The sequence below is a fragment of the Erinaceus europaeus genome, chromosome 13 (assembly GCF_950295315.1).
Source record: "Erinaceus europaeus chromosome 13, mEriEur2.1, whole genome shotgun sequence".
NCBI lineage: Eukaryota > Metazoa > Chordata > Mammalia > Eulipotyphla > Erinaceidae > Erinaceus > Erinaceus europaeus.
Genome location: NC_080174.1, coordinates 37,875,096 through 38,001,458, shown reverse-complemented (window position 1 = coordinate 38,001,458; position 126,363 = coordinate 37,875,096). Strand labels below are relative to the sequence as shown.

Below are 126,363 nucleotides of genomic sequence, written 5' to 3'. Positions count from 1 at the left end.
CCATTCCTGAGACACCTTTCTGTGTCTGGCCTTGTTTTTGGATTTGTAGATCTGATCCAGTAACACACTTGGTGCCAATTTAGAAACTGATCTTTTGGGATAGAGACTGGTTAGCTTCATGCTGGAACTCAAGTTTATTTTGCTGTTTGTTTAGTATTTTCTCTGCCTTCAGGACTGCTCTAGGTTCCAGAATATAAGTAAAAAAAAAAAAACTCAGTTTTAAGAAAATGTAAATCCCCCTTCCTCTTCTGCCATATCCTCCTCTGTCCCCAGAAAAGAAAAAAAAAAGTTAGCTTTTGAGGAAAAAAAAAAGCCAACAAAAATAATTAGTGATGCTAAGGTAGGGGGCCAGATGGTGGTGCACCCTGTTGATCATACTTGGTACTATGTGCTCAACCCAGGTTCAAGCCCCCTCATTCCCCACATGCTGGGGCGGGGGGAGGAGCTTCATGAGCAGTGAAGCAGATCTGTGGGTACCTGTCTCTTTTTCCCTTCTCGGTTTATGTCTGTCCTATCAAGTAAAGTGGAAAAATAGGCCACTAGGAGAAGTGGATTTGTCCTGCAGGTAACATGCCCCAGAGATAAACCTGGTGGCAATAAAAAAATAGCTAAAATAAAACTAGTCACCCTTTTTGTATTGAGTTTCAAGATAGCAGTGAAAAGAACACACTTCCTCTTTTATTTTTCTCAAAAATGTTAGAGGAGAAGAAATAACTAAGTTGGGGAAGTGATATTGAACTTTAAAAGTAGATTGCTGAATAGAAGGCATACCTTGGGCAAAAGTATATATATAGTATTTGGGGACTAGTGAATATATAGATGAGTAAAATGTTTTTATTGACTGGTATTGTTGTATGCTTTACATTGGGTTGTTCTAGCTCTCCCCCTGCCAAGAAAATTGGTTCAGTCCTGCTAGTTTCGCGGGCCCGCTTGTCACTGCCCCAAGGAACCCTGAGAGAGTTCCAGAGTTCGAGAGTGCTTGGCGCCGCCGCGGGGGAAAGAGGCAACAGAGTTCTGTGTGGTGATTAGTTTGGGTTAGTTTATGAATCGTTGTTCCTGAATAAAGAAATACAGCTTCCCTGCCCAGCCGTATGTCTCTGGTCGTCTCTGTTACCCGCCCGTGAAGCTAGCCCGGCCAGCTGGAGCCTCCAAATTTCAACAACAGACTAGGTTAAGTTTTTTACCTTAATTTTTTTTTTTTAATATTTATTTTCTTTATTTATTCCCTTTTGTTGCCCTTGTTGTTTTATTGTTGTAGTTATTATTGTTGTCGTTGTTGGATAGGACAGAGAGAAATGGAGAGAGGAGGGGAAGGCAGAGAGGAGGAGAGAAAGATAGACACCTGCAGACCTGCTTCACCACCTGTGAAGCGACTCCCCTGCAGGTGGGGAGCCGGGGTTCGAACTGGGATCCTTATGCCGGTCCTTGTGCTTTGTGCCACCTGCGTTTAACCTGCTGCGCTACAGCCCGACTCCCGTTTTTTACCTTAATTTAAGTAAAAAATTAATGTAGGTGGGTATGGATGGTAGCACATACCTCACCATGTGTAATGACCCCTGTTCAAGCCCCTGGTACCATCGGCAGGGAAGGGCTTCACAAGTAGTAGGGCTTTTTCTCTACCTCTCAGTTCTTTCTATCAGAAATAAAAAAATAGGGCCTGCACAGTCTTGGTTAGTGCACTGCTTTGCTGTGTGTGACCCAGGTTGAAGCCTGCCCCCCTCTCCACACCACCACCACATGGAAAGAATCTTCAGTACAGTGGTCTCTTTCACTCTCTGCACCTCTCTGTCTCTAACAAACAAACACAAAAAATAGTAAAAAAAGAAAAGAAAAAGCTAAAAAATTTTAACATTGGCAAAGGAATTAGTAGCCCTAAAAGTACTTCCTTTAGACTGCGGGAATCAGGAACTCCAGGTGTTAAGGAATTTCCTGACCTACCCCAGTTTCTCAGCTGTTTTGATGCTCTAGAATTTAGCATGCAAGTCAAGGACCTGTTGTCCTTGTTTTGGGGAGCACTGTGGCACATAAAAGGATTCACAACAGGGAGCTGGGAACTGGTTTAAACAATACAAGGTTTATTAGGGTGAAACAGGTAAAAGGCAAAATAAGCAATTATCATCAAGGCTTAAGAGTACCCTAGGTCCATAAAGTTTGAGTATAGTTATCAACAGTTTAGTCTCACAAGATTAACAATTATCAGCTGAGGTGAAGGTTGCTCGTGGCTGTAGGGAGGTCTAAAAGTTTACTGGCGAGAGGCATAGTGGGTTAAGCACATGTGGCGCAAAGCACAAGGACCAGCATAAGGATCCCTCCCAGTTCAAGCCCCCAGCTTCCCACCTGCAGGGAAGTTGCTTCACAAGCGTTGAAGCAGGTCTGCAGCTGTCTATTTTCTCTCCCCCTCTTTGTCTTCCCCTCCGTTCTCCATTTCTCTCTGTCCTATCCAACAACAATGACATCAGTAATAACTACAACAATAAAACAACAAAGGAATAAATATTTTTAAAAGATTTAAAAATAATAAAAAATAAAAGTTTACTGGCTAGTTGAGTCACACATTTTCAGTTCCCAGGAGAAGTAGCCATGGAGCACCTGCACCAGAAGAAGCAGCAGCCAAAGAGCACGACCTGCCCCAAGTCTGTGCCTTGTATACATTCCCTTCTAGGTGGCACCTCCGCAGGCTGATGTCAGTCGTATGCTAATAGTCCCAAACTCCTGTTGGGGTCACAGCAAAGGACCTGAGTTTCCAGGTGCAGGAGGGGGGGAGGGGTAGGTTTTCATTTTAAAGATTTTATTGTTAGACAGCTGATATTTACGGAACTAAGTGATATTAATAAGATTTTCTTAGTCTTGACCTTTTGGGACCAAATAATGATTTTGTGGGCATCTGTCCTATGTCTTGTGGGAAGGTTAGCATCTGTAGCAAGCCTCTCTATCAGATACCAGGAACACACTTGTAGAAGAGACAACCCAGTCAAATGTACCTTGAGAGAACTACTGAGTGAGTTGTTCCAGATATGCCATAGATAAGCACAGGTTTATACTGAACTGAGAATGCTATAAAAAGAGTGTTATAAATAGCACTTCAGTTTGTAATCTAGTCTATGAATAACCAAATTGAATTCATGATTCATTTAACACTTAACAGCCATGCAAATATACCTATTTATGTAAATATGTGGATTTTACAGATGAAAAAACAGACATAGTAGTTAAGCAACATAGCAAATAAGTGATGGAGCTGATGTCTTAGTCTTGGATTTCTATCTTGCACTGTCTTAAGCTTTTTACATATTATTTGGAAATGCTGATTTAATAAGTGTCATTTGAGAACCTCATGTACAATATATTCCTTTTTTTTTTTTTACCTTTATCTTACATTGTAAAAGAACATTTCTTAGATTCTCTTGATAAAGGAAAAGAATAAGGGAGTAGGTTAGCATAATGGTTATTCAAAGAGACTCATGCCTGAGGCTCCAAAGGTCCAGGTCCAATCCCCCACGCCACCATAAACCAGAGCTGAGCAGTGCTCTGGTGAAAGGAAGGAAGAAAAGAGAGTTAAAAAAAAATAGACCATAATCTTACTTCCAGATAATTTCTACCCACTTAAAAGGTTTATGAGAGGGGAGTCGGGCAGTAGCGCAGCAGGTTAAGCACACGTGGTGCAAAGCACAAGGACCAGCATAAGGATCCCGGTTCGAGCCCCCGGCTCCCCACCTGCAGGGGAGTCGCTTCACAAGTGGTGAAGCAGGTCTGCAAGAGTCTATCTTTCTTTCCTCCTCTCTGTCTTCCCCTCCTCTCTCCATTTTTCTCTGTCCTATCCAACAACGATGACATCATCAACATCAATAATAACTACAACAATAAAACAAGGACGACAAAAGGGAATAAATATTTTAAAAATTAAAAAAAAAAGGTTTATGAGAGAGACCAGAGAATAGTTAGCATTGGATAGAACTCCAAGCCTCATACATACAAATCTTGTGCTCTGCCCACCTTTCTACTCCTATTGACACTTAAAAATATTTTATTTATTTCATATCAGATGTGTTGGGAAGAACCAGAGCACTACTCCAGTGCATGCATCAAGGATTTTTTTCTTAAAACATTTATTTATTTATTTATTTATGCCTCCAGGGTTATCACTGGGGCTCACTGTGCTTGCACCACAAATCCACTGCTCCTGGGGGCCATTTTTCCCATTTTGTTGCCCTTGTTGTTTGCCCTTGTAGTTGTTATTATTGTTATAGCTATTGTTTTTTGGATAGTACAGAGAGAAGACGGGAAGAAGGAGGGGAAGAGAAAGATAGACACCTGCAGACCTGCTCCCTGTCTGTGAAGTGACCCCCCACAAAGGCGGGGAGCTGGGGGCTCCAACCAGGATCCTTACGTAGGTCCCTATGCTTTGCACCACATGCGCTTAACCCACTGCACTACCACCCAGACCCCAAAGCATTTATTTTATTAGATACAGAGAAAGACCAGGGTACTATTCAGTTCTGGCTCAAGGTGATGCTGGGGACTGAACCTGAAACCCATAGGCCTAAAAAATCTTTTATACAACCATTATGCTGTCTCAGACCCCTATCACTAAGTTTTGAACCAGAAGCATCAGGCATGAGAGACCATCACTCTACCATTGAGCTACCTTCCTGGCTGCCTTCTTGACACTTTTTTCTTTAATATTTATTTATTCCCTTTTGTTGCCCTTGTTTTATTGTTGTAGTTATTATGGATGTCGTCATTGTTGGATAGGACAGAGAGAAATGGAGAGAGGAGGGAAGACAGAGAGGGGGAGAGAAAGATAGACACCTGCAGACCTGCTTCACCACCCACCTATGAAGTGACTCCCCTGCAGGTGCGGAGCTGAAGGCTTGAACTGGGAGGGATCCTTATGCTGGTACTTGGGCTACTGCCCGACTCCCCTCTTGACAGTTTTTGAAGTAAAAGGAATATTAGCATGCAGATAGAAAAACTGAGCAGTTTAGATAAGTATAAAAGGGAAATGTAAAGATTCTTTTCCTACCTAGAGAGATGAAGCAGCTACATTGCATAGGACCTCCATTTGGGAAGTCCCAGGCTTAGTCCCCAGCATCACCAAGAGCCAGAGGTAGTTGGTGTACTGATTCCCCACCTCCAAAAAAATAAGATTTCTTTCTTTGTTTTTTAATTATTATCTTTATTTCTTGGCTAGAAATAGGCAGAAATTGAGAGGAATGGGGAGGTAGGGAGAGAGACAGAGAGACACCTGCAGCCCTGCTTCACCACTCAAAGCTTTCCCCCTGCAGGTGGGGACTGGGGACTCGAACCCAGGTTCTTGTGCATTGTAACATATGCATTCAACCAGGTGTGCCACCACCCAGCTCCAAGATTTTTCATTAATAGTTTCTCACATGTCCTTCCAAAAAATAAGCAGATACATGTATACAAGTATTTTTTCCCCATCATAGTAGGGCTTCAGTCCAGGTTAATATTTTTAAGTAGGGGGAGAGACAGAAGGGACTAGGGAATGTATATGCATTTATTTAATAAGAGAGGTAAAAGGCTGGAGAGACAGAATAACAGTTATGCAAAAAGATTTTCATGCCGGAGGCACCAAATGGCCAAAGTTCAACCCCCAGAACCACCATAAGCCAGAGCTGAGCAGTGCTCTGGAAAAAAAAAAGGGGGGAAGAATTGGGACAGAGAGAGAGGTAGGTAGGTAAGTTAGAGTATCGATCTGATATGTAGTACTAGAAGTCAAACTCAGAAACACATGCTTAAATGTCTAGTGCTCTTCCAGATGGGCTAATACTATATAAAATTTACTTATGTATTTTAATGACATCTGTTGCATACCTATACATCTATATACATATATCTAATCTATATCAAGGGAAACCAGAGCTCTGTTCAGCTCTGGCTTACAGTGGTACTGTGGATTAACCTGGGACCTTATGACCTGGAAGTCTTCCTCAGACATGGAAGTCTTGCATAACCATTATGCTGTCTCCCCAGCTTGAAGGAAGTATTTCTGAAATGGCTAATTTTCTCTTTGTGGCTATTTTGACACTAAAGTTCCACAAAAGAATCATTTCATTTTGTTATTTAAAACTGCTCTGGCCAGATGACTGCTAGTGAAAATCATTATTGGGACCACAAAGTGATAAGAGATTCTTAGCAACTGGCCAGTGCCATGGAAAAACATGTCATATGTTGGACGGTGACTTACTGAGTGGTGAGTAGGTACTATGCCCTCCCTGCTGTTGGAATGGAGACCAGCTCCAGGTAGAGTGGACCTGAGAAATCCACTAATGTGGTGATGGGGGCTGCAGAATTGAGATGTAACCTGCCTTAGTCAGGAGCGTCATGTGTTGCTCAGTTTTCTCTCAGTACAATGACTTGACTGTTTTGCTTAGCATTTTCTTCCCACCCACTGCCATGCATTTATTGCACATTTTTCCTTTGCTTGGGAATGTCCATCCCCCACACCATCTTCTCTCTTTTCCAGCACATCTATTCCTACTTTTTTTTTTTTTACCCCTTTGCTAGGGCTTTACTGCTTCTGTATGACTTTTATTTCCAGAGAGAGAGAGAGAGATAGAGAGAGAGAAAGAAGCAACGAGAGAGTAAAAGAGATCACAGTGCTGAAGTTTCCTCCAATGCAGTTAGGGGCCAGACTTGAACCTGGGTTGTGTACATGGCAAAGCAATGAACTATTTTGCTTTCTACTTTTTTAAAAAATATTTTTATTTTATTTTAATGAGGGAGAGAGAAGATACAGAGAGAGTACTGCTTAACTCTGGATTATGGTGGTGCTGGAGATAGAGTTTGGGACCTCAGGGCCTCAAGCATGAACATCTTTTCCATAACTACTATGCTGTCTCTCACCAGCCCCTCATTCTCTTTCTTTCTTTCTTTCTTTCTTTCTTTCTTTTTTTTTTTTTTTACCAGAGCACTGCTCAGTTCTGGCTTATGGTGGTATGGGGGATTGAACCTGGGACCTTGTAGCCTCAGGCACAAGAGTCTGTTTGTTGTTGTTGTTTTTAATATTTTTGTTTTATTTTATTTTATTTATTTATTTATTTATTTTTCCTCCTCCAGGGTTATTGCTGGGCTCGGTGCCTGCACCATGAATCCACCACTCCTGGAGGCCATTTTTTTCCCCCTTTTGTTGCCCTTGTTGTAGCTTCGTTGTGGTTATTATTATTGCCCTTGTTGACGCAATTCGTTGTTGGATAGGACAGAGAGAAATGGAGAGCGGAGGGGAAGACAGAGAAGGGGAGAGAAAGATAGACACCTGCAGACCTGCTTCACCGCCTGTGAAGCGACTCCCCTGCAGGTGGGGAGCCGGGGGCTCGAACTGGGATCCTTACGCCGGTCCCTGAGCTTTGCGCCACGTGCGCTTAACCCACTGCACCACCGCCCGACCCCGTTTTATTTTATTTTTTGCCTCCAGGGTTATCACTGGGGCTCAGTGCCTGAACTATGAATCCACTGCTTCTGGAGGCCATTTTTCCTATTTTGTTGCCCTTGTTGCTATTGTTATTGTTGTTATGTTATTGATGCTGTTGTTGTTGGATAGGAGAGAGAGAGAAATTGAGAGAGGAGAGAAAGACAGGAGGAGAGAAAGATGGGTACCTGCAGACCTGCTTCACCGATTGTGAATCGACCCCCCTACAGGTGGGGAGCCAGGGGCTTGAACTGGGATCCTTGCGCTTCAGGTCATATGCACTTAATCCACTGAGCTATTGCACTCCTGAGAGTCTGTTTAACCATTATGCTATCTACCCAAGCCTAATCCACTCATTCTTTTTTTTTATAAATATTTATTTTATTTATTTATTCCCTTTTGTTGCCCTTGTTTTTATTGTTGTAGTTATTGTTGTTGTCGTTGTTGGATAGGACAGAGAGAAATGGAGAGAGGAGGGGAAGACAGAGAGGAGGAGAGAAAGATAGACACCTGCAGACCTGCTTCACCGCCTGTGAAGCGACTCCCCTGCAGGTGGGGAGCCGGGGTTCGAACCGGGATCCTTATGCCGGTCCTTGTGCTTTGCGCCACCTGCGCTTAACCCACTGCACTACAGCCCGACTCCCCACTCATTCTTTATAATACAGAAAGATGCATTTATTATAAGATAGTCAGCTCTGGCACAAGACTATGCATGGGACTGAGCCATATAAATACTCAGGTATATAAATTCTATTTGGCCACTTTTTCAAACCCTTCTTTGGTTCCTGCCTTGAACTGACATCTGAAATCTCCCCCCACCAAAATACTCTATAGTATTTTTTATTTTTTTTTTTACCAGAGTACTTGCCTAGCTCTGGTTTATGGTGGTGCAGGGGATTGAACTTGAGACTTTGGAGCATGAGAGTCTCTTTGCATAACCATTATGCTATCTTCCCCTCCCCTCTAATAATATCTTTACTTTAGTTCTTTCTTGGTCTCTACTCATTTAGTAAGTATATATTGTAACCCCAATATACCATGCCTTATTCTTAATAAGACAAAGTAGTCCAGTCATCAGTTCTATAAAGAGGGAATCTCTGTTCTTTTATTATTATTATTTATTTTCTCTTTTGTTGCCCTTGTTTTTTATTGTTGCAGTTATTATTGTTGTTGATGTCATTGTCTAGTACAGAGAGAAATGGAGAGAGGAGGGGAAGACAGAGAGGGAGAGAAAGAGAGACACCTGCAGACCAGCTTCACTGCCTGTGGAGCGACTCCTCTGGGGTGGGGAGCCAGGGCTCAAACCGGGATCCTTAGGCTAGGTCCTTGAGCTTTGAGCCACATGCACTTAACCCACTGCACTACTGTCCGACCCCCGGAAATTTCTGTTCTTGACTTCCAGCACAGGGCCTGTACATGATTGACCCTCAAGGAGCAATTTGAGTTCTGTGAGAGACACATAATTACTCCCTGATTTAAAACAGTATCTTTTGGTATTGCACCAAAGTATTCTGGGGGCTTTCGGGTCCTGGTGCATGATGCTAGAAGAGGATCTAGGCTGGGGGTGAGAGTGCTTTGCAGAAAACTGAGAAATTTTATATATGTACCAACAACTGTGTTTACTGTGAACCAGTAGTCCCCCTAGTAAAAATAAAAAATTAATTAAAATAAAAAATAAATTAATAAAAAATAAAAAGATATTATTTTAAAAAATAATATCTTCTGGTAAACACAAATAAAGGGAGACTATTATACAGGGCAGGAAGCTGGGAGTAAATTTATTAATTCCTGTGTGAGGGTTTAGGATGTAAGTAAACATAACTGCGCATACCCTCCCTCCCCTCCCCCACAACAAAAGATAGAAAAAGAAAATAAAACAAAAAAGAGGGGAAGGCTTCACTGGTGTGACTGGCTTCCCTCTTCATTCTGCACTTGACCTTGAATGAGGTGAAGTTAACCGTTCTTTACTGACTGCTTGAAAGCTCAAGGGCCCCTTTGGTGCCTGGCAACAACCTGAGAGCCCTAAATAGTGATTTTGAAGCTGGGTGTGTCTTCTGGGCAGGAAGCCACAACACCAGAAGAGTCACAGCCTCCCCCTCACTTCCTCTAAGCCAAAACTCTGCCTCTAATTGGGGCCAACACTTCATGTTAGAGCCCTGTCTCAGGATCACAAATAGAGTTGTTTTAAGGGAAGATAACTCCAAAACTTACTGAGGTGAGTGAAGCTTCAGTTCCAGCACCCATCTTGTTCTTATATTAGTCTTAGTAGGGTCCATCCTAGCACAACACTCTAACATTGCTAACTTGGTTGTAAGTTCTTCCAGCAAAATCAAAATAAGAATACCCAGACACAGAAAAAAAAATGTTTCTTAAGAAGATAGGTTAGTGGCCTGGGAGATGGTGCAATGCACAGGGCATTGGACCCTCAAGCATGACATTCAGTCAAATGTGCCAGAGTGATGCTTTGGTTCTGTCTCTCTTTCATTAATGAATAAATAAATTTTTTTGAATAGGGAGAGACGGGCCAGGTGGTGGAGCACCTGGTTAAACACTCATGTTATAGTGTTCAAGGACCTGGGTCCAAGACCCTGGTCCCACCTGCAGGGGAAAAGCTTCACAAGAGGTGAAGCAGGGCTGCAGGTGTCTCTGTCTCTCTCCCTCCTCTCTATCAAATAAATAAATAAAGTAAATAAAATAAAATAAAGACATAGGATAGGTTAGAAGAGGAGAGCCAGGAAGCTTGGCACACATTACAATGTGCAAGGACCCAGGTTCAAGCCCCCAGACCTTACATGCAGGGTATAGGCTTCATCAATGGTGAAATAATGCTGCAGGTATCTCTATCTCCCACTCACCTCTCAATTTCTCTGTCTCTAGCTAGTAAATAAATAATAAAAATATTTTTAGGAGCCGGGCAGTAGCGCAGCAGGTTAAGAGCACATGGTGCAAAGTGCAAGGACCAGCCTAATCATCCTGGTTCCTGCCCCAGGCTCCCCACCTGCGGGGGGTGGGGGGAGTTACTTCACAATTGGTGAAGCAGGTCTGCAGTTACCTATCTTTCTATTCCCCTCCCTGTCTTCTCCTCCTCTCTCAATTTCTCTCAGCCCTGCCCAACAACAAGGGCAACAAAATGGAAAAAATGTATATTTTTAAAGAGTCCTTTAAAAAAAGGGAGAAGGAGAAGGAGAAAAGAAGAGCAAAAACCAGTTGACAGCTCCTTTAGTTAAGTACAGCACCAGCCTCCCATGTCAGATGAGTTTAAATAGGGATTTTATTCCTTTGAACATGTCCTGTCCCCAACCCATTCAACTACCAACATTAGCAGACATATTCCAGAGGATGTGAAAAAAATGTGTATTTGGAGGTTGGGGATACCTCGTTGTTCTAGTTTTGTAAATGCAGTTGTGTTTGGAGGGAATTTTGAAAGTATGGTGTTCAGGAAATGAATCTCCAGAAATATTTTTTCAGCTGGATTTTTCTGTGGGCTGGCACATTTAGTGAGGGAAGGGGGCTGCTGGAGGAGAGGAGAGTCCTTACAGGTCATACACACAACCATTATTGGTAGCTTTTAATAAATTTTAAAGTATTTATTTATTAATGATAGAGAAATAGAGGCAAAAAAACTGGTACTTGTGATACAAGGGAGTGAATGTAGGACCTCATGCTTGGGATTCCAACACTATACCACCTAAGCTGCTCTTGATAAAATTTTTATTTTATATATTTATTTATTTATTTTGTAATTTTTATTTATTTATTTTCCCTTTTGTTGCCCTTGTTGTCTTTATTTTATACATTTATTAAAATGACCTTCCTAGGTTACCCATCTGTCTAGCCAACCTGACTTAACACCAGAGGTACAGAAACATTCAGTAAATTCTATTGTTTCTGAATTTGCTTATTTAGGGAGATGAATCAGTTCCTTTTTAAATTTTTCTTTCTTTTTTGTTTATCTTTTTTTAAATTTTTTTATTGATCTATTTATGTATGTATTTATTTGTTATTGGATAGAAATAGAGAAGTTGAGAGGGGAGGGGGAGGGAAGGAGGGAAATTGGCAGACACCTGCAGCCCCGCTTCACCACTTGTGAAGCTTTCCCCCTGCAGGTGGGGACCAGAGGCTTGAACCTGGGTCCTTTAGCACTGTAATGTGTGCACTTAACCAGGTGCACCACTGCCTGACCCCTTAGTTTTTCTTGCAAAGATTTATTTAAGAGTGAGAGAGAGACAGAGAGAGAGACAGAGAGAGAGAGACAGAAAGAGAGAGAGATAAACAGTGCATCACTCTGGAACATGAAATACTAGAGATTGAACTCAAGATCTCATACTTTTAAAAAAATATTTATTTATTTCCTTTTTGTTGCCCGTGTTATTTTTATTGTTGTTGTAGTGATTATTGTTGTTGTTGTTATTGTTGCTGATGTCGTCGTTGTTGGATAGGACAGAGAGAAATGGAGAAAGGAGGGGAAGACAGAGAGAGAGGGGAGAGAAAGATAGACACCTGCAGACCTGCTTCACCACTTGTGAAGTGATACCCCTGCAGGTGGGGAGCCGGGGGCTCCAACCGGGATCCGGTCCTAGCACTTTGCGCCACATGCGCTTAACCTGCTGCACTACTGCCCGACTGCCAAGATCTCATACTTTTAAATCCAAGCTTCTGACCACTGTATTACATCCTGGACCAGTGAATTCATTTTTTTTTTTTCTTTCTTTTCCAGAGCACAGGCTCAGCTCTGGTTTGTGGCAGTATTGGGGATTGTATCTGGGACCTCAGAGTCTCCAGCATGAAAGTCTTTTTGCATAACCACTATCCTATCTCTGCTTCTCTATTTTTACTTTGTTTATTTTATTGTATTTATTTAATTCTTTGGCCCAGTTGGGATTTCACATCTGCTTGATTCTACTGCTCTTCCTGGGGAAACTTTGTGTTTTCTGTTTAACTTCTGATAGAAACCTACAGGGAGGGGGTCGGGCAGTAGTGCAGCAGGTTAAGTGCATGTGGCTTAAAGTACAAGGACTGGCATAAAGATCCCAGTTCAAGCCCCCGGCTCCCTACCTGCAGGGAGGTCGCTTCACGGGTGGTGAAGCAGGTCTGCAGTTGTCTGTCTTTCTCTTCCCCTCTCTGTCTCCCCTCCTCTCTTGATTTTTCTCTGTCCTATCCAACAGCAGTAACAACAATAATAATAACAACAACAACAAGGGTGACAATAAGGGCAACAAAATGGGAAAAATGGCCTCCAGGAGCAGTGGATTCATAGTGCAGGCACTGAGCCCCAGCGATAACCCTAGAGACAAAAAAAAAAAAGAGAGAGAGAAAGAGAGAAAAGAAGGGGCCAGGCGGTGGTGCACCTGGTTAAGTCCACACATTACAGTGCACAAGGATCTGGGTTTAAGCCCCTGGTTCCCACCTGTAGGGGGAAAGCTTCACGAGTGGTGAAGCAGGTCTGCATGTGTCTCTCTGTCTCTCTCCCACTCTATTTCCCCCTTTACTCACAATTTCTTTCTGTCTCTATTCCAAAAAATCAAGGTTAAAAAAAATTTAAAAAAAAAAGAAACTTATAGGGAGAAGCTGAGTGGTGGCACCCCTGGTTGAGCACACATTACAATGTGCAAGGACCCAGGTTCAAGCCCTAGTCCCCACCTGCAGGGGGAAAGCTTCACGAGTGGTGACGCAGTGCTACTGGTCTCTCTCCTTCTCTATCTCCTCCTTCTTCTCAATTTCTGGCTGTCTATCAAATAAATAAAAAACAATAAAAATTTAAAGGAAAAAGACGGGGAGAGAGACAGAGGAAAGGTCTCCACCATTTATGTGCTTCCCCTTGTATTGTATATGGTGCTCCCATGTAGTCCTAGGGCTTGAACCCAAATATTCTAACAAGTGAACTATCATTCCCCTTCCCCACCTTAAAAAATATATTTATGAGAGAAGAGGGGTCAGAGCATCACTTTGCAGGTTAGAGGATCAAACCTGGGACCTCATTCTAGCAAGTCCTGCATTCTATCCACTGTGCCACCTCCCTAGCAGAACTCATTTCTTCCTTGAGCTTCTTTCCCTCTGAGTCCCTCTCTTCAGCACCTCCACTTCCCATTTCCATTTTCTCTTCTTGAATTCCTGTTCTAATCTTTTCACTTCTTCCCATCCCTCTATGCTTATCTTTTCCATGGTCATTCAAATTCATCATAGAGACTTGCAAGACTTGAGGCATAGGAGGGGAATAGTGAATAAAGCATTGAGCTTACAATATGAGGTCCTGAGTTCAGTCCCCAGCATTGCATATGCTAGAGTGATGGTCTGGTTCTCACTCCCACTCTCATTATTAAATAAGTATCTCTTTAAAAATCTAGCAGGGGAAAAAAAAGACTTGCAGAATTCTATATCTCTTTGAAAAAATCACAAGTGTTTTGAGTTTTTAGGCCAATGCTACTGCTGTAGTGGTCTTACTTTTTTTTAAAATTTAAATATATGTGCCCTGCAGAGTATAGATAAATTAATTATCAAGCTAAATAAATTTGTACAAAATGATCATACCCCATAACAACCTTTCAGGTAAGTATATAGAGGGTTTTTTTTTAAAAAAAATTTTATTTATTACATATGAGAGAAAGTCTCACATGAAACACAGAGGGAGGAAGAAGAGGAGGAGGGTGAAAGGTGGAGGGGGAGGACAAGAAAAGTCAGACACCTCTCTTGTATATGTAGTGCTGAAATCAAACTAAGAGCCTCAGAAATGTGAGTCTGATGCTCTACCAATTGAGCCATTTCTCCAGCAGAGAATATACAAGGTATTAACAGCAATCCAGAAGTCACCCTTATACTTCTTTTTGGTCATTAACCATTAATTTCCTGGAAGGCAACTACTACTATAGTTTCTAGTGTATTTTATTCACCATCAGGGTTTGTTCTGTTTGTTTGTTTTTGCTGGGTCTTTGCCCCTGCACAATCACACTATACCTGATCTTTTTTTTTCATTAAGATAGAAACAGAGGAGTCAGAGTCAGAGAGAGATGGAGGGATACCAGATTACTACTCCACCACTCATAAAACTTACCTGTGCTGGAGCTCTCACATATTAGTGGGATACGGTCAAGATGGCAGGGCTCCAACTGGGGTCCTCATGCATGATAAAATTAGTACTCTACTAGGTAAGCCATCTCCCTGTCCTGCTGTTGTGACTTCTATTCCTAGAGTACTGCTTCCTGTTTCTGACCCAAATGGAGCCATACAGTACATATATTTCCTTTTGTAGCTGGCTTTGTTCAACATCCGTTTGGGATTCCTCTAGCCCCTGCACATCTTGCTTTTCCATGCTTAAGGACCTGGACAAGCCTGTTCTTTCTGCCAGGACTCAGCATGTCCCATCCTGGCCTGGCCAGTCTGTGCAAGCCCTCTGAGCTCAGCTCAGTCTTCACTCCTCGAGAAACTTCCCTTGGTCAACTCTGGATTTCAATCCCAGCTCCTCCATTTCCCATCTATATGCCTCCTCCACTTACCATCTGTATAGCAAATGTTACTAACCTCTCCAGACCTCCTTTTTTGTTGAAAATAAATTTCTATATTTCTGAGTTGTGAATTTCAAGTAAGATAATACATACTATATTCCTGGAGTAATGTCTGGAGCATAAAAAATAGTTAACAACTAACTGTTAAATCCTCTTCAGCATTTTCTCTCCCCTCTCCTCTTTCTCCTCCCCCCCTCCTCCCATGCCCTCCCACCCCCTCCCCTTCTCCCTCTCTGTCTTACAATAAATAAACAAAAAAGCAAAGAAATAACAGTGTAGTATTATAGTACATTCAGAGGTACTGGGTGGTGAGAAGTCCTGCATAGATGATATTTGATCAAAGACCTGAAGTTGGAAAAGAGTAAGAGACAGAAGAGCCAATGCAAAGGCTCTGAAAAGAGAAATGAAGTATGACTGGAGCCCAGCAAGGAGGTGCACCATACAGAGGCAGTTGGAAAGATGGATAAGAGGAAAAGTCATTAAAGGGACTTGGGGAGGGAGGAGGAGGTAGTCTGGATATAGTTCATCTTTGCATGTGAAATGCCTAATAATACATAATAGCCTAACTGCTGAATATTGGTCACCATGGATCCATGAAAAATGACTCACATAAATGATTCTTACATTGTTTTCAAGCACCAACTTCATCACTGTGCCATGTGGAGACTTTTCTCTCCCCATTCCATCTCATTCACTCTTCCTCCGTCACTAATATTATCTCCACCAGAGATGAAGGAGGCAAGCTTGGGCTAATTAGAGAAAAGGTAAGTAGGAAACAGGCTCGGTGAGTTCTGCTCTTTCTCTAACTCCAAAAAGGTTCCAGCGCTCTGGAAAAGCACGGCACAATGTGGAAAGGAACGCTGAGCACCAGGAGGGGTGGTGCCCTCAGTTGGAGTCTGTGGGATAGGCTGCAGCCACAGTACCTAGACTTCCTAAAGGCAGGACAGGCCATACTAGGAGCACAGCTGAAGTCCTAGCAGCAGAGCTGGGCTGCTGGTTAGCCTGGGTCCTGACAGGACCTTAAGTGGACCTTAATGGAAGAATCAGCTAGAGTCTCAGTGAAAGCAATTTACACAATAATACTCACCTTATAATAACAACAGTCAGCATTTATTTTTGTTTTACTTAATTATCTCTGACTTTTAAAAACTGTAATTTTTTTACAATATTACTGGATTATACTGGGAGAATTTCACACCACTGCCAATATTCTATTACCATCCCCACCCACCACCACCACCGTAATTCTCACAATGTTTGAGAGACAGTTTGGTCACTTTTTTTTTTTTGCAAGTGCTTTATGACTTTTACTTATTTAACTACTTTTCTTTTCTGATAGAGTTTTCACAGAGGTGGTATGATTCCACTGCTCCTGGTACCCTTTTTTTTTTTTTTCTTACTTTTCTTTCCAGATAGAGGGAGAAAAAGAGACAGAGAAACATCACAACACTGTTCCACCACCGCTTATAAAGCTTTTGCACAGGGGCTTGAATCCAAGTCCTTGAGTATAGTGAAGAATATATTCTATAGGGAAGCCCATCTCCTGGCCCCCTATTTCTGATTTTTCAATTTACTGAAATATTGCACATCAGAAAAGTCACATAAAACAAATGTACAGTCTAATGAATAATTAAAAAAATGAACATCTAGGGCCAGTGATATAGCATAGTAGTTACATAAAAGATTTTCTAGCCTGAGATTCCCAAGCTCCGGGTTTACTCACTGGCACTACCATTAGCCAGAGCTGATCAGTGCTTTGGTAAAAATAAAAAGATAATGGGGCCAAGTAGTGGTTCAACCAATAGAGCACACATGTTATCATGTATGAGGACCCAAGTTTAAGCTCCTGATTTCCACCCATGGAAGTAGGGGGAGCTTCAGAAATGGTGGAGCAGTGCTATTGTTGTCTCTCCTTCCTCTCTTATCTCTATCACCCTTTATGAAAAAAAAAAGAAAACATAAAATAAAACTAGTATCCATATAAGCACCAACTAGATTATCAAACTGAATGTTGCCTTCCCTAAAGCCCTACTCCCACCCCCTCCAAATTTGTGGCAGCTGATAGTCAGATTTTTTTTTTTTTATAATAGTCATTTCCTTGCTTTTCTTTGTAGTTTCCACCACCTATAAATCATGCAGAAAGTCTTAAATGGATATTTTCTCCTGTAAATCCACAGACTGAAGACCACAAAGGGGGGCTGGGCAGTGGCACACCCAGTTAAATGCACATAGTACTATGTGCAGGGACCTGTACAAGGAGCTGGGTTTGAGCCCCCACTCCCCACCTGCAGGGGGGAAGCTTCACAAGTGATGAAGCAGGTCTGTACATGTCTATCTTCCTCACTCCCTATCTCCTCTCCCATCTCAATTTCTCTATGTCCTGTTAAAAAATAGAGGGGGGGAAAAAAAAGGAAAAAATGGCCACATGGAGCAGTGGATTTATACAGCCCACATAGAGACCCAGCAAAAACCTTGGAGGCAAAAAAAAAAAAAAAATACCCCAAAACAACAACAAAAACTCAAACCCAAAAAAAACCCACAATGAGGAGCCTCTTTCATGTGGCTCCTCCTCTTCCTCAGTGAAGTTTCTCAGGCTCTAGGGAGGATGGTGGTGAATGTATGGTCTTCAGCCTCTAGCAGGTGCCTAAGTGCTTAGTGTGTTTATAATGCCTGAAGAGTACTGAGGAACATGGAGATATATCCAGAACTGAGCCTGCCTTAGGAGCTTAGAGCTTAGAGCTTTGTGCAGAGAAAGCATGGTAGGGTCCTGAAAGAGTTGATCAGATAAGTGGTATGGGAATTTAGAAGAGACAGAGATCACTTTTTTTTTTTTAAAGGAAGGGCAATGAGGAATTTCTTTTTAATATTTATTTATTCCCTTTTGTTGCCCTTGTTGTTTTATTGTTGTTGTTATTGATGTCATCGTTGTTGGATAGGACAGAGAGAAATGGAGAGAGGAGAGGAAGACAAAGAGGGGGAGAGAAAAATAGACACCTGCAGACCTGCTTCAACGCCTGTGAAGCGACTCCCTTGCAGGTGGGGAGACCAGGGCTTGAACCGGAATCCTTACACAGGTCCTTGCACTTTGTACTGTGTGTGCTTAACCTACTGTGCTACCTCCTGACTCCCAGAGATCTTTTTTAATAGTAGTAAGCAAAGCAGGCTTTGTGGAAGATGTAGCACTATGTTTGCTTGCTTAATTCTTATTTATTTTTTTCCAGCCTACTGCTTGGTTTTGGCTTATGGCAGTTCTGGGGGTTGAACCAGAGTGTTACAATTCAAGCTCTAAGGCCTGAGCCAAGACTATAGTTTTAATTGCAGTGCAAACACCAAATAGGCTAAAGACTTGGAAGAATCAATGAATAAATGTTTCAGTTTGTGTTACAAAGCCAGCAAAAATTCTCCTTTACTCAAAGAAAGAACTGTTCCCCCCCTCCCCTTCAGGCCTCCAACTGACTGAATAAGTTCTAAAGAGAACACTATCTATTCTCAGGGTCTACTGAGAGGTCTTGGGACTCATCAGTCTCCATAGTAGCCCAAGTCAATTCTCAATAATTTCTCCCTCTCTCCTATATTCCATGGGTCCTAGGACTGATACAGAAGGGAAAAAAAACATAATTTTGACAAGGTAAGTTGGTGCCAGTTTATAGAGGACCTCGACTATCTAGTCAAAAGACTTAGAATTTTATGTTAAAAGACAAAAGAGAAAAGAATAAGACTTCCTGATCAAGCAAGGGACTTAATAAGAGCTGAGATCTAGGAAGATGAAGGCTGCATGGTACAAAATGAATCAAAAGAGATGCTTTTTTGGTGCCAGGTGGTAGTGTACCTTGTTGAGCACACATGTTACCATGAGCAAAGACCCAGGTTCAAGCCCCCAATTTCTACCTGAAGGGGGGGGGGAGCTTCACAACTGGTGAAGCAGAGCTGCAGGTATCTCTGCCTCCTTCTTTCCTTCTCAATTTGTCTGTCTCTATCCAAAATAAATAAAAAGAAAGCATCATTTTAAAAAGGAGTCCTTAGTTGTACAGTATGCAAGGGCCAAAAGCAGATATAGGCCCCACAAAGTAGGTAGGCATTGGAAGATGATTTCAGTGGTCCTTATGGAAAACCTGTATATCTGGATATTTGGAAATAGAGGATGTAGACAAGATCGTGCATGTTCAGGGTGGTATAGCTGTAGACAGGGATGGTAAATGTAGAATTAAATACTATACATGAGAAGGCAGAGGACATGGTGGTGCATGGCCGAGTAATTCACCAAATATCTTGCCATTGTCAAGGCTGGGGAAATAACTTGTAGAGCACAGGATTTTCATGCCTAAGGTCCCCATTTTAGAATGTCAGTGGAACCAGACTAGCTTCTTTCTTATTCATATGAAACTCTCTCTTTTTCATTTACATGAGATAAACTAAATCTTTAAAAATTGTGATTGGTGGGGGCTGTATTGTTAAATGGGAAACTGGGGAATGTTATGCATGAACAAACTATTGTATTTACTGTTGAATGTACAACATTAATTCCCTAATAAAGAAATAAATTTTTAAAAATTGTGATTGGAACAGAAACCCATTCAACTTGACACAGGCAGCATAGGGAATTTATTGGCAAATGTGACTAAAAGTTGAAGCAAGACTGGCGTCAAGATCTCCACACCTATGGACATGTACTTTTTGACAAGGGTACCCAAACTATTAAATGGGGGAAAGGAGAGTCTCTTCAATGAATGGTGTTGGAAATACTGGGTTGAAACATGCAGAAGAATGAAACTGAACCACTATATTTCACCAAACACAAAAGTAAATTCCAAGTGAATCAACAACTTGGATGTTAGACCTGTTTCTAACTTGGATGTTAGAAACTGTTGAATACTTAGAGGAAAATATTGGCAGCGCCCTTTTCCATATAAATTTTCAAAGCATCTTCAATGACACAAATTTAATTATAAAGAAGACTAAAATGAAAGTAAACCAGTGGGACTACATCAAATTATAAAGCTTCTGCACAGCAAAAGAAACCACCACCCAAGCAAAGAGACCCCTTACAGAATGGGAGAAGATCTTTATATGCCATATACCGGACAAGAGACTAATAACCAAAATATATTAAAAGTTTACCAAACTCAGCAAAAGACAAAACAAACAAACAAAACAAACTACACCATCTAAAAATGAGGAGAGGGTATGAACAGAATGTTCACCACAGGAGACCCAAAATGCCAACAAACATAAAAAAAAAAAAAGCTCCAAATCACTGATTGTTAGAGAAATGCTATAGTATATACATAATGTTATATGGGGAGGGCAGATGAAGATTTTCAGGCTGTTCCTCCTATTAATATTATTCAGCTTTGGCTAGTGGGACACTGGGGATGGGGCAATAGAAGGCTCGAATCTGGGCAAATGGCAAGCAAAGGGATAGATGGAATCAAGTGAAATGCTACTGCCTTTTGAGACTGAGACAACAATGAGATACTGCTTCATTCCTGTGAGAATGTCATACATCAGAAAGGTAGCAGCAACAAATGCTGGAGAGGTTGTGGGGATAGAGGAACCCTCCTGCACTGCTGGTGAGAATATAAATTGGTACAACCTCTGTGGAGATCAGATTGGAGAACTCTCAGAAGGCTAGAAATGGACCTACCCTATGACCCTGCAATTTCTTTCCTGGAGATATATACTAAGGAACCAAACACACCCATCCAAAAAGATTTGTGTATAATTATGTTCATAGAAGCACAATTTGTAATAGCCAAAACCTGGAAGCAACCCAAGTATTCAACAACAGATGAATGGCTGAGCAGGATATATATATATATATATATCAATACTACTCAGCTATTAAAAATGGCGATTTCACCATCTTCACCCCATCTTGGAAGGAGCTTAAAGGAATAATGTTTAGTGAGATAATTCATAAACAGAAGGATGAATATGGGATGATCTCACTCCTAGGCAGAGGTTGAAAAGTAAGGTCAGAAGAGAAAACACTAAGCAGAACTTGGACTCGAGTTGGTGTATTGCACCAAAGTAAAAGACTCTGGGGTGGGAGGGAGGATTCAGGTCCTGCAACATGATGGCAGAGGAGGACTTAGTGGGGTTGAATTGTTATGTGGAAAACTGAGAAATGTTACCCATATATAAACTGTTGTATTTTTACTATTGACTGTAAACTGTTAATAGCCAATAAATAAATTAAAAACAAAACAAACAAAAGATCTCAAACAGTGCAACTAAAACTTAGTTTCCCTGTCTCCATATCTCAGCTCTGTTTCCCTTCTCATCTTCATATCATTTTCAGGCAATCTGTAGGTGGCTGCTAGTAGTGCCATAACATCCTGACCTGAGCAAACAGATTAATTCAACTATCAGGTCTGACCGAAGTCCCAGAATTGAATCTTGTTGGGTCATATGCCCAACACTGAAATGCTATGATAAGAGGGCTCTTTAAAATGCTGTTATCAGTAGAGGCTGGACCCTGTGTTTATGCCTGTCAACTCTTCTAGAGCCGCATGGATTGAGAATCTGAGATGTTGCTCAAGGAAAAGTGAAAGTGCTAGGGCTGGGTGGTGACTCACTTGGCAGAGACAGGTTCAAGTTCCCAGTATCCATTTTCGGGGTAGGGAGAGGGTTTCAAAGCATTGGAGCAGTGCTGTAGGTGTCTCCCCTTCTCTTTGTCTCTATCTCTCTTATCTCTCACCCTTTATCCAAAAAATAAAATTGGCACCATGAGTCATAGAACATGTAAGCACAGAGCTCCAATGATAATCCTGATGGGAAAAAAATGCTATGACCAGAAGAAGGAGGAATAGACATGAATGTTAGCTGTGTTATATGGGGAGGGCAGATGAAGATTTTCAGGCTGTCCCTCCTATTAATATCATTCAGCTCTGGCTAGTAGGACATTGGGGATGGGGCAATAAAAGGCTGGAGTCTGGGCAAACGGCAAGCAAAGAGGTAGATGGCATCAAGTAAAAATGCTACTGCCTTTTGAGACTATGAAAAGGTGGGAGAGGGCCCTTCTAACAAAAACTTGACAACATAACAAATTGTTAAGTGAGTTCTTATCCTTAGAATAAAGACAAGAAAAGCCAACTAATTGAGTGATACCCCATCAAGATTAGGTTTGAACCTGACCCATACCATTGTTGAAGGAAGTCTGTGCTATGTTCTCTCTCACTTGCTTTCTGTATCTAAAAATCAACAAAATAAAAAATATATAGTTGTTCTTGTTTAATTAAAAAGTCCAAGGGTTGGGTGGTGGTACACCTGGTTGAGCACACATGCAAGGATCTGGATTCAAGTCCCCACCTTCAGGGAGAAGCTTCAAGAGTGAAGTAGTATTGTACATGTTTTTCTATCTCCCCCTTGCCTCTCGATTTCTCTGTCTCCCTCCAATAAATAATGAAAATATTAAAAAGTTTTAAAGAAATTATGTCTATGTAAATCAGATATATGTTGAATAAGTGTTTAAATAGTGGTGGTGGCTATTAATAAGTGAACCATACAAATAAGCTGGAAAACATCTGAGAACAACGTTGCATACTTGCAGGGAAGACTGATTGATATAAACTTTGTGGACAGCATGATCAGAAAAGCTGAACATCAACCCAAGATCTGCTAAAGATCAGGCAGGCAGGGGAACCAGTATATGCAAGGTCTTGCGTTGGGGAGGAATTTCTGACATTAAAAGATGGTATGTCTGTAAAAAGGAGTAGCTGGGTGTAGGCAGAGGTGGGAAAGGTGGTGCTTAGTTCTCACAGTATTGCTGGCTGAGTACAGCTGAGGAGTCAGGAGGTAGTCTACTTGCAGTGAGTATCATAGCTCTTCTTTGAGTAGTTTCTTTGTAAACTAAGGATGACCATATTTCGCTTCATAAGGATCAAAAGAAATATGGGCGGGGGAGATAGCATAATAGTTGTGGGAAAAGACTCAAGCCTGAAGCTCTGAGGTCTCCTGTTGAATCCCCAGTACAGAGCTGAGTAGTGATCTGGTTAAAAAAAAAAAGTAAATAGCAGCGCTTTGCACACGACTATTTTATTACAAATACAACCTTTTGAAAAACAAATACAAAACAATAAAACCTGGTGCGCGAGCATCAGCTGACGCGTGCGCAGGAGGCGAGCCCTACCGAGCTCCGGGCTGCACTCAGACACCTCCTCCGAGCGCCGGGCCTCTGCTAGTCTCGGGTGCCGCCCACTTCCGCGGGCACCCAGCCGTGCGTCGCTGCGTGCTGACGTCAGGCGCGTGCCCCTGTCCGGCAGTCGAGGAGACCCCGCGCAGTGCTGCCAACGCCCCGGTAAGAGAAGCTGAGGTGAGTGCGGGAGGGTCTCCGCGGGAGTGGCTCCACTACCTCCCTGTCCCTTCCGCGTTGTCCTCTGCTGCTCCCCGTTCACCGGGACGCCCGAGAAGGGCCCCAGGAAGCCCGGGAACGCGGGGTGCCGGGCTCGCGCTTTGGCGTCCGCGAGCCCAGGTCCGCGTCCCACCGAGGGAGGCAGGGCAGGGGGTGGCCCCGGAGTGGGCGAGGGCGCCGGCCCTCCGAGGGGCGCGCAGAGTGGTGCCAGGTGCTGGCCGGAGGGCGCGGGCGGGGCCGGGCTGTCACCGGGCAGCGGCGGAAGGAAGGGGTCACACCCATCCCGGCCGACTAGTCCCCCCACCTTCTTGCTCGCAGCCCCGAGGCCGGCGGAGGCCCGGCGCTTAGGACCTCGGCGGCCGCGGAGCCACTCGCCGGCGGTTGGGCCGAGCCGGGCGTGCGCGGCCTGGGCTCCGAGGCGGAGTTGGCCCCTGGGCTCGGGCTCCGACTTCCTGCTTCTCCGGGTGCCGCGGACATTTTGCGGCGGGCGGGGGGAGGGGAGCGGAATTGCTAGGCGGCGGTGGGGAAGTGGCGGTGGGGCGGGTGGCGAGCGGAGCCCCCGGCTGTGCCGGGCCGCGCCGGGCCGCGCCGGGCCGGGCGTGTCCTGTCCGGTCCGCCCAGCGCTGCGCTCCCGGCTGCGCGGCGCCTGGCCCGGGGCGGCGCGTGTCTGCTGGGTGGGTCAGATCGCCGCTTCTCCCGGCTGCTTTATTCCTGCCTTTGCTTGAGTTCCTAATCAGCATTTCCGTTTGCTTCTTGGGTTCTTTCTCCCTTTCTGTTCGACTGAAGCTTCCCTTTCAGAGTTACCTGTCTCCTGAAACTGCCTTCTGCCGCTTGCTTGATTCCTCTTACGAGGGGAAAATTTTCTTTGTTCGTCTGCTTTCCCCCCTTTTTCTCTTCCTCCCCTTTAAGCCCAAGAAAAACGCAGTGTGGAAGATTACGTCATCTCAGCATAAGGGGCGAGAGTTTAACTCCTACAAGTCGGGGACTCAGTTAAGAGGCGTTCTGCGGCCTCTGTTGGCCATCCGGCCGCATATCCTGCTGCCTCCCAGTACATCGTATTCGGAAACGAGCTTTTGAAATCTTGGCAGTTTCTAAAAGCCGGGGACGTTAGATACCCGAGATTGGGCAGTGTTTAGAAATAGCGCGTAAGACAACACCTTCCACAGCCCCTGGCATAGGCAGTAGCTATGGCGCTTTGTTACTCAAATGAGGTCGACTTACTCGTGGGATCATTTCTTTAGTCCAAAAGGGCTTTCCCAGAGTGTTCAACTTCCATATTGATGCAGAGTATTATCTAAGTTGTCTGACGTAAGCTGTTTTGTGGCAACGGCCAGGTGAAATCTTTTAATTTTCACCGCTAATCTTTGCTTGCAAGACTCTAGAAGGAGTCCTGGGTTTTTAACTAGTGAAACTTGATTGGTATAATTGGATTTGGGTTCGCAATACTTGTTTCCCCAAATGCTAGGTACACTCTAAGCTCTCCACTGACTACAGGGAACAGTAGCACAGAAAAATGCTAGTACTGTAAAGCAAATGAGATCCATTTGTATAATGTATCCTTACAAGGAAAGTTCATGTTGGAGCAAGTACTTTGCTATTGTTTCTCATTTGTATAGGGAGAACATTGCTATGAAGCACTTAAAAGAAGTTTGTATAAATCAGCTTTCTGTAATGTGGAGGTGTTGTAGATGATTGATAGAGGTAGAGCATGGATCTTCTGAATACATTTGCTTGCCACAGTGTACTGTTTTGTTTTAAGAATGCAAAAATGGAACACTTCTTTGCTGTCTTAGTGTGTCCTCTAAGAAGTTCAAATATATGTCCATTTACATTTTTTAACAGATAGAATAGTTTGAATTTACGCTTATTAGAGTGAGACAAGTGATGAGATTGGTATTTAAGTTATAAAAGTGAGTTCTTATTTCTTTCCAGACTTCATATTCTCTTAGTGATTATTAATTTATTTTACCAGAGCACTGTTCAGCTCTGGCTTATGGTGGTGTGGGGGATTGAAAGAGTCTCTTTGCATACCATTATGATATCTACCCCCACCTACTTCATATTCTCTTAAAATAGACTCCTATAATAACACCTATTTTCAGTTAAATAACTTTTTGGAAATCTAATGCAGGTGCTACAAAGGTAGTCAGGAAAATATTAGTGAGATTCTTGAATCTATTAGGAATAATTATTGACCTTTTCTATAATTTCAATGTTAGGAGTTTTTTTCTACTTTTTTTTTTTTTATCAGCTGTAAAGAAACATTTAAGCGTTTATTTAAAATGGTTACACTATTTTTGAGTTGGAGAACTGTTAACTTTGGAAAGGTACTTAGAGTGGGGATGTCTGGGTGTTATTGACATGCATGTTTGGAGGTAAAAGTATACTTTTATTTAGTTATATTTTAAATGCATTTCGTTTTACATTTCCTTCTTTTCTTTTTTAAGATTGATTTCATATAAGGTAAAGAGAACTTCACATGAATACATGTGAAGCCAGGGACCCCCAAACAGGCTGCAAATAGAACTGGGACTCTCAGGCATGCAAGTTCTACTCTCTACCAGTTGAACTATTCACCATACCTTTGTTTGTTTTTCTGAGAAGACAAGGAACACATTAAATTACAGAGCTTCTTTTGCAGGAAAAGGTGGAGTTAATATTTTGTTACTTTATGTCAAGTAGGAAGAGCTGTATATCCCACATTAAAAGACGCTATTCTTAGCTTGCAGAATGTCATATTCCTTGTTCATTTCTAAATATGTGTTAATTTCCTCTACAAGAAGTTCTGTGAGAGGAAGACTTTGAGTTGGCTTGGTCAGCTCTATATCCCTAGCATCTAGAATAGTGCCATGTTTCAGAACTTATGTGCTGAATGAGTGAATTTAATGTCTTGAGTGTTAAAGTTTTCTCTTCCTGCATTTCCCATAGACCTGCGTACTGTATTTCTTGAGACTGACATGTGTGCATGGTGAGCCATATCCATATTTGGATTCATTGAGGTGATCTGCTCTGAACTTGACCAAATTCACCTGTTTAATCCAGTGCCTTCTGCAGCTCCACTAACTGAACAGTTTACCATTGCTTAGCACATCTTTTTTGATCACCAAATCATATTTTCTAAAGTTACTCTGGACTTAAATGTTTGTTTCTGTGCCTTCCATTTCTTTGTTTGCAGATAGCAGTTTGATTTGCCATTTCTTCCACTTTACTCAGTATCATGCTTTACTTTGGTCTTTACCAGTTTATTTTATTTTTTATTTTTTTCTTTGTTTCCAGGGTTATTGCCTGCACTAAGAATCCAAGTCTCCTGGAGGCTGTTTTTCCCTTTTGTTGCCCTTGTTGTTTATCTTTGTTGTTGCTGTCGTTGTTGGATAGGACAGAGAGAAATCAGGAGAGGACTGGAAGACAGAGAGGTGGTGAGAAAGATAAGACACCTACAGACCTGCTTCACTGCCTGTGAATCGACCCCCTTGCAGGTGGGGAGCTGGGGCCTTGAACTGGGATCCTATAGCTGGTCTGTGCGCTTTGTGCCATATGTGTTTAACCCACCACCGCCCAGCCTGTCTTTACCAGTTCATACTTTCATTTACTCATCCTTTTAGTCCAAGATACTTGTTATAAAACAGTTGACATTACTTATTATTTCAAGTGTACTTTCCACTGTTAAGAGTTTTGAATGTTAAAACTACCTTGTCAACCCTGGGATGTCCTTACATTCCAAGAAGTGAAACCAGGTGGTTCTTTTTTTTTTTTTTTTTTGCCTCTAGGTTATCAGTGGGGCTCAGTGCCTGCACTCTCAATCCACAGCTCCTGGTGGTCATCATTTTTCCATTGTTGCTATATAGAACAGAGAGAAATTGAGGGAAGACAGAGAGGGAAAGATACACACCTGTAGACCTGCTTCACCGCTGGTGAAGCGACTCCCCCTGCTGGTGGGGGGGGCAGCTCGAACTGGAATCCTTAGTCGTTGCGCTTTGCACTGTGTGCACTTAAACCTGTGTGATACCTCTGGACTCCGAAATCAGGTGTTTTACCACCAGTTTGCTATTTAAGAAATTGTGAAGAAATATTTTTCTCAGATACTTTCTTTTTTGCTGTCTTTTAAAAATTTTATTAGTGACTTAATATTGATTTACAGAATTATAACGGGTATAATTCTGCACTGTTCACACCACGAGTTCTGTATGCCCATCCCCTCCACTGGATTCTAGAGTAGCTCTCCCAAATTCACAGGTAAAGGTTGACTATTATTTCTATAATTATCTGTCTATACTTACATATATATTTGCCCATTTTTTCCATAGTCCCATTTTTTTCTTCCTTTCCAAGTTACAGCTACACCTATTACTCCTTTCTTTTTCCCTCTTCTTTCTTCAGATCCTGGTGGAGTTGGAATTCAAGCCCTCTGTTCATTTTCCCTCTATCATTCCCTCCCCCACTGGGAATATGGACCAAAAAACTTTTTGGGGTGTAGACGGTGGGAGTTCTGGCTTCTGTAATTGCGTCTCCACTGGATGTGGGCATTGGCAGGTCGATCCATATACCCAACCCGTTTCTGTCTTCCTCTAGTGGGATAGGGCTCTGGAGAGGTGAGGTTCTAGTATAGATTGGCGAGCTTGTCTGCGCAGGGAAGTCAGGATGAAATCATGATAGTATATGAAACTTGGTGGTGGGGCTGTTGCACAGTGGGTTAAGCGCGAAACTCGAGTATGTTTTAAGGATCCCAGTTTGAGCCCTGGCTCCCCACCTGCAAGGGAGTCGCTTCACAAGCAGTGAAGCAGGTCTGCAGGTGTCTACCTTTCTCTCCCCATCTCTGTCTTCCCCTCCTTTCTCCATTTCTCTGTCCTATCCGGCAACAACATCAACAACAACAGTACTATTAACCACAACAATGATAAAAACAAGGGCGACAAAAAAAAGGGAAAATAAATAAATAAGTAAATAAAAAGTATATGAAACTTGGCCAAGGAAAGGTGGTAAGATACAAAGCAGGTCAAAATGATTCATGGACTGGAACCAAAAAGTAGAAATGATCCAGCAGGTGGTGCAGTGCATAAAATATTAAATTCTCAACCAAAAAATAGGAATAGGGCAGATGCAAATAGGGATCTTGGGGTGGAAAGAAGCAAGGAACTATTTTAAGTATGTTCCTAGGGTCCCATGACTTTTGTAGTTTTTGCTGGAGTTTGATAGCTAACGTGGAGTTGGACAAAAATACTGTCTGGGAAGATGGTATCAGAGTTGAGAACAGGGCTAGAAAGTTGGATTAGGGCAGAGAGTAGCTCCCAGACTTGAACAAAATCTATGAATAAAATTAACTGTCTACCCCATCAAATTGACCTGGGGCCCACATATACATACATACATACATATATATATTTATATTCATATTTAGCACAGGATCCTGAATCCTTCTGAATCCATGTTGTTCTGATCTTGCAGTTCTTTGAGTAGCAGGGTAGGATGAACCAGCCTGCCTTTGGAGAGTGGGGCAGTCCCTACCATTGATTGCTTTTTAAAAATTTTATTTTTATTTATTATTGGATAGAGACAGAAATTGAGAGAGGAGAGGAGATAGGGAAAGAGACAGACACCTGTAGCCTTCAGTACTCACGAAGCTTCTTCCTACAGGTGAGGACCAGGGCCTTAAACCCAGTTCCTTGTCACTGTAATGTGTGTGCCACCACCTGGGACCCCATTGCTATCTTCTTTTTTTTTTATATTTTCCCTTTTTGTTGCCCTTGTTTTTCATTGTTGTTATAGTTATTGTTGTTATTGATGTCATCATTGTTAGATAGGACAGAGAGAAATGGAGAGAGGAGGGGATGTCAGGGAGAGAGAAAGATAGACACCTGCAGACCTGCTTCATTGCCTGTGAAACGACTCCCTTGCAGGTGGGGAGCTGGGCCTCGAACCGGGATGCTTATACTGGTCCTTGCGCTTTGCGCCACGTGCGCTTAATCTGCTGCACTAGCGCCCGACTCCCTGCTATCTTCTTTAAAGTTTTGTTCTTTATCTTTACCAGGACCATAGGAACCAGAGTGTAAAGTCTCAAGTATACTGTTTGTCTGTAGACTAGTAAGTAGCATAAGTAATGATTTGTAATTCATTAGAAATTTCAGGCTCCATTGGAGTCTTGAATCAAAATCAAGATCACTTGTGATTTTTATGTACACTAAAGTTTGAAACATCCTGTTTAGGGCTGCTAGAGAGATTGATGTTTTAAAGAGTTTCAGAAACAATGTTGAGTGCCTTATTTTTTAATTGATCCTCCTAAGGAAGTTTATACAACCTGACTACTTTTTGGCAGTTTACCAGAATTTATTGCCAGAATCATAATCTGAAAATGAATGTGAAGCCTATTTGGCTTTTAAAGGAATTAAAATGTCTTTCCTACTGTGTAATCTTATTGTCAGACACTAAGTTGTTGGGAGTCGGCGATAGCGCAGCAGGTTAAGCGCATGTGGTGCAAGGACCCGCATAAGGATCCCGGTTCGAGCCCCTGGCTCCCCACCTTTAGGGGAGTGGCTTCACAGGTGGTGAAGCAGGTCTGTAGGTGTCTGTCTTTCTCTCCCCATCTCTGTCTTCTCCTCCTCTCCCCATTTCTCTCTGTCCTATCCAACAACGACGACAAGGCCAACAAAAGGGAATAAATAAATATTTTTTTAAAAAAAGAAACTAAGTTGTTGTTGAAAGTTATTAAACTACCACTGCCCACATTGTATTAATAAAATAAGTTCTAGTGTATCAGTTATACATTTGAATTTGTGTCATTTTATTGAAAACTAATTGTAGGGCATATGATAAAATGGTTTATGTAATTGTTGGTTATATTGATGAAATACAAAGTTGACGTTTAATCGTTCAGCTTTAAGAACTTTTATGCTTTTTTTTTTTTTTTAATTTTTACTCATTTGGATAGAGACAGAAACAGGGAAGAGGAAGAAAGAGGAACAGAGAAAGAAAGAAACCTGCAGCTTTGCTTCACCACTTGTAAGGCATTCCCTCTACAGGTGAGGACCAGGGGCTAGAACACAGGTCCTTGTGCATTATATAACATGTATAATCTACCAAGTGTGCCACACCCAGCCACGCCCCCCAGTTTTTTTAATTCACTATATTTACAATCATAAAGGAAATTGCTAATAACTAAAATCTAGTCTTTTTTAAAAATAGTATACCAGGGCCTCTAGATTCTTGATTGATATCAAGCTGCTAAGTGACCAAATCTGGGTCAACTTCCTCTTTTTTAATGTATTATTTAAATACCCCCCCACCTCCACTGCTCAGCTCTGTCTTATTATGGTGGTGCTGAAGATTGGACTAGGACCTGAGGACTTGAGGACCTGAGTCATGAAAGTCTTTTACATAACCACTATACTGTCTCCCCATCCCACTTTCTCATTTTTTATTTGAGAGGTTGAGACAGAAATTGGAAAGGCACTGCTTTACCATACATGGAATTCCCCTGGTATATCCCATAGTATTCTTATTTGGTGTTGGAACTTGAACCTGAAGTCTGGTGCATGGTACAGTGAGCTGTTTTGTGGCCCCTAAAAATCTAGTCTTAGTTGACATTTTGGTTAAAAAAAAAAAACAAACTGATCCGGGAGGTGGCACAGTGGATAAAGTATTGGACTATCAAGTATGAGGTGTCCTGAGTTCAATCCCCGGCAACACATGTACCAGATGTCTGGTTCTTTCTCTCCTCCTATCCCTATTTATTTAAAAAATAATTATTAAAAAAAGGCACCAGGCGATGGCTCAGCAGGTTAAGCACACATGGTGTGAAGTGCAAGGACCTGCATAAGGATCCCAGTTTGAGCCCCTGGCTTCCCCCCTGCAGGGGGGTTGCTTCACAGGCACTGAAGCAGGTCTGCAGGTGTCTTATCTTTCTCTCCCCCTCTCTGTTTTCCCATTCTCTCTCCATTTCTCTGTCCTAGTCAACAACAGCAACAAAAATAATGATACAGCAGCAGTAAACAAGGGCAACAAAAGGGGGAATAGCAAAAAACAAAAACAAACAAAAAAAACCACCTCTCTGTCTCTCTGCTGGGACTTTATTGCTGTGCGTTCTTTCCAAATACAGAGAAAGAGGAAAAGACACCACACCAAAGCTTCCTCTAATGAGATAGGGACTGGGATTGAAGCTGGGTTACATGGCCAAGTACATAATTTAGGTGAGCTAATTTACTGATCCCCAAATTACTATTTTTTTTTTAAATTGACGTTTTCTCTAGTAACTTTTCTTTTTTAAATTTTATTTTTATTCATTTATTATTGGATAGAGACAGAGAAATTGAGGGGAAGGGGTAATAGAGAAGAGAGGAGAGAGACAGAGAGACACCTGCAGCTCTGCTTCAGCACTTGTGAAGCTTTCCATTCTGCAGATGGGGACCAGGGGTTTGAACCTGGATCCTTGTGCACTGTAATGTGAGCACTTAACCAGGTGTACCACCGCCTGGCCCCTCTAGTAACTTTTTTTTTTTCTTTTTTAACCAGAGCACTGTTCAGCTCTGGCTGATGGTGGTATGGGGGATTGAACCTGGGACTTTGGAGCATTAAGTATAAGTCTCTCGCATAACCATTATGCTGTCTACTCCCAACCTCTAGTAACTTTCTCTCTTTTTTGTCTCCAGGGTTATTGCTGGGGTTCTATGCCTGCACTATGAATCCACTGCTCCTGGAGGCTGTTTTTTCCCTTTTGTTGCCCTTGTTTATTGTTGTTACTTGCTGTCATTGCTGCTGAATAGGACCAAAAGAAATGGAGAGAGGAAGGGAGGACGGGAGAGAAAGACACCTCCAGATCTGCTTCATAGCCTGTGAAGCGACACTCCTGAAGGTGGGGAGTGGGGTGCTTGAAGCAGGATCCTTACGGTGGTCCTTGCGCTTTGTGCCATGTGTGCTTAACCTGCTGCGCTACTGCCTGGCGCCTCTCCCTCTCTCTCTCCCTCTCCCCCTCCCTCTCCCCTCCCTCTCCCCTCCCCCTCCCCCTCCCTCCCCCTCCCCCTCCCCTCCCCCTCCCCCTCCCCCTCTCTTTTTTCTCCCCCCAAATCTTTAAAAAAATTTTAAAAACTTAAAAAAAAGAATTATTCCCTTTTGTTGCCCTTGTTGTTGTTGTTGTTGGATAGGACAGAGAGAAATGGAGAGAGGAGGGGAAGATGGTGAGAGAAAGACACCTGCAGACTTGCAGGTGGGGGAGCCAGGGGTTCGAACCAGGATTCTTGTGCCAGTCGTTGCGCTTTGCGCCACCTGCGCTCAGCCCGCTGCACTACCCCCTGACTCACTCCTTCCTTCCCTCCCTCCCTCCCTTTTTTCCTTCTTTAATTTATTATTAGAGACAAAGAGAAATTGAGAAGGGAGGGGGGGATAGAAAGACTCTTATGAAGTTTTCCCTCTTCAGGTGGGGACCAGGGTCTTGAACCTCGGCCTTTGAGCACTGTAATGTGTGTGCTTATCCAGGTGTGCCACCTCATGGCCCCCTCTAGTTAACTTTTTCTTAAACTACTTGGTGCATGAAAAATTCATCAGCACCGTTCCCAAGCAGTGTGTATAGAGTAGTGTTTTCTAATACTTTTCGAATCAAGGCAGACATACTTGTATGCCACACTAGAGGAAGCTGCTCTTGGCTGACTAAAGGTGCTGCAGATCTCAGAAGAACTGGGGTATCAGTGATACAACACCCGTGTCCATTCTGTATGATGCAAGTGGCAATATGAAAACGTCTGGTAATGGACATCAAGCCACAACCATCCATTCCAACTAAAAGATTTTCACTGTTATCTTGTAGAAACAGAAGATACTAAAAACATCGAATCAGAAGCAAATGAAATCAGGAGATGGAGTAGAATAAAAGAATACTGTGCTAGCTAGTATTAAGGATTATAAGAAGAGGATACATTTTATTGAAAGCATAAGCAAGACTCCATACAATCCAATTTATATCATTGGTAGGCAATTTAAGAATACTTGTAGGGGTTGGGCGGTAGCCAGCGGTTAGCTCATGAGGTGCAAAGCGCAAAGACTGGCATAAGGATCCCTGTTTGAGCCCCTGGCTCCTCATCTGCAGGGGAGTCGCTTCACTCCCCCTCTCTGTCTTACCCTCCTCTCTCCATTTCTCTCTGTCTTATCCAGCAACAAACATCAACAACAACAATAACCACAACAAGGCTACAACAACAAGGGGGAAAAAATGGCCTCCCCGAGCAGTGGATTCATGGTACAGGCACTGAGCCCCAGCAATAACCCTGGAGGAAAAACAAAAAAACAAAAAAACACTTGTAATGTTTTTGATTTGCTTTGAAATCCAATTAAAGCAGAGTATGAAGTTTCAAGAGTAGGAAATAAAAGCAATTTTTTCCCCCCCAAGTCACTTGATTGAGGAAATGTTGATTTACATGACTCTTGCTTGTCAAAGGGATATAGCTTTCCATCTCCCCAAGATAGGGTAACATACCTCACCACCATGTTATCATTACAGGTCACTGGGTCACTAATCACCTTTTGGTCCCTTTCCACCTCCTCCTTTTAAGACTTTGAATTTGCTGAAATGGATTACAGTTTATTATTCATGTTTTACCATGTAATTTTCCTCCATTTTTTAGAGATTTTATTTATTAATGAGAAAGATGGGGGAGAGAACCAGACATCACTCTGAGACATGCACTGGTGGGGATTGAACTTAGAACCACATGCTTGAGTCTAATGCTTTATCCACTGCACCACCTTCTGGACCACCTGGCTTTGTTTCTTAAGTCCTACTGTTATTGAGGTCATCTGGTATTCATCCTTCTCCTGACTTGTTTTACTTAAGTCTCTCCAGATCCATCTGTGTTTTGGCAGAAGAGAAGATCTCAGTTTTTCTTTTTGCTGAATAATAATTATATATGCAACAACTTTCTTCATCACTCATCTGATTAGTGACAGATTGTTTCCAAATGGAAAAATAAAAACGACTCTTTTGTTGCCACAGGGACTTCACCACTCCAGGAACACTTTTTTACATAGAGACTTGATTGGGAAGACAGCATAATAGTTACACAAAATGACTTTTATGTTTGAGGCATCAAAGGTCCCAAGTTCAAGTTCAGTCCTCTCAGTACTACTATAAACCAGAGCGGAGGGAGTCGCTGGTGGCACAGAGCACAAGGACCAGCGTGAGGATCCCAGTTCAAGCCCCTGGCTCCCCACCTTCAGGGGAGTCACTTCATAGGTGGTGAAGCAGATCTGCAGGTGTGTCTGTCTTCCCCTCCTCTCTCCATTTCTCTCTGTCCTATCTAAAAATGACATCAATAACTACAACAACAATAAAAAATAAGGGAAAATAAATATAAAAAATTAAAAAAAAGATGAGCAGTGCTCTGGATACAAAAAGAAAAACCTAAAAGGCACCAATCAGATAGTGAGACAGGGAGAGAAAGACATCAGACCACCAAAAGCTCCTTTCAGTGTGGTGAACTTGAACTTGGGTTGTGCCTATGTCAAAGTATACTACTCAAGTGAGTTTACTGGCCCAATAACAATTTCTTAATGAATTACCTACCGCTTTATGGATTTTTTTTTCATTATAATAAAACTTCACCGTAGCTACTGGTATTTGTTTTTATTATTATTTTTTAATATTTACTTATTTTCCCTTTTGCTGCCCTTGTGATTATTAATGTTGTTGTTGGATAGGACAGAGAGAAATGGAGAGAGGAGGGGAAGACAGAGAAGGGGAGAGAAAGATAGACACCTGCAGACCTGCTTCACCACTTGGTGAAGTGACTCCCCTGCAGGTGGGGAGCCGGGGGCTCGAACCGGGATCCTTGTGCTTTGCACTACATGCGCTTAAACCGCTGCACCACCACCCGACTCCCTAGTGTTTGTTTTAAAACACTTAGTTGACTGCTATTTGAGAGGAACTCAATTTTAGGATTTTCTAAAGTGAAGGTAAACCATCAGTACCACTTGTAGGATTTGAGATTAATAACATAATTTTATTTTAGTTTTAGGTATTTTTATTTATTTATTTGTAAAAAGGAAACACTGACAAAAACCATAGGTTAAGAGTGGTGCAACTCCACTCAATTCCCACAACCAGAACTCCATGCCCCTGATAGCTTTCCTATTCTTTAACCCTCTGGGAGTATGGACCCCAGGTCATTGTGGGTTGCAGAAGGTGGAAGGTCTGGTTACTGTAATTGCTTCCCCACTGAACATGAGTGTAGACAGGTCAATCCATACTCCCAGCCTGCGCCTCTCTTTCCCTAGTGGGACAGGGTTCTGGGGAATCAGAGCTCCAGGACACATTGGTGGGGTTGTCTGTCCAGGGAAGTCTGGTTGGCATCATTCTAGCATCTGGAACCTGGTGGCTAAAAAGACAGTTAACATATAAAGCCAAACAAGTTGTTGACTAATCATGAACCTAAAGGCTGGAATAGTGCAGGTGAAGAGTTGGGTGGTCTCTGTTTTGTAGATAGCTAGTAGGCATATTTTAGTTATACTAGTTTTTTTTTTTTTTCCCCTGAGCCTGACATCTGATATGCAGGTGGATCCAAGTTATTGTCTGGGGAGATGATGATGTCATGCTTAGAAAAGGACCAGAAAGCTGGATCAGGGAAGAGAGTAGCTCCCAAATACGGGAAAGGTGTATATAAATGTTGTTGATTGTAAAACCCATCAATTTGATGTGATCAGGGGCCCATATTCAGCTTAGGAGCCTATATGATCTCTGCATCCCTGTAGATCCGACCTCACATTCTGTGAGGTAGGAACATTCCAAGCTGCCCCAATATCAAGACCCATCTTTCTCAGGTTTAGCATAGAGTATGTTGTCCATCCTCCCTCTGGAGGATGGAACATTATGTACTGCTGTTGATCCCAGTTGAAGGCAAGTCCTACGGGGTCCCACAAAGGGTTCTGTTTTTGTTGTTCCTGATAGAGATGACTGGTAACAATGGAGAGAGGGATTTATTTGAGGGCTACGCCCATCATGTCTGTTTGGGAATCTCAGAACTCCCCGAATAGGTCCCCAGCTGATAGGGTCTGATAGCGACTAAAGAGTCATTAGAGTATGCCAGTCTCTTGCACTTATTCAGCTTTTGCAGTCCTTGCTTTGATAAGGTTAGCATTGGAGTGAGGGAAGTGTAATAGGAAGTAGGTGAGGAGGCTATCTAAGTCTAAGTAGACTCTATTTCATTATGACTTCATACTGACTCACTACAGACTATTTTGTACTTTAGCTTTCAGGTGTATATTTTGCCCTAATTTATGTGAACATATGCCCTATCTCATGGGACCTGGTCTATATCTAGGTTTTGAGACTTTGTTAGGAAGTGAACCACCTGGAGTAGAATCACAGAATCCTATGAGAGGAAAGGTCTCACCCGAATAATGAGGCTGAAGGGCTGGCATTCCATGCCTAATGTGTCTGGATACAGTATGAAGTGATAAAGCAGTATGAAGTGATAAAGGTGGTACTCATTGTGTTGGTTAGGTTGGGATCAGCAGATGCAATATCATTTGGTATGAATTGAGAGAAGCATGCAGAAAAGTGAGCCCCACTCTAGAGGCCTCAGGATTGGGGAAATATAGGCTCTATAGAGGAAGTGGGAGGTCCCTGCTGTCTTAAGGTTTAAGAAGGCAGTAGTTACTGCTATAATCACAATATTTAGCAGTTGGGTTAATTTTGAATATCTCTTTTTTAGGATTTGTTGTATCATACACAACATCACCATAATTTATGTCCTTTGACATTATTTGTATATAGGTGTGTCACTGGTTGCTTCTGTTCTCCCTGGTCTAAGTTAAGAGAGTCAACATATCAAAGACTCAGCCTATGTATGGTCTGTGCATATTAATTAAATAGTGATTTATATGAATAAAAATTAATAGGAGTGTACATAAACACCATTCCCTCCACCAACAGACTATGTCCCAACCCATCCTCCTGCCTGCAGCCTCATGAAGCTGAACATCTACCCTCACTCTCCACCCAGGGTTTTTACTTTGGTGCCATACTCCAAATTCAGTCAAATCCTGCTTAAGAGTTTCCCTCTCTGTTTCTCTTTCTCAACTTCTGTTTATGAGTGGGATCATCCCATACTTGTCTTTCTCTTTCTGACTTAGCTCAGTTAACATAATTTCTTCTAGCTCCATCCAAGGTGGGTCAGAGAAGGTGGGTTCGTTGTTCTTAATAGCTGCGTAGTATTCCATTGTGTGTGTATATATACCACAGCTTTCTCAGTCATTCATCTGTTGTTGGACACCTGGCTTGCTTCCAGGTTTTAGCTATTATGAATTATGCTGCTATGAACATAGGCACACACACATCTTTTTGGTTGGGTGTTATGGAGTCCTTGGTGTATATCCCTAGGAGACGAATTACTGGGTCATATGGAAGGTACTTATCTAGCCTTGTGAGAGTTCTCCTTTTAATGGGTGAGTTTAAGCCATTGACATTTATTGATATTATGGATTTAATGTGGGGCCATTCAATAATGTTTTATTTGCTCTGATATATGGCAAGTAGTATGGTGATGCTCTTTTTTATAAGAGGTCTTTTAGAACCTCTTTCAGGACAGGCTTAGTGATGGTTTCCTCCTTTAATTGTTGCCTGTCTTGAGAAGGTTTTGATCCCTCCATCTAGTTTAAATGAAAGTCTAGCAGGATATCTTATCCTTGGTTGAAACCCTTTTTCATTGAGGGCTGGATAGATATCTTGCCATTCTCTTCTGGCTTTTAGAGTTTGAGTGGAGAAGTCTGCTGATAGTCTTATGGGTTTTTCCCTTCATGTGACTTTTTGTTTTCCTCTTGATCATTTAGGATCCTTTTTTTTAAAAATATATTTTTAAAATTTATTTTCCCCTTTTGTTGCCCTTGTTTTTTATTGTTGTTGTAGTTATTATTGTTGTTGTTAATTGATGTTGTTGTTAGATAGGACAGAGAAATGGAGAGAGAGGGGAAGACAGGGAGAAAGATAGACACCTGCAGACCTGTTTCACCACCTGTGAAGCAACTTCCCTATAGGTGGGGAGCTAGGGGCTCAAACCGGGATCCTTATGCTGGTCCTTGCACTTCACACCACCTGCTCTTAACCCACTGCACTACTGCCCAACTCCCAGGATTCTTTTTTTTGTATTTATTTATTTATTTTCCCTTTTGTTGCCCTTGTTGTTATAATTGATGTTGTCGTTCCTAGATATCACAGAGAGAAATGGAGAGAGGAGGGGAAGACAGAAAGGGGGAGAGAAAGATAGACACCTGCAGACCTGTTTCACGACTTGTGAAGTGACTCCCCTGCAGGTGGGGAGGGGGGTGCGGGGCTCAACTAGGATCCTTGCGCTTCACCATGTGCACTTAATCCGCTTCACTATTGCTCGACTTCCTCCAGGATCCTTTCTTTATCCTTACTTCTTTTCATTGTAACTATGATGTGTCTTGGTGTCTTCAGGTCTGGGTTGATTCTGTTTGGGACACTCTGGGACTCTTGGATCTTAATGTTCTTTCTGCTGTTTAGGTCTGGGAAGTTTCCTCTATTATTTTCTCTAGAATGTTTACTTCCCCTTCCTCACTTTCTTCCTCTGGTAGGGCAGTCATACAAATGTTACTTCTTTTGAGATCATCCCATATGTCTCTTTTGCTTCCAGTGCCTCTCAATCTCTTTTTGAGCTCTTTTACTTCTTTCTTATTTCTCTCTAGCTCATCCTCTGTCTGGCTAATTCTGTTTTCTGCTTCTGTTAGTCTGCTTTCCCTTCCCTCAGCTTCTTTTTTTCAGTTCAGTTATAGTATTAGCTTGTTCTGCTAATTGGCCTTTTACCTCAGTTATTTCAGCTTTCAGTTCTCTAATTACCTCGATGTAGCTAGTATTTTCCTTGAAGGTCTCATCTATTGTTTCCCTAATTCTCCATCTATTGTTTCCTCCATAGTTGTCTTAATTTCAGTGATTATTAGGTTTACTATGCTTGCATACTTTTCTTATCTATGGTTACTTCTGACTGATTTGGAGTTTCTTCTGGGCTCCTATCCTGATTCATTGTGGTAGCAGTTTTATTTGTTCTTGATTTAGCCTTTTTTTTTTTTTTTTTGGATGTGTTTTTTATTTTTCTGTTCTGTCATTCTTCAGTTGTGTTTTGAGTACAAGCCACGCCATGCTATACTAAAGCCCTTTCATAGATGCAGTCACAGACCTCAGAAATTACAGCAATAGCAACTGAAGGAAGGATTGATACAGTTCAACCAATTATCAGTTAGCCAAACGGCACTACCAGTCCAAGAAAAAATAGCAACCAAAACCAAAAGAAAAAGAAAAAAAGGGAGAGCAAGAATAGACAATTATGCAAATATACTGTCCACTGTAAATTTTAGGGATAGCAAGAAGAGAAAGGGAAGTAGAAAAGAGAGACACGCGCACACACAGAGAGCATGCTGAGCCAGATTTCTTCCACAAAATAATTCCCAAATGAGTATCAGTGAATTCAGAAAGCAAAAGAAGAGAGAGAAAAAAGAGCAGTAAAAGAAAAAGTGTTTTTTTTTTTTTTTTTTTTTTTACTATCTAAGAGAAGAGAAAAAGGAAAGTGGAGGGAAGAGGGAGAAACAGGTTCCTCTCACAATGGATGGGACACCCAGTCACGTATCAATTTAAAAAACAACAACAGTTAATTTTCGTCAACCTGAGGAAGGAGGAGGGAAAAGGGACACGTGTATATAATAATAGTAATAATAATAAAATAAAATAGAGTAAAAAACCCAAACTTGGACTGCTCCGGAATGGCTACAGGTAGCTTGAGAAAGACAGCCTATTATAAGAAGTATCCAAAAAAAAAAAAAAAACCTCCAGGTATACTTTTCCAAACAGGGCCGAGTCTCTGATTGGTCAGGTATTTTGTTATTCAGAGCTTCAGCCACCAAAAAAAAAAAAAAAAAGAAGGAAAAAGACTTAGAATGACACTCCTGGTGAGCCTGAAATCATGGTAAAGAAAATTGCTCAGCAGGAAGCCTGCTAGGAGTGGCTGCCCAGCCCTTTGGGGCTGTTTTTGGTCTCTGTTTTCCAGCTCAAGAGTGGGTTATAGGACTCTTTTTTGGTGTCACCCTGACCACCTCTTGTTCACCCTCCTACAGAAGGCCCAGTATCCTACCCTATCCAGAGAATCCCAGGTTGTAAGCAGCTTCTGTTTGAAGCTCATGCCAGCTGTTGTTTCCAAGTTGCCATCTTGGCTCCGCCTCCTAGTTTTAAGTATTTATTTGACACAAAAATTGTAAGGGAGATAGGGAGATAAACCTGCAGCACTACTTCACTGCTTGTGAAGTTCCCCTTGCCCCCTGTGCCCCAGTGGGTGGTTACTGGGGGACTTGAATGTGGGTCCTCATGTATGACAATGTGTGTTTTACCAGATGTGTGCCATCACCTGGTCCCAAATAGTATGATTATAAAATAAACAATTAGATATTATTTATTTTACCAGAAAATAAACCCAAGGCTTTGTGCATTTGTGTTACCACAGCTAAGTATTATTATATTTTGCCATTGAGGTTATCACTGGTGCTTGATAGCTGTACAGGGACTCTACTATTCCTGGTGACTTTCTTTTCTTACTGTTTTTCTTTTGAAGGGGGGTGCGGGATGATGAGATACCTACAGCAGTACTCCATTGCTTGTGAAGTTTCCCTGCTAGGCTTGAACCCAGATCCTTTTCTATGGTAACGTGTGCTATGCCAGGTGCATTACGACCTGCGTCCTCCCCTCTACCCATTGACTTGTAAAAGTTCTTTTTTCAAATTATTATTGGTTAGAGACAGAGAAATTGAGAGAGTAGGGGGAGAGGTAGGGAGAGAGACAGAGATAACACTTGCAGCAGCTCTACTGCACCACTCATGAAGTTTCTCTCCTGCAGGTAGGGACCAGGGGCATGAACCCGGGTCCTTGTACATTGTAATGTGAGTGCTTAACCAAGTGTGCCGCCGCCAAGCCCTGGGAGGAACTTTTTTTTTTTTTTTTTTTTAAGGACAGCCAGAAATCAAGAGGGAAGGGGTGATAGAGACAGAGACACCTGCAGCACTGCTTCACCACTTGCAAAGCTCTCCCCCCGCAGGTGGGGACCAGGGGCTTGAACCCGTGTCCTTGTGCATTGTAATACATGCGCTCAACCAGGTGCATTACCACCCGGCCCCCAAGGAACTTTTTTTAAGGAACTTTTTTTAACGAACTTAGAACAGCCAACCAAAAGTAACCCCAACCTCATTATGCAAAGAATGTGTCTTTCCTCATGATTATCTCTCTCAGATAACAGGTATAAATTAAATTAAATTAAATGGGGAGTCGGGCGGTGGCGCAGCAGGTTAAGTGCATGTGGCGCAAAGTGCAGAGACTGGCAAAGTGTAAGGATCCTGATTCGAGCCCCCAGCACCCCACCTGCAGGGAAGTCGCTTCACAGGTGGTAAAGCAGGTTTGCAGGTGTCTATCTTTCCCCTTCTCTGTCTTCCCCTCCTCTCTCCATTTCTCTCTGTCTTATCCAACAACATCGACATCAATAACCACAACAATGTTAAACAACAAGGGCAACAAAAGGGAAAGTAAATAAATAAAAAAAATCAAAATTCTTAAAAAAATGTAGTTCATTAAATTTATGTTTAGTAAAGTTTAAATTACTAAATAAATAAGTAAATTAAATGATTTTTATATTCCTGGCTCTGACAACTAGAACCAAAGGAAAGTTTTAAGGCAAAAATATCTTCATTGCTATGTGATGAGACAAATAAAAGGAAACACATGCAAGAAAAAGCATAGGCACTGCTCTTAAATGCTTAATCATCCCCTATGCAATCTCTACTAGTTTATAAATTCTTAGACTGGCCTGACATTCATTCCGTTTGGCCCTATGAACACAACAAATAAATGAAGCAACCTTTACCATATAATTCAAACATTTCCAGCTTATATTTTGTACTATTTGCATACTTCATAAAACAAGTGAAGGTACTAGATATATAAGTACTAACAAGAACTATGCATTTATTTTCCTTTTAAGTTGACTGATGAACTTTCATATTTTAAAATCTAATAATTTTGGAGAAAGGAGATGGCTCACCTAGTATATCACATACCTTACCTAAAATGAGGCCTTGGTACTACATGGGAACACAGTGGTAAGTACTGGGGGAGCTCACGGATGGTAAAACATACCAAGGTTGCCTCTCCATCTCTTAATTAAGAAATTTTAGGAGCCAGGTGGTGGCCAGTCTTGCTAATTATTTTATTTTACATTTTTATTTTTACAGTTAACCAGGGGTTATCTCTAAGACTCCATGCCTGCACAATGAATTATTTTCCTTTCTTTCTTTTCTTTTCTTTCTTTCTTTCTTTCTTTCTTTCTTTCTTTCTTTCTTTCTTTCTTTCTTTCTTTCTTTCTTTCTTTTTTGAATAGAGGTGGAGAAATTGAGAGGAGAGGGAGAGAGACAACTGTAGCACTGCTCATGATGCTTCCTTGTAGATGGGAATGGGAGGTGGGAGTGGGGCGAGCTTGAACCCAGGTCCTGTGTAGGATGTGCCATTAACATCTGGTCCTAGTCTGGCTTGTTTTTCCCTTAAAGAAAGCAACGGCTTAAGTGCACATGGCGCAAAGCACAAGGACCACCATAAGGATCCCAGTTTGAGCCCCCAGCTCCCTACCTGCAGGGGGGTTGCCTCACAAGCAGTGAAGCAGGTCTGCAGGTGTCTATCTTTCTCTTCCCCTCTGTCTTCCCCTCCTCTCTGTTTCACTCTGTCCTATCCAACAATGACACCAATAACAACAACAGTAATAACAACAACGATAAACAACAAGGGCAACAAAAGGGGAAAAATAGCCTCCAGGAGCAGTAGATTCCTAGTGCAGGCACCAAGCCCCGGTGCTAAAACTAGAGCCAAACAAACAAACAAAAAAACAGCTTGGTGCGGGGGCTGGGCAGTAGCGCAGTGGGTTAAGTGCACAGGACACGAAGTGTAAGGATCCCAGTTCGAGCCCCCGGCTACCCACCTGCAGAGGTGTCGCTTCACAAGTGATAAAGCAGATCTGCAGCTGTCTGTCTCTTCCCGTTCTGTCTTCCCCTCCTCTCTGGATTTCTTTGTCCTATCCAACAACAGCAGCAATAGCAACAATAACAAGGGCAACATAAATGGGAAAAATAGCCTCCAGGAGCAGTGGATTTGTAGTGCAGGCACTGAGCCCCAGTGGTAACCATGGAGGCAGAAAAAAGAGAGAATAATAACTTGGGAAAAGTATATCAGAATCAACTGTAAACCACATCAATTTGATCTGGGGCCTATATTCAGTGAAGGAACCAGTGTAATCTCTGCATCCCTGTAGGTCTGAGCTTGCATTTTGTAGTCATAGTTGGGAACATTCTAGGCTGCACTCATTGCCAGACCCATCTTCCTTGAGTGGTTGAGGATTTTGGCCCAATCTCCCTTCAGAGAATGGGGCAGTTTCCACCATTGTTGATTCACATTGAGGGCAAGGTTCTGTAGGGACTCACCAAGGGGTCTATGCTGTTCCGGATGGAGATGACCAGTGACAGTGGAGAGGGCCATCTGTTAGAGATCTAGGCCCATCATGTCTGTGTGGGAATCCCAGGATTCTTGACTAGGGCCCCAGGTGATGGGGTGGCCTGGTAGTAACTGAAAGAGCCATCATTAAAGTATGCCAATTAAAGAATTGTACACTTCTTATCCTGTGGTCTTGTCGAATTTTTATTTATTTATTTAAATAATTTTTAAATATCTATTTATTGGTTAGAGGCAGTCAGGAATTGAGAGGGAAGGTGGAGCTAGAGAGGGAGCCCTGCTTCGCCACTCGTGAAACTTTCCCCCTACAGGTAGTGACCAGGAGCTTAAACCTGGGTCCTTGCACACTGTAGTGTGTGCACTTAACCAGGTGTGCCACCACTGGCCCCGATTTTTTAAAATTTTATAAATAAATTAAAAAAAATAACTTGGGGGGAGTCAGGCAGTATCTCAGTGGGTTAAGTCCATGTGGCACAAAGCATAAGGATCCTGGTTTGAGCCCCCGGTTCCCCACCTGCAGGGGAGTCACTTCAGAAGCGGTGAAGCAGGTCTGCAGGTGTCTTTCTCTCCCCCTGTCTTCCTTTCCTCTCTCCATTTCTCTCTATCCTATCCAACAACAAAGACATTAATAATAACTACAACAATAAGACATCAAGGGCAACAAAGGGAAATAAATAAATATTAAAAAAATAAATAACTTGGGGACTGGGCAGTGCATCTTCCATATTACTACAGGATATTACTACAGGATGGATATGTCTTCTTTCCTTTTTTCTCTTCTCACTTTGAAACTGAGAGTGAAAAATGCCAGCTGGGAGCAGTGGAAATAAATATGCATGAGGCCTTGGGTTTAAAAAAAGGAAATAGAAAGTCAAATTATTAGCCTTATTTCTTTGAAACAAGTAAAATTTGCATTATTTTTATGTTTACTGTGAGGAACCTTCTTGCTTATCACCTTTCTTAGTGATAGATTCTGGTCTCTACTGCTTTTTTTTTTTTAGAATAGACATCTATAGAAGATGGAATATAAATGTATTAACTCTTGGAGAAGGTGTGCTGACTGAGAGTGAGTTACCAAAGGTGGAAAATTAGATGTATTTTTTTTCAGGAGCATTTTCTAGAAAGAAAAAAAAAATGAGGAATGAGTAACATTTAAAACCAGGTATTCTTCGGAGTCAGGTGGTAGCTCAGTGGGTTAAGTGCAGGTGGTGCAAAGCACAAGGACCGGCGTAAGGATCACGGTTTGAGCCCCCAGCTCCCCACCTGCAGGGGAGTCACTTCACAAGCATTGAAGCAGGTCTGCAGGTGTCTGTCTTTTTCTCCTCCTCTCTTGTCTTCTCCTCCTCTCCCCTCTCCATTTCTCTCTGTCCTATCCAATAACAACGACATCAATAACAACAATAACTACAACAATAAAACAACAAGCGCAACAAAAGGGAATAAATAAAAACAAAACAAACAAAAAAATAGGTGTTCTTACTAGCCCTCAGTGACCTGAGAAACTAATTATGGGGCTGGGTGGTGGTACCAGCACCATATGTTTCAGTGCTCATGGACCCGGGTTTGAGCCCCTGGTCCCCACCTGCAGAGGGAAAACTTTGCATGTGGTGAAGCAGTGTTGCAGGTGTCTTTCTGTTTTCTTTTTCTGTCACCCTCTTCCCTCTATTTCTGGCTGTCTCTAGCCAATAAAATAATAACAATAAAAATTTAAAAAGGCTAATTGGTATGTTAACTACACACAAACCTTACATTCTCAGCAAAATGATTAACTTTGACAAAACTCAAGTAAACAGGGTCTAGGATTTTATTTTATTCTTGTAAGTTAATATGTTAGTCAGGTACTGTTTTATAGTTGATGACAGAAGGTTCTGGATTTCTAGCCAGACAAGGCACAGCCAGCAGCAGATTAATGGGGTGTTACTTGTGTTTACCCTGAAAACTTCCATGCAGAAGAGGGCAGTTGGGTTGTGTCACAGTTGAACACTTCTTCTTCTAGCGTTTGCCCTTCTTCTGTAGCCAGTCAACAGCGTCAGGTTGAGCCTGATGTAAAGTTTTGAGACCTCCTTTGAATCTGGAGAGGTGGCAGTCGTTGACTATGGGGGTCATAGTCTCTGTCTGTCGTTTGGCAAAGGACAGCCCCTCAACATTAAGTTGGAGGACTCGAAGAGCAGGACCAACAGCTTGAAAGCTGTCAGGAGCTGCTTGTTGCTGGCTTTGAAAGTGACTGGGATCCATGTGGATTCAGTCGGCTAGGAAGGATCATCAAGTTTCCGCAATGAATGGGTACTCACGGGATGCACCATGGGAAGGTCGATCCAATGCATCCAGTTGAACACTGACTGAGCTTGAGGAACTCACTGTTTAATAGCAAATAGGAAGTAAACCTGCTCTTTGTTACAGGGAGACATTACTGTTTTTTTTTTTCTTTTTTTTTTTTTGCCTCCAGGGTTATTGCTGGGGCTTGGTGCCACTGCTCCTGGAAGCTACTTTTTTCCTTTTTGTTGCCCTTGTTTTATGCTTCACCACTTGTGAAGTGAACTCCTTGCAGGTGGGGAGCTGGTGTCTCCAACCAGGATGCTAGTCTTTGCACTTTGCGCCACGTGCGTTAACCCGCTGCACTACTGCCCGACCCCCGACATTACTGTATTCTTTTTTTAAAAAAATCTTTTTTTTTAATTTTATTTATTTCAGGAACAGTATAGCAGTGATGATTGCTTCATTGTTAGGTTACCTTCCATATGATGGTATGGCTCAAACTTGCATGGCGATGGAGGTACCCAACTCAATGAACTATCCCTCTGGTTCTCTAATTAACATCTTTTAAAAAAGTTCTTTTTAGGGGCTGGGCAGTGGTGCACCCATTTAAGTGCAGATATTACCATGCTGAAGGACCGGGGTTTAAGCCTCCAATCCCCACATGTGGGGTGGGTAGGGGGGGAGCTTCATGAATATCTGAGCAGGTCTGCAGGTGTCTTCACTCCCTCTACCTCCCCCTCCTCTCCCAATTTCTGTCAGTCCTAGCTAATAAACTAAAAAGGAAAAAAAAAGTTCTTCTTTAGGTGACCTGAAATGCTAGTTGTGTTTATCTTACTTTGAATTTTTGTGCTTTTGATGTTCTTTGTCTTGTTACTACATAGTGCACTAGTTTTCACACTTCATTATGCATTAAAATGACAGCTGGTCCTGATTTATTAGATTTGGAATGAAGGGCAGTCATCTAATTGTTCATAAACTTTAACAGAATTACCAGGTAATTCTGATTATGGTCTGAGATAATTTTGGAATTGGTGACTTAGAGCCTGAATTCATGCATAAGAAGAAAAAGATTACGAAAGATAGTAACTGCTAGATTTTTATTTGTTTTCAAATATGGCAGTGATAATTGTTAGCTAAAGAGATTTAAATTGGTGCTTTAAATAGTCTTACAGAGACTATTCTCAGACCTAAATTATTTTGTTAACCATAGCTAGCTTACTTTGTTTTAGAAAATATTCTATAGATATTGAAATAAATTGTGTGGGGTCATCAGGCAACATTTGGTTAGATTTCTGTATGTGTATTACATGCTTGATAGCAGCTGATAAATTATTATTTTTTAAATTTTATTTATGTTCCCTTTTGTTGCCTTTGTCTTTTTTATTGTTGTAGTTATTGTTATTGTTGTCATCGTCATTGTTGGATAGGATAGAGAGAAATGGAGAGAGGAGAGGAAGACCAGAGGGGGAGAGAAAGATACCTACAGACCTGCTTCACCGCTTGTGAAGCGACTACCCTGCAGGTGGGGAGCTGGGGGCTCAAACCGCGATCCTTACGCTGGTCTTGCGCTACATGCACTTAACCCGCTGCGCTACCTCCCGACTCCCAATTATTGTCTTTTTAACTATGTTTTTAGTGTGCCTGTCTTGTACAAAGTGAAAAGTTTTGATGAGTTAAAAGTTCAGTGTATGGGGAGTCAGGCAGTAGTGTAGGGGGTTAAGTGCACATGCCACAAAGTGAAAGGACTGGTGTAAGGATCCCAGTTCGAGCCCCTGGCTCCCCACCTGCAGGGGAGTCCCTTCATAGGCGGTGAAGCAGGTCTGCAGGTGTCTGTCTTTCTCCCCCCCCCATCTCCTCCTCTCTCCATTTCTCTCTTTCCTATCCCAACAACAACGACGACATCAGTAACTACAACAACAACAACAACAAAAAATGTTCAGTGTATGGTTTTGATCCATTGGATAAAAGTAGGTTTGGTATTATTGATGTATCTGGCACACTTGGTAGAAAAATTCATGTTTATTGATTATGTGCTATGAGCCAAGCTTTTAATATTTTTTAATCTTTACAACAATTGTTAATTAGTTCTGTTTTATAGAAAAAACCCACAATTTTCTGTCCAGGAGATGGTATACTGGGTAGTGTTTTTGCCCTTAACATCCATGAGGTCCTCAGTTCAGTTCCTGACACCATATGTTGCCGGAGTGATGTTCTGGCATTGATTCACTCTCTCTCATAAGTAAGACTTATGAAAAGTAAAATCAATGCTTTGCATTACTTCAGTATTTGGAGAATTATTAATATGAATTGTTTTATGAATTTTTAAAATATATATTTTCTTTTATTTATTGGAATGAGACATATCAAGAGGGGAGGGGGGATAGGAACAGAGAGACACTGCCTAACTGTTCATGAAGTATTCCCCCTGTAGGAGGGGACCAGGGGCTTTCACCCTTCTTTGCACATTGTGACATACAGTTCTTCCAGATTTGCTGCTACCTGGCCCTGAATTTTTGGATTTTATGTCCAGCTTATTAGGAAAGATACACAAGAAGTGTCTTACTGGCTTGGAGACTTATTACTGATTGGTGTTGGAGGGAATACTTCTAAAAGTTCTCAAAGTACATAGTTTGCTTAATGATCTAGTCAAACATTTTTTATGTCTATTTTTAAAATTAAATTCCATTTATTTATTTTTACCAGAGCACTGCTCAGTTCTGGTTTATGGTGGTGCAGGGGATTGAATCTGGGACTTTAGAGCATGAGAGTCTCTTAGCATAACCATTATGCTATCTACCCCTGCCCCCATTGGAAAACTTTAAAGGTTTCCTTTGGAAAATTGGCATTTAGATGTAGTGAATTTGTGTTTTAGAGTCTAAAGGTATTTAATAAAATTTACATATTAAAAGCATAAAGCTGAAGTCTAGTTGCCTTTCTTCCTTAAGTTGCCCACTTCTGGTAATACTATTTGTCACACATGTATGTTTTATTTACCATTTGAAAATTTCCTGGTACCAGAATGATCTTATTCTTTACAGTTCTTTTACTTCTCTCAGAAGAGAAACCACATTTTAGGTTTCTACTATATATATAAACAATCTATTCTAACCATGCTACTTGTGCATGATTTCTGGAAGAGTTTTTTTTTAACCTGCTTTTATTAGATTGCTCGATTCATAGAATTTCTAAAAGATTATTTTTGCCTAAACATTATAGTTGACCTACAAAATCTTTTGACTGCTCAGGTCTGTCTTATGACAAGTTGAACTAGGGATTGAACCTAGGACCTTAAGCATGAAGTTTATTGGATAAACCTTTTTGCTGTCTGCTTGACATCCCACCTTTTTATTATTTACTATTTATTTTTAATATTTACTTTCTGTGTGTGAGAGAGAGTAGAATTACATTGTGGTATATGCAGTGGTGGGCATTGTACTCAGGGCCTCATGCATGCAAGTCCTGTGCTCTACCCTCTGAGTACCCTTCTCCCAGTTAATTTTAATGAAATATATATATACCACACTTTTCATTTAGAATGTTTTAGATATCTTTAACTGCCTTGATCACATCTATAATAGTTTGTGATTCAGTTGTATTTGTTTTTCAATCAGAAACTTTTTAAAAGTTTTTTTTTTTTTTTTTTTTGAGAGAGATGCAGAGAGTGAAAGACACAGAGAAACACCAGAGCACTGCTTAGCTCTGGCCTATGGTGGTGCATGGGGCTTGAACCTGGGACTTCCAAGCCTCAGGCATGAGAGTCTCTTTGCATAAGTTTTATGCTATTTATCTACGTCTCTGAACTTTCTTATTTGGTATTCCCTAGGAAGTTTTGGGAATGAACTCTGGGTCTTGAGCATAGGAGCTACTACTTGATAGGTTCTTGGGCCCTGCTTTTTGTTCAGAAAGGGGTCAGGTATAAAGCTATAATACATTTCTAGTCAGTAGCTTCTTAAAAAGGAATACAATAAGAAAAACAAATAGGGGAGTTGGGTGGTAATGCAGCAGGTTAAGCGCAGGTGGTGCAAAGGGCAAAGACCTGTGTAAGGATCCCAGTTGGATCCCCCAGTTCCCCACCTGCAGGGGAGTCGCTTCACAAGCGGTGAAGCAGGTCTTCAGGTGTCTGTCTTTCTCTACCCCCTCTGTCTTCCTCTCCTCTCTCCGTTTCTCTCTGTCCTATCCAACAATGACGACAACAATAATAACAATAAAGCAACAAAAGGGAATAAATAAATATTTTTTAAAAAAGAAAAACAAAAATATTTTTACCTGATTATTTGTCAGGATGCTTTAGGATCATCTGACCTTTTTTTTTTTTTTATTTTGCTTTCAGTCTTTGGGACTCAGTGCTGGCACTACGAATTCACTGCTCATGTCGGCCATCGCCTCCACCCCCCCATCACCTTTATTAGATAGGACAGAGAGAAATTGAGAGGGGAAGGGAGATACAGAGGGAGAGAGACACCTGCAGACTTGCTTTACCACTCACAAAGCATTTCCCCTGCAGGTGGGGAGCTAGCGACTCAAACCCAGGTCCTTGTGCAGGGCCTTGCACTTAGTACTTAATCAGGTGTGCCACAGCCTGGCCCCTCATCTGACTTCAATTTTTTATTATCTTTTATTATTTACTGGTTAGAGACAGCCAGAGATAGAGAGGGAAGGAGAAAGTTGAAAGAGAAACAGAGACACCTGTAACACTGTTCCACCAACTTGCAAAACTTTCCCCCTGCAGGTGGGGACTGGGGCCTGTAAACCCAGGTCCTTGTACATTGTAACATTTGCTTTCAACCAGCTGCAGACCACTGCCTGACCCCAAGTCTTCTGACTTTTTTATAAAAATTTTAAAAATGTAGGGCTTAGCCTGGGAGATGGCTCAGTGAATAAAGTACTGGGCTCCCAAGTATGAGGTTCCAAGTTTGATCCCTGGCATCACATGTTCTTATGTGTGTGTTCTCCCTCTCCCCTCCCCTCCCTTACCCCCTCTCCTTCCCCTATGTTGTTTTCGACGGGTTATGTTGTTTTCACCGGGCTGGCTTCACGGGCGGGTAACAGATGACCAGGGATTCATGGTTGAGCTGTAGGCAGTATCTCTTTATTCATGCAGGACGCAGCACAATCTAAGCCGAGCTAAGCTAAACTAAAGGTAAAGTACTCTAAAACTCACAATGCTGTCTTTATATATACTTCCCAAGTAGGGTGGAAACAGGATGTGACATAGAGAGGGTGGAGAGAAAAGTGACTGGTGAAAATCAAGGTGTGACAAAGAAGGGATCAGGGTGTGACAAGGAGGGGGGGTGGAGCAAAAACATCATGAAACAGTGGGGATTAAACCAATGCCCTGGAGGGAGGTGCTTGTTAACAGCGGTTATGTAAATAGAATGAAGTGGTTATGTAAATAGAATAGTGTTAAGCAGGGGGGATTTAAACCAAATGAACCAGAAGGGGTCTCATGCATACCAACACCCCTAGCTACATTTAAAAATTTAAAAAATGTAGAATTTAGGGAGTTGGGTCGTGGCCCAGCGGGTTAAGCACACTTAGCACAAAGCACAAGGACCAGCATAAGGTTCCCGGTTTGAGCCCCCAGCTCCCCACCTGTAGGAGGGTCACTTGACAAGAGATGAAGCAGGTCTGCAGGTGTCTTTCTCTCCCCCCTCTGTCTTCCCCTTCTCTCTCCATTTCTCTCTGTCCTATCCAACAACAATGACATCAATAACCACAACAATGTTAAACAACAAGGGCAACAAAAAGGAAAATAAATAAATATATTTTTTTTAAATGTAGAATTTAGCCAGAAGATAGTTTGCCTGGCAGAACACACTTTACCTTATTTGAAGAGGGCTTGATGCCTGCACTATGAATCCACTGTTCCTGGAGGCCATTTTCCCCAATTTTGTTGCCCTTGTTGGATAGGACAGAGAGAAATTGAGAGAGGAAGGGAAGACAGAGAAGGGGAGAGAGAGAGATAGACACCTGCAGACCTGCTTCACCTCCTGTGAAGTGACCACCCTGTAGGTGGGGAGCCAGGGGCTCGAACTGGGATCCCTAAGTGGGTCCTTGTCCTTTGCACCATGTGCGCTTATGCTGCGCTTAACCCGCTGCACTACCGCCTGCCCTCAACAAAGGGGAAGTTTTAATGAGTAGTAAAGCAATCTCTCCCTTTCACTTCGCTTCTGTCTCCTTTTCTTGTCTCTCATCCTCTGAGGGGGAAAATAAAAGTACTGGGAATAGTAGAATTGCACAGGCATGAAGCCCCAGCAAAACCCTGGTAGTGGTAAATCAAAAAGGGTTTTCCTTCTTCATGCCATGAATAGTGAATTAGTAACTAAGTAACCCAGAATTAAAACGATTCTGGATAGGAGGGATTAATCCTGATCTTCAGTTTCTCAAGATGCTTACCCATTACAGGTGGTAGGATGGAGCGGAGTTGGCTGTTATCATTCTGAGGTTGGGTGAATGCATTATTCTTTCAAAGTAGTAGTCTTTGTGCTGCTGTCTAGTATACATACAGTATACTCAGGTATATGTGTACACATACAGCTAAAATGAAGGAAAAGTTTCACCAAATAATACATGGAATTAATTCTAGGAAGATTTTCATTGATTGTCAAAACAAATGCTGCTCCTTAAGCAGCTTTGTACTTTTGAAGACTACTTTGAAAGTTGAAAACAACTGGGGATCAGAAACTTAGTGGGGCTACAGAGGTGGCTTGGTGGTAGAGTGCCTACATTGTGAGGCACTGGTACCACATGAGAGCTGTAGAAATAAAAAGTGAGTGGAGCTGCATGAAAGGTGGAGTGATGTTTTGTGCTCTTTGTCTCTATCTCTTGAATAAAAAAAATTAAAAATTCATCTTAAGTGCCCAGGGATTTGGCTTAATGGCAGAACACATATGTTGTGAAGCCCTGAATTCAATCTTGGGCGTTGCATTAAAAAAAAAAAAAAAAAGAAAAGAAAACCTTTTCCTATCACTTATTTGTTGTAGTAACTAGTGACTTTCTAGGTTCTTTCAGCCACAGTACTTGGGGTGTTAGTGCTGTTCAAGCTTTAAATGAGTGGACCTATTGCTAACTGAAAGGAAAAAAATCATACACAAAAATAAATGTCTTTAATCACTTTTGTAGGTCATCATCAAATTTGAAATATATAAAGTGATACGAAACTGCTTCAGCAATGCAGACAATTAAGTGTGTTGTTGTGGGTGATGGTGCTGTTGGTAAAACATGTCTTCTGATATCCTACACGACAAACAAATTTCCATCGGAGTATGTGCCAACTGTAAGTATAAAGACTTCCTTTTGTTAGTGAAGTGTATTATGATATCCTTTTGAAAACTTTCTCTGTGTATTGAAACTTTTTCTGTTGCTTGCTTTTATTTCCTGTTTTTAAAGATCTTGATTTCTTGTGGGTAAATCATATTTTTAATTATAGATTTTAAATTATGAAACTCATACTTGAAATAGGTAAGAAAAAAAAAATCAGTGGAAAGTCAGAAAGGTAACACGGGTTTGTAAGAAAGTGCTGGGAGGCAGAACTCCAAAGACAAGATTCTGAAGAGTGGTGATCTCAATTTGGAAAGGTGTGCCCTACATCTTAGAATGAGAGTGGTGGTGGTGGTGGTGGTGGTGGTGGTGGTGGCTGTTCAGTGGTTAGTGCTTAGAGGTGGGTGCTTCTGGGTTTGGTTTTTTTTTTTTTTTTGAGTAGGGGATCTTGTAACTTAATCTCTAGGAGATAGAGAATCTTATGGAGTTGTTGTCTTAGCAGTAATTGATATACAGATTGGTTTTTAGGAGCAGAGCACTATCTTTTTTTTTTTTTAATATTTATTTCTTTTGTTGCCCTTGTTTTTGTTGTTGTAGTTATTATTGTTGTTGTCTGTCTTTGGTGTTGGATAGGACAGAGAGAAATGGAGAGAGGAGGGGAAGACAGAGAGGGGAAGAGAAAGATAGACACCTGCAGACCTGCTTCACCGCTTGTGAAGCGACTCCCTGCAGGTGGGGAGCCGGGGGCTCGAACCGGGATCCTCACTCTGGTCCTTGCGCTTTGCACCACGTGCGCTTAACCCGCTGCACTACCACTCGACTCCCAGCACTATCTTTTTAAAGTTTATTTTTTATATAGTTTTACATTATTTAATGAGAGGAAGGTACAGAGAGAAAGACACAGAAATATCAGAGTACTGCACAGCTCTGGCAGAAAAGTCTTTTTGCACAACAATTATGCTGTCACCCCATCCCTTTAAAGTGTTTTTTAAATACTTTATTTATTTTTGGGTAGAAACAGAGAAATTGAGAGGGAAGAGCTTGAAGATAGACAGGGAGTAAAAGACACTTGTAACATTGCTTCACCTCTCCATGAAGCTTCCTTCTTGTAGGTGGGGCACACTGTAACATGTGCACTCAACCAGATACGCCACTACTTGGTTCCTCAGAGAACTTTTCTTTTCTTCTTTTTTTTTTTTTTCTGAGAATATCATTAGAAGTCTTTGTGCATCCTTTTCCACACTTTATTTATTTATTTAATTTTATTAGCTCCTTGGAAGAAAAGAGGGAAAAATGAAAATAACAAATAGAATGAAGTGAAAGACAGATTTATTTATAGTAACTTACATTTGTGAAAGAACATGTTTAGAGATCCAGTATTTGTCTCAGGCTGGTTAGATCCAGTGGTATAAATGCCACTCATAAATGTTCACTTAGTAATGAGAAGGGAGTTAGGGTTAGCCTCTGATGGCAACATCTATCACTATTTTTATTTATTTATTTATTTACTTATTTTATTACTACCAGGGTTATTTCAGGGACTAAGTGCTGTTACTGTGAATCCACTGCTCCTCGCAGCCATTTTTCTTTTCTTTTTTCCTTTCTATTTTATTAGATAGGACAGATAGAAGTAGTAGATAGAGGGAGAAAGACACCTGCAGACCTACTTCACTGCTTGTGAAGTGTTGCCCTGGTAGATGGGGAATGGAGGCTTGAACCCGGTTCTTGGGCATGGTAGTATGTGCACTTACCCTGGAGCGCCACTGCCCGACCCCCCTACAGCTGTTAAGTGTGCTATTTTAGAGGTTATGAAGCACCTATGCTTGTTTAATGTGGGGATAGTATTGCTTTGAAGTAAAAAGGAAATGTATAAGTACTTTAAGTTAATCTTTAGATAAGAATATTATGAAGAGGATGCATATAGGTTAAAGACTTGGCATTTATGTATTGGATTAGAATTGACAACCTCTAATGTCCTGAGGCAGGTAAAGTGATTTAGATAAGCTATAGCTAGAGGAAGAAGAATTAGGTTTCTTGGAAGGGGGGCGGATTTGAAGGTATGAATATATAAGATAACACATTCTTGGGGGTCAGGTGGTAGCACAACGGGTTAAACACACATGGTGCAAACCGCGAGAACTGGAGTAAGGATCCTAGTTTAAGACCCCGGCTCCCTACCTGCAGGAGGGTGGTTCACTTTACAAGTGGTGAAGCAAGTCTGCAAGTGTCTATCTGTCTCTCCCCCTCTGTCTTCCCCTCTTCTCTTGATTTCTCTCTGTCCTATCCAACAACAACGCCATCAATAACAACAACAGGGATATGGAGATTGGGTGGTGGGAATTGTGTGGAATTGTACCCCTCCTACCCTATGGTTTTGTTAATACTTTCTTAAATAAAAAAATGAAAAAAAAAATAGGCAAATATATACAAACCTAAAAAAAAAAAACAATAGCCACAGCGATTAAAATGGGGGGGGGGGGATAGCCTCCAGGAGCAGTGGATTTGTGGTGCAGGCAATGAGCCCCAGCAGTAACCCTGGAAGCAAAAAAAATAAATAAGTAAAAAGAGAGAGAGTGAGAGAGAAAAATAGCCACTAAATAAAAAGAAATAATAATAAAAAGAAGATATCACATTCTTGAGTTGGTCTATTTGGGGATATGTGAAAGAAGTTCTGGGTTGGAAGGGACTTAGAGATACATTTTTAGAGTAAAAACTAGGATTTTGTGATTTAGTTTCTTAATTCTTAATTGTTTTTTCAATTTTTTTTTATTACTTTGGACATTTAAGTGCTCTGTTTAAAGTGGGTGTGTGGGAACTTTACACATATGTCAGTGTCTGGAAAAAGAACTGGTATGACTTAAACAAACTCCAACATAGTTTGAGAGTTTCACTACATCTCTACATTTCCTTCTTGTTAAGAGCTGACTTTCCTTAAAAAATCCCCAAAAACCCATTAAACCATAAATTACAAGGTTAGTTACAGGGTTAAGTAGAGCTATTGTTACTTTTAAATTAAAATTTTTAAAAAATATTTATTAATGGATGGAGAGAAATGGAGAGGGGAGGAGACAGAGACACTTATATCCTGTTTCACCTCTCATTAAGCTTTCCTTTACTGCAGGTGGCATCTAGGGGCTTGAACTTGGGTCCTTGTACACTGTAACGTGTGCCCTTAGCCAGGTATACCATCACCTGACCCCTAAATTAAATTTTTTTCATTCTTTAAAAAAATTTCTACACACACACACACACACACACACACACACACCCACCCCCACCCCCACCCCCACCCCACCCCTACCCCCACCCCACCCCCACCCCCACCCCCACCCTCACCCTCACCCTCACCCTCCATACTCACACAATAGCATGTGTACATACCCACATCGCAGCCCGTTGTGACATTTCCTCTGTTTTCATGGTTCTCTCATGCCTGGCTGCTCCTTTGATTGGTGCTGAGTTTCAGATCTCGAGCTTATTTTAGTGCCTGATAAGGCATGCCACCGTAGGTGAGCTATCGCCTAACCCAGCAGGCTGTTTAAGTGTAATGTCTATCTTCTATTTGCAAAGTATTATTTTTCTGTTGTTAATTAAGTCAGAGGAATCCATGAACTATTATTAGTTCCTTTTCTATTTATTAGTTATTTTCCATTTTCACTAGTAACCAATATCAGTTCATACTGAGTTTTGTCTTGATTTTTAAAATCTGTTTACAAATAAAGAATCTAGTCAAACAGGTATATTAGGTCATGTAGTTGTGTCAAATAACATGAGTTTTATTAATGAAATCCTCAAAAATAATATATCAAACTTTTCTTAGACACTTGCTTAAAATTCCTGAGGGAACTTTTAGTTTTCTTTTTTTTTTAATTTAAAAAAATTTTTTTTTTTTTTTTTTTTAGTTTTCTTTAGTAAGATTACAAGGTCTTCATGTCTTGAACCCTGAAAGGAAAAAGCTTATGGATCTAACATATTTTGATTTTATGTTGAAAGGAAATGGTCTGGGCTAGCTAAATAGCTTACTTGGATAGTATGCTGTTTTGCAATGTATGCACCTGGGTTTGAGCTCAACCCCTGCTACACTGCAGGAAACTTTGGTGCTGTGGTCTCCCTCCCCTGCCCCTAACTCTATATGAAAATAAGGTAAAAGGGGATGGCACACTTGAGTGCACATGTTACATTGCAAAGGACACTAGTTCAAACTCTCAGTCCCCACCTCAGGGTAGGCAGCTTTATGAGTGGTAAAGCAGTGCTGCAGGTCTCTTTCTCTGCCTCTCTATCTCCCCATTCCCTTTTGATCTCTCTTTCTATCCAAATTAATTAATTAAGAAATAAATAATAAAAATGAAAACACTAAAAAAATAAAGGAAATGGCCTATGATAAAATAAATTCTTAGAAATCATAGTGAGCATTGTGATACATTATAAGCTGTAGTCTCAAGTTTTCAAATTTGAACAGGATAAATTTGTATAGTTAGGGTATTCTGTACTTGTGACTTCTTTAAGCCTACTGTGGATTTTTATCCTGACAGATTGGGTAGAGCAGATATCCCAGAATACATTCCCTGTCACATTTCCTAGGAATCAGTTCATGAAGAGCCTTAATTGGCAGTATTGGTAATTATAGAAGGAGGATAGATTAAGAGAGGGTTAAGTTTTAGGAAGGAAATATAGTACCAGCTTAACTAACAATATTGTGTATTTTGTGTTTTTAGGTTTTTGACAACTATGCAGTCACAGTTATGATTGGTGGAGAGCCATATACTCTTGGACTTTTTGATACTGCAGGTAAGAAATTGTCTTATAGTTTGAGTTAATAATCACAAGACTTAAAAACTCATCTTTTTTTTTTTTTTTGACGTTTGGGGGAAACTTACACATCAGTAAACCACTTGTCTTTTGTTATTAGCAGGATTAAATATGGCTAATGCTTGACCATAGAGTAGTTCTAAACCTGGAATGGTATTACTCTAGGGTGGATGGTACAGTAGGAGGTAAAGTAGGTGAGATTACATTAGACAGTGTCTTTTATCACTGTCTAAAATTTGAATGCATGTGTCTATAGAATACATGTAGACATAAATAGAGGCAACTTGTTTTACAGTACATCAAAATATATTTTGAAGGCACATTAGCACAGCACTAATGTTTGTTGACAGTTTTTTTTTTTGTTTTTTTTTTAGTTTATTGGAGCTTTAGGGTGTGATGTCTCAAAACTCCAGTTAGTGTTAAGAACTCAAATACTTTAGATTTTAAATTTGTTAGGGAGTTTAGCTGATTTTACTTTCTCTAAGCTCAGTTTCTCTTTTTCTTAAGATTTAATTTTTTTTTTTTTTTTTGGTCATTGAACATAGCAACATTCAGCTCCTGGAATATGGTGGTGTGGGTAATCAACCCTGAATGCTCAGGCCCTCAAATTCAGTTTTCCAACACATTAGTTTCTCTCTGGTCCCATTTTTTCTTTTTTAATCCCTTCTCTTACTACAATTATACACTCTAATTTAGTAAATGAAAGTTAGACATCTGAGTGTGTATCTTCGGCTTTAAAGAAATTGTTAGAAGTACTTATAGTGGATTTATTGTTTTGTAATCTTCCTTTGAACTTTTCTTAAACCCTTATTTAACTCTTACTAACCTTTATCTCCATATTATCTTGAAGATACCTATCTTATCCACTAATGCTGTTGCCTACATGGTGATAAATAACACCTTTAATTTCCTATTTTGATTGCTACCCTGAATTCTTGCATTTTCATTGTTTGCAAAAAGTTTTTAATGGCTTGTAGAATATTATTAATTTATTTTCCTTTTAATCTTATTATTTATTTATTTATGCCTCCAGAGTTACCATTGGGGCTCAGTGCTGTCACTATGAATCCATTGCTCCTGGTGGCCATTTTTCCCCATTTTATTGGATAGGGCAGTGGGAAATTGAGAGAGGAGGGGGAGATAATGAGGCAGAGAGAAAGATTGACACGTGCAGACCTGCTTCACCACTTGTGAAGAGTCCCTTCTGCAGGTGGGAATTGGGGGCTGGAACCTAGATCCTTGTGCTGGTCCTTACACTTAATACTATGTGTGCTTAACCGGGTGCCCCACTGCCTGGCTCCGTCCTCCTCTAATTTTATTTATTTATTTATTTACTTATTTATTTAAAAAAGGAAAACCGTAGGATAAGAGGGGTCCTCCTCTAATTTTTTAAAAATACACCCAAATACACACTGCATAGAAGTTAGAATTTTGATCATTTTTAAGTGTTTAGTTTGGTGACTTTAAGTGTTTAAATATTGTTTTAATATGTGATTGCTGTTGTTGAGGTTTTAAATCAGATTATTAACTTCTTCCCTTGAGACTCTTCCCTTAACACTTTTGGAAATGTGTATGAATATTTTAAAAACCTTTACTGCCTCTAAGTAACTTTAAGCCTACACACAGTTGCAAGAACAACAGTAGAAGCCCCATATAACCTTTAGTCATATTTGTGAAAGTTTTAATATTTTGCCATACTTGCTTTAGTATTCTTGAATAAATTTGTATTTAAGAGCATATATGGGATCAAGTGGTGGTGCACCTAGTTGAGTACACACATTACCATGCACAAAGACCCTAATTCAAAGCCCTTGGTCCCCAAGCAAGTGCTGCAGGTCTCTCTATCTCTCTTCCTCTCTGTTTTCTCCTCCTTTATCTCCTTACCAAATGAAGAAGAGGGAAAGAAGGAGGAGGAGAAGGAAGAGAGGGGGTAGAAGAAGAAGAAAAAGAGAAGAAGAAAAGGATTTGTGTGCTGGCACTGAGCCCTAGTGATAAACCTGTTGGTAATTAAAAAATACACACACAGACACACACACACACAGACACACACACACACAGACACACACACACAGCAGATATCCTCAGTTTCAGACCTTTATTAAGCATGTGACCTGCTTTGGTAGTTTATGATGGGGAATGGATTTTGCCAGTTGAGTTTTACTATAAGAACTTAGTCTTAGGTTGATCTTTAATTGTTTCTGTATAGTAGCCATTATTGCATTATTGTTGGGTTAAAAATTAACACAAAAATAAAAAACTATGAACTGGTAATAAAGAAAAAAATAGTATTGCTAGTGGAAAGAATTGAAATGTTACATAGAATTAACTAAATAAGCATATTGCTGAAATACTAGAGAGCTATTTCATTAAATAAATGCTTTCTGATTAATGATCAGTGTGATATTAGTTGCATGCTTAATTGCTACCTGATTTATAACTTTAATACTCTAAAGATTTTGAGAACACTTGCTGATTTCTCCTACTTTTTGTTTAGGGCAAGAAGACTATGACAGATTACGGCCGCTGAGTTATCCACAAACAGATGTATTTCTAGTCTGTTTTTCAGTGGTTTCTCCATCCTCATTTGAAAATGTGAAAGAAAAGGTGAGTTTGTCCAATATTCTTTTTTAGATTTTTTTTTTCTTTAAAAAATTAAAAAAATTATTTTGGGTAGAGACAGAGAATTAAGAGGGAAGGGGCACATGGAGAGGGAGGGAGAGAAAGAGAGAGAGAGACAGAGACCTAGCTGCAACACTGCTTCACCTTTCATGAAGCATGACACCTGCAGGTAGGGGGACTGGGGACTTGAAGCTGGTTCCTTGAGCATGTGTACGCTTAGCCAGGTTTGCCACCACCCAGCCTCTTGTTTGTCAGATATTCTTTCTCTGAAAAACATTCTTACACAACTTTTTTTGACTTATATATAACTTCAGTGATTGGATTAATAAAAGTAATTAAAAAATACTTTTTTCCTAGTGGGTGCCTGAGATAACTCACCACTGCCCAAAGACTCCTTTCTTGCTTGTTGGGACCCAGATTGATCTCAGAGATGACCCCTCTACTATTGAGAAACTTGCCAAGAACAAACAGAAGCCTATCACTCCAGAGACTGCTGAAAAGCTGGCCCGTGACCTGAAGGCTGTCAAGTATGTGGAGTGTTCAGCACTCACACAGGTGAGTACTGGTGTGAATCCATTTCTGTTTTTACTTGAGTGTTTTTCTCAGAGCATTTAAGACTCAAAAGCTATTTTCCTTTTTCTTTCCTATTTATTTTTTCATTTTATGGGGGGGGGAGAGATGGTTAATGCTTTATAGCATAGTTGTCTACACATAGGCATGATTTCCCAGCTCTGCATGATGGGTGTCTGCAAAATAGTCTGGCCTCCCACCTAGGACCCCAGTCCCCACTCCCCAAGGCCCCCTTCTGCTCCTTTCCCTGAATCTCAAAGGTTATTTCTGATGATGGTCTGTAGTGCTCAGGAAAGTTGTCCAGAAAGTCTGTGACCAGCTTCATAGTGTATATTCTTTGGCTGGTTTCATGTTTAGAAAATTATTATTGTATATGCAAAGCACTGTGTTGGTGAGCTTCTGTGTGTTATTGTATCATTTGTAATGGGGAAGACTTATTGAAAAGGTTCACATAAGCACAGACTTAAAAGAGTATGAACGATCCCTCCCTGACCTATTTTTTAAAAATATATTTAATATTTCTTGTCAATATTCACAGCTGATGTTATATACTGTTCATGGGCTAATTTAGCCTGAGATAGGCAATCATAATATTTGAGACTTTCATATCAGTGAGCTGACTTCGATATTTCTCAAGCGTGTTTTCATTGTGACTCTATTTTCATGTATTTGGAAGCATTCCGTCTTTGTGCAGTCTTCATTTCTTCTATCCATTTCTTTCTCTTTTTTAAAAAATGTTTTGAATATTTTTTATATTTTTATTTGTTATTCGATAGAGACACGAACTTAGAGGGTGGGGGAGAGAGAGAGAGACAGACACCTGCAACACTCCTTCATCACTTGCAAAGCTTTCCCCCTGCAGGTCAGGACTTGGGGCTCAAACCTGAGTCTTTGTGGATTGTAACTTGCACTCAACCAGGTGCGCTACCACCTGGCCCCTATCCATTTCTTTTATTTATTTATTTGTTTTGGATAGAGAAAGGAGTTGAGAGGGAAGGGGCACTTCAGGAGAAAGAGACCTGTTGTAGCACTGTTTGACTACTTGTCCTTTGCAGGTAGAGTCCGGAGGCTTGAACCTGGGTCCTTGGGTATTATGTGTGCTCAACCAGGTGCACCACTTCCTGCACCCCTTCCATTTATTTTTACTTTTTTAAAGATTTATTTATCAGTGAGAGGAAGAGGGGGAAATCAAGGCACCGCTCTAGCACATGCAATTGGAAATTGAAATTAGGATATCATACTTCAGAGTTTGACACTTTTATCCTCTGTGAGACTTCCTGGGCAGCCTCTCCACTTCTGAATACTTAAATTGGCATTCTTCTCACAGTTTGATGGGAAACATGACATTCTAAGAATAGAGAATGAAAATGTTGAGTATTTACAGTGAGAATTTTTTATTTGACCTGTGCACTTTCATCATTTTAAATAATTTTTTAAAAATTATTATCTTTATGGATAGAGACAGCCAGAAATTGAGAGGGAAGGGGGAGTAGACAGGGAGAGAGACACCTGCAATATTGCTACACCACTCTCATAGCTTTCCTCCTGCAGGTGGGGACCAGCGATCAAACCTGGGTCCTTATGCTCTGTAACTTGTGTGCTCAACTAGGTGCGCCACCATCTGGCCCCTGGTTTCATCTTCATGTCTTTTTTTTTTTTTTTTTTTTTTTTTTTAATATTTATTTTCCTTTTTGTTGCCCTTGTTTTTTATTGTTGTTGTAGTTATTATTGTTGTTATTTATGTCATTGTTAGATAGGACAGAGAGAAATGAAGAGAGGAGGGGAAAACAGAGGGGGGGAGAGAAAGACATCTGCAGACCTGCTTCACCGCCTGTGAATCGACTACCCCTGCAGATGGGAAGCCGGGGGCTCCAACTGGGATCCTTGAGCTGGTCCTTGCGCTTTGCGCCACGTGCGCTTAACCCGCAGCACTACTGCCTGACTCCCTCATCTTCATGTCTTACTGATTCTACCCTCTGAGTACTCTTTTGGATATAAAGACTTTTAGAAATTATTAGCACAGATAGTGATTATAGTAATTATTTGTACTCAACACATTTAAGTTTGAATAATAATTTAATATCTAATTAAATACCTAATTAGTTGAATACCTAGTTAAAGTAGGAAAGAGCTAAAGAATAGAGATTTTGTACACTGACATTAAATTTACTTACATATATTATTATTTTTCAGGTAATTAAATTTTTACTAATTCTTAAGTTGTTGGATTATTGATTATATGTATACAAAGGTAAAGTTCATTTGCTTCCTTAGTATATGTATATTAGGTGTTTAGTATGTAGGCCTAATGCTTAATTTAATAATCTCCAAAGTAGTACTTTGGATATTAAAGATAAAAATTTTTATGATTAATTGGATGTTTCATGTTCAGAATCATTCTCCTGTACAGTTTTCCTTGGTAATTTAGAGCTGTTCTAAAAATAGATATTCAGAAGCTGAGAAGATTTTTATGTCTTCTGTTAAACAACAGTGATTTGAGACTAAAAAAGGAATGCCTGATGCTTCAGAGGATGATGCCATCCTCAGAATAGTGGTCTGCTAGTGTGTGAGCTGATGTGCACACTTACATTGGAGGTGGGGAGGATGTACATGTAATGTGTGACAAATCATACCTGACTTTAAAAAAAATTTCTTATTTATAAAAAGGAAACATTGACAAAACCATAGGATAAGAGGGGTACAACTTTGCACGATTCCCACCACCAGACCTCCATATCCCATCCCTTCCCCTGATAGCTTTCCTATTCTTTAACCCTCTGGGAGTATGGACCCAAGGTCATTGTCGGATGCAGAAGGTTGAAGGTCTGGCTTCTGTAATTGCTACCCCGCTGAACATGGGCATTGAAAGGTTGATCCATACTCCCAGCCTTTCTCTCGATTTTTCTAGTGGGGAAGGGCTCTGGGGAAACTGAGCTCCTCCAGGACACATTGGTGGGGTTATCTGTCCAGGGAAGTCTGTTTGGCATCATGCTAGCATCTGGAACCTGGTGCTTGACAAGAGAGTTAACATACAAAGCCAAACAAATTATTGACCAATCATGGACCTAAAGGCTGGAATAGTGCAGATGAAGTGTTGCGGGGGGGGGGGGGGGGCCCTCCATTTTGTTGATAGCTAGTAGGCATATTTTAGTTATAATCCAAAGGGCCTGTAGCTATACTAGTGTTTTTTTGTTTGTTTTTGTTTTTTTTTTTTTGCCTGAGCCTGAAATTTGATATGCAGGTGGATCCAAGTTATTGTCTGGGGAGATGATGTCATGGCTGGGAAAAGGACCAGAAAGCTGGATCAGGGAAGAGAGTAGCTCCCTAATATGGGAAAGGGGTATAAATATTGTTGACTGTAAACCCCATCGATTTGGGGCCCATAATTAGCTTAGGAGCCTGTGTGACCTCTGCATCACTCTAGATCTGAGCTCCCATTCTGTGGTCACGAGTAGAAACATTCCATGCTGCCCCAGTATCGACCCATCTTCCTCAGGTGTAGCATAGGGTATGTTGTCCATCCTCCCTTCGAGGGATGGAACATTCTCTACCGTTGTTGATCCAAGTTGAGGGAAAGGTCCTATGGGGGCTCAGAAAGGGGTCTATTTTGTTGTTCCTGATAGAAATGACCGGTAACAATGGAGAGAGGGATTTATTTAAGTTCTAGGCCCATTCAAGTCTGTTTGGGAATCTCAGGACTCCCCGATTAGGGCCCCAGCTGATCATAGCTGACTTTATACTCATAATTTACATACCTCTGACCCCTAATGTGGGCTGACTTGGGGATATGGAGGCAAGTTGACCATGTGGGCCCAATTTTAGATCACTGATGAAGTTTGTTTTATAGAATTAGATGTTTCTATGTCAGATTTATTATAGTACCAACATGTTTCAGTAGTCATTTTCTTGAGACTCAAAAGATTTTAGAAACTGCATTTTATTATTATTATTATTAAAGCTCAGAGAAATGGAAAGATAGGATATGTGTTTGGGATCTAGAACTTTCAGGACTTTATATTCTGTTTGTTGGTCTCTAAAGCTGAACTTCTTATATAATCAGACTGTGTGGGTAAAGCAGAGATTATACTTGTTTTGTAGGGGATTAGCTAGTCCTTGTCAGTAAGCAAAGAATTTTCTTTATGGGCTCCCTAGTTTCTAGTAGTTCTCTTTATTAAGAATGTTTTCTCTTTGCATCCTCATTTTATTCAATATTTGATTGTCATAGTTTTCCCTCAGGAGGATATATAGAAAGAATTTCAGAGAAACTTCAGCCACTTGCTTAGTGGTTATTTTTTTGTAATGTGTGCACCCTATTAGGTGTGCCACGACCTGGCCCTGAGTTTCTTCTTTGTAAAAAGACACAGAAGGAAAACCTTTTCACCCTTAAAAAAAATGTGTGTGTGTGTGTGTGTGTGTGTGTGTGTGTGTGTGTGTGTGTGTGTGTGTGTATGTATGTATGTAGCAGGGATGAACCTGGGGCTCATGTACTATGCCACTGAATCACTTTCCTGGTCCTACTTTTTTTCAGAGAGGAAGAGATGACATGGGCGTGCCAAAATACCAGATACCAAAGCACTGCTTTACTATCCTTGGAGTTCCCCTGGTGCTTTCTGTGGTGCTCTCCTCTGTGGTGTGGGGATCAAACCTAGGGCCTTCATACATGCTAAAGCATGAGCTTTACCCACTCAGTGAACTCCTGGTTCATCACTCTTTCTTGGAAAGTACTGCTTGCTATTTCTCATTTATATTGTACTCAGTGGTGTTTGGGTACTGGCTCTCTTCTGGGATGCCATGGCTGGGGAAGGAGGTAGTCTGAGGCTGGTACTTGTTAATGTAGCTTCTGGTACTTTGGGAGGAAATTTTTACTGACCTAAAGAATGTGATAAATTACCTTAGGAGGTAAACCTGTGGTGAGTTTAGGTGAGTTTAGTCTATAGACCAGGGCCCAGTATACCACTTCTGCTGAGCCACACTGTCATGTTGGAGTTCTGGCTGAGGTATAAGTGCATTTCTGGATCTTAATCCCTGTAGACCTGAGAATATTCTCTGTTTTCACGCCATGCTTTATGCTCTGATATCCATGCACCATTTTCAAGCATTGGACTGCTTGCTAAAGCCCATTCTAGGGTTCCATTCGTTTTCCTCTGATTTTGCTGGTGGTTACTTGTTCTAATAACATTACTGAAAAACTGAAATGTATGCCATTTCTAGAGTTTGCTCTTTGAGCTTCTCCTAGTTGATACTGATGAAAAATTAACACTCTTTCTAACTGTCTGAACCTTTTAATATTGGGAAATTTACTTGAAGTCCTGATTAATCCCACCCATATATACCATTGAATCTAGAAACATGTAGCATGCTTGTCAGTCTGCTATTTGTGTCCTTCAGTTATTCAGGAGCTGAATTCACAGAAGCCTAAAATAGTAGTTTATTTTGATCCAAACTTTGTATGCAATTCTTGGAATGATGGGAAATGCTGTAAGATATAATTATCTAATGTATCTGTCTTGTATTTATATACTCGTTTTTTCTTTTTGCATTATTTTCATTAAAATATTTTGATAATAGATTTCAAAGTGAGATTATTATAGAAATCAACATATACATCTTCATAAAAAGGTTTTCTTGTTTACTTAACCTTGTTTTATTGAAGAGGTTTCTATTTAGCTATATACTGTCCTCAGTTAATCGATTTTAAATCTAGCTTTCTGGCAGTTATTTTTCTTAAGATGCATTTGCTTCTGTGAATTCAGTCCACTTTATCTGGAATGCTATTGTATCTGCTAGTCTTTCTAATCCTCTAACCTGGCTGCTATTCTCTCTTCTCCCCTCTGTCTTATAGAGAGGTCTGAAGAATGTGTTTGATGAGGCTATCCTAGCTGCCCTCGAGCCTCCGGAAACTCAACCCAAAAGGAAGTGCTGTATATTCTAAACTGTTTTCTTCTTCCCTCTTTGCTGCTGCTTCCTATCCCACTACTGTAGAAAGATCGTTTAAAAACAAAGGAATAAAACCATCCTGTTTGAATGCCTCTGTGTCTTTTTACTCACCACCTTAGAGCAACCTCTGTATTAGTTTTTGATCAAGAATGCGATATAATACAGAATATTTTTTGTGCTCAGTAGCTAAGTTGGATTTGTTTAACTTTCTGCTGCTTGAGTTGCCTGATGCTCAGAGCTTTTTGGTTTGGATTACTATTGCAAAAGGGAATTTGGTTTAGCATTAAGAATGTTTTCTGGGAGAAAATAGGAATTTTAACACTTCTAGATCTTAGTTCTAGGTGGAGAAAATAACACAAATATCATTTTTCTCTTATGACTGTTAATTGTAATTGCATGAAAAACTATGGAAAAAAGGGTGACCTAGTAGAGTGTAATGGGGGAAGGGAGGATTTTTCTTTTTTTGGTTTCCTTTGTGCAATGAAACTTTATGTTGGTATTGCTTTGGCTGTCTGTGCTATCTATAGTGGAGTAATTGTCAAGGGTGGGAAAGGTATTGATGTATCTGCTACTGCTTTATGAGATCATTTGTTACATTATCTTTAAGAATAGCATCCATTTTAACAGTTCATCTAAGGTTTGTAAATGTTGAGATGTAAAAGCTGCCACCTTTATATTTCTGCTCCTGATTTTATTGTTGTGAGGGAAACATACAATTGTGGTTACTTTCAAATTTTGAAATTAAAAAATATACAATTGTTTGTATAAATGCCTGGTGAAGCTCTTTTCCTATTGCACTGACTGGCTCTAGTTTTACATTTGTATTAGGAACCCACATTTTTTGCTTCCTTGAATCCCCTTGTTTCTAATTGGTGGGATGAAGGGAGTTCAGAGTGAATATCTTCAATGCAACCACTGTAACTGCCTCTCTCCATCTTTTCCTGCACCTTCCATATAAGGATACCACTGCCCAGTGCCGTCCTTCAGTTCCTGTTCCATACCCAGCTGTTTCATTTGAATGCAGAACTTCTTCACTTGTTTTATGTACAGTATTTTAGCAGCACATTACAAAACTCATGTTGAATGAGCAAATGACACGTGCTTATTGTGATATACCTTGGTCTGCAAAAAGCTTTCTCAAAGGACCACTGTCTCATTCATCAATATCTGCTCCTCTATTTCTGAATTAATGGATCCTTCCGTGCCCTGCCTGGAAAAAACTTGGTGAAATGAAATTATTTTGAGGTTCAGGGTTGTTTTTATCATTTTGTTCTTTGCCAACTCTTCCAGGTTTTAAATTTGGTCTCCAGCTTTATTATACTGAAATCAGACTGCCCATTTTTTTTTCTTTCTACCCCTTTTCAGAAAGGCCTAAAGAATGTATTTGATGAAGCAATATTGGCTGCCTTGGAGCCTCCAGAACCGAAGAAGAGCCGCAGGTGTGTGCTGCTATGAACATCTCTCCAGAGCCCTTTCTGCACAGCTGGTGTTGTCATCGTACTAAAAGCAATGTTTAAATCAAACTAAAGATTAAAAATTAAAATTCATTTTTTTTGCAATAATGACAAATGCCCTGCACCTACCCACATGCACTCGTGTGAGACAAGCCCATAGATATGCTCCCCTTCCCCTTCTCAGTACTAGTTAATTTTGAGTACTTGTGTATTGTCAGAAAAGTGATCAGTACTACTAGTTTCTGTTATGTTGTTTGAAAAAAATTTTGTTGTTTTTGTTTAAAAGCAAGGCATGCTTGTGATGACTCTGTAACAGACTAATTTGGTTTATTGAAGCTGCTCCTGGGTTCCACTCTGGAGAGTAGTCTGGGACATACAGGTTCCCTCCCTTTTTTTTTTTTTTTTTTTTTTTTTGTGTGTGTGTGTGTGGGGGGTTGTTTTTAATTAGTCATTAAAAAAAAAATCATAAACTATTAGCCCTTAAGGGGAGGAGCATGGATTGATTCCACATTCCACTCCTAGATTTCTTTTAGAAAACATGTTCCCCATCTGGTGCTCTTAGGAAGGAGTATAGCAAATGCCTCATTTAATAACTGACTCCTTTTTGAAAGTTGCCTTTTCTCTCCACCCTTAAGTAGGCCCAGCATTTGATAAAACTCATGTAAGCAGGTAGAACCTGTCTTACCCTTCCTTTTTCCTAGGATGCACACTATAAGTGACTGACTTTCAAGGAAAATTGTTTGCCATTTAATTTTTTTTTTCTTGGAAGTTAATTTCTAACTTCTTTCACTGATAAATGAAGAGTATTGCACCTTTGAAATACACCAAAATGGATTGAGTACATAATTTAATAACATTTTTCCCCGTCAGTCATTGTCTTGTATGCTTAGCATAGACATGCAGCTTAATAGTATATGATATAGTATTACTAGAACACAGCCGAAGACTGCATCGAGGAAATATCAGGGGTGGTGCTAGAAGACAGATGTCTGTGGAATGATTCACATCCTCTTTCAAGTTGTGAGGATAGAGACCTGCTTCATTAAGAAGCTGGGGATGGGGGTGGGGGGGTGGGGGGTGGGGAGAACATTTAAAAACATGGGACCAATCGGGACTTAACTTGTTTTGCGTATGAGGAACCCTAGAGCAGCCATCTGAGGCTCTCTGGTTTAGTAAAAACTATGGAGAGAGTCTTATAAAGACTCTTCCTAAGTGTTAAAAGAAACTTTCATCAGCTCATTTTGGTTGCAGTTTCCAATTTTTAAAAATATTTAGGTAATCTTTTCCACCTTCCCCCAGTCCTAATTCTTGTAGATTCATTAGTGTTGAACCAATGCTTTCTCATGTCTCAATTCTTTGTATATGCATTCTTTTCAGATGTATTAAACAAAAACCCTTCACAATCCTGCCTGAGGGTTGTTATTTTTCCCTCCGCTTCTTTTTAGGTATTTAGGAGTCAGAACTTTTAACAAATATTAGGATAATATTTTAAAACTTTTGTTATCTTTGCTTATTTTCTGGCATTCTGCTTGAGATCATGTTTTTCCTTCCATATATTCATTTTGTGTTTTTTCTTTTAAGTTTTCTCTTAAATACTAAGTTGGTTTATAGCAGTTCTTACTGAAGAAATGTTCAGGAAGCCTTGTGTTGTTGGAAGGAGATGTCAGCACACCTCTGATCCATAATTTAGTTGGACAACAACCAGATCCCCCAGCAGTGATTCTTTCTTAACTTATTTATTTATTTATTTTTGATAGAGGGGGAGATAGAGAAAGAGACAGAGAGATACCTGCAGCATTGCTTCACTACTTGTGAAGCTTTCCCCCTACAAGTGGGGACCAAGGGCTTAAACTTGGGTCCTTGTGCACTGTAATGTATGCACTTATTAACCAGGTGTGCCACCGCCTGGCCCCCCATAGCAGTGGTTTTTAAACTTGACTGCGTGTTAGAGTATTGCTTAAGCAGTGGGATGCTTATAATCATTCTGGGTATTGCCAAGATGCAGCCAGATTTTGAGAACCACTGCTTCTGGGATTGTTAACCCAAACTTCTCCCATTAGGTTCTAGATTCTGTGCTGTGTTTCAAATATGGGACATAAACGAAGTCCTGTGTTTGCTTTGCTTCTATATAGCATTGAAACTATGCTGTGGGTTGATTTGAAAGGGCTTAAGAAGAGGCATATATCAGCTTACTGTTTTAACCATTGTTGTTTCTCCTATGACTGCACTACGGAGAGAAGCCTGAATGTTGCTGTGGACCCTGGGGAGCAGGAGCTGTGTATCTGTAGTTTATTTTTTTATTTTTTTTTTATTTATTGGATAGAGACAGAGAGAAATCCAGAGGGGAGGGGAGATAGAAAGGGCAAGAGGAAGAGGAGAGACATCTGCAACCCCGATTCACCACACCTGAAGCTTTCCCCTTGCAGGTGGGGACTGGGTCCTTGGTTTTATAAATTGTGCACTCTACTGGGTATGACACAGCCTGGACTCCTATTTAATATTACTGATTTTTGGCATGGCTTAGTGAGTGATAGTGCCAGGGAAGTGATATAGTTGGAAAAACATTATTTAAAATAGTGCTTAGCAGATCTGGCTTGTGGTAAAATTTAACATTTAGGCTAGTAAAGCACTAATGCATTACCAGTAGGTTTTCTAATATGCCAGTATTTTACTGAATATTTAAAAGAGGGTTCTGTAGATTGTTAACACTGTATCCTTAGAACTTGATTTAATTTTATTATTATTATTATTGTTATTATTATTATTGCCACCAGGTTGATCACAGGGGTTCGGTGCCAGCATTATGAATTCACAACTCCCAGACGGCATTTTTCCCTTGTTTTTCTCCTCCTCCTCCTCTCCCTCCTCCCCGTATTTTATTTGATAGAAATGGAGAGGAGGGAGAGGGAGGGAGAAAGACACCTACAGAGCTGCTTTACCACTTGTTAGGTATCCCCCATGCAAGGGGGCGCTTGAACCTGGGTCCTTGCATTTGGTAATGTGTGTGCACAACTGGGTACACCACTGCCTAGCCCTGGAACTTGATTTTATATCAGTAAGATGGGTATGTTCCTTTTTTTTTTGTTTTTTTTTTTTGTTTTTTGCCTCCAGGGTTATTGCTGGGGCTTGGTACCCTTACTACAAATCCACTATTCTTGGATGCCATTTTCTCCATTTTGTTGTTGTTGTTGTTGCTATTGTTGGATAGGCCAGAGAGAATTTGAGAGAGGAGGGGAAGACATAGAGGGGGAGAGAAAGACACCTGCAGACCTGCTTCACTTTCTGTGAAGTTTCCCCCTGCAGGTGGCGAGCTGGGGACTTGAACCAGGATCCTTACTCCTGGTCCTTGCGCTTCACACCATGTGTGCCTAACCCACTGTTAGCCCCCACATGGGTATATTCTTCTTCTTCTTTTTTTTTTTTTTTTTTTTTTGCAGCTTTTTAAAAACTTTTTTTCAGTTTTTTTTCCCTTTATTGGGGAATTAATGTTTTACATTTGAAAGTGAATAGAATAGTTTGTACATGAATAACATTTCTCAGTTTTCCACATACCAATACAATCCCCACTAAGCCCTCTGTTATCCTTTTCCAGGACCTGTACTCTCCCTGCCACCCACCCCAGAGTCTTCTACTTTGGTGCAGTACCACATGAGTATATTCTAAGGGGAAGAGAAGGTTACAGTTTGAAAGGAACAGTTGCCCTATTTCCTTTATTCTAAGGTGTTTTCTCCTCACTTTTAATATAATAATCAGAATACCTCTTTAAATCTGTAATGTAATGTATTTTTTGTTCTTCATAGGGTAGATAAAATAATATTGATTCTTCATTATTATTATCTTTCTCTTAACATTGTGATGCTATTAGTAGCTATTTGGGTACTGAGTACCTAAAAATCAGATATGAAGACCCTGCTTCTTGAGAACTGGGTTATGAAGACCCTGCTTCTTGAGAACTGGGATATGAAACTGAGTACAGCTAATATATGTTGGAAATCTGTCCTACTAATGGTATGGGGAAAGGAGAACATCTCACCAAGAAGCAGCTTCGTTATATTTAGGGGAGATAATCTCTTTATGGTTAGATTACCTCTAATGATAATGTAAAGAAAATAGCTTTAAATCACAATCACATTCCTTACTCCCCTGCCCCCTGCTTTTGTGTGTGTGGGTTTTTTTTTTTTTTTGTCAATTGCTAGAGCTTTACCATTCAACTGACTCTCAGAGAGATTGAGGGGGACTGGTCTAACCCAGTTAAGTGCACACAGTATTATGAACAAGGAACCCACCCTCCGTGGGGATGCTTCATGATTAGTGAAGCAGAACTGCAGGTGTCGCTCTCCTTTTCTCTCTCCCTCTCCTCTCAAATAAAATAAAGAAAAAGAAAAGGCCTCCAGGAGCTTTGGATTCCTAGTGCAGGCGCTGAGCCCCAGCAGTAACCCTGGAGGCAAAAAGACAGAAATATGAGGGGAGGGGACCAGACTGAGAAACAGGTAGGGAGGAAAAGATACCCTAACACCTAAGCTTCCCCCCAGTGTAGTGGGTTTGAACCTGGGTCGTGCTCATAGCAAAGCAGGCACCCTCCAGCCTTAGCTTTCTTATCAGCCTAACTACTTTTCTTATTGAATATTATCTTATCCAGAAATCATACAATTTGAAATTATGGTAATTAACTATGTAGAACAACAGAAGACCTTACTGTATTTTCTAAGACTGATGAAATGCCTTAAGGTTTTATATACCATTCAGTTTTTCCAAAGTGTCCTTACCTTTGTTAAAAGCCTTATTTTGTTAGCTATTGCTATAACAGTGCTGCATTACAAATCACCTCAATACTCATCAGCTTCCTATAGTAAATGTTTTTTCTCAGCCATGGCTCTATTATGCTTTGCCTCTAGCCTTTATATTATACTGTGTTTGATTTCATGTTTCTTACTCAGGAGCCCAGTTTCAGAGAGCAGTAGCTGTCTGAGAGTGAATGTTTCATGAGCCTGGTGAACCTAAGGGGGTCACACACATAAAATTTCTCATATTCCATTGTCTGAAGGATTACATATAACCAGATCTAAAGTCTGCCAGTTTATTCATTTGTTTAGAAAATTAAAAAAAAATTAGCACTTAATAAGGTTCTGAGGAGATAGAAAATTAAATAATTGGAATTAAAATTTATTTATCAAGGATTTACAATACTGTAGATTTCTAGGGCTAAAGCTTTACACCTCTTTATGCTTTCAGTCTCACTGTACCCAGTACCAAAGTTCTAGTACTTTCAAAAGAACCCTTGGGTCTAGGAAGTAGGTCATCTGTAGAGTACATCTTTCCATGCTCCAGAGAAGATCCAGGTTTGGGTCCCCAGCAACACAGAAGTATACAATGGATGGCATCATAGGAAGTTCCACAAATAGTGGAGCCATGCTATGATGCCTCTCCTCTCTGTCTCACTCTCCTTCCCTGAAATAAAACGAATGAAAAAATCATCCCAGGAGAAAAAATGACTCTTTATCCTTTTCTCTTGAACCATTTTTCCTTGTCTTCCAGTAATTACTCTTCAGACCTCCATGGGTGATTGGGTGGAAGTTGTCCATCACTCTGGCACATAAGGTGCCAGACTTGAACTTGACCTCATGCTTGTCATGCTTGAGAGTGCAGTTCTTTATCAACTTACCCCATTCCTGGACTGTACCACCATAGTTTTCATTGAGTAAAGAGTGTTTTGTTGTTTTTATGACAGTTGGTTTGCTTTAGTTATTTATATCCCACATGACTGAAACTACTTTTTTTTTTTTTTTAATTTACAAGTTTTATAGCTGCCTTCTTGAGTAACCATATGGACTCATCACACTTAGGATTCCTGTTGATAGTAAAAATAGCGTGTACGTGCCTGTGACACACTGATTAGAGTATTTGTTCCATGTTGGGGCACTGGGGACAAAAATGAAAATGATAGCCTTAAGTCACTGTGCCCTTTGCCAAGTAACTTATGCTCTTAGGACCTCTTTTTCTGTAAAATAATTGTATACTTAATCATCGAGGTCTCAAATATGACAGGTTTATCAGCAGTGAGAAACTTAAAAAAAAAAATCCTGAGATTATGAATTTAGGTATAGAATGAGACCTGGGGATGAATCTACTTTTGAGAAGTTCCTCAGAACTTTGGGACCAGTATACACCTTAGTGATTGTTAACAGCTATGTGAATGTTAGATGGGGAATTTATTTTTTAATTTTTATTTATAAAATGTAAATATTGATAAGGCCATAGGATAAGAGGGGTACAATTCCACATATTTTCCACCACCAGAACTCCATATCCCATCCCCTCCCTTGATAGCTTTCCTGTTCTTTAACCCTCTGGGAGTATGGACCCAAGGTAATTGTGGGATGCCGAAGGTGAAAGTTGTGGCTTCTGTAATTGCTTCCCCGCTGAAAGTGGACATTGGCAGGTCGATCCATACTCCCAGCCTGTCTCTGTCTTTCCCTAGTGGGGTAGGGATCTGGGGAAGTGGGGCTCCAGGACACATTGGTGGGGTCATCTTTCCAGGGAAGTCAGGTTGGCATCATGGTAGCATCTGGAATCTGGTGGCTGAAAAAGCATTAAGATATAAAGCAGAACAAATTGTTGACTAATCATGAACCTAAAGGCAAGAACATTGCAGATAAAGATTTGGGGTCTCTGTTTTGGAAAAAGCTAGTAGGTCTATTTTAGGTATATTCCAAGGTGCCCATGATGTTGCTAGCTTTTGCCTGAGGCTGACATCTAATATGCAGGTGACCTGAGTTATTGTCTGGGGAGATGGTGTCATAGTTGGGAAAGGGACTAGAAAGCTGGATCAGGGAAGAGAGTAGCTCCCAAATACGGGGAAAGTATATAGATATTGTTAACTAAACCCCTTCAATTTGATCTAGAGCCCATATTCAGCACAGGAGCCTATGTAACCTCTGCATCCCTGTAGGTCTGAGCTCACATTCTGTGGTCACTTCTGGGAACATTCCAGGCTGCACTACTTTCAGGACCCATCATCTTCGGGTGATAAGTAGAGTATGTTGTCCAACCTCCCTTTGCAGAATGGAACATTCCCTATTATTGTTGATGCACATTGAAGGCAAGGTCCTATAATGGCCCACAGAGGGGTCCATTATGTTGTTCCTGATGGAGATGACCAGTGACAGTGGAGGAAGGGTGATAGAGGTCTAGCCCCATCATGTCTGTGTGGGAATCCCGGGACTCTCTGACCAAGACCCCAAGTAATAGACCCCAGTATATATTCCTTCATTTGTAGCACTTAAGATTTCAAATTGGTACTCTGATTGAATTTTAACAGTGGACTCATTTTAATAATATATTTCTAATAATGACTGTTTAACTGAAATAATTAAATTACCTATAGTCTTAGACCAGAGAGAACAGAAGCAACTATTTGTGTCAGTGTATAAGATACAGCTATATGTAAGTAGCATTAAATGGCATAAATCATGGTAAGGTCTCGTATGATACAGCAAATCTTAACCATGGGATTTTCAGAGTAAACCAAATTCCCTAATAACTTGGTTATAATTATATTGCCTGCTTAAACTTCAAGACAGCAGGAACCCTCCCCTTCTCTATAAAACCCATATTTCTGGGGGCCAGGCAGTAGCACAGCGGGTTAAGTGCATGTGGCACAAAGTTCAAGGGCTGGTGTATGCATCCCGGCTCGAGCTGCTGGCTCCCCACCTGCAGGGGGTTCACTTCACAAGTGGTGAAGCAGGTCTGCAGGTGTCTATCTTTCTCTCCCCCTCTCTGGCTCCCTTTCTCTCTTCATTCCTTTCTGTTCTACCCAACAACAACAGTATCAACAATAGTAATGATAAATTACCACAATGATAAAACAACAAGGGCAACCAAGGGGGAAAAATAGCAGTGGATTTGTGGTTCAAGCACTGAGCCCCAGCTATAACCCTGGAGGCAAAAACAAACAAACAAACCCATTTCTCCTAGTCCTGGAAACTCCAGGGCATGACTTGCCTTCCTGCACATTTCACTTAATCCATACCATTTAAACTGTATCTGCTGAGTCAACCAAATCAGTGCACCCAGTACCACTTTGACGTGTTTCACTCTGGACTTTTGACAGAGACACCAGGTGTGCAATTTGTTCTTTATTTTGTGGCTCTTACTTACCTAATTGGCCCTTGAGCTGTTTAGGTTTTTGAGATTAGCTCCATCTAGTGGTGAATTTAACATAATACTGGCTTGTGTTTTTTCCTTAGTACCTATCTGGACTCTAGTTCCTTACAGATTCCTTACAGTCTTGATAATGGCATAGGGTGGGCAGGAAAAGAATAAAGCTGAATGAATCAATATGGAGGACTGAGGAGACTTGAACTTTAGTAATAAAGTACTATGTGGGTAAATATACTTGGATCTGCTATTCTAAAGAATCAGTCTGAGAATTCAGTCAAAATTCAAAATGGTATCTGTTATACACAAATACTGGCCCAAGTCTTGATTCTGGCCTTACTGGCTGTAGGCACCCCTAAACTCTTTTTGCTTCATTTGTAAATTGCAAATGTTGACTGCATTTACATTTCAGGGATGAGTGTGAGGGTTAAAAGAGAAAATACGTACTAAAGTTTTTTTTTTAAATTTGTCTCTGTAAACACAAAAGTGCTTTGTAAATATCAGTAGTTACCAGATTGGCATTGTAATGGTAGGAACTTATATATGAAGAAATATTTCCTGATACCATTGTGGTATGCTACTGGGTATATAGTGGAGATGTTATGCTTTATAGAAAGGTCCTGAAACAAGTAACAGCAGTAAATATTTTATGTATATTGTAATAGAGGATGACAGGATATTTACAAGACAGACATCTGTAAAGGTGTTCAGTTTCACTACTGCATTTATCAGTGCTTGGATCTTGGCTTACCAGAAGGAAGTGTCTGCTACTGTTAGGAAATTAATTTAGCCTACACTCTTTACAGTACATTGCAATATATGAAATGTTACTAGCTGAACTTTAAAACCACTGCAATAGATGAAATAGAGAAAAACTAATTATTTTTGAAGATTCGCATGTAATATGCCAGCTTTATCAATTTTTATGAACTGTCAACAAGAAAAGATTCTTAGATCAGAGATGATCTTGCAGTAGTGTTCAAAACATAGTTCTATGTAGAACTTTTTAATTTTAAAGACAAACAGTATTGAATAGTAGAGAAAAGTTATTTGAGCAGGTGTTTTGGTTTAACATACATAAATTGAGCCAGTAACACATGCCAATCTTTTGTAAAATTGTCACAGAGGTTAATAAAATCTTCATCCCCAATGATGCCAAGTGTTCTCATAAAAGAAGATCCAGTTGGGCCAAGGAGATAGCATAGTGGTTATACAAAACCTCATGCCTGAGACTTGGGTACCAAGTTAAATCTCAGGCACCATCATAAGACAGTTGAGCAGAACTCTGGTTCAATCAGTCAGTCAAGCAAAACGAAAACATTTCAGTATGCCAGAGTTGATCTCTCATAAAAGTGAATACATATTTAAAAAATAGTGTTGAGTAGCTTTACCACATTTATTGGGCTGTTGGAAAAGTCATGACCTAGTTTTCTATGTTTTTTTTTTTAATATTTATTTATTCCCTTTTGTTGCCCTTGCTGTTTTTTTGTTGTAGTTATTATTGTGGTTGTTACTGATGTCGTTGTTGGATAGGACAGAGAGAAATGGAGAGAGGAGGGGAAGACAGGGGGAGAGAAAGAAGACACCTGCAGACCTGCTTCACCGCCTGTGAAGCGACACCCCTGTAGGTGGGGAGCCGGAGTCTCGAACCAGGATCCTTAAGCTGGTCCTTGCGCTTTGCGCCACATGTGCTTAACCTGTTGCACTACCGCCCAACTCCCATTTTCTATGTTTTTTAATGCAAAAATGCATAATTTCCCCAACAACCTAATAATCTGTCTACAGTGATTTTCAACTTCATTTCTTATCATAGTGCTTGGTACAGATCCACACAGTATTGAATTACTGTAATTCACTTATTCTCTTATTCTGTGAGCATAATGATCAAGGTTACATTTTTTTATCAAGGTTACATTTTATATGCTTGTGGATCATAACACGTTAGTAGGAAAAGGTAGATAAGTAAAATGCAAGGCATTTCATAGATTACGTGCCATGAAGAAAAATAAATTGGTACTATCCATAGTCCCACATTAATTGTTGCAAGGAAAAATGAAGTAGGTACCCTTCATAGTTTCATCAAGTCTAATTTATTTTGATTTTGAAAAGGAGATTCTTGAAAGTCTTAAAATTAGAAGGCTATAGAACAGTAGTGAGGAACATTTTTTTCTGCCAATGGCCATTTGGATGTTTGTAATATTGTTTTCAGGCTATACAAAATTATCAACTTAAAAAATGATCTCTATGTTGCTATGAAAAAGTTTCCTTTGACAGGGCCAGACCAAAGATTTTATGGGCTGGATATTCCCCAGCTCTGCTATAGAAAAAAATTTTTTTATCTTAAAATCTAGATTTTGAATGTATCTTGAAACTATAAATATTTTAAAGATCTGGAAAACTTTCAGATTGTTATGTTTATTTTCCCTCATATTTTTAATTGGCAAGTATTTGATAGTCTTGTAAATATTTAATGTTCTCTTCAGGAAATTTTAAAAACTGGGATGAAACATCTCTGTTCAACCATGTAGAAATAGAAAAGTTAGAACACACAGTTGGAGAGAGCATCTGGTTGTCTGGTACTAAGGAGACAGCTAGAAATTTAGTAAGACCCTAAGAGCATATTTCTGTTTTTTGGTTAGAAATGTCTTTTCTAAATTTGTCTTTGGTTCTTCACATGACACATGGGGAGGGAGGATACTTGTTCAATGTTACATAATAGTACAATTAATGACATCCAACCTGGATCACATACATATTCCAGGTCTTTTGTCCTTGTTACAGAATAGAGAACACTTGTTTTAAAATGATGTTTGTGAGTGAAGAGCAGCAAAAATTAAATTATAGGAAAGAAAGAAATATGCAGATATAGGGAGGTTGGACCATCACATTCCTCCTAAATCCAAAAAAGATTGAAGGTAAAAGGGGGCATTATTAGGACTTCTCAAATTCAATTCTTGAATCAGTCCCCAGGAGAGGGTTTAAAAAATTAATTAGTTTATTTTTTAATTTTGGATAGAGCCTGAAATCAGGAGGGAAGGGGGAGATATAGGGAGAGAGAGAGAGAGAGATATCTGCAACACTGCTTCATTATGCATGAAGCTTCCCCCGTGCAGGGGGCTTGAACCCGGTTCCTTGAGCTTTGTAACGTGTGCTCAATCAAGTGTGCCACCACCCAGTACTGAGGATTTTTAAAAAATATTTTATATGTTTACTTATAATTATTGAATAGAGACAGAAATCAAGAGAGGAGAGGGAGACAGGGAGAGAGATAGAAACACCTGTAGCAGTGCCTCATTGCTCATGAAGCTTCTATTCTGCATATGGGGACCTAGAGCTTGAACCTGCATCTTTCTGCATGATAATATGCACTCAACTAGGTGTAGCACCACCTGGCCCCTTGAGGATGTGTTTTTGATGCCTTGTATAATGATTTTTTGATTGTTATCCCCTAGTGATGTGCACATAATATTTCTGTAACAGTAGTGGGAGCTTTGTCAGTCATTTCACAGGAAATTTAGCCTAAAGTTAATGAACTTGTTCTCGAATCTTCTAAGTGATAGAGCCACAGTACAGCATCAGATATATTTGCTTTCAGAACCAGAATGATTTCTATAATACCTGCTGTCTCTCTGAGTTTGAATGAGCAGTCTCAGAAGTGTGGCACTCAGACTGGAGCCACACTTTAAGGGAGGAACTTTGTGGAGAGGAGATGCAGAGCTGGAGATGGGCTGCATCTATTCTGTTCTTTGCTGGAATCATTGAGCGTGTAGATCCCTATGGTTTGGGTGCTGAAATAAGAGAGGGAGGGCTTCCAGTTCTGGAGGAGAGCCTGCTCAGGACTTGGAGAGGAGCATATGGAGCAAGCTTATTAAGGCAGCCTTTATGTGTATTAAGCTTAAATACCAGTTTTGGTTCAGACCAGTTACCAGTGCTGGGAATGACCATAATCAGTAATTCCTTCAGCTAAAAAGACAGCTGAGGATTTAGAGGTTGTTTAGGCCAACTCTCTCTCTCTCTCTTTTTTTAAAAGATTTACTTTTTAAAATTTATTACTGATTAGAGACAGAAAAATTGATAGGGGAAGGGGAGATAGGGAGAGAGACAGAGAGATACCTGTAGCCCTGCTTCACCACTTGTGAAGCTTTCCCCCTGCAGATGGGACCAAGGGCTTGAACCTGCATCCTTCAGCACTGCAGTGTGTTAAACGAGGTGTGCCACTGCTTGGCCCCTTCTATTTTTAGAAGGTGAGAGGGTGTGGCAGTTTCATTGAGCTAATTCACTTAGTATACAATTTGCTTATTTAGAGCATATAATTCAGTGTTCTTTATATACTAAAGAGTTGTGCAACTCTGACCACAATACATTTTAAAACATTTTCTGTATCATAGGAACCCCAGACCCTTTAATTATCACCTACTAAACCCTCTTTCCCTCCTCCACCCCCTCCATTCCTAAACAACTAATCTACTTTCTGTTGATGTAGGTTGCCAATTCTAGGCATTTCAGATAAATGCCTTGTGTGTTCTTCTGTCAAGGCTCTTTTCACTTTTCTTTTCAATGTTTATTTACACTTAACACATCAGTTTCTTTTTATTGCTAAGTTTTCCATTGTATGGATATACCACATAATAATTTTCTTTAAATGAGAGATACGCACAGTGCGGTAGAGTACAGAGCTCCTCTCTGGCATTGGTAGAATTCCACTTGTTCTTTGTCTTTATTTTCTCATGTGGTAAGGCATGCAAAGCAGATGTACTAGTGCTGGACCACCCCTCCAGTCCTGCATATACTACATTTTACTAAATTCCTTTGTCATTTTTTAAAATTGTTTGCACCTTTTGGGGACTTAGGTTCACTACTCCTATGAACATTTATGCGTACATTTTTTTTGTGTGAACTTTTGATGCATAATGGTGATTTGCTTAATTCTCAGTGTTATGTCCACAGGTGAATGTGCTGCCATCTGTTTGGCCAGAATGGTCTAAGTGAGGAGCTTGAAGTATGTAGGGATTTATAGAAAAACCAATATTAGTTTTGGGTCTTTCTATCCCTCTAGGAAGAGTGATACAGTGGCATGAGGATGGACTTAATTATCAGATTTTCCACTGACCCTTGGTGTAAACTGGACAAAGGATTTACTTAGCTTTACTATTTGAAAAGTGGAATTTGTGGTCTGGGACATGGCTCAGTAGATAAAGCATTGAACTCTCAAGCATGAGGTCTTGAGTTCAAGCCCCAGCAGCACATGTACCAAGGTGATATCTGGTTCTTTCCCTCTCTTCCTATCTTTCTCATTAATAAACAAAATCTTTAAAAAAATAAATAAAATTGGAATTCATACTAATTAAGTATTAACCATATACTTAAAGCATTGCGAAGACCAGCTGGTATAGCATCCAGCATAATGCTTGTCTAATGGGATCATATTTAGGAATATAGTGGAGACTGAGGAAAATGGCCTTTAAATGAAGTTGCGATGCCCCAGAGAGAACACTAGGTGGCAGAGAAACAGCAAGAAAAATCTGATTGTATGCCAGGTCCCTAGCAAGTTTTCTTGAGTTTCAACCTTTTTCTTTCTTTTTTAAAAAATATTTATTTATTTATTCCCTTTTGTTGCCCTTGTTGTCTTTTTTGTTGTTGTAGTTATTATTGTTATTGATGTTATTGTTGGATAGGACAGAGAGAAATGGAGAGAGGAGGGGAAGATAGGGGGAGAGAAAGACATCTGCAGACCTGCTTCACCGCTTGTGAAGCGACTTCCCTGCAGGTGGGGAGCCGGGGTCTCGAACTGGGATCCTTATGCCAGTCCTTGCGCTTTGTGCCATGTGCGCCTGCTGCACTACTGCCCGACTCCCTAGTTTCTACCTTTTTCATCATCCCTAGGAAGAGAGTACAAACTCACATTGCCAGCAAAACATCCCATTGCCTGGAGTGTGACCCACCCATACCTACAGCTTATGCTTTCACTTCTGATATTTCTGCCAATTCCCTAAAACCTAGTGGACTTGATTCTTGAAAAATTATTTACCTTTCAGTTACAATCTTTAGCCAACCATCAATTTTCGTCCCGCCTCCCTTTTAAAAGTTGAACTGTGGACCAATACTTGGTTCTTTTGGGGTCTTGTCATAGATAGACATACTCTGTTCCTACAAGCAAAAGCATCAGATTTCAACTGCCAGTGAAGAGTGGAATGTCTGCTTGGGAAAGGGCTAGAGGGACTTGGTTTATCTTATAGCTGTTTGGGTAAGTGGGAATATGTGCAAGCAGTGAACTCTTTTACAGTGTATATTATGACTGTTAGGTTATATATCCTCTATATCCTCTTATAATGCTGAGCTTTAATTATCAAAATGCTTAAATAAAGGACTAGGTTAGCTTTCCCTTGGGCTATTCAGAAAGATTTCTCACTGTTGGTTCCTTTCAGCTGTCTTTGATTCTTAAGGAGGGGAGTTGTGTATCTAGTGAGTTGAGGCCCCCTGATTTGCAATGGCCCCATGAATAGAGGATAGAAAGCTCTGAGAGTTGGGGACAGATTGATGGGCTCCTGAGGCTGAGAAAAACTGAAAGATCATGTGGCTAATATAATTGTCTATGACTAGATAAATATCTATGCTAGGAATAGTGAATCCTCCAGTGCTGAGATACCCAACAGCAGACTGAAAGGGGATTGAGTAGGATTTAGGTTTAAACAGACTGTTACAACTTACCAAGCCTGGGCCTGGTCTTGGCCCTTTAGTTGGTTGCCAGTTGACTCTGGTCGAGTTGTATCTGTTGTTACCACTCTCATTTTTTTCTTTTTAACCTATGTATAAGCCTGTATTCAGCATAGCACTGGACACATAGTGAGTTTTGATACTTGCATAGAAGAAAGGTAAGGAGGAAGCAGTCAGGAATTTGAAAGAAACCAATAGGGAAAACCATACGTGGGACAGAATGTCATCTATTTTTTAAAAAAATATTTATTCCCTTTTGTTGCCCTTGCTGTTTTATTGTTGTAATTATTGTTGTTATTGATGTCATTGTTGTTGGGTAGGACAGAGGGAAATGGAGAGAGGAGGGGAAGACAGAGAGGGGGAGAGAAAGATAGACACCTGCAGATCTGCTTCACTGCCTGTGAAGCGACTCCCCTGCAGGTTGGGAGCCGGGGTCTTGAACCGGGATCCGTACGCCTGTCCTCATGTTTGTGCCTTGTGCGCTTAACCTGCTGCGCTGCTGACCCCCATAATGCCATCTATTTATAAAGCTGCTGATAAAAATGCTTTCATGCTTATCTTCAGAAAACACTATGATTCAAGTAGAACATATGCTTATTTTACAAATAAGGAACTTGACTTAAGAGTTACCCCTCTGTAAGATTTCATAGATGGAACCAGAGTTTTTTGGTTCTGAGTACAGTGCTCCCTCTTCTTGGGGGCCTTACTTTCATGTGGATGATGTCCCTTTCTGTTCAGAGGCTTCTGTGTTTAGGAAGGCAGAACTGGCACTTCATTAATGTAAATAATGGATAAAGTTCATCTAAAACACCCATCACATCCATTTTCCCTCTGAAAATGATACCACAAACCCTCGGGAGAGTCTATAGACAGCATGTTGTAAGATCGAGGTAGAAATGACTTACAGCAGAGCAGTCTGTGTCCAGGGAAATAGTAGCAGAAGTGTAAAGGACGTGCACATAAGATGCCCCAGGTAAGTATTGCTTTAGCTTTAAGGTTTAAGAAGTCAGGGCTATTTTCTTCATATGTTTTTCCCTCCAGATATTGAAGAGTTTGAGAAGATGGATGATAGGGAAGATAGACAGTTAAAGAAGAGTGAGGTAGAATTCCTGCAAAAGTTGGAACCTTTGGAGTAAATCTAGATTTCAAACCAGTCTGCCAATGGACAAGACTATTAACCTCTCTCTAGCTTTGGTTTCTTTGTAGCTAAATTGAATATTTTCTATGTTGTAGGGCTGGTAAGAGTTAAAGATTTTTGCACAAGGCATGTTTCCTGAGTAAGTGCTCTACCTAGTTATTGGTGGTCTGCACTGCCAGGCAATGGACCCTTTTCTGCGCTCGGGCCTGCTTCTTGGGAAGTTCACCCCAAGGGCTGTAGAATCTGATGCGTTTGTATTTTCCCAGGAGGAGAGGGAGGGTGTCTTCAAACTTCTTGCTGGCTGCTGGGCCCTGGGACAAAGGAGAGACAAGCCCCAGGACTGAGACAATCATGTCTTTATTATCTCAGATGTCTCAGGCCTGTCCCCCGCCTGGAGATATATAGCTGAGAAGGCTAGCTCCATGGCCTCGGCGGGATTCCAGGTCCTAGGAATGTCTGGCTGTTTTATAGCAAACAGGATCATTCACAACAGCCCAGCATCCAGGAATCTCCGCCCCTCCAAGCTCATTCTCTCTGCCAGCTTGTAAAACAGTAGGACCTACAGCAGTGTGACATAGGCCTATGCCTCTTGGGGTCCTAGCAGCCTGGCACAAAGCAGTGATCATGGACACTGGCAGACCAGTACAAGGCTCTGGGCACAGGGCCAAGAGTGCAGGCCTAGCTATATACCCAGGGACCATCTTTCAGACCAGAGCCTGCCCAGATCAGTTCTCATTTGGAAGCCATGGACTGTCCCAATTCTAGCCTGATTTCTCTGTTGTCCCCTTGGGAGCAGCTGCAGGGAGCCACTGAGAAGGCTTGTTTACAGATGTACTTGGCACGGGAAGGGGAAGCCAATGGTGATGAATCCTTGAGTTCCAACTTCCAGCTGCTTCCAGGTGCTGGGAGTCTTCTACTCTGGGCCCTGAAGAAATGAGTCCACACTGTTGTCCTTGGCTGAAGCTTCAGGAACTTAGAGATGAAGAGACCAAGGAGACATTTGGGTCAGATGAATGTCCAGGCCATCATTTATAACAAAGCCATGTGGGCTGACCTTGAGGGAAGCCTTGCACAGGGACCAGTGACTGTGGACCCGTGCTGAGGTTCTTCTTTGGGGTCCTGAAAAGGGATTGGGATCCTGCAATCCAGGGACAACAGTGGACAGAATTTAATCTATTCTGCCTACTTTGTTTTAGAGATGTCCAGGGTAATAGCCCTAGAGGGCTAGAATATAGCTATAGTTGTAGTATTTTAAAGGATTTGAACTCAACTCCTGTGCAGCTCATCAGTTCAGCAGTCTACCTTTTGTCTGTTTAGTGTTCAGCTAGTGTTCATTTGACATTTATCTTGTGCTTCTGTCACTCTCCCTGCAATATAATAGAAGTTCCTCATCCCACCCTGAAGGATCTTGCAGTCTTGGAGGTGAGAGGGAACATGCATATGTAGACAGTTGTGTGGCATAATATAGCATGGATTTTGGGAGAAAATGCAGGTTTGTGAAAAAGGCACTGATCCACATTTATTGCTATTATTATTTAACTAGAGCACTGCTCAGTTATGGCATATGGTATTCTGGGTGATTGAACCTGGGACTTTGGAATGATCCACTTTTCTGTAGTGTGTGTCTGCCCAGCTCAAGTCTGAGGAGCCCACCTGGATCATTTGGCTTAATGAGTCCCAGGACTGGGGGTGAAGGGAATGTAGGTATTGAAATTCTCTAATATTAGCAGCAGTAGTACAGCTATGTTTGAGTATCAGCTGTGTGTCAGGCAACAGGCTCAGTACTTTTCATGTTCTATCTGCTCAACCACACAGTTTATAACTGAGGAAATGGGCTGAGTGATTTATCCAAGGTACACAGCTAGGAAGTGGTCAAGCTGGAGTTGAGCTTTTAACTACTAGAATGCCCTTACAAGAGGGTGGCAAATGTATTAGAATAGCCACAGAATAAATGGTGTATATAATTTGAAATTCTTATTTTAGTCACACAGTTTATTTTGGATGTCAAAGTTAACAAAGCAAAAGCTTTGTCTCAGAGAGTGGGCCATAGGTTCAATGTTCTGAATCTCTTCCTACCCTCTTCCTCTGCTGGGTGAACTGAACTCCTCTTGACACACTGAAGGGGTGTAACCTGTCTCTCTTTTCATCATGCTGGGGTCCTCCTGTTGAACTGAAGCTTACCTCAGCAGCTTAGGGGCCAGGAATCCTGTGCCATATTGCTTGCACACACACACACACACACACACATGCACACACACACAAACACACAGTGTCTGCTATGTGGGGAGGACTGAGATATATTAATATGGGTGTTAATCATTAAAACTGTGACTACGCCCCCGTGGAAAGGGGAGAAGGCATGCCCCAGCAGAAAGTGAAAGAATTGGAACAGGGAACTGTTTGCTGGACACCTACTTATGATATGGTTCAGTCCACAGCCTTAGGGGTAGGGAGAGACCTAGATGTAGTTTGCTTCCTGACTTCATTTCTTAGGTATTTTTCTTGTTCTTTTCTTTCTTTCTATTCTTTTTTGTTTGTTTGTTTTGTTAAACCTACAGGGTTATTGCTAACTCAGTGCTTGCACATTGAATCCACTGCTTCTGATGTTTGTGTTTTTAATTAATTAATTAGTTAATTAATTTAACAAAGGAGACATTAATAAAACCGTAGGATAGGAGGGTACAACTCCACACAATTCCCACCACCAGATCTCTATATTCCATCCCCTCCCCTGATAACTTTCCCATTCTTTATGCCTCTGGGAGTATGGACCCAGGGTCGTTGTGGGTTGCAGAAGATGGAAAGTCTGGCTTCTGTAATTGCTTCCCCGCTGAACATGGGCGTTGACTGGTCAGTCCATACTCCCAGTCTACCTCTCTCTTTCCCTAGTGGGATGGGTCTCTGGGGAAGCGGAGCTCCAGGACAGATTGGTGGGGTCGTCTGTCCAAGGAAGTCTGGTCGGCATTCTGCTGGCATCTGGAACCTGGTAGTTGAAAAGAGAGTTAACATACAAAGCCAAACAAATTATTGAACATTTTGCTTTCTTTTTTCTTGATAGGATAGAAATTGAGAGGGAGAGAGGAGATAAAGAAAGACACCTGCAGTACTTGCTTCACTTCTTGTGGATCTTCCCCCCCTGCAGGTGGGGAGCAGGGGCATGGGGCCCTGCACACTAACATGTGCACTGCTTGCCAGCCCCCAAGGTGTTTTTCCACCATGCCAGGCCTGTTTTTTTTTTTTTGAAGGCAAGTCCAGAGTCTCCTGTGATTTGAATGCTTATGTTGCCCTCCTCAATCCCCCTTCTTTTTGTATTGAAGTGGGACTGCTATGAACTCAGTGTTTTCAGTCTAGAGAACAATGGCACTACATTCTCTTGGTCACTTCTCTGGATCCACTCCAGCTCTGTGATGAATGAGGGACAGCAACTCATCCTGGCTGTGATAACCACCACCATTCCTGAAGCTTCCCAGGTGGCTCTAGTTGCATCCAGGAAAGGGATGAAGAGGAGGCCCAGACCACTGGGAGGAGGAGCAAGAAGAAGTAAGGCTCTCAGAAGAGAGATCCAGCAAAGTCTACTGTCCTTGAGACCTGATGGGATCAGGAACCTATAATGCTATTGTCAGACTTCAGCATACTCTCAAACATAGCCAAAGTGCTGACTGATGAAGACCATCAAAATCTCTCACAGCCCTTCCTAGACCACTAGACACTTCCCCATTCAGTGTTCACTTGACCCTCCAACAGCCATAATGCCAGGGGTGGGCCTGGGGAGGCTGTGTGGAACAGAGGCTTGGGAATTAGACCGCCATCCAACCCTGCTTCTGCCATTATCTTTTCTCTACAGGTGAAATTTTAGAGGTTACCAATTTGTGTTGCATTTCACAACTTGCCAGCAGTTGATCAGGAATGAGACCCCCAAGTCTCCTGATATCTAGAAAGAGGAAGGAGGCATAACTCTAGAGCTCTGGTTAGGTACTGGCTAATATTCTTTAGGAATCTGCTTGCTTCTGTGTGCTTACCATCTGTTTGTTTTTCTACAGTTTCCTAGTGAAAGACCTTTTTGAAAAATACCTCCCAATTTGGCTGAACTGAAGGGAGAAAGACTTATCTACTCATCTGTACCTTGGACCACGCTAGATGTTCTAGTCAGGTGTGGGAGAGGGTTGGATTATCCTTTGGTGGACAGAACCTGACGGTCTACCTGGCAGGCTTGGATCTGGGGCTGAAGTCTTCTGCCACACCTCGCAAAGCAAGAGGTGGTGGCAGAGCTGCTGTTTCCAGTTGAGGTTTTATCACTCTTACCTGTGTAACTTCAGTCTTCCTCACCCTCTGCCCTAGAGAAAGCTGTATAAGTACCGTACGCTAACGGACTACGCCACTGGAGCTCCTAGAGAAAGCTGTCTACAGACTGGTGTACATGCTCCCGGAAGAATGACAGAATTGAGCTTTGATTCTTCTGGATCCCCCTTTGCTTTCTTAACTGTGGGAGTTCTATCATCCTTGTCTGGAGGTGGGAGGTGGTAGTTAATGGAGCAAGAGGCTGGTCCTGCTCCAAGGTCATACACAGTCTGATTCCAGGCTAGACTGTGAACCCCTTGAAAGTAGGGTTCTGGGCTGAATTACCTCTGAGTTCTGTGTCTCACATGGAGCCTCCAATCTTTGGGTCCTGACCAAAGGGCCTAGGCCCTCCTGGACTTAGTTATTAGATTGGCCGAGGCAGCACAAACACAAGTTGGCCCTTTTCCCTCACAGGTGGCATGGGTAGGGGGGTGGGGGCCATGTGCTGAATCAAAGTACATGGCTCCTTGTGTCCAGCTTCCTCTTCCTGGCTGGCCCCAGACTTGGGAACAGTGGCTGCCTTTCTGGGGCAGCTAGGGCACCTGGCCAGATTGTGCTCTGTTGGGCACTGTCAGCTCTTCAGCAAGCCCAGGTCCTCCTCTTAACCTAGAGAAGGCCCCGGGTTATTGATGTTGTTCTTGGCGGACCACCGGGCCCCTCAGCAAACAGGGAGGCGAGTGTGCACCCGGCCTGGGCCTGTTTGTGTTGGCCCCACCAGGCAGGGGATTAGCTCAGCTGGGCTGCTAATTGCCTCCGAAGTGCCAGCCTGGATGCTGACAAGGGCTGGGCCTTTAGGCCCCTCCTCCCTAGCCGGCACTGTGCCAGGCTGGGGGACCTGGCCCAGAAGGGCCCCTGCTCTCCCTGTCAGTGCCTGGTTGGCCTAGACTCTTGAAATGCGGGCAGGGGGGTCACTAGGACTGGTGGCACAGGAAGGAGTGGGGGGAGATGCTTATGAAGTCATCGCCTGGGCCAGGCCAGGGAACACTCCGTACTCTTCCCCCACATCTCTTAGACCACCACCTCACCTCTTAAGTCAGACACTTTCTCCTGAAGTTCAGCATTTTGTCATCTTGCCAGAAGTTGGGCTCTTCTGCCCAGGTGCCCTCTAGCCCAGCCCCTGTCCATAGGTTCTTCAGGGCTTGCTTTTCTCTTTGTGCTTGTCTGTGTCTGTCTCCCTGCCATCTGCCTTCTCCTTCCTATTGCCCAGATTTCTTCTCCTCCTTTTCCTTTTTAATTTTTTATTTTTATTTTACCAGAGCACTACTCAGCTCTGGCTAATGGCAGTACAGAGGATTAAACCTGGGACCTCAGAGCCTCAGGCATGACAGTCTCTTTGCATAACCATTATGCTATCTACCCCTGTTAAGTGAGCGAATGCCTAGAGCTGGAGATTGAACCCATGTATGCAAATCCTATGCTCTACTACTGAGCCACCTCCTCTAGCTGCTGCTTGATCTTTTTTTATTATTTAAAAATTTTTTTCACATTTATTTTCCCTTTTGTTGCCCTTTTTTTTTATTGTTGTTATTAAGGTCATCGTTGTTAGGTAGGCCAGAGAGAAATGGAGAGAAGAGGGGAAGACAGAGGGGGAGAGAAAGATAGATATCTGCAGACCTGCTTCACCGTCTGTAAAACAACTCCCCTGCAGGTGGGGAGCCAGGGGCTCGAACCAGGATCCTTTACACTGGTCCTTATGCTTTGTGCCACCTGTGCTTAACCCGCTGTGCTACTGCCCAACTCCCGCTGCTTGATCTTTCTTAACTCCTCTCAGTGGCGGAGTCGCTAAATTTCCCTGCTATCCATCTTAAGTTCTTCCTCTGACCTCCCCAGCCACCCTTTGGACCACTGATTATCAAGAAGGCACTGAGAAGGAGGCTAACTTTCAACACTGAGGGCTGCTTTTAAGTGTGGAGTCTGGAAACAGCCTTTCTGCAATCTGACCTGGCCCTTGTGTCCTCCCAGGTAGAGTCCCCATGCCCCTACATATGTTCCATGCAACTCTGGCACTCTTATAACCCATCTGACTGTGCCCTCCTTAGCCTCTGCTTCCTGTCCAAGCTCTGCTTCTTGCCCAGTGGGACCCTGGCTCACCATCTTCTGTTGGTGCCTAGGGGCAGCCTTGCTACAATCTTGAGTGTACTAAATTTTCTGACCTTGGGCTTCTCTCCTACCAGGGAATCTCTGCCCTGAGACTTCTGTCTGCCTCTGGTCTCTGGGATGAGACCAGAGTAGGATCATAATCTTGGGGTTCCTGCATTCAGCTCCTAATTTCTCCCAAACAGTTTGCTTTTCTCCTTATTTTCAATCTGTCAGTCTTATAGCTGCCTTAACCACCTTTTACACTCCTGAAAAGGGAAAAAGACTACTTTTAATAACAGCTGCTATTTGTTGAACTTTACAGACTATTTAACATTCTTCCAAAATAAGTTCTGCCATCACTTAGTAGTGTAGTCCCATTTCATTATTATTTAGTCCCATTTGAAGTTGGGACTATGGGAGCAGCCCCATATTACAGATAAGGAAAACGAATCCCAGAAAGGGACTGGAAGTTGTCCAAAATTCCATATAATGAAAGAGTGGCAGTGCTGGGATTTCAGTTTAGATCAGTTTTCTGGCAAAGCCTTAGGTTTTGTTTTTTTTTGTCTCCAGGGTTATCGGTGGGGTTCAGTACTTGCAGTACGAACCCACTGCTCCTGGTGGCCACTTTTTTTCAATTTTTTTTTTTGGGGTAGGACAGACAGAATTGAGAGGGATGGGGAAGATACAGAGGGAAAGAAAGATAGTCACCTGCAGACCTGTGGGAAGCTGGGGGCTCAAAGCAGGATCCTTGCACAGGTCCTTGCACTTCATACTATACTATTTTCACTTAATCCGGTGTGCCACTGCCCAGCCCCCTAGCTTTAGTTGTTTTCATGATTCTTTAAAAAGAAAGGAGATGGGGGCCAGGCAATGGCACAACTGGCTAAGAGCACATATTACAGTGTGCAGGGATCTTGGTTCAAGTCTGATCCCTAACTGCAGGGGGGAAGCTTCATTAACAGAGAAGCAGTGCTGCAGGTGACTCTTCCTCTCTCTCTTTCCCTCTCTCTCTCTCCCCCTTTGTCCTCAGTTTCTATCCAAAATAAATAATAATAATAATAAAAGGTTGGACATGTTCACCCTCATTTCTTTGCCCTGCCATTTTGGGTCCTTTATATCACCAGTTCCTTTCTCTTTCCCTTTTATCCCGATCTGAGGATGAGGATCCACTCATACTTTCTCCTCTTCTATATGGTTAGCCTTCACCAGTTTTTTTTTTTTACAAATCCTTGGGTACCACTGTTTTTATTTGGGAGGGGGAGGGGTTATTGTTGGGGCTCCAGGTTGACTTTTTTTCAGATAGAAAGTGAGAAATTGAACCAGAGGGCAAGAAGGAGACACAAGGTAACACCTATGCCATATGCCTGGCAACATGGGTAACTTCCCAGTCCTTTTCCCCCACTAAACATTTGGAAAGCCAAGCCCATGGCAGGCCAACTTCTCTGACAGTGAACGTTGCTGCAATGTGGGTTAAGCCCTTAAGTACTTGACTTCCTTGGTGAGGATGACGTGTTCATCCAGCTAGACTGAGCTTGAATCTCCCTATCAGCTGTGCTTTCACTTGTAGGTAGTTTTCCACCCAAACTTTTCATCCTATCTGGAATCTAATCCTGAAGCTTGCATCTAGCCACCGGCCCTGGATTTCTGTATCCTGTTGGAAATAAATTCTTTTCCATTAGTCTCCTACCTGTTATATCAGCACCTATTTCATCAGCCCCTCCTGTCATTGCAGTCATCTTCCCTCTCCACACCAACACTCAAGAAAGGCTCTGATGAACCTCTCCAGGCCAAACACTGATCCTGGGTCAGCGAAATGCAGACCTCTCTGTGTTCAAGTTGAATAACATATACAATTCAGAAGAGGGTTGAGGGGGACTAGTTAAACTAGATAATTTTATCTTCTTACCCCAGATACTTCCCCAGACTTCTCCCGCCTTCATCTAACAGCAACAACAACAAAAAAGTCACTGCCACAATTGAAAGATTAAAGAAATAATCATTTTATCGTGCATCAGACTATTTTATGGGATGTTACAAAGGCAAGGAGCCTAGAATAAAATTGAAGGGTAGGATGGGAAGGTGGGGGTCGGGGTGGGGAAAGCAGAGGAGTAGCAGCATCCAGAGCTGGGGCTCTTCAAGCCCTAAGCCTCAGGGAAATATCACCTTTGCTGTGAGATAAAACCAGTGGAGAGGGTTGCTGTCAAGACTTGGTCCCTCTGGCCAATTTCCAGAGTGATTGGGCTATGTCACACCCATGCTAGTTTTTCTATTTGCTTGGGACACACTGAACCAGGGACATTCTAAGAAATTCTATTTTTCCTGTGGCTATGGATCCCTTTGGGGTTCTGGTTGTAGTGCTTGTAGGGTAGGGCAGAGTCCTAGAATCGAGTCAGTTTTTACCTTCAGAATCACCCCCTACCCCCCCCAGCTCAGCTTTGAGGAGCCTGCTGGTAGAAAGAGAAGCTTACACCCTGGCATAGACCCTCCTTTGTGTCTAAAGGAGGGTGTATATGCCCATCCAAAACCAGCATCCATCCAGGATCTATTTTCTGCCTCTGGGACAGAACTTGGGGGAGGGGAATAGTGACTCAGTCCTGTCTCTGATGGGGGTGAGGTCTCCAGGGTGCCCTCTGTCCAGTCCTGGCCTCTCCCAATGAGGGGTAGTATTTTCCCTGGCATTGGACAGAGAACTGGTCAGTGCCTGCTGGAGGAGCAATGGGCCCATCTGTGGGGACACTTAGTCGGCTCAGCTTTCATGCACATCAGAGCCAGCCTACCTCAAGTTTCTCCCCACATTCAAATATGACTCCAGCATCCCACTTAGTTTTTGCCTCCTTGAATGGACATTGAGCAGAGAGGTTGGCTGGAGACCAACTGTCTTAACCCTCTCTGTGAGGGAGCCAGCACCAGGATGCATGCTCCACAAGGCCTGGACGAGTTCATATAGACTGGAGCCTGCCTGTGTTCAGAAACTAGGATTTTAAATTCACACACTGAACCCTGGACACAAGGACTTGGGGGTCTGAAGAGCCTCCAATGGGCATCGCAGACACTAAGTCCTCAAATTTGGAAGCTAGAACCCCAATGCAGAGGCAGTGTGGAGTTCTGACAGTGAGTTCTGGTGGCTGGGAGCCCACCTGAGATGCAGTTGGGTCTAGCCAGGTCTAGGTATACCTGCGTTCCGCTCATAGAAGGGACTGAACCAGGTCCTGGCTGCTGCTGCTCTCCCTGGCACCTGGGAGAAGGGTGCCTCCACTACTGAGACTGCGCTGTTGTCAGCCTCCCAGCTGATCTCTTTCCTCAGTAACATGTGGGTTCTACTTATCCTGTGGCCTATGGCTTCTTGCTGCTTCCCCATCCCTCTTCTTGCAGCCAAAGCCCCTTCCTCAAGGCTCACACCCAAGGAGACATGCAGATTCTGGAGCTTTAGGGTACAGGTGCTAGGGAGTGCTATGCTGCCTCTGCCTCTCCATCTACATGGCTGCAAGGCCCAACTGAGTTTTTCCCTTTGCTGTAAATGGGCTTTGTAAGCATCTCTGTCTTGCCCCCTCCACCTGAGAATTTTATGATTATCAAGTGAGACGCCACACACAGGCCCTGAAATGTTGCATTTACTCCTTTAAGAGAGCTCTACTCTCAGTTTCTCAGGAGCACACTGAGGAGGTGACTCTGCTCCAGGGTGGCAGCCTGTCCTCCTGTGGGGGAGGGGTGAGCATGCTGAGGTTTTCCCTATGAGGGTGCAGCGGAGAGGGCTCTGAGTTGGGACATACATAGCCTTCTCTCTGTAGCCCTGCCCTGACCTGCTTTTCCTACCTACAAGGTCCCACAGAGAAGAGCCTACGGCTGCTCGTGAAGGGCTGAGAAGAGCCCTTTTCCTTTCACCTGGCATCTTTCCATCCCCCTGCTGGGTGTGTGTGTGTGTGTGTGTGTGTGTGTGTGTGTGTGTGTGTGTGTACATGTGGGGGGTACAATTCCCATCGAGATGGCACTATCCTTCTTCCCCCAGGTGTCAGTCAGTAGGATGTAACACTCCTTACTATCCACCTGAGATCTGCAAGTAGAAAGGCAGGCAGATAACAGCTGAGTGGTCAGCTGCGGCCACACACATAGCCAGAGAAACGAACAAGGTCCTTTTGGTCAGTGGCAGCCCCAGAGGTCCAGGCTCCCGGGAGGCCCTGGTCGATGCCTTTGGGGCTGCCTGCCTGGTTTCGGCAATAAATAATGTAAGGACCTAAAAACCAAACCAAAACCAAAACTACAAACAGTATCTTTTGGGGAAGGTGGTGGTGAACTGTTAAATTATTGGCCTTCCCTTGGCCACTGGGTAGTTGATGGGCACAGATGGTGGGTGGTCACCGGCATGTGTGCAGCTCCACCAGTCGCTGGCACTGCCGACACTTGACGAAACAGCACCAGTGGAATTTGCAGCTGCAGCGTTCAGCCAGCTCCACCTGCGCTGTGTGGAAGCCGCGGCCACAGCACAACAGCTCACATCCATCAATGGCCTTGGACGTCTTATTACACATGCGGCCTCTGGTGCCCAGCACACCACTGCGCATGTCCTGCTCACAGAAGTCAGGGCTGGGCTCCAAGTATACCAGGTCCTCATCCGTGTGGGGCTTGAACTGTGCATTGCGTGGTACCAGTGCCCTGGATGAGCCCACACGGCGTGGCTCCACCTCAGTGGCACCATCAAACTTCTCCTTCAGAGCATGGCCCACTTGACGGAAGGGTGGCACAGCCCGCCAGCATGTCTTCACCTCGCAGGAGCCTGACACCCCATGGCACTTGCACTCTACCCGCATATGTGTCAGGATAGCCTGCAGGGGTGGGGAGGGGAGAGGGGCAGTCAGGAAAAGCCAGAGGAGGCTGGAGTCGAGAGGCCTCTGGGGTTGGCATAGTTGGGGTTAACGCAGAAATGGACATTTACTGTCTTGCTTCCTTTTACTAAGCACCTACTATCTATTGTGTGTTGCTGGTGTGGGACCATGGGGTACTTGGAGACGGTATTTGGAAGAGACACACTTTAAAGGGCTGGGCATTGGTGTATCCTGTGGAGCACACATGCCACTATACACATGGACCCAGGTTTAAACTCCTGGTCCCCACGAGTGGTGGAGCAGTGCTGCTAATGTCTCCCTATCTCCTCCTTCCCTCTAAATTTCTCTCTGTGCTATCAGCAAACAATAAGGGCAGTGTCACTTGAATTACAGGGAATGACATTTTGGAGAGGAACCTTAAAGAAGGCAGATGGTGCCACAGTTCAGTGTGTGACCTTTTTGTGTAACACAAAAGGACAGAGGGTTCAAGTCCTAGCCCTGCTGCTCATTTAGCTGAATGTGGTAGAGTACATTGGACACATACCTGAGGACATATGTGTAGAAGGTTTAAGGGCATCTTGGGGGATGTGTGCTTTGCAGTGGTGGCTGTTCACATTACTCTGAAGTACCCACTTGCCTCTCTAATCCACTGTTCTGCCACCCTGTCCCCCACTGGCTTATGGGGAGTTCTAGTAAAAAGCTGGGGAATGTTTTCAGGTGGCATGTGGATGGGAGTGTTTCAGGGGCCTTGAATTGCCCACCCCTGCCAGGTGGTGATGAAAATAATGCCACACTACCTTCCTGCCAGCCTCGTTGTTGTGCAGGTTCATGAGGGCCCGGCTGGATGAAGCCCCTTTGCTCCTCTCCCGCACATCCACAAATGACTGGGAGAAGGCCACGCCGTAGGCAATGTTGTCCGAGCATCCTGACCACTGGAAGCCTGGGGTGCAGGGGCCGTGGGTGAGTGAGGGCTAGAGTGCAGGCCCCTGCCCTCCGAGGGACATCCTCTCCCCCCCCCTTGCTTACCCTGTGGGCTGACCCCATGAACTGTCCGATCACAGCCGCACTTTTCCAGCTCCCCACTGCTGCATGCCCGTGTCACTGCAAAGGCCACACCTGCCGAAGAGATGGCGTACACAAAGGCCGCCTCCCGAGTCCCTGTGGGAGCAGAGGGGGTAGGGCTGGGTGCCACTGCTCCTCCCACACCCTCCTCTTTAGAAAGGGAGGGCTTTGTGGGAGCTTCTGTACCAGGGAGGACTGTGGAGGGCCAGGCAAGCTAATGCCTGTGGACTAGGAGTTACACCATGCTGGCACATAGCTCACCGTTCCAACAGCTAAGTGCATTTGTCATTCGCCAGCACTTGTCATTGCCATCTTCACTGTGCTGAGCATTTTGTCTTTATAGCCCTCTGAAGTAAGTACTATTGTTACCTCCGTTTCCAGAGAGATAAAACTGTTGAGCCAACAGACAGCCTGGCTTCAGTGCTCTTACTACTATGTGGTGTTGTTCTCACAATCTCTCCTTAAGATTAGTGATGTAATTTTTCAGGAGCCAAGATAGACCTGGACAGGTGAGCTGACTTAGCTGTGAGCCCTGGAGGTAGCATATGCGTTTCCCTGTGAGGTCCTGGGTTCCATCCCTAGCAACTTGTGGGAGCACCATGGACAGTGCCAAGGGAGCTCTGTGGATAATGGAGTGGTACATTGGTGTCTCTTCTTGAAAGCAGAAAGTACAAATGGGGCTGGGAAGGTGGCTCAGTGGTATTACAGATGTGCAAGACCCTGAATTCATTCCCTGGCATTAAAGCTGTGAAGTAGCAGTGCTGGACTGTCAACCTAGGCCTGGTGGCCTGTAAAACCTATGTTCTTTTTTGTGCTTATTTCCCAACTGGCCCCACTGGACTCTGAGAAGACTCATTCTCATTTCTGATTTGTTTCCCTCATTTCTTATATGTGAGAATGCCTTTCTTTCACCTTTAAAGATAAAACACTACAACAGTCCCTACTGTTCTCCACCACCACTGCCACTTTGGGGATGGGGGACACTGTGCAGAAGGCCTGGGTCACTGGGAAATCTTCCTGTGTCCATTTCACTAATGACTCTCATGCAGGCTCAGGAAGGGCAATGATTTGGCTCCTGTCAAGCTGCTGGAAAGTGACAGAAGCAGTATTCTAACACCCATCTGACTGCCTCTGCAGGCTGTTCTTTGCCTTCCACTCCATGGCTCCTCCGTGGTTCTATTTTGGTCTTGTCCTCACCCCCTGCCTGAATGGGTGTTTTTATTCTCCTAGGAACTGTGCCTCAGGGTGTAGCTGCTGTGGAGCCTCTCTCTGAGTGTGTGTATGTGTGCGCGCACGTGCATGCGAGCATAACCAGACTGGCCCTGATCCTCTCCTGGGCCCTGTGAGGTCCTCTGTGTGCCTGTGACTGTTCTTCTGTCTCTAGCTGGAGCGTCTGTGTCCACAGGAGTGGAGGGGGACGGTTTTGGCCTCATGGTTGGCAATTACCTCCTCGACATCCAGGCCTGTGCTCTCAGCTGCCCTGGGAAGCAGTCTCCGTGGTCAGATACAAACAATCAACTCCTCTGTGCCCATGTCTGTGAGCGGGCAGCGGGAGCTGGGCATTGGGGTAGGGGTCAGCTCAGTCCCTGAAGACTCAGGCCTCCCTGTTCTTGGTCCAACCTTTGAGCTGGGGATACCACCCACCACCCACTCTCTCCCCTACCCACTTTCTGCCCAAGTCTGGCCATTTTGGGGCCCTCATCAGGGGGCTTGGCTGGAGCCACAGGGCCTCAACAGCCTGAGATGGAATCTTCTCCAAGTTAATCGAGGTTAATAGCAGGATCATGTTGGTTGGTTTTATGCTGTGGCCGCCCAAAGAGAGACAACTTTAGTTTCTGGTATTTCTGGTATTTCCAGGCCTGAACCAGCACAAATCTTTGCCCCAAAGACCAAAGAGGAAGGGAAAGCCAGAGATAGGGCAGATGGGACTGGTGGGGCAACTCTGGATCCTGGCCTGGTATGATCTTTTCTACTCTGCTTTTCTGGCCTCTCAGGCAGCCCTTGCCCTAACCCCCAGTGATAGAGTCAGTCCTCACCTCAGTAGTCCCTGGGATGCAGGGATCCCCGTGAATTGACTCAGAGATACAGTTCTGCCTCACCCTCCAAACTAATATCCAGCTGTCAGAACTTCAGGTACTCCCTTCTCTGGTTTTGGGAACAAGGATATTGGCTTCTCAGCTTCGGGGTGGATGTGCAGGGAGAGATTTTTAGATACTATCACAAGAGCTAGGGTCTTTATTACTATGTGCTAGGTGCTACCTAGGCACTATATATTACTCTGGATTATAACACAGAACAATGTATACTATTACTCTGCAGAATAATCCTATGTAGCTAAAGACTTAATCCTCACTTTACAGATGAGGAAACTGAGGCACTACATGGTGAAGCAACTTGTCCACTGGTACCCATCTAAGAAGTGATGGAGTCATAATTTGTACTTAGGCAGCCTGGCTCTAGAGCATTTTCTTAAAAGCAACAAATTTTTTTTCTTCTTACTGTCGCTGGAGCTTCACTGCCCTAAGCTTCAATGTGTGTGTATATGTGAGAGAGAGAGGGAGGGGAAGATACCACACCAGCAAAGCTTCCCACCATGCAGTGTGTGTGTATGTGTGGGGGGGAGCTGAGAAAGAGCCTGGTTTGCACACATGACAAAGCAGCTACCCTCCTAGGTGAGCTAGTCTGCTGGCCTGATGTCAGACCTTTTATCCTTGACATTATTTTATCTTAGTTATAATTTTTTATCTTTATTTATTTACTGGGTAGAGACGACCAGAAATCAAGGGGGAAGAGGGTGATAGAACAGAGAGATACCTGCAACACTGCTTTATCACTTGCAAAGCTTTCCCCCTGAAGGTGGGGACTGGGGGCTGGAACCTGGGTCATTGCACATTGTAACATGTGTGCTCAACCAGATGTGCCACCACCCGGCCCCTATTCTTGACATTATCCTACCTCAATGGACCCTAAACACCCCCTCCCTTCACTACCCCTTTGGCCTCCCATGAAATGCACATGCAGTCAGTCTCTTCCCAACAATCATGTGTGAAACCACATGGGTTTTCCTAGGTCTAACCTACTTCTTATCTACTGCAGGGAAGCCTGATCTCTTTTGTGAGTTCTCCACTGGGAGGAAGAAAGCAGCTGGTCTGTGTGCAACACATGAGGCCCCAGAATGCCCAGAAAACATGGCCGACTTGCCTTGCCCCTGAAGCCAAAGTTGTAGTTTCTCCTTCAACCTTTTCCAACTGGCCCTGGGTTCCAGCCTTTGACTCCAGTGCTGTGACCCTTCTAGTCCCTCCTTTCTGTCCAGGAGCCTTGCTTACTAGTGGTGGAGACTGCTCAGACAGAAAAGAGGTCGGATGCACCTGACAGTATAGCAAAGGAGTACCCCAGAGATGTACATATGGCATTCCTGTCAGAAGGTTGCCTGTTTCAGCTGCCTGTGGAGGACAACCATGGCTTTTGTCTTCCTGGGATAGCAAAGCCAGGTCAGAGTCAGGTGGTGCTCTCTAAGGTGGCCAGGAGCTGCCTAGTAAATGGTCTTTTCCATAAAGTCACTCACACCCAACTCACACCCAGCTGTTCTCTTCTTGTGCTTTCTTTTGCCTGCAGCACTTCCTTCCCTGGCCCTGTGGGCTTTAGACCCATGTGTGAACCCCATCTGCCTTCTGGGTCCTGCCTCAGTGACATCTTTCCAAGTACCGTACTGCCTGAGTTGGAAACTTCAGTTGTCGCATGGAACTAGTAAAAGCTATATTTCCTGATGGCTATGAGGTGCCAGAACTTTTCTACATGCTTCTTCAGGTTCATGACAACATACCAAACAGTTCCCTCCATCTCAGCTCTATGAAGGAAAACATGGGGTGCAGATGCTTGTCTGGGGTCCTTCAGTTAGTCAGTGACCAGCAGGAACTGGGACACAGCAATTCTTCTGAGCACCTCAGATGTAACATTTCTCCCAGATATAGGAAGCAGGTTATCTGAACTTCCTGATCAGAACATTTGAAGGAGAGCTGACTGAGGCTGAACTGGGCTGCAGAGGAAGCCATGGGCAGAGAGATCTCCTGGCACTAGGTTGGCACACTGGTACAAGTACCAGTCCAGGTATAACTCAGCAGTTCCAAAGCTGCAAGTCCTGGGTGCTGGGATAAGACAGGTTCTGCTAGCTTCTGAGACAGACACTGTCCTTTGGGGCTTTCCTGTCCTGCCCATAGTCGGCTCTTCAAATCCTTTGCTCTCATCTGTAAAGTTAACCTTTTCCAGCAAATCCCCTAGGGAACTTCTTTGAATTTAAGAAATTTTAGACAGGGGGAAGAGTAATGGTTTTGGTTCTGGACAAAGTCATGTTAAGATTCTTTCCAGTGGTGTAACCTTCATTTCTGAGCCTCCTAGGGGCACAGTTACGAGCACATATTACCGTTATGAGCCTCCTTTTTCTTATTTTATTAATTGCCACCAAGGTTATGGCTGGAGCTCAGTATCTGCAGGACTCCACAATTCCTGACATATATATATATATGGAGAGAGACAGGGAGAAAATATGAAGAGACGCATGCGGCATTGCTCCACTGCTTATGAAACTTCCTCTCTGAAGGTGGGTTTAGGGAGGGGGAACTTGAACGTGTATCTTCACACATAGTAGCTTGCTCTACCAGGTGTGCCACCACTTGGCTCCTTCTTTTCCTGACTTTAAATATGGAAAACAGTGCTACCCTTCCCTTCCCACACCCTTGCAGTCCAGACCATAGCACTCCCCTCTTCCTGGCCTGCCTGTTCACAGAATTAGCTGTAGACTCTTAATTGTCTTTAGATCAAGTAATAGTTGTGTTTGTTTTGCCTCATCCATTGGACTGAGGGCTTTGGGGGCCAGGCTGAGCCTCACACCTCTTCTCTGGCCCCAGTACCCAGTATAGGGCTAGGCAAAGCAGACCCTTAACAGGTACTTAAAAATAGGAGTGGATCGTGGGAGGGAGTATATGCTTAGTAGGCAGGCCTGACACAAATCCTAGCTCTTCCACTTCCTGGATATGGGAACCCAATTTGCTTGTCCACAGATTAGGGCTGATAGGATTGGCCAGATAGCTCACGTGGATAATGTGCTGCATTGCTATGTGTATGACCCAGGTTCCTGCCCAGTTTCCATCACACTGAGGGAAGCTTTGATGCTGTGGTGTCTTCCCTTTTTCTTTTTTTCTCTCTTTGCATTCTTCTTTTAGATAGAGACAGAAAGAGAGTGAGAGACCATAGCACTGAAGCCTCCTTCAATGTGCTGAGGACTGGGCTCACTTTCTATCTGAACAATTTGGCCTGAAGTGCTGGAATTCCAATAATGACCAAAGCAATAAATATGATGGAGGCCATATATATCAGTACTGCCTTGCATTACAAGTGGTTATGAAAATCCAATGAAGTAGAATATGGAAAGTTCTAAGGCTAGTAGCACATAGTAGGTACTCAACACACAGTGCCATGGTATCTGCCACCACTGGACAGTTAATGTCATCTTATTCATTTGTTAACAATTTTCAGGACACTTCTATTCTGAAGGACACACTATTGAATTACGTTTACCATTACGCTAAAATACTTCCCTTGCTTTCTCTCTACCAAATATTTATTGTCATCTGTTGTGAGCTAAAGCCTAGGTGACATCCTAGTAGCATGGAGGGGACTCATCCTCAAGGAACTCTCAGTGTTTGGAGCATCTTGTGGTGGTGGGGGTTGTAGCCTGACCTCCTGTAACTTATCCATTGATATAGAAGGCAGACCTTCAAGTCATCCCAAAGGAAAGTATGCTCTGATCAATGTGGTGCTAGTATTATGGACCAAGGTGAGAACACAGGCTTCAATGAGCTGCAGTGTCCTTTCCTAATCCTAGACACATGGGGAGAGGAGAGATGGGTGTGGGCTTGACTCCTCACTCTCACATGGCCATTGTACTACACTGCCTCCCAGTCAAGGCAGATAGAGCCTGATGGAACAACAGGACTCATTAAAGTCCCCTCACTTGAGACAAGGCCTTGCTCACTATCAGAAAAAAAAGATGCTCCAGAGAAAGGAGGAGGCACTACAGATGATAGGAAGCTGGGGTAGAGGAGCCTGCAACTCTGTGCCACCTTCATCTTCTCCGCTAGTCCTTCTGAGATCCAGCACAAATAGTTTGCAGCACCTCAACGTTCACCAGGTGTGCCCTCCCAGCACTAGACCCCTTATATTCATTCAACAAATGCTAGCCAGTTACTTTGTGCAGGAACTCTCTAGGCAATAGGGTGAGGCAGTAACTAAAGGCACAGAGGTCATCTTACTTGTTACCCTCATGCCTGCTCAGCCACAACTACCACCTGCCCCCATGCAGATGCCATCTTTACCAAATTTTTGATAGATTTTCAGCTTAGAGCACATCGCCTGACCTTGACTTATTGGTCACCATTACTTTACTGTTTGTCTTGCTTCTGTAGACCAGAAGCACGGATGCCTCCCCTGCTGGGAATGCAGAGGCCAAGTTGGAGTCTGTGAGGACCCTGGCAGTGCAGGGCTCCTGTGGGGGTTAGCCTTCGAGAGACATCATTCTTGAATTCTTGATGAGAACTCTAGGAGACTGGCCCTGGGACTGTCCCCATAATGTAGATGCTGAGGCTAGGAGAAGAGAGGGTCCTTGCCCAAGATTTCATAGCCAAGAGCTGTCAGCTCCCCAGTTTGCACGCAGTACCACCCTTGCATGCTGAACTCTGCTCTCAGCTGCAATCTGGCATGTGGGGGACAGTATTATTTGTTCATATCTATGTAAGGGTGACCAGATGGAAGATACCACATTAGTGTCCTCCATAAATGGAGGGGGGTTTTCTGTTTCTTTTACAAGCCCAGTTTGGTCCAGGTAATTGGTGAGGAGAAGCTCTTAGCTCAGGCTTTTTTCACATCTGAGGCTATGTATGTGGGTACCAGCTGAACACCCCCCCCCCTCCAGCCCTAAGAACTGTGAGCTAGGAGATGGCTCCTCAGGCTGTTGCTGGTGGTGGCCAGGATATCCACTGAGTGTTACCATGCATTATGTCACCAAATCTTTGTGGCAAGGTTGTAGGACAGGCACACATACCAGTCTTACTGACAGGTGAGGACCCTGTGACTCAGGGAGTGAAGTCATTTTTGCCCATGTGCTCTTTCCTACTGTCTCATTAACCCCTGACTGAGCTGAAAACTCTGCAATATAGGATAGACTAGTCCTTTTTCCTCTTGCTCAGTGCAGACAAGTGAAGAGCTTTGCCAAGAGAAAGCTTACTGGGGGGGGGGGGGGGAGGAGGATAAAGATTGTGGCACACCTGGTTAATTGCACACATTACAGTGAGCAAGGACCCAGGCTCAAGCCCCTGGTCCCCACCTTAGGGGGAAAGCTTCACAAGTGCTGAAGCAGGGCTGCAGGTGTCTCTCTGTCTCTTCCCCTTCCTACCTCCCCTCTCCTCTCAATTTTTCTCTTTCTCTATCCAATAGTAAGTGGATTTAAATTTTTTTTACATTTTTTAAAGATTTTTAAAAATATATTTATTTATTTCCTTTTTGTTGGCCTGGTTGTTTTTATTGTTGTTGTAGTTATTACTGTTGTTGATGTCATCATTGTTGGAAAGGACAGAGAGAAATGGAGAGAGGAGGGGAAGACAGAGAGGGGGAGAGAAAGATAGACACCTGCAGATCTGCTTCACTGCCTGTGAAGCGACTCCCCTGCAGGTGGGAGCTGAAGGCTCGAACCAGGATCCTCACGGGATTTAAATTTTTTTAAAGACAATTTTTACTACAGAAACAAGCCTAAAATGCAAAAGAGAGATGTCTGAAATGGAAAGACTAAGACTCCTCCAAACAGGACTGCTGCCTGCCTAGTATGGTGGCAGCTCAATTCAGCTCCGAGGGGACTGAATACCTGACTGTGCCACTCAGACTTTAGACCAGAGCAGGTTTCTGCCAAGCCTGGGAGGATTCTCAGAGACTGGGCTCACAGTGCCAAGGGCTGGCTCCTTGCCTTGGTTCCTGCCACATACACAGGTGAGGAAGGCACTTCCTGATGAGGTCCACTGCCAGCTTCAAGCCAGCACTGAGCCATGCTTCCCCTTCTCTGCCCTTTGAGTTCCTACCCCCCTCCCCACCCCCGCCTTGCATTTCATCACTTGCTTTCTGTCATATGCTGGGAAATAGGTAAGTGGGCCATCACCCGTGCCTTTGAAGAGTTCAAGGTTTAGGGATTGGGCAGTTGGATTTGGGAGATTAGATGTCACAGTTCATTTAGAAGAAGAGCTGTGTGAATATAAATGGTTTAGTCCTCTGGTAAAGAAAAAAGAAAAAATACATATATGGAAAATACATATATGGAAAGAGAAAGTGATAAGATAATGATTTAAAATGCAAATATGGGGCTAGGGAGGCAGCATAATGGTTATGCAAAAGACTTTGATGCTAGAGTCTCAAAAGTCCCAGGTTCAATACCAAGCACCACCATAAACCAGAGTTGAGAGTAGTCTGGTCTCTCTCCATCTCTCTCTCTTTCTCTCTCTCTCTCTCATTAAATTAAAAAAATAATATATTTTTTAAAATGTGAATATTGGCCATCTGGTAGAACATAAAACTTTCATGCCTGAGGCTCTTGGTGTCCTTTGTACCAGGCATCTCTCTATCTCTACCTCTATCTCTCTGTCTCTCATCTCAGATGAAATAAATACATCTTTAAAAAGTAAATAACTTGTGAGTAGTTGATGAATATAGGTTAAGAGAATATAGGAATCCTTTGACTATTTTTTGTAGCCTTTCTATAAATTTGAAATATCAAAAGAAAACAAAATAAGAGTGGGGTCGGTGGGCATTTGGCATAAACAAAGAGCTTTGGAGCTTAGAGAGAAATAGCAAACCACCTGCTTACAAGATCTGGGGAGACCTTGGAGGAGGGGCCTGCAGAGCTGGCTGAGGAAGAAGACCAGGTGCTGGAGAGTGAGAAGGGACCTGACATAGGAAACCCTGCTAATTATCTGCCAGTCTACCCTAAATGTGAGGGGTTTCCTGCACCCAGGACCAAGCCTCAGGCAGCCAGGCCCTCAGCTTGAAGATCCCCAGCTTCCAGGCTGCTCACGGGCCTTTGCTGTTCCTCCAGAGCAACCATGCCAAGTGTGATCGTGCCTTCCTGGCCTCTGCCAGCTCCCAGGAGAGTGGCTTCCAAATTTCTATCACAGTTGGTTCCAACAACATCCAAATGGTTTGCCACAAGCCCGGCAGCCTTCATCGTCCAGGACCACAGGTGCCAAGACAAAGGTTGGCCCAGGCAATGCCTTTCTGTTGCCTGAGCAAGGGGAAGGGCTCTGTGACTGGTGGTGGCTTGGGAGTGTCAGTTTCATGCTCAGGAAGTAGCAAAAGAAGCAGCTGGTTTAGCACTTCCTCGAGGGCTAGCAGCTTGACCCAGAGCCCTCTCCGGGAGCCTTCCAGTTCCATGGAATGTTCTCTGCCCTGGGCCACCTTCCTTTGGCTTAATGCTGTCTCATATTTCTGCTGCTGGTGGAGGGCCTACCTTCTTGGCAAGGCTTTCCCTGAACACCCCAGCCCTGGCCAGGGGAGGAGTTTGTCCAAACTCCATGGGCTACTGTGTCCCCTCCATCATAGTATTTTCTCATCACAGGTCAGGACTTAGATTCAGGCATTGGATTTTCTGGTTTTGAGTCCCAACTCTGCCACTTTCTAGTTCTGACACTTTGGGCAAGTTTCTTGGCCTCTGCCATGCCTCGGCTTCTTCATCTGCAATATTCCAGACTATCTAAAGGGCTAGATGAATTACTACTACTTAAGCTTCTTCTCCTTCTCGTGCTTCCTTCTCTTCCTCCTCTTCTTCACTAGAGCACTGCTCAGCTTTGGCTTATGGTGGTGCTGGGGATTGAACCTGAGACCTTAAAGGCTTAGACATGGAAGTCTTTTTGCAATCTCCTGGGCCTGAGTTACTATTAGTTAAAACAGTGTCTGGCTCCCAGTTGGTACTATTGCTGTGCAGGAACACCCCCCCCCCCCCACACACACACTGATGCACCTGTCTCCACATGGAACTGTGAGCCCATGAGGTTGGTAGCTGGGTTTAGGAGTTCTTCAATATGGCTCACTGAAGGGACAGACCAATGTGACTTCTTTACATGCAAAACACCAGGCTAAGGGGAAAAAAAGCACCAGCTATGCACCCCCCATCTTGAGTTCTGCTTCTGCTATTCAGAATAGCATCTGAGACTCCATTCAGTCACCTGCATGAACCTTGGTTCCTTCCTCTTCTTAGTGAGGGTGGTGGCTCCACAATGTGAAGTGTCACACAGCACTAAGCACAACATCTTCCTCTGACAGTCTGCCTGGATCCTGCCTGCTCCTAGCACTTCCATTCAGTTATTTCATTCTCATTCTCATTCCTCATTCTCATCCCCCCGCCCCCTCTCTCTCCTAGCACTTCCATTCAGTTATTTCATTCTCATTCTCTCTCTCTCTCTTTCTCTCTCTCTCTCCTCTTGTTGTTGCCAAGGCTTCACCACTCTGGGCTGAAATTTTCAGATAAGAGATTTTACTCTCTTCCTATCTGAAAAATTCAGCCCAGAGTGGTGAAGCCCTGGCAACAAAGACAGAGAGAGAGAGAGAGAGAGAGAGAGAGAGAGAGAGAGAAATGGTCAGGGCAGGAGATGGCTCACCCAGTAGAGTGCACACTTTATTATGTTTGTGGACCTAGGTCCAAGCTCTCAACCACCATATAAGAGAACCTGCAAAGGGAAGCTTCACTAGCAGTGGGATGGTGCTATGATGTCTTCCCTTTTCTCTGTAATCTTTATCCTGTATCAGTTAGAAGAAAAGGACTCTGCCAGGAATGGTGTAATGGTGCAAGTGCAGAATCCTAGTGATAAAGAGAGATAGAAAGGTACCACAGTACCAACACTTCCTTCAAGAACTGAGGGCTGGGCCCAAACCTAGGTAATAGCCAAGTAGGCACTATCTAGATGAGCTCTTCTGCCAGCCTCACCATGTTCTTTCTGCTCTCACTGGAGCAGTTTTGCTTGATAGATGATGGGATTGTCTGGCTACTGGGGGGATTATGATTCTACACCAGAGGTGGTGGTTGTCCCTGAGGCTCCCGAGGTCCACTCTCTGTATGGCCAGCTCCCCTACACCTGGCCAGAAACTTCCCTCACCTTGTGTCACCACCTTGCCGAAGACAGGCAGGGAGTCGAGTGTGGAGCAGTTCCAGCGCCGGTTCCGGAACTGGTACTGGCATTCCTCTATGGCCAGCTGGGCGCCGCGGCGCACTGAGTCCATCACCTCCAGGTTCCGCTTGCACATCTGCACCTGCCTCTGGATAAGGCCCTTGAGTTTCTCACAGGTCTCCTCTTCTGAGATGCTCCCCACTGAGGACAACTTGGCCAGGTACCTGGGGGAGAGTGAAGCTGAGGTCAAAGTCTCACTTTCTAGCCCTGGCCTCTGGGTACTGACTCCTCTTAGACACAGGCCCTGGCTGTTGATTTCTCTCTGGACTGTGACAGTCCCTCTCATCTTTGCATGCCAAGCTTTCTACCTAGAGTCAGGCAAAGAAGGCAGAGAGAAGCCAAGGAAACTGAAAGGACATCCAGGGTCCCCCTCCCTGCCCTGCATGGCCCCTGCATCAGCATCTGCACTTTGATGCTAACCTAGACCTGCCCCCTGGGCTCTGATCCCTTCATGTCAAGTGTCTTCAAGCTGAGAGGCTGGAAGCCTTGCTTGTGCTGGTGCCCTGCCCCCCTCTGACTTTAAGATCAATATCCTCAGTTCCAGCTACATGTCAGGAGGCCAGTGTCATTGCTGCAGTCCTAGGTGATGGGACAATGAGGACCTTGGGATGGTCAGCAGTGGGTGGTGATGAGGTAAAACTTCTGAAACAGAGTGCCATGGTCCCCTCTCATCCCTGTAACTTTCATGTCAAGGCTTTCTGGGACCAGGCAGGTGAGAGAAGCAGCTTTAATGCATATAATTCAGCCAACAGTGAGGACACTACCATTCTTAGAACAAGATAGCAAGTGTCCGAGATACTGAGTGCAGTGAATCAGGTCTATCTCCCTCAGGGACTTGACCAGCAAACTGGGATGTATATATGTGTATGTGCATGTGCATGTGCATGTGTATGTGTATGTGTGTGTGTGACTCCTAGTGGGGGCAGTGGAGTGTGGCGGTGCATTTCTGTCTGAAGGAGGATCAAAAAGAAAGAACACTACACTCTGGGATTCAGTTTCCTGATGGATCTGAATGTGGGGAAGATTCCACTGGTTCTGACTAAGTCCAGGCCTTCTCAGAAGCAAAAGGGGTCCAGGCTTGGATAGTGTGCTGCTTTGCCATGTAAGTGACACAGGTTTGAGCTCAGCCTCTACCACACTAAAGGAAGCATTGTTGCTGTGGTGCCTTTCACACTTTCTGCCTACCTGCTTCTCTGTCTCTGCAGAAGGAAAGAAAGAAAGAAAGGAAAGAAGGAAGCAAAAGGGGCCCAAACACAGGCCTGAGGAAATGGGACAGGAACTCAACATTTACTTGTTGAATGAATATATGATTGGTGAATAGAGAAGTACATAGCAAATTCCACTTGAATAAGTTTTATAGGAATGGTAATAAGAGTTACTGACTTTTGTGGAACTTAGGCTACTTGTGTTATTTGCTTGCATCATTGCATTTAACCTCCTCAACAAGTCACTACACCCTCATTTTACAGAAGAGGAGGAAACTGAGGCACAGAAGGCTAAGAACTTTGCTTTATGTGCAAAGGCACCCACTAGTAAAAGGCAGATCTAAGACTTGAACCTGGGTTTGCTTGGCTTCAAAGTCTTTATTGGGATAGTTTATCTTTTCTCTTCTCTTCTCTTCTCTTCTCTTCTCTTCTCTTCTCTTCTCTTCTCTTCTCTTCTCTTCTCTTCTCTTCTCTTCTCTTCCCTTCCCTTCCCTTCCCTTCCCTTCCCTTCCTTTTCCTTCCCTTCGCTTCCCTTCGCTTCCCTTCCCTTCCCTTCCCTTCCCTTCCCTTCCCTTCTCTTCCCTTCCCTTCCCTTCCCTTCCCTTCCCTTCCCTTCCCTTCCCTTCCCTTCCCTTCCCTTCCCTTCCCTTCCCTTCCCTTCCCTTCCTTTTCCTTCCCTTCCCTTCTCTTCTTTTCTCTTTTCCTTCCTTCCTCTCTGTCTCTCTTTCTCTCTCTCTATTGTCATCAGGGCTTCACTGCTCTGGGCTGACTTTTTTCCAGTTACATAGTGAGGTGAGACAAAGAGAAAGAAAAAGAGAGGGAATGATACTGTAGCACTGAAGCTTCCTCTAACCCATGGGGGCCAGTCTTGAATCTGGGTGGCATATATTATAGAGCTAGTGCACTATCAAGTGACTTATTTTACAATCTCAAGGCATAATTTTTTTCTATGGCTCAAGGTCTAGAGTTGACATTGTGGGTCAAAGGTTCAGTGAGCTGGGCTCATTCAGCCTGAGGCTATGGACCAAGATGCATATAACCCACAGGCTGCCTCTGGTCTGCAGAGATGTCCACCCTAGAGGCATTCTATTTGCTAGTCCCTGACAGCTCTCCCACCTGACTGTCTTGAAACTTCCAATGGGGTCTTTTTCATAGAGCAGGTGGCAGTTTGGTGAAACTTCATGGGCATCTGGCATTATTAAAAAAAATTTCAGTTTTATTTATTATTACTTTATGTGTAGTCATGATTTAATACTGGTTTACAGAATTATAACATTTCAGGGACTGAGCTTCATACCCAGGTGTGTGTGTGTGTGTGTGTGTGTGTGTGTGTGTGTGTGTACGTACTGGTAACTGCACATGCCACCAATGCTACTATGTTTATCTGTTCCAGGAGTGGTTGTGAAGCCAGGCCAGTACTGACCAGAAGGGAAGCTCAGGAGAAGCTCTTCGGTAACCATTGGTGAAGCTTCCTAGGTCTAAGGGAGATCTGATATGGGGACTTCTACACCCCTGCTATTGCACCAGCCTTGCTGGCTATGTAGCCTATTTGAGTCTGCTTTCTTTATCTGGAAGTGGAGATAAATAATGGTTCCTCTCCCCAAGGGCTGATGTACCTATCTGGTGCATCTGGCTCTTGCTGAGCACAGTATGGAGGCCTTGGAGCTGAAGTCCTTTCCCTTCTGAGGTCCCATGGACAAAGGGGAAGTGGGTGGTTTTTGCATTTAGCTGCCCTTTCCTCTACCTCTCCTGAATGCCTTGCTGGGGGGTTGGGTGAGGGGCTGTCTTCTATCAAGCTTTCCCAGAGAGACTGGCGTGACTTGGCAGGGCCTCAGTCTCTCAAATGGGAGACAGAGTGGAGAGATGGCCAAGGGTCAGGAAACCCTTAGGAAAACCATCAGGGGAGGGAGTCAACTTGGGTTCTCAGCCCTGCCTGGTGTGCTCCTGGCTAGTTAGGGAGCTAGCCCCACCTGGTGCTCTTGGTCTGCAGGGGGCGCCAAGAGCCCAACTACTTGGCAGTGGGCCAGGTTCCTGCTGGGAAGGTGGTGAAAGGACAAGGCATTAGGGCTAAAACTGAATCCTCTCCTGCTCAGATACCAGGGTTGACTTTTTTGGGATAGGTAGGAGCCCCTCTTCTCTTTGTCACTAACTTTTCCCTGTTTTAGCCTCTGTTCCCTCACCTTCCAGTCAAAGGGTTGGGTGGGCTTCTGGCAAAGAGAGATGATCAAAGGCAGGGGTCCTTTGAGCAGGGGTAGCAGGCTGGGGCAGCGGGGCTGAACCACCACCTCACTTTGTGAGATGGGTAATCCATTCCTGCCATGCTCAGTATGTTTCCCAATGGGTATTATAAGTGTGTAGTCTGTATGTCCTTTGCTGCTCTTGGAATCAGTGGCCCTTCTACGGGTTGGAAATGGGGGTTCCAGGTCTGAAAGGCTTCCTGCCCACCACCCAACCCCATCAGGTTGAATGAGGAGTGAGATGACCAGGAAGTTACCCCCACGTGTTGCCCTAGCTCAGAGCCTAACAAGGGGACATGGGCTGAAATAACATGAGTAGGGATTTAGGGGTGAGCTGCTGGACTGCCAATGGCCCTGAGTCACTGGGACGGCTTCCAGGAAGAAGCTGAGAAACCTCTTCCGCTGAGGAGTGTTCCATGCCCCGGGACTGGCTCCAGTGCCCTCACCCCCAGACCCTGCCCTCACCTGGCCCAGCAGCTGTTCCCTTCCTTGCCATAGGAAGAACTGCTTGCAAGCTGCTCCTAGGTTCTTCCTGGGAAGGGAAGGATGAGGAGACTGGGACATAGGCATCACAGGCCCACAGGAGGGTACTGGATGGGCAACCGGAGGCCCAGGGGTGACTTGTCCAAAGTCACACAACCAGAGTAAAAATCCAACTCTGCTTCTTTCCTCAATACTGTGGCTGTGATCCTGCTTTGTTTCTAGCTAAGGATAGCCACCACCCTCAGAGGCACACCTTCCCATGGCCTCCTCAGTGTTTGACATGTGGGTGGTATACAGTGAATGCCTGCACTGGGGACAGAGAGTGCCCCTCTGGCCACATCTGCTTTGCTCACCTCCATGTGGGAGGAGAGAAGGGATGAGGGGAAAAAAAGGGGGGCTGCCATTTGCCAGACTGCAGAATGCTCAGTCTAGAACTGACAGCTCCTGGGGCCTTTAGAGTCACCTGCCTAAACCCTAAGGTGGCTCAACCTTTCCCCTAGAGACATACACACCACACATTGAACCAGAAGCTGGAGCAGGCTCAAGTGTCCAGTGCACAAGCCATTCCAGGGGAGAGAGAACCTGGGCCTGACCAGTGTAGGCTGCCACTGGGCTGGGCTAGTCTATGCAAGACCCTCACCATTCCAGCTCCTCCTGCTGTCCCAGCTGCATTGCTCTGCTCTGAGTTCTACTTCTTCCACAGCGGAGTCCAGGCTGAGTAATTTGCCACCCATTGCCCTAGCCACCCAGAACTCTAGCCACATTCATGCCATTGATCAAATTATCCACCAGCCCTGGCTTCCCTGGCTGCCACCATCAGCCAGCCCGCAACCCCCCTCCCCCCTGGCTGCAGGGGTGTAGGTCCTTCAGGATCTTCCTGGGAGCCCCTCCTGGCACCCGCCATCCCTGCAGGCAGCAGTGCCTGGGCCCTGCCAGGGAGATCAGATCCTCTCGGCCACCTGCTGTTTTCATTAGAAACTAAAATTAGCTGGGCTTGTCCCAAGCTTTTCCAGGTTTACTTGCTTTTTAAAGAAAATATACAAATGCTGAGAGGAAAACCTGGCCTTCTCCGATGCCTCTCCACTCTCCTTAGTGTGTCAGACAGAGGAGAAGGCACGGGAAATAGCTGGAGTGTTTTGGAGGCCAAGCAGATCAGTGTCGCAGGGCCTGGCCCTGTGGGTGTGTGTGTGTAGGGAAGGCTGGGACGCTCGGCTGGCCTCTCTATCCCCTCCCTCTGGCCTCCCTGCCTGCCCAGGCCACATTTAGAGCCTCCTCGGCAGAGACTCAAGGGAAGACAGAGGCCAACAAGGTGGAGCCAGAAGGAGGAAACAGTGTCTGCTGGTGGGCAAGCCTCCTTGAGGAAAGGCAGGGTGACACAGACCCCACCCCAGACCCCACCTAGGGCCAAATTCACTGGTAGTGAGGGAACCTAGCCCCCCAACATCCTTACCTCTCTTACCACCTGTGGTTAGAACTTTGAAGGCTCCTGTACCCACAGTCCTTGCACCCCACCACCCTGAGACCACTCCCCACCCCACCCCCAACCCCAGTCCTCCAGCTGTGCAGACAGTGTGGCAGCAGGGAGACAGAAACAGCCACTGTTTATGGTACCTTATTTGATAGAATGGATACCACAGCCTCAGAGCATTCATCTATAGACTGGGAAAACAGAGGCTGTTTACCTGGGGAGGTTGGAATGAATGCCTTTCACATGGAAGGCCACATCATATTGTCATCATAACTAAGAAGCTCACTACCACCACCTCCATCTCACACCTCCTCACAGTCCTGGGAGCTGGTCCCCAGATCAGACAGCTCATTTGTCTTCTTAGGCTCAGCTCTGACTAGACCTTGACCTGGGTTCTCAAATCTTTCCTCAACTGAGCACATGTTGGGGGAGGACACAGCTCCTTGGGAACAGTGGTAGTGCTAGTGCCATCCATATTGCAGATTTTGGACAGAGTCTCCAGGTGGGGTGCACAGCTGGAGAATGTGTGTCCTGGTGATCCAGGTCCATGAGGGGACCCTTAAGGACTGTGAGTGATGGCACAGAGGGGCTGGTGGAACCAGGTACTAGGGATAGTGGGGTGAGAAAGAAGGGCAGAGATAGTGGGGATCCCAGACAAGCTCAGGTGTGCCCACCTTACTTGGAAACTTGGGTCTATTTATGGGAAGAGCAGGACCTCACATTTCCTTGTCATGCAATTTAAATAAGTGACATGTATGAATAGATCTTTATAGTGATGAGGCATATCAAGGTCAAGGTCTTTTAGTGAGCTGGTGGAGGTCAGGATCAGAGGATCCCTGCACCAAGACAAGGGATCCAAAAGTAGGCCAGAGGAGTGGGGAGAATAGATTGGCATCAAGGGACAATAGACTGAGGAAGGTGGTTTCATTCTTCCATAGATAAGTCTCTCTAGAATCTCATGTCTTTTCTGAACTACAGCAAGGGCATCTGGGCTGCTTACAGGGGTAAGAAGTGCTGGGGAGGGCAGTGCCTTAGTAGTCACACGGTTGTCTGGACAGTGTGAGGTCTATGGCTCTGGGATTGTGGAAAGAGTTGCTGCCACTGTCCTGAAGTCCCTGGAGGGCAGCCAATGAGAAGGGGCCAGCCCTGGAGACACTCACAGTGACCTGTGGAGGAGTGAGTCTGCCTCCACTCACATTCTCCTTGACCTTAGCATGACTCTAATGTTCTCAGAGCCTAAGTCTTTGCCCCAATTGCACAGGGAATGGCTGCCTCTGAAGCCCAAGATTCCACTTGGGGGCATCATTCCCCCTTCTTGAGGAATCCCTTGCTCCCTTTACTCCCCATATTCAGAAACCTCAGTAGTCCTGTTTTCTGTCTTTGTTTCACTACTCCTAGTCATATTTGTTCTCAGGGGAGCTGGCAGCTGATTCAGGGTCAGGAAGAAGCCACTTACCTGTGTCTAGATGGACCCTGGACTCCTGAGCTGTACCAGAAGCTAAAACCTCTCTCTTGATCCCTGGGGCAGTTCTGCTTGTGGTGGTGAGTGGGTATCCAATGTAGGGTCCTCCCTTATCAGGCCTTGCTTCTATTATTCCAGGAGGAATAAGTATTATTATTCTATTATTCCAATGTAGGGTCCTCACTGATTAGGCTTTGCCTTCTATTATTCCAGGAGGGAGCTTCTCCCTTGCAGATACTCATCTCACCCTTGTCCCAAAGTGCTTTTCATGCCCCTGAAACCACTGAACCATTGAACTATCCTCTCTGCTTGGCTGAGGGATTCTTTGGTGTGGGGAGCAAAGGGGGTGAGAGAAGGCCCAGTTGAGCTTTCTGGAGCTGGGATGGCTTCCTAGAGTGAGGGTCATGTTCTGGAGGCTCACATTCCCAGTAAATTCCTTGGTGTGGGGAGATTCTTTTTTTTTTTTTTTTTAATATTTATTTATTTTCCCTTTTATTGCCCTTGTTTTTTTATTGTTGTTATTTTTATTAATGTCACTGTTGTTAGATAAGACAGAAATGGAGAGAGGAGGGGAAGACAGAGGGAGAGAGAAAGACACCTGCAGACCTGCTTCACCGCCTGTGAAGCGACCCCCCTGCAGGTAGGGAGCCAGGGGCTCGAACCGGCATCCTTACGTGGGTCCTTGTGCTTCACACCACGTGCACTTAACCTGCTGTGCTACCGTCTGACTCCTGGGGAGATTCTTTCTATGGGCCTAGTCCCTGGACAGCATGTCACCAAACTCACAGTCCAACCCAACCAGGACAGCTGGGAGAAAGCTTGGTTATTCTCTTGCTCAGGTGGGTGATTACCTCCAGCAGAGGATGTATGGCTATGGGAATAGGGCTTCAGGCCTGCTTTCTTTTGCTGTAGGGAAAGTTCTGGAAAGCCAGTCAGGATACATGGTCTAGAGTTTCAGCTCTACCACTCTGTGGTATGCTTACACTAGAACCATCACTGTGCCTATAGAGTTAGCCTTAAAAAAATTTTTTTTAAAAATATTTATTGTCCCTTTTGTTGCCCTTGGTTTTTGTTGTTGTAGTTATTATTGTTGTTGTTATTGATGTCATCATTGTTAGGACAGAGAGAAATGGAGAGAGGAGGGGAAGACAGAGAGAGTAAGAGAAAGATACCTGCAGACCTGCTTCACCGCCTGTGAAGCAACTCCCCTGCAGGTGTGGAGCTGGGGGGCTCAAACTGGGATCCTTACACCAGTCCTTGTGCTTTGTACCACATGTGCTTAACCCGCTGCACTACTGCCCGACTCCCTGGAGTTAGTATTGACAAGGAGGTGCTTGTTTCTTGGAGGTTCAGTTAATGCTCTCTGAGAACCACTCTAACTCTGATGCCTGTCCTTTAGTCTCCACATATGGGGTGCTATGCATCCCCCACTGTTTCCAGTGGGGAAAGAATTCCTAGGAGTCATCCCCATGATGACAAGACTCTTGTGTCAACAGAGTGAGAATGAGGTTCTGAAAGGATCACTCGAAGTCCCAGCAGGAAAGAGGCCCCTCTGGTCTCATCAGTAATCTCCTGCCACTTCTGATGAGCCTCTGAGTTACCTCCTATGCTGTAAGTCATTTGGAGGCCCCTTCATTCCTGTATGCATCCCTGCCTCCTTCTGTTTACCTCCCACTCCTCTCTGCTCAGACAAGGTCCCCTGTGCTGTGGAGTTTCTGACTTGGCTGGAGAACTTTTAAAATAGTTTGGTTTCAAGTTTGCCAGGAGGTGTGGGAGGTAGAGGGGGTTTGGATAGGGAGAGGGAGAACTGGTGGGGTCATAGCAGAGATTGAGCCTTCTCCTGAGTTTGGCTGAATCACAGAAGATGCAGTTTAGGACTTAGAGATAAAACCTGGCAACTCTTGTGGAAATCTGGACAGCACACTTGGGGTCACAGCTTCAGCTTCCAGCTGAGTCTGCTGAGCAGACCTGCAAGGGCTCTTGCAAGCACCTTTGGAAGGGGCCACTGCCATCAAGTGGCTCTCTGGCCAACTCTGTGCCCAATTGGCCCAGGACAAGCCCTTCTTTCCAGAGGGAGCAGGAGGTTTGGCATAAATGCACAGCTTTCCAGATGCACCCACAGGGCCCAAGGTGGGCGAGTTTCAACAGGTTTGGGGAACACTGTCATGTCAGCAGACACTTGCTGGCATGCTCAATTGCTAATCCAGGGTTGAGGGAAGCAAGTCAAGCCATAGCAGACAGCTGGGTCAAGACGGCTGCCTGAGCAGGCCCCTCGGGCAGAGACTGGTGCTGGGGCCCCACATTTGAAGGCTGGGGAGCTGAAAGGCAAAGTTAATCAGCAAACCTGCTGGGGTGCAAACATACTCTGACACCCACTCTGATACATTTGAGCATCATCTGGGACTCGGGCAGTGGGGCTATGCCTCCCTCCCACTTGTTTGGCAGCAGCTTTAAACCCTCTGTAGTGAACAAACTCTTCACTTCTACACCAAATATTAACTAAGCAACTACTGTATATATTAGACACATGCCAGGTGTTCTGAGAATGCTCAGAGGTGTTTATGTCAAAGTCCTGACCTCCAATGTTCAACTCCTATAGATGTTAGAAGCCACTCTATTGGACTAGAGGCAGATATATTAGGAAACAGTCCTATTGGAGGTGGATAAGGTCTGAGATTTGGATATGTAAAAGCAAATAATGTGTAACTCCTGCTTCTGATTTGTGGACTGACCTTGGGAAAGTCATTGCATGTCTGAGCCTATAAAACAGGACTGGAATGAATATAGACACAGATCTGTAAGTGGCAGAGGAGAAAAGTCACATGGTTCTAATGGGGTACTGGATATGAAAATGCTTTGCAAACCACAAATTCTCAGTCAGAGGTAATTTATGTACCTAGGGGGAAATTTGGAAATTTTCTAGAGACATTTTTTAGTGTTCTCATTGTGTGTGTGTGTGTGTGTGTGTGTGTGTGTGTAGGGGTTCTGACTGTTATCTAATGGGCAGAGGTCAGGGATGCTGCTAAACATTGCACAATGCACAGAACAGCTCCCAAATGTCAATGGCATGACTTGAGAATCTTGGTGTAAACTGTAAAGAGCTGTGGGTATGTTAGTAACTGCAGTTCAGTACCCTGACTCATAGGAGGTACTTCAAGGTGATGCATTTTTACTATTAGAAGGAACAGAAGGATCTTTTCTAGCTGGGGGTTAGGGGAATGCTTAAGTCACATGTTTACCTACAGTGTCAGCTCTACCCATATGTAGCCTAGTGAGTTATACCAAGTGCCACTTCCACTCTGCTCATGGCCAAAGGAGTTACATAGCCCCACTGGATGAGCAGACACAGGGGAGCCTGTTCCAAACCCAGACACCTATGGGGAATCATATCTAGAGAGAAGCATGGTGCCTGCCCAAGTGTAATAGAGGGCATACTCAGTGACAACTCCACTCGTTCAGTGAGGCTTCTGTAGGAGTTCTGTTAGAAGAGCAGGGAGGTGGCACCTTAGGGTCCTGCCTGTGTGCCTCATGTAAGATGAAAGCTTGGGGGTAATGAGGGCTTGGAAGCAGTAACCTGAAGGCTTGTCTCTCATCATCTATGATGATTGGTGTATGTTGTCCCTAGCTCAATGGCTACAGCCTCGGCTTCCATCAAGGGAGAGGGCTGCCATTCCCACTGAGATGCCTGGCTCTGTGTTCTACATGTGACATGTCCTAGTTCATTCTCCAGGCTCTGAGGGTGGTTACCATTTTCCATATGAGGAATCTGGGGCTCAGAGAGGGTTGATAACTTGTCCCAGGTCACTCAGCTGGATAGTGGCAGGCTTGGGGCGGAGTCATGGTTTATCTGTCCTGGAAACACAGTTCATATCTTTGAGTTTCCCTCCCTTGTCCTGTGGCTTCTGTTAGAGCTCATTTCAGCACACCACCTTTCTTTCTTTCTTTCTTTCTTTCTTTCTTTCTTTCTTTCTTTCTTTCTTTTTTCCCCAGGAAAGCCATTGAAATGAAAGCTTAGCTTATCTATTCTCTAGCTCTTCCCATGAGCTTCCATGGTGGTGGTGGTGGTTTGTGTGGGGGTGGGGGGGGGTTTGAGAGTACTATACCAAGGATTGTGGTTTAGGAGGAAAGAGAGGCTTACCCAAGGCAGTCCAGAAGGTGGAGCAGAGCTAAAACTGTAACTCAGGTCTCTCAACTTGCAGTACAGCATCAGTGTTTAGTTGTCAGGGACACTTAGACACATTTCTGACCTCAGGTTTGTGGCTTGTCTTTCTACCTCCAAGCACTTTCTAGCACTCATCTATTCATCCCTCCCTCATCCATTCATCTCTCAGTGGTAGGAGCTGCCACAAGCTGTCAATTTGCTCTGGGTGCCAGACACACATCCAATCAACAGCTTCCAGCTTCTCTGGAAGCTGGACTTGCCCAAGCCTTGGGCTGCAGAGCTTTACCAGCTCCAGGCTCCATGCTGCTCAACAGCTGCACACAATGGGACTCTTGGCTTTCCTGCCCAGCTACCCACCCTCTGAGACAATAGGCAGCACTGACTGTTGCAGCCAGTTGCACCAGGACTGGAGGGGTAGTGGACACCTAGGCCCTGTTCCTCAGAGCACTGCCAGGCATCCTCTGGGGCCAGGTTCCAGTGCTGAAAAGGCATAGTGCCAGCTGCTATTCCCAGAGGGACATCTTCCAAGCCAGAGCTGCTTCTCCTATAGGCAGCATTTGGGTCAGACGCCTCTGCCACAGTGACTTGCATCTAGTACCTTCTTGATTCCTAGTCTTCTCCTCTGGAGAATGAGATTCAGGTATTGTCAGGATTTAGATAATAGTATGAGAGCTATTATCATAATTATTGTGATTGTCATGATTCTACAGCCTCTAGACCAAGTCTGGACAACTCCAGATCACACTGATCTCCCCCCTCTGACAGCTAGAGCATGTCTACTGTCCCACCCGCTCATGATTTACTTTTATCTTGTCTTTCTACCTCCAAACTCCTGTAAAGCCTGGCTGTGACATCTGTTTCCCACAGAGCTGGCCCAGTTCCAGGTTGATAAATGCAAGGAAATGACCCAGTCTTGGAAGGTGCCCAGATATTTAGTCCCCCTCACAGCCTCCCTGGATAGGTAGGTTCTTAGGAAGCCCCTTGCTCCTCCTGCTTTGAGATGAGCAAAGAGGCCCTTGGCTAGAAGCCAGGGGTGGAGCAGGGGTGAGCTAGGTCACCCAGATCTCTGCTTTGTGGCAACCTGAACCATCACCACTGCAGAGAACAGGTTTGCCAACCTCCCTTCTGCCTTCAGGCTACCCCCCCCCCCCCAGGGTACAAGCTGCTGGAATTCCCCAGGGCTGGTGTGACCCCAAGCTGGAGTTGCCTCCTTAATCAGGGTTTTGGGCTTGAACAAAGTTGAAGTGGTGGGCCACACTCGCTCAATTTGGGGGTGGCCTCAGATTTGAGAAAAGGTATAATGTCAATGCCTGGGAGTCAAAGCATGCAGTTCCTTCTCAGCTCTAAGTCTGGGTAAGCAATTTCTCCTAACAAGGTCTGTTTACTCCTTTACAAAGTGAGCCCCAATACTATTGATAGCTGCACTTGCAAGACTTCCCATGGCAGACAGAAGCCTAGGTCAGATCCTGGAATGGCCAGTTCTTGGTCTTTTCATAGCCCTGAGCCCTGGCTCAGATCCAGTTCCTGTTCTTCTTGATACTGACACTCACTTTGGTGACCCTGGCTCTTAACTCAGACTTGTCAGAATCAGCTCTAGGGACTTCAAAACTTCCTTGAGTCCCAAGCATTGCCCCCTCTCAGCTCAGTGACCCAGGCCCTACTTGGGGGGTGGGGGTGGCATTCAGAGGGACAATAGGCAATTAGAACCTTGATATATATATATTTGCAACTGCCACTGAAGTGTTAATCAAATTAAGACTCCAGGAAAAACAAAAGCCCTGCAGCCACTTTGGGCTGCCTTGTAGTCACTCACTCATGCTCACTCTCAGAACAACTGGGAGAATTCCACATCATCTCTATCCCCTAGGCCCTGGGTGGCTCTGATTCCCAAGTTACACACCTTTTCCAGACTACAGAGTGCTGACTGGCCACAGTGACCTCCCAGCAACAACCATTGGGCACTCAAGGCGATTTTATGGGAGATATTTGTTCTTTGATCTGGATGCAGAGAGAATTTTTTTCCTCTCCAGTTGTTTCCATGGAAACTTCAGCTACACTGTTGGTCAGCCCCATTTCTACCTCATGCTTTTCAGATCGATATTGGAGATAGGTTCTCCACTGGCTGCCCACAGTGAAAGGGAACAGAGCTCCAAGCAAAAGAAATTGGAGCCAGGGGTAGGCCTGGGACCTGGAAAATGGTCACCAAAGGGAGGTGGTGACCAGGGTCCTCTTGTTTCCACATTCACCCAGTCATGAAGCTCATTTCCTTAGAACACCCCCTCTCTCATCCCCAGAAAAGCTACTCTTCTGAGAGAGTTCCCTGAGCTAGGTAGAGTCAAGGAGAAACAAGGGACAGACAGACAGACAGATTACCAGTGGTCACCATCCCTCCCTCCTTAGGTGAGACAGAGGGAAATGAGGAGTTTTGTCCTCTTTAAGGTCTGGACGGAGTTTCTTTCTGCCCTAGAAAGAATCTGGGCCCTCCAGCAGGAGCCGCGGGCTCTGGGAGGCCCGGTGTCCAGGTCCCTGGCTTCCCAGCTCCCGCCTCTCAAGCAGAAACAGGTCCCTGCACGCCTCCAACCCAGCCCGCAGCCCAGCACGGCTCTACGCGGAGAGTTCCCTTTTGCTCCCGGATGTCCAGAGATTAATCTGCTAGGATGTCCCGGAGTCCCGCCGCTTCCCCCGCGATCAGACCAGCCTACATCGCTCCCCGGTGCTCACGACCCCTCTCCGGCCACCGCCCAGCGCTCGCACCCTTTGAGCTTTCGGCGGTCCTAGGCAGTCTCAGGGTGCGGATGTCGCCCCCGTCGCCACCCGCTGCCTCTGAGCTAGGAGCGGACCCGCGCAGTAGGAAGGGAGCCCGCAGGGAGGCGCGGGCAGAAGCGGCAGCGAGAGCGGTGAGTCTTGTGTACCGCGGCTGAGACACCTGCCGGGCGCCCTCCGCGCCCGCTGCCCTGCGCTGCCCAGCATCGCCGCCACTCCCCGCCTGGCCCACCCGGCCAGCCCGGCCCGCCAGCTCCCGGCCCCACTTACAGCCAGTTGCTCGCGGCGGCAGAGAAGACGGCGAAGACGAGAAGGCGCAGCGAACGCAGGCACGAGCGGGGACTCATGGCACCGCCGCGGGCGCCCGGCCCCGGGCAGCGGTTGCGGGCACTGGGGGCCTCCCGTCTGGGCGGCAGGTGGGCGCCTCACGGGGGCGCCAGGCGCGGGCGGGGCGAGCGGCGAGGCTCTGCTCTGTGCCTACCCGCAGCCCTGCCCGCAGCCCTGCCCGCTGTGCGCCCGCTGCCCGGCGCGGATCAGACTGTCAGCGCCGCCCCAGAGCAGGGATGCGGCGGCCGCGGCGGCGGAGGCGGGCCGGCGGGTGGCCGGGGGTGGGGTGGGGGGGGGCGGGCTGGGGGCGGGCCGAGGATGGGGTTACCTGGGCGGGCCCAGCCGCCAGGGACACCCCCCGGGGGGCGTGCCAGAGCGGCCCGGCTGTCCTAGCCGGAGGGACTGGGCTTCTCCCGGGCCCTCCTGGGCCCGGCACTCTGAGGATGCAGGGCCGCAGCCGGCTCCCGGCACACTTGGCCGCGGAGTACGGCTCCGCTAGAGGCGCGGCGACCCAACTGCCCAGTCCCCTGTCCGAGCCTTGGGGACAGGAGTGCACAGCTCCCCCAACCCGCAGCTGCGGGCACTGCAGCGCCGCCTTCGCCGCCCTGCCTCGCCCCCGGCGGCTGCTTCGGAGCAGGACCCCAGCGCGACCCTGCCGACCGGCTGGAGCGCGGCTGCCACTGTGCACCCAGCTGCCTGTGCCCAGTGTCACCGGTCGCCCCACTCCCGGCCAGGCCCCTCCCTCCCTCCTGGTCGGCGCATTCTCTGGCCCACCTCCTCCCTGGCGCTCACCCCCCTCCAAGCCTTCTGGGAGCTGGACGGGGCCTCCCCAGCTTCGGGCAGCTTGGGACAGTGGCCGGAGACTGCGGGAATCCGAAACCTCGCTGCTGGCTAGACACGAAATCTGGGCGCGCCCTTAGTAACAGAGCCCTGACCAACTTTCTTACCTCTCTGGACTTGAAACACCGGGACGGGGGTGGGGTGGGGGGGTGGAGGGAGGAGGGCTGTATATGAATATGGAGGGAGTTTCGGGGAAAGTCTCTTTTTAAGCACACGCACCGAGTTAGCTTTGCATTTTGGTTTTCAGTGTGCTGGTTTTATTTGTCCTCAGATTCAGCCCCTCGCTCTGCGCCTGGCACAGCGTGGCTGGTTATTAGAATTGTGGTTGTGGAATCAAGGAGTGCAATGGATTTGGCTGCAGTCTCAGCTGGCTTGCTGATGAGGAGTGCTCTCTGTCATAGTAGTTGATGAGACTTATATCCCCCCCCCCCCAACTCGGATCCTTTCCAGGTCCCTGCTCTGGTTCTTTGTCCTTCCTCACTCTGACTACTCAGAACGGGAGAAATCTCTAATCTAAATGGGGAAACTGAGGCCCAAAGAGGGACAGAAAACTGTCCCACCTTTCTGGGGAGAGGAGATAGAACCATAGACCAGACTTACACCCTGTCAGTTCTTATATTCTTCTCTGCTTTAGAAGTTTGCTTCCACCTACAAGGCTAGGCTTGGGTGCTGGGACAGTGCCTTTAATTCTGCAGAGAGTCCCCACCCTCAGCTTGGAGGAGTGGCTCAGTGAACATTTGGTGCTGAGAGTGGCCAGAGGTGGTATGGATTTGTGGTGCTGGACATGAGTACAGATGGGGACTCAATACCATATGTCTAAATATGTGCAAGTTATAGATCAAGCTAATAAAATGTAAGATAGATAAAGTGTGTTCTAGTCTCCTACCTTGACAAGTAGACTTTTATGTCAAGCTGGAAGGCCCAACCAGAGTGTAAAATTCTTGAACTCCTTGGACCCTCTGCTGAGGTGTGTAGCACAGAAAGAGGAGGCCCCTTCCTTCTCCACCTCTGCCTCTTCCCTGCCCTGCCTTGCTCTGGTCTGCAGGGGTCCATGCATGCAAGCTCAGTTCACACAATCCCTCCCCCCAGAAAGCTGGCTCTTAACCCTCAGGCACAGCACTGAGGATATCAGTGTTGCAATCTGTACTTAGGAAACAGATCTGCAGAAGAGATCCTTTTCTTTCCCTCACCCCAGCCCCTTCTGGAAGTAGATGTGGGATCATATAAGTAAATCATCCCAGGATATTTGGTAACCAGAATGGGATCTTTAGGAGGGGCACAACATACAGGTGAGAAAGGTCTCCTTGGCCTCTTGGTCTTCCTCCCTGTCAAGAGAGCTTGGCTGCACGAGGGCTAGGTGGGGGTCCCTAGAACATGACTTAAAGGTGGTACTAAATTACTGAATTATTTTAAGTCAACCTACAAATTTTCTGGAGTCTCAGTGCTACAAGGTGAAACACAACAACAGCAGCAGCAGCATTTACAACAACAATATAAATGGCAACAGGCAATTATTGCTGGGTGGCCATGTAATTTTCTTCCAAACCGGAACATTTTTTCAGATGACCAGGGATTCTAACTAGAATATTTGCTTGATGGACCAGACACACAAGGATGTCTCATCCTGCCAAAATGTGGATACCTCATGTGCTGGGTGTTGTCAAGTTTTACATGCTGTCACTTATCCAGTCCTCACAATGACTCTGAGGAGGAGGTACTGTTGATCTCTCTAATTTCACAGTTGGGGGGTTAGTGAGGTATGTGACAAGTCCAAGAAAAGTGTGAACTGGGACTCCATAGTCATGTCTTTAGCCCTCTATGGTGCCCTGGGCTAAGGGCTCAGCTATTTGGGCTTGAGTTTCTCTCTCACAGCACATGTCCCCCAACTGCTGGGGAGCTGCTGCACCTAGTCACATTGTCCTGGAACTGCTGTGACACACACATGAGGCAGTGGGTATGAGTCCTCTGAGCTGGAAAGAGCTGAGAGGAGAGAGGGCATTGAGCTTGAGCCAGGAAGGCCCACCCTGAGGGTGATGAGGGAGACAAGGAGGGAGTTCTTTGGTCTGAGTCAGTAGAAAGTCTTAATGTCTTTGAAGAAATGCTTTTCTTTCTATCTATCTATCTATCTATCTATCTTTTTTTTTTTTTGAGGAAATGCTTTTCTAACTTATGGAACATTTTAGATGTAAAGCTATAAGCACAAATTTATTCAAAAATTTAATTAGAAGTTTTGTTCTAGGAAGATAACATGCTGATTATGAAAAAAGACTTTCATTCCCGAGGCACTGAAGGTCTCAGGTTCAATCCCCAGCACTACCACATACCAGAATTGAGCGGTTCTTTGGTGAAAGAGAGAAAGAAAGGAAAAACTTCAATTGCCAGTAGTTCTTTAATATATTATCACATCTCATCCTGGTAGTACATGTGCCAGCCACTGTTCCGGATGTTTGCTTATATTAACTCTAGTCCTGGCCACAGACCTGAGAAATAGGTACTATTCTTATTCCCATTTACAGATGGGTAAAGCTCAGCTATTGCTCTAGAGTGCTCCAAGATAGAACAGTAACTATGAGGTAGGTACTATCATTGTTATAACAATGGTACATATGAAGAAACTGAGGCACAGAGTATATGGATTACCTGAAACCACAATTGGTAAGAGGAGTTTGAATGTAGGTGATCTGGGTTCTGAATAATTCACACTCTGCAGTAGACAAGAGTCTTCCACGTACAAAGACTGGTGGCAGGCTCCATTCATTAGGAGGGAAAAGTCATGGGTTTTCCTAGGCTCTCTGAAAGTTACTTGGCATCCTCAAGGCCAGACGTGGAACATCCTCTTTTTCCTTCTCTCTGTACCCAGTGTGTTGCGAATCTCACACATAATAGAACCTGAACCCATCTTGGCTATTTCCTATTTCTTTTTTTCTTTTTTTTTTGCTTCCAGGTTTATCACTGGGGCTCAGTGCCTGCACTACGAATCCACTGCTCCTGGAGGCCATTTTCCCCATTTTGTTGCCCTAGTTGCACTTGTTGTAGTTGTATTGCCATAGCTGTTGTTTTTGGATAGGACAGAGAGAAATCAAGAGAGGAGGGGAAAACAGAGAGGAGGAGAGAAAGACAGACACCTGCAGATCTGCTTCACCGCT

General features: G+C 43.7%; 2 protein-coding genes across 5 annotated transcripts; one reads left to right on the top strand and one right to left on the bottom strand.

Moving 5' to 3' along the window:
* The first annotated feature begins 23,105 nt into the window (after positions 1-23,105).
* CDC42 (cell division cycle 42) lies at positions 23,106-70,115 on the top strand. Of its 4 annotated transcripts, none has more exons than XM_007522605.3 (6): positions 23,106-23,242; positions 53,181-53,334; positions 58,034-58,106; positions 60,622-60,731; positions 61,104-61,301; positions 68,619-70,115. In XM_007522605.3, exons 2-6 carry the CDS (start codon positions 53,230-53,232, stop codon positions 68,706-68,708), a joined length of 576 nt encoding a protein of 191 aa, XP_007522667.1. In that variant the 5' UTR covers positions 23,106-23,242; positions 53,181-53,229; the 3' UTR covers positions 68,709-70,115. The 4 variants fall into 4 exon arrangements, with proteins under 4 accessions (XP_007522667.1, XP_007522669.1, XP_060061509.1 ...); XM_007522607.2 differs by lacking the exon at positions 68,619-70,115 and adding an exon at positions 67,159-67,341; XM_060205526.1 differs by lacking the exon at positions 23,106-23,242 and adding an exon at positions 23,609-23,745.
* A 22,994-nt stretch (positions 70,116-93,109) lies between these two features.
* Positions 93,110-123,121, bottom strand: WNT4 (Wnt family member 4). The gene is made up of 5 exons (XM_007522608.2): positions 122,321-123,121; positions 108,199-108,434; positions 96,980-97,111; positions 96,751-96,893; positions 93,110-95,953 (listed from the first exon to the last, which is right to left on the bottom strand). Exons 1-5 carry the CDS (start codon positions 122,395-122,397, stop codon positions 95,486-95,488), a joined length of 1,056 nt encoding a protein of 351 aa, XP_007522670.1. The 5' UTR covers positions 122,398-123,121; the 3' UTR covers positions 93,110-95,485.
* Positions 123,122-126,363: the final 3,242 nt, after the last annotated feature.

Excerpts from the sequence above, each read along its gene's own strand:
- CDC42 (XM_007522605.3), top strand. The coding sequence starts at position 53,230 with ATGCAGACAATTAAGTGTGTTGTTGTGGGTGATGGTGCTGTTGGTAAA. Across the intron at positions 53,335-58,033 it reads CATCGGAGTATGTGCCAACT|GTTTTTGACAACTATGCAGT; the intron begins GTAAGTATAAAG and ends TTGTGTTTTTAG. Across the intron at positions 58,107-60,621 it reads TGGACTTTTTGATACTGCAG|GGCAAGAAGACTATGACAGA; the intron begins GTAAGAAATTGT and ends CTTTTTGTTTAG.
- WNT4 (XM_007522608.2), bottom strand. The coding sequence starts at position 122,397 with ATGAGTCCCCGCTCGTGCCTGCGTTCGCTGCGCCTTCTCGTCTTCGCC. Across the intron at positions 97,112-108,198 it reads CGGCAAGGTGGTGACACAAG|GGACTCGGGAGGCGGCCTTT; the intron begins GTGAGGGAAGTT and ends CTGCTCCCACAG. Across the intron at positions 96,894-96,979 it reads TCATGGGGTCAGCCCACAGG|GCTTCCAGTGGTCAGGATGC; the intron begins GTAAGCAAGGGG and ends CCTGCACCCCAG.